Genomic DNA, 144,179 nt, shown 5'->3' on the forward strand with positions numbered 1-144,179 from the left:
GACCCTGAGAAAGTAGCTGCCATAACCTCCGCTAGCCAGCCACAAAATGTCTCAGATGTTCGAAGTTTTCTTGGTCTGGTCACATACTGTGGACGATTTATACCTGATCTGGCTACTGTTTCTGAACCCCTACGACAACTCACTAAAAAAGATACTCCTTGGTCATGGACAGTTGAACATCAATCAGCATTTGATACACTAAAGTCCAGTCTTTCTAGTGACACAGTCATGGCCTATTTTGACCCACTAAAGTCTACTGAGCTTATTGTGGATGCCAGTCCTGTAGACCTTGGTGCAATTTTAACTCAGGTGTCCAAAACTGGCAGTATCTCTACAGTCTCCTATGCGAGCAAGGCTTTAACAGATACGGAACAGCGCTAATCTCAAACTGAGAGGGAAGCTCTCGCAGTTGTATGGGATGCCTTCATTTTCAACTTTACCTCTTTGGTCGTCCATTCACAGTGGTCAGTGATCATAAACCACTCATTCCAATCTTCAATAAACATTCATCAAAGCCACCCCCACGACTTGAACGCTGGCTACTCCGCCTGCAGAACTATCGCTTTCACTTGAGATATGAGGCAGGAGCTGGGAACCCTGCAGACTATTTTTCAAGACACCCTTCACCACAGTCTACCAAAGACGACTTGCCTGCCACTGTCTTAGCTGAGTAGCATGTAAATTTCATTGTTACCCATTCTGTGCCAAGAGCAATAACCCTAGAAGAAATTAAACATGCGGTGGATTCTGATCCCCAACTTCAGTTGGTAATTGACACTGTTCGGTCTAAGAACTGGAACTCTTTTCTAGCTGAGACTCGTCTTCAATCGCAGGGCCAAACAGCATATTTGCAGGCCTTCTTTCATGCAAGACACTCTCTCTCTGTATCTGACTCAAACATACTACTACGTGACAACCGCCTGGTCATTCCTCAGAAACTTCAGAGTAGAGTGATCGATCTGGCCCATGAGGCCCATCAAGGTATAGTTAAAACAAAGCAATTACTTAGGGAGAAAGTATGGTTTCCCGGACTAGATAAACAAGTGGAAGCACTTATTGCCACATGTATACCTTGCCAAGCAACTACGGTGGACCATAGCCGAGCACCAGTACAAATGACACCTCTGCCAGACAATCCATGGACTGCTGTGAGTGTTGATTTCTGCACTTTGCCAGATCATTCCTATTTACTGGTTGTCATAGATGATTTTTCTAGGTTTCCAGTCATTGAACCTGTTTCCACCACCTCTGCAAGAGCTGTCATACCAAAACTGGACAAAATCTTCTCTGCATATGGCATACCTGAAACAGTGAAGACCGACAATGGGCCACCTTTCAATAGTGCAGATTTTCGGTCTTTTGCAACTTATCTTGGTTTTAACCACAGGAAGGTAGAGAAGGCGAGGAATAAGCTCAGATCCAGAGACCTTGTGGTAGACATATGTAAACTCATTCGGACTGGGAGATTTCCTGTTCAGAAGGTCCTTAAGCACCTGTTTTGGCTCCTTTGCAGATATGGGCTTGTTCAGGAGGGAGAGATCTGCGGGGTAAGTGTAGGGTGATGACAGGAACACAGGTATTCCCTCAGGTCAGATGGGAGAGAGTACAACTTTGAATAGATATCGTGTACCTAATGAGCAGGGGAACAGAACATATAGGATCTGTCTGTGGGATGGTTAATACTTCATACAGATTGTCATACATACAGTATTGTCTGATAATAGGCGAAAGGCAACTCTGGGATGGGTGAGGGGGGCCTCTGGGAGGGGTCTGATAAGGTCCGGAAAGGACATTTAAATTGCCCCCAAATATTATAGCTGGGGGTGAAGGGGGAGTCTAGCTACTTTATTCATTACCCTAGTGAGAAAATCTGCTTGTGAGGAATCAGGAACATGCAGGTTACAAAGGGTGACAGTCTTTACTGTGCCATATGACAAATTTGCCATGCGAGTCCAAAATAGAATAGAATAGGACTCCACTTTCAAAGGGCAAAAAGAGGTGAGCAAAATGGCTGTTTCAGCCCTCTTTCTGGACTGAGCAGCAGAGTAAACTTTAGGGTAATAGTGAAGAAAAAAATTGAAGGAACATGAGCCATCAAAGTGAGTCTCCTGCAAAAATGCTATATTTCAAAGATTGAAGCTCAGAGAGGGCAATTTTTCATTTTGCATTGGAATTAAGGCCTTTTACATTCAATGAGATAATCTTAGCCATTTAGACAAGTATACAATGTAATGCAAGAGATACAAGGTTCACCCTCAGGTAGGCATTGGCAAACTGACAAGAGAGATTTGAGAAGAAGGAAAAAAACAAGAGGGAGAGAGAGGAAACACAACAGTTGCAACATATGAAGTAAAAAAAAAGGTCAAATGAGCCAGGAAGCGTTGGTCCCTTGATGGGCTATCAGTAAGGATAGAAGAGAATAGGAAAGTATCTAACAGGCGTAAGTAGAGGCCTATGAAAAGCCCACAGTGGGGTGATAGTGACTCCCAAAACTCAGATAGATTCCAGGACAGATTAGCGTAGGAGATCCAAGGAAGTGTGACTGGGTGGTTTTGGTGGACATGCCCATGGAAGCACAGAAGTCAGGAAATCCTCGATGGATCGCAGCGTGGTAGAATGGCCATCCTCTCTGGCCGTTCTGGCAGATGTCTCTTCTTCTGAAGTGTTAGCCAGGAAAGGTGAAGATGTAGCTGGATAGAGTCACCATCAAAGTCAAAATCTCCTTTATAATGTCCTTGGCCCATGATTGCTTCCTTTAGCTCAAAATTCTGAACACAGCAGATGACGTCTATAGGAGTGGAAGTGGTTCCCTTAAGGTGGAGGGCTCTGTGTGCTCTGTCCAATTTAATACAGTGATCAGGTGGTTTGCCCAATATTCCATTAAAGATAGGCTCCAGGGTAACTTTGAAGTTTTCTTCTCCAGTAGGCCCCTGACTCTTATATTAAGTCTGCGGCCCCTATTCCCCAAGTCCTCCAAGTGGTGAGCAGTATCCTTAAGAGCCATAGCATAGGAAGAAACAGCATCTTTAAAGTGAGCAATATAGTGCTAGGCACTATATTGTCACTATATTGTCATCATGGGTAGTTTCAAGAGTGTCTGCACTCTCAGCTAGTTGGACTGCAGAAATCTCATTTTTGCAAGATTGCTTTACTTCGTTTTATAGATCTGCTTAGTAAGTAGCTGTGGCAAGATACGCTGCCTTTCAATCTATAAGGTAGAGGGCAGTGGCGTAACCACTGCCATAGCAACAGAGGCAGCTGCCACAGGGCCCGGGACATTAGGGGCCCGGTGACAGCTGCTACCGCTGCTATCATTATACTCGGGGGTCTTTTCGGACCCCCGAGTATAATGATCGGTGGCCCGGGAAAGGTAAGAAACATAAAAAACACTGTTACTTACCTCTCCACGATCCGGGCAGGCTTCGGCCTAGTCGTCTGACATCTTATGACCCAGGCCTGCGTCCCGGGTCATACTTCGGGGGCCGACATCGTAAGAGCCGGGAGATAGGTGAGTAACAGAGTTTTTTAAATGTTTTTCTCCCCCTGGGTCTCCGATTATTATACTCTGGTGGTCTGAAAAGACACCAGAGTATAATAATTGTTTATGTGTGTCCACAGTGGGGCATAATACTGTGTGCAGGGGCCACTATGGGGGATAATACTGTGTGGAGGGGCCACTAAGGGACATAATACTGTGTGCAGGGACCACTATGGGGCCATGTCAAAAGTTTGCCACAGAGGGGCCACACGGTGGCTCAGTGGTTAGCACTGCAGCCTTGCAGCGCTGGAGTCCTGGTGTTCAAATCCCACCAAGGGCATAAAACCATCTGCAAAGAGTTTGTATGTTCTCCCCGTGTTTGCATGGATTTCCATCCCATATTCCAAAAAAGACATAATGATAGGGAAAAATGTACATTGTGAGCTCTATGTGGGGCTCACAATCTACATTAAAAAAAAAAAAAAGTTTGCCACAGGGCCCCGCCATTCCTAGTTACGCCACTGGTAGAGGGGATGACACAAGAGGTAACAGGGGTGGTATTGAAGGTAGCATTGCTTATATACACTCACCGGCCACTTTATTAGGTACACCTGTCCAACTGCTCGTTAACACTTAATTTCTAATCAGCCAATCACATGGCGGCAACTCAGTGCATTTAGGCATGTAGACATGGTCAAGACAATCTCCTGCAGTTCAAACCGAGCATCAGTATGGGTAAGAAAGGTGATTTGAGTGCCTTTGAACGTGGCATGGTTGTTGGTGCCAGAAGGGCTGGTCTGAGTATTTCAGAAACTGCTGATCTACTGGGATTTTCACGCACAACCATCTCTAGGGTTTACAGAGAATGGTCCGAAAAGGAAAAACATCCAGTGAGCGGCAGTTCTGTGGGCGGAAATGCGTTGTTGATGCCAGAGGTCAGAGGAGAATGGCCAGACTGGTTCAAGCTGATAGAAAGGCAACAGTGACTCAAATAGCCACCCGTTACAACCAAGGTAGCCAGAAGAGCATCTCTGAACGCACAGTACGTCGAACTTTGAGGCAGATGGGCTACAGCAGCAGAAGACCACACCGGGTGCCACTCCTTTCAGCTAAGAACAGGTAACTGAGGCTACAATTTGCACAAGCTCATCGAAATTGGACAATTGAAGATTGGAAAAACGTTGCCTGGTCTGATGAGTCTCGATTTCTGCTGCGACATTCAGATGGTAGGGTCAGAATTTGGCGTCAACAACATGAAAGCATGGATCCATCCTGCCTTGTATCAACGGTTCAGGCTGGTGGTGGTGGTGTCATGGTGTGGGGAATATTTTCTTGGCACTCTTTGGGCCCCTTGGTACCAATTGAGCATCGTTGCAACGCCAAAGCCTACCTGAGTATTGTTGCTGACCATGTCCATCCCTTTATGACCACAATGTACCCAACATCTGATGGCTACTTTCAGCAGGATAATGCGCCATGTCATAAAGCTGGAATCATCTCAGACTGGTTTCTTGAACATGACAATGAGTTCACTGTACTCCAATGGCCTCCACAGTCACCAGATCTCAATCCAATAGAGCATCTTTGGGATGAGGTGGAACGGGAGATTCGCATCATGGATGTGCAGCCGACAAATCTGCGGCAACTGTGTGATGCCATCATGTCAATATGGACCAAAATCTCTGAGGAATGCTTCCAGCACCTTGTTGAATCTATGCCACGAAGAATTGAGGCAGTTCTGAAGGCAAAAGGGGGTCCAACCCGTTACTAGCATGGTGTACCTAATAAAGTGGCCGGTGAGTGTAGTGGTCCAGACATTTTTGTGATAGAGGTTACTTTCATTACACATTTATAAAGCTGTATAAGCCATCACTAGTCAGTATGTTCTTTAAGGTGCAGATGGTGCCTGGACATATAAAGTTTGTGGTTTAATGCGGGAGTATGAACAGAGGAGGGTTAGATTTAGAGATTCTAACTGCAGAAGGGTTTACAGTTTGAAGGGTCTTTAGTTTGCTATATAGGGGCCTATAAAGTTGTACTGTTTGAGAGGATCAGTAAAGGGGAGTTATACCATAACCATTCTCAGACATTTCTACCAGGGAGACTTTTGTTTCAGCAAGACAATGCTGAACCACATGCTGTATCCATTACAACAGCATGGTTTCACAGAAAAAGAGCATAATTCCATTTGAAGTGAGTCTCTATGGGATTACATAGGTTCATTTCGAGATAAGGTAGGTAGTGATCATGAGTTTAATAGACAAAGTTTAGGGTTATCAATTTTTGGGTGGCAGGGGTGACATTACAATGTAGTATTTCTGATTTTGAGGTGTTAAGTTTAAAGGGGCTCTATCAGCAAAATCATGCTGATAGAGCCCCACATATGCGTGCATAGCCTTAAAAAGGCTATTCAGGCACCGTAAATGTTATATTAACCCCTGGTCCCGTTTTAAAATAATAACCTAAAAAAGAATGTGCTCTACTTACGTGCACGCTGGGCGGGCATTCAGGGTGTGTCTTCATCTTCGTCCACGCCATTTCTTCCTCCGATGTCCTCGGGTCCCGTCCTCCTCCGGCACTCGCAAACGGACACTGATATAAAAAAACAGCCTGGGCACATGCGCAGTAGCATGCGGCTTCTACTACGGCTACTGCGCATGCGCCCAGGCTATTTTTTTTTTTCATCAATGTCCATTCGCGAGCGCCGGAGGAAGACGGGACCGGAGGACATCGGAGGAAGAAGAGGCGTGGAGGAAGATGAAGACACCCCTGAATGCCCGCCCACCGTGCACGTTCGGTAAGTAGATCACATTCTTTTTTAGGTTATTATTTTAAAACGGGGAAGGGGGGGGGGGGGGTAGTTTAATATAACATTTACGGTGCCTGAATAGCCTGAATGCACGCATATGTGGGGCTCTATCAGCATGATTTTGCTGATAGAGCCCCTTTAAGGCCCGAGAGGTATGCAAACTGTAAGAGTGTGTTAGGCAGGTTCGGGAGTGTAAGGAGGAGCTTTGTAATAGTAAGTAACATGTCATCAGCAAACAGGTCGGTTTTATATTCATGATTTCCAATTCTAACTCAGCAATATCAGGATGCGTCCGGATTGCAATAGCTAGGGGTTCAAAGGCCAGGGCAAACAGTGCTAGAGATAGAGGACAACCTTGTTGAGTACCACAGCATATTTGAATGGGCTGTGGGGAGTTGGTTGGGAGTTTCAAATAAGCCACAGAATGGCAGTAAAGAGCTCAGAGAACCCATTAAAAGTGACTAGTTATACCCATAAACTTCCAAACATGGGCAAGATAAGCTATCAAAGGCCTTTTCAATATCCTAGGCCAGAAGGGAGATTGGTGTCTTGTGGGAATTAGCCCAGTGGATAATGTTACACAGCTTCCTGCCATTATCTGCAGTCCAGGATCAGGGTGCAGGGCGTTGTGATGCTCTGCATGTACGTGTGACAGGCCAGCAGTGCCAGGAGGAGGGATGAGGAGGATGTTAGAGAAGCTGGGCCATTGTGAAATGTGGTATGATAATGTGACATTTCCAATTCATTGAATTTCATGCTTTCTTTACATTTTACACAACATGTCAACTTTTTGGGAAATGTATGTATTATGATGATCATGTAATGATTTAATAGTTTGTTGTTATCTTTTAACTTAGATTCCCTTGATTTTTCCCAGTGTCCTTGTATTAATAAATCTATGCTTGCCCTTATTAGGCCTTCTGTACATGCGCACAGTTTTCCGATGATAAGGACTACTGTCCCAGCAAAGTCAAGCAACACTGATAAGATTTTTTCTGCTTTTATAGAAATTAACTCATTGGTGGGATTTACTGGCTCTATGTTTTGGAGGGCCATTGGGCAACAGTCTCAGTGGGCCTCCTGCATGAGTTATTCCTGAAATATACCCCAGTGCTGACACATGGGAGTGCACCTGAATTATTAAGAGGCAGGAGCCAGTTAGCGCTAGTGGAGGAGTGGGTTAAAACTGACATACAGAATGACCATGTTAATAATTTCTCACCATTTTTTGTATATTAAAACGTTATACAATTTTTGTTTTTTACTTCCCACTATTTTAAATATCTTGCTGTTTTTTAATATGGAAACATTCTTGTTTGAACAAATACAGAAATTTTTTGTAATTAAGTGTAAATTTTCACCATGTAAATTAATATACTAGGCTAGAGATTGTACCAATACACAAGAAAGTATATGTGATGATAGAGCTATAGTGCCATCTACTGGATAAATTGATTTTGGTACGTTAGATCTTTTATGACATAAATGTTTATTTGAATCTGTTTTACCTTAGTCCTAACATCAACACAATAGCGGAGTATTTCTGAAAGCTGGTGGGACCAGTGGAACTTTTATTTAAATAATATCACAACCTACAAGATGGCAACATAGATCTTCTCCGAATGTGTCAATTATAAAAAAAAAACAAAAACAAAAAAAAAACCCCAACAATATATATAGGGAAACTCATGCTGCTGTTAGGAGAAAGTGAAAACAGATTAACGTCATAATCAATGATTCCCTTACATCCTAACAGCAGCACAATAATGGGGATCTAACAAGTAGATCCCTAGGGAGGGCCCATTCGCAAAACAGAACTTAACACTGAATGCGCAAAGGCAGTGACCTCTTAGCTATGCGCTTTTAACCTATAGTGATTAATAAAGCACCTCAGCTCTCTCAGCCCGAGTAGAGTGGGCTCTAACAGACTCCAGTGGATTCAGCTGCTGGGAAGTAAAGGACGGGAGCTGAAAAAGAAGGCCTAATCTGTACGGTGCCTTTCAGGAACCTCTTTATCAAAATGTCCTGAGAAAGACTTCTTCCCAAGCAAGCAGAGATAGCAGCTACCTGTACCCTCCATATGGAAAATCTAAGCGTCAATGCACATGGCGTTTTTTGACGCAGAATCTGCCTCAAAATCAGCCTCCAAAAAAGCCTCCTGATAGAGTTCTATTGGGAGGCTTTTTTGGAGGCTGATTTTGAGGCGGATTCAGCGTCAAAATCCTCGCCAAAAAACTCTGTGTGCATTGACCCTAAGGCTTTTATTTAGGCCGTCCTGCAATAAGTTAAGTAAATTGCTAATGGAGAGATCCGAGCTGATAAGATGTGTTTTGGAGCACCAAGCAGTGAATATGGACCGTATCCTGGCAATTTATATTAGCAGACTTTGCCCGAGAGCGAAAGATGAGAGACAGAGAGAAATCGATCAGGACAGCATCTGAGAGTTTTCTAATTTGCCATAGGGACTGATAAACCTCCATACTGTCAGGTTAAGTTTCTTCAGATCCTGGCAAAACTGTAATCCCTGAGATACCTGGTTCTGGATTAGGGAAAGCCTCCAGTAAATTCCTTGACTCATCTAATTGAGTTGGGAAAATCAAGCTCTTTTCTGCCAGTATGGTATGATGGTTATTTCTGTGGTTGGTCCTGCCTGATTTTTTTAATCAATATCTTTGGTATCACAGCAACTGGAGGGAAGATGTAAGCAAGCCTAAACCTCCATGGTATGGACAGAACCTCCTCTACCAAGGGATTTTCCTCCTGTGAAACTGAACAGAATTTCTCTACCTTGGCATTGAGTCTGGTTGCAGTAAGATCTATTTCTGGGAGACCCCACCACAGGGTAATTTGATTAAAAAAAAAAATCTCATGATTTAGAGACCTCCAGAAAAAGTGGTCTCCAAGTCATTTGGTCTACTATTATATTGATCGACCCCCTGACAGATGGGGTAATTGCTCTTCTGTCTAGGCAAGAATCAACCCCACTTCCCTGAGGAGTGGTTGGTATTTGGTAGCTCCCTGTCTGTTTTTGTTAAGGACCATTGTCATATTGTCTGAATGAATCTTGACTGCCTTCCCTCAGAGCTGACCACTGGGTCACTCCCCAACTGGGCACTGTATTGCTGTGGTGGTGGTCGCTGTGCAGCGTCGCACCCAGTAGAGTAGGGACCCACTATGTAGAGGTCGCCGTGAAGTGGCTACTGGACTTATGCACCTTGATCAATATGTATACTAAGAACTCTGTGTTCATTTGCGTAGATTTTTCTGAGCAGCATTAGAGCAATGTATAATATTTGGATGTACAGTCGATCTCTTTTTATCTTGTATTATAATATCTTGTGACCTGTGGAAGTCAGTGACCACCTTGGGAAGAAAAGCTGAGTCTGTCAGAATGATTCTATCCTCCAGGACAGTATCCTCCCTACAGGAGCATACTGTGCATACTTGCATAAGCGGCCACAAAAAAACGACTGCCCACATGTGAAGTCGGCTCTGCTCAAGGCCTGCTGGCAGAGCCGACTTGCGCATGCGTTGAATTTTGACCCGTGAAGAGGCTGTTTAAGCGCTGGTGCCCGCCCCCAGTGCTGTGAGAGAACACATTTGCATACTGACGAAAACCAGGCTTTTCAAGCGAACGCCAGCGCGGAGAAGACATTGAAAGGTAGGATAAGAATAGCCTTTCTTAAGGCTATTCCGACATGTTAGTGAGAAAAAGAGTTTTAATGATAGGATCCCTTTAAGTTGGATATTTTAGGTCTCAATCTGGTTACTGCCTCTTGATCCAATGATGTTCTGTCTTTTTTACCTTGGTGGAAACAGATTTGTCTGAATGCCTTCAGTTTTGGTGAGGAGAGCAAACACTTCCTGATTCCAGGACCATTCTCCCAGATCCAAGTAATTCCAGCTGAGAAAGTCCACTACCATATTTTCTTTGTCTTTCAGATGTACTGCTGTAACAGACCAGACTTTGGATTCCAACCAGCAAAATATATATATATATTTTTTTTTTTGAGACAGACTGTAGCAACCTGTGCTTGGTGCCTTGCTGATAGAATAAAGGCTAGCACACATTCAAGTTCAGTAAATTCTCATATGCTGAGGCAAGGTGATGAGACCTTGGAGTGTCACCCATACTGCCCTCAATTCTTTATAATTGGAAGCTAGTGGTTTTATGGGGGGGGGGGGGGGAGAGGAAACAATGACCCTGCAATAGAGTAGACTGGATTTTCGCTCCCCATCCACTGCATGCATCAGTGGTGACTGTGAATATTGGTTCTGGATCCCGGGAGTCCCCCTTGCTCAGATTTTGATCTTGAACCCACCAAATTAACCCATTAACCGCCATGATCCCCAATTGGGGATTGGGTACCTTAACCTGCCTATGAACGCCATCTGTCATTGAGGAATAGAAACAGGACATTCACGTGCTCCAGCAGGATGTCGCCCATGATAGGAAACCTAAACTGATCACGTGCATGCATTGCCTTGCGCACACAAGGTCGTTTTCACAGTGCAGTTCCCAGTTATTGTAAAAATAAATAAAATAAATAATTGGCAGTTAATGGGTTAAAGCCATAACTTCAGGATCTGAGATTGTAAGGTATGTGAACAAAACTGACTCCAGGGCACAGCTGGAATACATGCAACCCTGAGTCTCAGAAATGACTGCCTCTTTGACTGAGCAAAAGGTTTTCTTTGGAAAGGCTATAATTTTTTTTTTTATATATAATTATCCACACTTTTTTTTTTTAGTGCAGATTGAACATTTTATAATTTTTGGCTTCACTGAAGCAACGTTTTCTCCCTATAGTAAAAGTATTACTAAATGTTAGAGATGAGCGAGTACTATTTGAAACGGCAGTTTCGAATAGCACACACCCATAGGAATGAATGGGCACGCAGGGTGTTAAGTGGCAGGATGCCAGCCCCAGCTGCATCCATTCATTCCTATGGGTGTGTGCTATTCGAAACTGCCGTTTTGAATAGTACTCGCTCATCTCTACTAAATGTTCATTATATTTTTTCTTATTTATATATAAAGTGATCCACCAAAGGAGGCAATGTACTCTCAGAAGCAGGTACTGAAGCTAGCTTCATAGACTCAGGAGGAGGAAGCTGGACACTCAGCAGAAGACATAGTTAGAAGAATGTCTCAACTTAAATACCTTATGAGTTTGATTTGGGCACCAAAGAGAGGAGCCCACCCTCTCCACCACTCAGCCTGGAGCAAAACAATCCAGCCGACCCCTTTCAAAATTACCAGCCTGTGACCTCCGCGTCTCACACGTACCAACGCCAAGACCTGCGCACAACAGGAGCAGAAGGGAAAGAGCAGCAGAGGCTCAAGGAAGAACCCACTTCAGGGAACTTGGTCTAGGCATGATGATGCCAGGAACTTAAAATCCCCTTTAGTGCAGTTCACCAGCAAGAAAGAGCCCCGGCCTGGAAGACTGGACTCCAACAGCAGACTTCATTCAGGAAGGCTACATGAAAAGTAGCGATCCCCTGCTGCCTTTTCACCAGGATAACACTTTCATCAGAGAACAACTCTCTGCGACCTCATCCTAATAGGAACAGGAAAACACTGAAGAGGTGAGGGTGCTTTTAATCTCTGTGTTCCTATTGCTATTAGGGTCACTCTCTCCAGTGCTAAGTTCTGTCATGGTGGGGAGGTTAAAAAAAATTGCTACCAGCTTGGAACAGGTCTTCTTTCAAGGAACACTGAGGCCAGAAAGATTTATGCCGTTGCTTGTCTTTGGAGGTAAATCCCCTTCTCTCCATGGGTGCTATCATAGGATAGTGATATTCAGTACAGGTCAGTCAAGTAGCTCTTCCAGCAAATAAAATTCTTCAGGTATGGTCCATGTACAGTGAAGTTACATGATCAGTTTCCAAAACATGCCTAAGCACATGGACATTTAAATAAAGAACATGTCACTGCCACAAGGTAAATTATGTTACCTAAGCGGAACACTGAAATAAAGATAATATAATGGACTTCACACTTCTGCCGTGCAAATAGGTGACATTTTTATTGATTGGCAGATCCAGTGATACAAGCAGCAATTCAATAAACTGTAGAGAGTATACAGTCACTCTACAGTTTATTGCATTGCTCGTATCACGAAATCTACCGATCAATAAAAATTTCACCTATTTGCACCTCAGAAGTGTGAAGTCCATTATATTATAGTAAGACGGGTTGGGACCCTACTTCACGGTTGAGGAGAGACGACCACACTTTGTGAACTGAAATAAAGAGAGACCACATTAAAAATCATACATTTATTTACCATTTCCTAAATTAAAAAAAAAAAAAAAGTCTTCCATACAGATAGCAGAAAACCATTCACCTTTATACAGTGGGCTGCAAGGAACCACTAGGTGTGGGAGAATTGTGCATACAAAGGCATCTCTGCATACCCGTGAATGTACACTTTTCTCCCGTGCTCATCTTTGACACATTCTTCTAAGTGCAGAGTAAAGGCACATGATGCATGCGTGTATCTCCTTCACACTAGCGGCCACAAATCATAGCACTATTATTGCACAATCATTTGTCTTCAACTGTAGAGGTGCTTGTTCCCTAAAAGTGACTGCACACTAACTGGCATTTTCATGATAGTAATGTTCAAGTGGTCCATATATGTGACCCAGATTGATGTCTGGAATATGGTCCATCTACTTAGCTTATAATACACATCTATTGACAATGACAAAATGCCAAGCACAAGTATCCGATATGCCCAAAAGGTAAATAAAATGCGCCACTCTAGTAATGTGACATGTACCCCACGAAAAGGGTAGGGAAGGGAAGCATTTTAAACACTGCCTTTGAAGCTGAAGTACCTTGACGGTTTACATAGTTACTGCTGGTGTGTGGGATTCTAAGGGTTACATTAGTGTGTGCATTGATAATTCTATCATACATTCACATGAACAGAATTGTCAGCTGGAAAGCAAGCTGTAGTATCTTTTGTGAAGATATACTGAATGCCATCTGTGCATAAGACAGTAGCGTTTGTAGACACGACTGATATCCACACAGGGAGCCTAATAATTTTCCCTAAACCCTGGTGCTCAAAGTAAAACAGACTTTGATCTGTTTTTAACACATGGTTATTAGTATAACAAAGCATAAGACCTATCACCATGTATATAAAAGAGCCATAAAATAAACTAGAAGGACACCAAATATACAGCAATTCAAATTTCTTTGGTTAGAAATCTAAAATAAAAACTAATATATAAAAATATGGCAATGAAGGCATACAAGAATGCAGGCAAATGAAGAAAATCATAATAATAAATAGTTGATAAAGTCTGGAATTAATGAAAGAAAAAAAAAAAAAAGAAAAAAAAAAAAGTGAATACAAAATAGAATGGGAAGAAGGACATGAGGAGTGTAAAAGGACTATTGCATGTGTCTCATTTGTTTCAGTCCCGTTACATACAGATCACTCTGTTTTAGGAAGGAAAGGTTGGTTTTCCTCAGGCTGGGGTCCAGGATCACTCAAACATCTTTGCAAGCGTTGGGTGTTGGGGCTTTCATTGGGATCAAACACATCATCTGCCCCAGGTGAAGGGGGCTCTCGGGCTACCATGGTGATCCCACCTTCATCATCTCCCTCCTCTTGAGTCTCATCAACCAGATCCACAGACTCCGGGGAAGCCGGGTCAATAGTGATTACTGGAAGGTTCTCAGCACCGGACTTTGGCTCATAGGCGATAGGATCTGAGTAGAAGAATAAAGTAGGAAAACATTTCAGCTTGAAACAAACTGGAGCCTGCTGCACATTTCAGTGAGAACACAGTAACAGTAAGTAGAACCACCACTAAAGGTGCAGCTTATTACACCATGGACCTATATAGATGTGTGTATAAACAATAACGCTATCAAAACTGAGAAAAAAATGCATTTTCCCTCTTTGCTGGTAGAAAAACTACAAAACCATTATAATGTACAGTACTGCATAGACTATATATGGATACTATTATTATATACAGTACATATGATCAGTTTTAGTGTCACAAGGGGCACTATGTTCACAAGAGGTTGACAACAAACACAGATTGAGTTCAATGCATTGATTTGTGGTCCCAAACTGTCAGGTTGGCTGCACACAGGCTTTACCATCTGGAAAATACAGTCCGTATATCAGCCATATCACCCAGACTGAATGCAGTCCAGGAACACAATGTCACTGTACACAATCCTGTCCGAATCATTGATATACGATTCGCAACTCAGCGATTCTGACCAGATAGCACATAGTTACTGATTTGTCCTATACGTCATAGTGTGAAACAAGCAACAGTGGACTAGCTACCTTTCTGTAGCTCTAGGTATAGGAACATATTACTGGGGTCATTACTTGGTAGACTGAATGCCTATTGTCCTTAGCCACAATAGCTCCCAATCAAAGGTGGTGAACAGTATAAAAACAACAAATCCCACAATACCTGAGCATGCTCCAGAAAAGAAAGCTTGGTAGCAATGGAGCATGCTGGGAAGTGTAGTACCTAAGAGTCCTCTCTGTGTGAGGAAGTGACAGCGCAGTGTCCTGTTCAATAGACAAACGCAGGCTGCTCAGAGCACTAAAACTAAAGCAGATATTGCCACCGGTATGTAGTGCGAGACATATGGTAATGTCTGAACAAACAACAGACATGCACATGATCACGTAGGCTAATTGGGTTAGCATTTGGTTTCGGTTACTATACAATTAATTATCTAGTTTTAACTATGGTATGGCGAGTCTGGGTCATCAGACGTTATTCAGTCTGGGATAAACAGCTGATATACTGACAAAGTTTTCCGGACAGAAAAAAACAAACAAACGTGCAGATTGCCTCAGAATATGGCCCCAAGGAAAGCATTAACAACAACTTGTGAGCTACTTCACTGTTTCTATATGAACAGAGTTGAAAAGAACCTTGTGACCATTCCAAAAACATCTTGCCGTGTTCCTTTTTGCTATTTTGTATTAAAGGGGTTTTCCGGGAAAAAAAAAAAAAAAAAGGTCTGTTAGTGATATTAATGGATTAAATAAGAGCACCCAAATACCTTTAGCAGTGTTTTGAGTGATTTCTGTGGGAGATCCTGGCATCCTCTTCATTTGTTTACATGATGGCACTTTCTGCTGTATTAGCTAATGCAATGCATCATGATAGTTGTAGGCTGACACACTACCTCCTTCACAACCCGTATCCCGAGCTATCCCACTCACTACTAGCCCTTCCCAACTAACTCACTCAGCCCACCTTAATTCATCATACTTTCCTTCTGCAGGGATGGCTGCTTCTCTTCTTTGACTCTGCTGTTGTGTGCACAGGCCAGAGGTGTCTCAAGACACCTGTGCAGTAGAGATGGAGTGCCTGGCTACAGCGCAAGGCCGAGACTATAGCACACATGCCGGCAGAGTCAAAGAAGAGGAGGAGCTGTCCCTGCAGAAGGCAAGTATGATGAGGAAGTATTGGCGATGTTCAGTTTCCAGAAACGGGGACAGAACAACACCAGATAATCAGAAAATGTGCCTAGGGCGGTGACATAACCGCTCCGCAGATATGGGTAAATATACAATTTACCCAAGTGTCATTTAGAAAGTCGGTGGGGGAAGAGTATTTTGATTAGTGTAGAAAATGCATTTTATCCTGGACAATCCCTTTAAGGCTACTTGAAACTTTCCTTTCCGTAGGTATAAAATTAAGTTGGCCAAGAATCACAGTAATGCTGAAATTTAACTGCAAATCACTGGCTATTGCATCTCTCGGGTGACAGATTAGGACTAATCAACAGACGCCTGGTCAGGGGTAGATAGCAGACTTACTTGCACATTATATACCAGACTCCAAAATTAATTTTTATATACGTGTGGAGTGTGTAGCACGCATGTATAAGGTTATGTTCATACTAGTTCTGTCTGATTTATAAAAGGAAGCCACACCACTGTGGTCCATCTGGTGCACATGACATGTTTTACAACAGATTTGAAAAAAAGTTTTGGCATCTATTCCCTCAGTTCTACATCAGGTGAAGGAGGGACCCTCAAGGGAAAATTATTAGAGATGAGTGAGTACTGTTCGGATCAGCCGATCCGAACAGCATGCTCGCATAGAAATGAATGGACGTAGCCGGCACGTGGGGGGTTAAGCGGCCAGCCGCCGTCAAAGCGGAAGTACCAGGTGCATCCATTCATTTCTATGGAGCGTGCTGTTCGGATCGGCTGATCCAAACAGTACTCGCTCATCTCTAAAAATTATACAAACTGCAAGGCTGCCTGTAAGTTTTGTCTAGAGTTACCATGTAACAATGGATTAAAATAATTCTCAACGAATGTTAAATTTGACTGTCTGAGTAGATTATATTTACATATACCAACTCATCATTGAGAAGGTAATAAAAAAAAACAAACAAAAAAACAAACAAACACCAAACATGTTTATCAGTTACCTGAACCAACACGTGCTCGGGAAAGAGTAGGCGAATCCAACTTGTGTGCAGGAACAGTTAAATAATTTGCAGCCTAGAATAAATGCAGATAAATAATTCAGATCCTTCAGCATTCCTAAATCGTTCATAATACTGTAATGAGCGTACCCAAATACAAAATAGGAGACTCGCTGCCTAAAGTCTGGATGTTACAAATATAAATCTTTATCTTTTAAATATTAATAAATGCTAACACACAAAAGAACAAACCGACAACTCATATACTACAGGAGATTGTTATAGGGGGATCAAAAAGTATTGGTCTTGAAGGAGGATACTATTGACTGATACTTTTTGCACTCCAGCCAAAAAAAACCCAAACCTCCTTTAGTATATGTATTGACTGTGTTTCTTTAGTGTAGTGTTTACATATTGCTCTTTTAAATATTGTGGGTGTATCTGGGAGCTCCTGGTATCTTCTGCATTTGTTTACATGGTTCAGCATTCTGCTATGTAACTTCCACAGTAGCTACCTCTCACCTCACTCCTCCCTCCCATACACCCCCTACCTGTCTCTCTAGCTAGCCTGCCCTCTACTAGCCCTTCCCTACTTACTCAGCACAACTCCCGACCCCATTATATACTTACCTCTCTCCTTCCAGTTTTCCTCCAGCGGGACGGCCCATCCTTCTTTTCTGACTGCTGGTGCGCAATATAGTCTCAGCGCTGCTCTGTGCTCTGCAGCACACTATCCAAATCTACTGCACAGGGGTGGGAGCTGCGCAGTAGTGGTGGATTATTGGCTGCTGAGCACAAAGCAGTGCTGGGACTATAGCATGCGACAGAAGTCAGAAAAGAGGGAGGAGTCGTCCCACAGAAAGAAGGAAGATAGGCAAGTATGATGGAATGGATGATTGGGTGAAAGGGAGAGTAGTAGTGATGTTCCATTTTCAGAAATTGAGAAATGAGTAGTCACTGGATAACCAGCAAATGTCCCTGGGGCAGTCACATGACCGTGCCAGGAATATGGATATATACATTTTTGATAAATTATGTTATTTATAAAGTAGGAGGGGGTTTAGATTAGATTAGTGTAGGAATTAAGTTTTTACCCCAGATAACCCCTTTAAGATTTGTATGTTTAACGTCCTGACTTTTGCCAGCTAATCTTTACATACTTCAGCATTAAAGAGGTACATAATTGAAATATACTTTCTTCATCAACTATTGAAGAGAGCAGTCTTCAAGTTCGGCACAATGGAACCATCATCAGTATGCAGCTGGAGTTTAGCATTCTAACCATGTCAAAGCTGGAGATTTTTGTCATTAGCGAGTAAAAGTTATATTGCATCAAAGTCCAGGGGATGAGTGCAACAACATCAGGCACATTTGTGATGTGGGATAAGAGCAGAGGACAGAACTTCCTTCACTGTGCAATGACTTAAGGTGTAATGTGCTCTGCTTCACGTACATGCACCACATGTCACTGGACTCATCTACATGCTTACTTCATGTAATTTATAACCTCTTACTTCCTAAAGTCAAAATGGCTGGCTTTGGTATGGGCATGTTTGGAACATTAAACCCATCTGCATAATGAGCAATATTCTAAGCAAGTGAAGCAATGTTGCATAAAACTATAGCAATGTGAAGAAGGGGTCATCAATATTATACTTCTAGAAAACCCCTTTAACTTTATAATTCATTGAGCTCTTACCCGCTGATCTATCTGATTCATTTTTTGTCTTCTGAGTAACATCTGGTTCCAGGCTTCTTCATATGGATCTGCAACCAATGTGTGCCGGTTGTAAGAGCGGAGCTAGATGTGAAGTAATAAAATACTTATTAGTGCAGGAAAAGGAGCGGCATTAGAAAGGTAGAAAGGTTGTTACATTAAGAATAAACAATCCTCTGAAAGCATCTCACCCTTTGTCGTGTCTTTTGTAAGTTGTTGCGGAGGATCTTACGGATCTCCTCCTCTTTGACTTTAGATAATGTGGGAATTACCCTCTCTGATGGCTTAGGTTTTGGTTGAATATTCCTGCAGAGAAAAGTCTGTAAATATCATCCTATAGACATTCTAAATAGTTTCGGACCAGCAACAACCTGCATAAACATCCCAAAAAAATAAACTGATTTGCTAGCTTTATAAACGCAAATATAAATTTACCTGGAACTGATACATTGGCTTCTAACAATCTAGAGATAAATCATTCTAAAGAGTCTGGGCTTACTGCATGGATACGGTAGAAACAGCAGATGGGATCTTTCCAATGCCACCACTCTCCACCAATTCTATTGCCTGCTTCATCTCCATTTTATGATAAAAGGCAATGAGTTGTGGCTCTGTAGACCTCTCTCCTGCAATAAGGCACTTCTTCACATAAGTTTTGTTGAAGCGGTTCAATCTGCAATGAGAGACAGATTTTGTTACAGTTTTTAGGCACATTAGACCAAAATTGATAAAATGGATTTCAACCATAATGAATGTTTGTTCCACGTTAAACCCAGTTTAGTTTAACTATAGTTGCCTAATGAAATATCAGTGGTTGTCACTATGTATGAAAATTTTGTCCAATTCATTTCTGTCAAAATCTATCAACTTATCTTTTCTTCTTAAGGCTAAGGCCCCACATTGCGGAAACGCAGCTTCTTTGGTTGCAGATTTTGTTGCGCTTTTTTGAGCCAAAGTCAAGAAAGGCTTCAAAAGAAATGAGAAATATATAGGAAGCTCTTATACTTCTACCTTGTGCTCAATCCACTCCTGACTTTGGCTCAAAAAACCGCAACTAAATCTTGCAAATAAGGTCATGTTGTATTTGTGACCTTTTCCTTCTATTCACATGTCTAAAAAGTGGTGAGAAAAGTGCGTTGATTAAAAAGAGGACCTTTCATGTCCTCTGTCACATGTGGGTTTTATACACCACTAGAAAACCTGGGTGAAGAGCTCTCTGTGCATTTACAAATAGCTCTTCACTGTCAGAAAGACATTCCTGACATGACAGTCTTACTGGGAATGCCACTCCTGTGAAGAACAACCCCTGGTACTAGGCTATGGGCGAGTACTGTCAGGAGAAGGCGGGGGTGGGGGCCCTTCCTCACTGCTCTGCGTCATCGCTGGGCGGTAAGAAATGTCCCCTCACAGTATAGCGCTACACACAGTACTGTCCGGAGGGGCGTTCCCAGTTAGACTGTCAGGAATACCCTTCTGACAGTGAAGAGCTATCAGTAACGGCACCAATAGCTCTTCCTCAGGGGCACATAACAGGAAAGCCAACAGTGCGCTGAATTCAGCGCACTGTCATCTTTCTAGTGGGATATAAAACCACATGTGCCTGAGGACACGAAAGGTAAGGTTAAGCGTAAGGTAGGGACAGATTTCCAGATGTACTACAGTTTACAAAAACTGCTCATGCTCAAAAGAGGCATAGCCATCTATCTCACTGGCAGGCTACAGAAGTACAAATTTATTAAGAGCCGTTGTAACGTAAGAAACTTTGAGCATTTTGCTCCAATATTGTTTGAATCAAACAGATTTCCCAGCCTATAAATATTTATGTGCTACTCTAAGGATAGGACATCAATATCAGATTGTGGGAGTCCGACACCTGGCACTCACACCGATCATCTGTCCTGAGAAGCTGATATACAGAAAATGGAGCAGGAAGTAGACTGTTGTGTTTCTCTTTATAGTGGTTGAACTAGATCACTGCAGCTAAGCTCACATTCAAGTGAATGAAAGCGGATATGTAGTAAGGCTAAGTTCACAAACCAGAATTTATGTGAGAATCCAATGCAAAATTCTCCCTGCCATTCAGTTTGACTGGTTTTCTCATCTAGTGAATAAGGTGATGATTTGGCATAGAGGGTACTGTTGCAAAATACACTGTGTGAACTTACATAACCTGGTCTATTTCCTGCTCAATTGTTTTTGGATCAGCTGCTTGGAAAAGAAGTTTAGGAGTGCCAAGTGTCTAAGTTGCAAAGGTCCATGGGAGGAGAGCGAACAAAGAAAAAAAACAAAAAGAAAACAAAAACACTCACATCCGCGGGCTCTGGCGATTGTCTTAGTTCTCTTCAGGACTCCTGAATGGCATCATGTGGCGTTGAGATGCAAAGATGCAAACATCACAACACTGTGTGACTGCTAGTCCAAATCAAGGGCTCAATGGTCCTGCACAGTGGAGGTGAGTAATACTGTTATTTGTCTTTACTCACCTCCCATGGGCCCACATCAATTACACTCTGGGGTTTGAAGAAACCCCAGAGTTAAAGTGAGATCAATGAATTTGAACTTGCTTACATGGATTTACTTCAATTATGTTGTATCCAGGTCATCCTACCTCACACTGCCATTGGCTAAAGTACATGTCACTCACTGTTCTCCATCTTATCAGGACTGATGATGTGAATAACTAAAACCAAAATTCTGTAGCATGGCAGGGTATATAGAAATGAAGGGATGGGGGTGCTGGAAAGTAAAGAGGGGAAAGCGCCCTACAATTCATTATCATAATGATGGTAAATGCCCAACAACTTACCACTATGAAGTATGAAGAAATGTATGAATAATGTATCATAAAAAGACAAACCTGTGGGTCTTTTAAAGCTAGGACAAGCTTATCCAGAATAATTGGTGGAAGCTACAGTCCAATATATTTTTGGGCAGAAAATTTTCTTACAACTTCTCATCCTTGAACATATGCTTATCCACTAAATCTTGCACATACCCAGTAAGCAGAACAAAGAGAAAATAGTGTGGACATGAAGTACCACACTAATACAAAACAATGTTGCCACATCACTGTGGTTATTAGGCCATATTACTCACTTGTCCTTCCAGTGATGATGACCATAGTGACCACATATGTCTTCTATTCCAGTCAGAAGATGATCAAGGAACTAAAAAAAAAAAAAATCTCTTTACAGTTTTATCTTGAAACAATACTTGTTCACAAAAATATAGCATTAATACAAAATGTACCATTATCAATGTCACTGTTCACATGAGTATTAAGTAATTGACAAAAGAGCAGTCTAAACAAAGCAGCAGTGATGAGACCTTTGTAATAATGCAGCCATATAACTTACATGAATGATTGCAAAAATGTTGGGTTAAAGCCAGGTCTTTGTGAAGGCAAAAAAACCAAAACAAAAAAAACACAACACACATCCTTATTTCTTTACATAAAGCTTCAGTCACTACTACTGACAAAGTACAAGTTCACAATCTGTGTGCCTTTACAAAAGTCCCAGCAATCTGGTGTGATTCCATATCATTAGTGCACTTCATAGGCTATTACTCAATGTCCTCGCCTGCATTACTATCGTGTATGGTCAATATCAATTGTGGCTACACTTATATTACATTCAAGAGATCTGTTCTCCTGTATGTCTGTTTAAAGGGATTCTACCATTAAACTACCTTTTTTTTTCTAATGAACACGTCGGAATAGCCTTAAGAAAGGCTATTCGTCTCCTACCTTTAGATGTGGTCTCCGCTGCGCCGTTCTGTAGTAATACCGGTTTGAACCGATATGCAAATGAGCTCTCCGCAGCAATGAGGGCGGGCCCCAGCGCTGAAACACCGATGAGCGCGTCCCCATTGCTGCCCAGAGCTCTTTCCTGCACCGCCTCCTTGTTCTGCAGCAACTACGCCTCTTCTGGCTTCTCTTGCTCTTGTACAGGAGCATAGAGAGGCCACACCAAAATGGCCGCCAGCCAGCTCCTGTATTGAACTGCAAGAGCGGCTGCCCCAAAACGGCCACCGGCCTGCTCCTGTATTGAACTGCAAGAGCAAAAGAAGCCAGAAGAGGCGAAGTTGCTGCAGAAGAAGGAGGCGGCGCAGGAAAGAGCTCTCGGGCAGCAATGAGGATGCGCTCATCTGCCTTTCAGCGCTGGGGCCCGCCCTCATTGCTGCGAAGAGCTCATTTGCATACTGGTTAAAACCGGTATTTCTACGGAACGGCGCGGTGGAGACCACGTCTAAAGGTAGGAGACGAATAGTCTTTCTTAAGGCTATTCCGACGTGGTAATTAGAAAAAAAAAAGTAGTTTAATGGTAGAATCCCTTTAAAAGAAGAGAAGAAAAATTCCCCACAGAGAAGTTTGTATTTGGCTTCACAGATCATCTTCCTTCCTAAACCCTGAGGTCCATGAGTGAGAAGATCCTGGGGTTGAATGATGCTACAGCTCGGGCAGTGTAAAGCAACTTGCAAAGGTTCAGCATTTGATTACGATTTTGCATCGGTATTTAAAAGCCAAAACCAGAAAGGCAAACTATACAACCTCTTTAGTATGTAAGTCAGTACAACATACTAGAATTATGTCTAAGGGGGCGTTCACACTACCGTCGGTGTCCGACATGTAGTGTCCGCTCCTAGTGTCCGCTCAAAATCTGTCACGGACACTAGGAGCGGACACTAGCTGTGTCCATGACACCTGTCATTCACTTGAATGGGCATCGGGTGCGTTCTTTTGCACTCCGTGCTCGTCCTTCTCTGTCCGCAAGAGAAGATGTCCGACTTCTCAAGCGGACAGAAAAACCCTGCATGCAGGGTTCCTCTGTCCGCTTGAGAAGTCGGACATCTTCTCTTGCGGACAGGGAAGGACGGGCACGGAGTGCAAAAGAACGCACCTGATGCCCATTCAAGTGAATGACAGGTGTCACGGACACATCTAGTGTCCGCGACAGATTTTGAGCGGACACTACATGTCGGACACCGACGGTAGTGTGAACGCTCCCTAAATGGGATCTTGAAAAGAGATGCAGAAAAGCAAAGCAATGTGTCACACATTTTACAACATGCCCCTCCTGAATGAAAGGGGAAGAATATATTATGACAAGGAGGAAGACAAATAGCTGGCCGGATGTGCAGCAATTCATCTCATGACTCAGAGTGCTTTAGTTAATACATGTGTCCATGTGATGGGATGATGATAGTTGCTTGAATGAAAGGTAAATGCATCCATTTAAAGCTGACTGTTTTACAAACCAAGGGCTTGATGTGGATTCACACACACTCCTTTCTAAATACTCCTTTTTTTTGCAAGTTTAAGGCTAAGGCCTCACGGGCCGTAAACGCAGTGATAAAGTGCTGCGGAAAGAACCGCGGCGCGAACACATTGCGGTTCTTTCCGCAGCACTTTTAAGGGAAAGTTCACAGAGTTTTCCTCTGCGGACTCTCTGCCCATCATATCTATGGGAAAGCCGCTGGTGTTTCCTTAGATATAATTGACATGCTGCGATTTGAAAAGCCACAACGGCGCTGCAATTTCTTCCGTAAAGTGGGAATGGGATTCACATGAATCCCATTCCCTTTGCTTGCACTGTAAAACGCCGTGATTTCTCCCGCAGCGTCTCCGCTGCGGGCAAATCGCGACGTTTACGTCCCGTGGGGCCTCAGCCTTAAGCACATATTCAGAAAGCTTAAAAAGAACCTGTCACCAGGTACAAAACGCTAAATGACAGATTATGTTGCTTCTTTGGGTGTGATGAATTTGGCATCAGTTTGAATAATGCAGCCGCCTGCTCAGAGGATATGGATGCAGGCAGTTTATATGTGAGCAGGCCCTCACTCCCCAACTAGGTGATATGTATTAGTTTACTCACAGCACAAAGAGAAAGTAAAAAAGATTACCGCCCACTTGGAAAACTAGATCTAGATCTTCTGAGTTAAAAGATGTAGAAAAAAAACACACACACAAAAACCTCACACGAGAATGATCACGGGCACTGCAGCGATCAAACAAGGTATGCCATTTACTGTTTTGTACTTGGTGACAGGTCCTCTTTATCAGGGCTTGTTCACATCTGCACCCGGTCTCCGTTCTGCAGGTTTCAGTTTCCTGCCTGAAACTGGGCAGGAGACGGAAACTTGCCGGCATTTTTCAAACCCATTCACATGAATGAGTTCGAAAAGTGTCCGGCAGTGATTGCCGGTAAGCGTTTTGAGCTCTCTGCCGTGAAACCGTTTTTTTTTTTTTTTAACCAGACACAGAGTCTGACATGCAGGACTTTGTGTCCGGTTTAAAAAACCCGGTTTTGCCGGAGAGCTCAAAACGCTCACTGGCGCCCACTGCCGGACCCCGTCTGACAGGTTTCCGTCTTCTGCCTGCAGAAGACGGAAACCTCAGAACGAAGACCCGAACGCTGGTATGAACCCAGTGTCAGAGAAGACCCTAAATTATAAAACCTTTTCATATGCCCTATTCAAGCACAGAGCCAATAGAGGTCTCCAATTCAAGACCCCCTGCCATATTTCAGCAACAGCCCTTTGTAGTGAGTGAAGAAATTCCAACCTGCTGATCCTTATAAACACATGAAGGGTATAAGCGTTCCACCAGGAAAAAAGACTGAACTACAATCTAAGGGCCCCTACACATGGTATAAGTGCGCCGCTCATTTAGACACACATACACGTGTCCGAGCACGGCGCTTCAAAAAGCCCATTGATTTCAATGCAAAGTGCGCAAATATCGGCATATACCCGCGCTTCCCATTGAAATCAATGGGCTCTGTTTTGAAGTGCCGCGCTCGGACACGTGTATACGTGTTTAAATGAGCGGCGCACTTACGCTGTGTGAAGGGGCCCTAAGTTGTAGCATAGATACTTAAGGGTGCATTCACACTACGGATACGTTGCCTCATTCTGAACGTTAAAACACGTTCAGAATCAGCGCGCATAAAGCAGATCCCATTCATTTCAATGGGAGCCGGCATACGAGCGCTCCCCATTGAAATGAATGGGCTGCTTTTATCACTACGAGCGCTCCCCATTGAAGTGAATTCGAAGTGCTCGCGTGTACGGCTCGGAATGAGAAGAGCTAGCCGTACACGCGCGCACTTCCCATTCACTTCAATGGAAGCGCTCGTAGTGAAAAAAGCAGCCCATTCATTTCAATGGGGAGCGCTCGTATGCCGGCTCCCATTGAAATGAATGGGATCTGCTTTATGCGCGCTGATTCTGAACGTGTTTTAACGTTCAGAATCAGGAGCGTATCAGTAGTGTGAATGCACCCTAATGGTGCACTTTGTACCTTTAGAATAACTGAAGCATTGCCATTGTTTATTTACCTGCGTATGGATCTCTTCATTTATTGAACGCTTGGTCTCTTGCTTCTTTTTCACAGCTAAAAGTTCCACCAGAGGTCGAATTGTCATTCCCTTTAATAAAAATAAATAACAGGACTCTTTAATTCCACAAAAATAAGTGGTCAACAACTTATTATAATGTGAGCGCTAAGCAAACAAAAACCCAACCACCCCCCCCCCACCCCCCCAAACTGACCCCATTTTACAGTTCACACCTAAGGCTAGGTTCACACTAGCGCTGGGCTCTCAGTCATTTGAATTCACCGGGGAAACTGAACAGTTGGGCCCCATAGACTAATCTCTCCACCGGTTTTTATACTCTGGTTTGCAGTACTTCTCTCCATTGATTTTCAGCGGAATCTGCTGCAGAGACCCTGACGCAGATGTGAACCTAGCCTGAATTTGCTTTATTTGGAAGTTTTTTTTCCCCCCTACAGCCTAGTAGAGTTGAATGGTTCTTGACTTACCTGTACGAACACTGTGAAGAATATCACTGTTATTATTGCAGTAAGGAACATCTCTCTGTAGTTACTATGCAATAAATATCCCAGGGAGAAGGCAATGGCACCACGTAAGCCACCATATGCAATAATGAACTGGTCTTTGGTTGTCAATTTGACAATGCGGAACTTGTTAATAAACCAAGTCAAGCTCATGACACCTGCAGCAAGACAGCAAAAGTTAGATTCACTCATACTTAAAGGTGTTCTCTGTGCCAATGATATTGATAACTTCTCAGGATAGGAAATCAAGATCAGCAGGAGTCTCACAACCAGAACTCCCAATAACCAGCTATTTTCAGCAGCTGCCATACAGAGAACCGAACCAAATGTAGATAGCGTCGTTGTGTAGTGGATGTGCAGTTACTGCAGCTCAGTTCCTATAAAGAAGTCATTTTTTTTGTTTTTGGGCCACATTTCCAATCTAAATCCTCCAGAAGCCACAGATCGCTCCTTCACATCTGCACCCTGCTGTATACTGAAACAGAAGTTTATGCCCACATGTATGACGCTGGTGTACCCATGATAACATGCTTAAAGGGGATGTCTGGGATAAAAATATTTCTATACCAAACTAAACACCCTCCCTCCGCCTGCTTTCTAACTTACTTCCTTCTGGGAGTCTGGCTCATTGTCTTCTTGACATCTGCCTGGCTGCCCACACCTGCACAATAGACCCCGAGTGCGGACTACAGCGCATGCCAACACTCTGGCTCTACTGCGCAGGTAGATGTCAAGAAGAGGAGCAGCCGACCCCTCAGAAGGAAGTGATTTATCAAGCAACATAGCGAGCAATTTTAATTCATGTCCTCAATGTGCGGTATTATATACCACTAAAAAGCCGAAGGTGCCCTGAAATCAGTGCTCTGTCTGCTTTCCCGTATGTGCCCCGGTGCTAGAGATATCAGTGCCGTTAATTCCGGAGCTCAGCATCACCGCTGGGCGGTAAGGAATGCCCCGTCTGACAATACAAGGCTCTGACAAACACTCTTCTGACAGTGGGGAGATATCTGGGTGTAGCTTGTAGGTGTGGGGTTTTTTCTACAGAGCTTCCGCTGGTTCCACTATTCCCTTTGAAATCCTATTGCAGTTGATATATCATGTGCATAAGTGTTTGCAACACCAATTACATTTTGTACAGTTACCCTTCATGTCTTGTGACCCTTTCTGAGCTTCAAGTCAGAAGGTTTTTAAACAAATATTTTTGGTTTGGTATCCTTGAATATTTTTCAGTAAAGAAATAGTAAAGAATTTCAGTCAGGGGTGGGTGTCTCCTACAGTGTGTTGCTGGCAGATTGGTGCAAGTAGCTGTTCAGTGTTAGCAGGGAGTGTTCTCATGTAGGAGGAAGGGCATAATACAGTATATACAAGCAGAAAGTGGATTTTGATAAAGTAAATGATGCGCTGACTTTGCAGACACACCAGGTTTTAACAGCAGTAGAAGCAGCAGGCTAAGGTTTCCACCTTACACAGATGTTGTACTGTGTACTGTTCAGAGCTCTCTACTGAAGTGCAGATTTTCCCTATCAACAGAAAGCAGGATAGGATAAGTACTATAGAAGCTGTTTTAACACAAAAGGTGGTTGAATTGGTTAATAAAGTACATAGCACAATTTAATTAAATCGCTAGTAGTGGCTGCTTTCATTTCAGTGGAATAAACTACAGATGTAAACCAAGAAAAATTAGCCCATATTCCGCAATGTGGAATTCTCGTTGCTTAGAGTCTTTTCCCTTTACTTGGCCAATAAAATATTTTGGGAGTTAATATCCCTAAAGATCGTACATACACACATATACTACATGGCTTATGGACCAACCTGTTGACTTCTACAAGCGAGGTGTTTGCATTGGCCTAAAGAGATGGGAGAAGTGTGTTTCCCTAGGTGGCACCTATGTAGAGAAGGACTAATAATTGTGGCAAGTTTCATTACTCTCAGCCTACAGGAAGTGGGTCAGGGGAAATCTTTAATGAACGCCCCTCCTAAAAGGTAGTAGATTTGTTTTTTGTTTTTACAAAATAATCATTTCCATGTAGTAGATACATGTTTTTTTTTTATTTTTAAAAATGCCTTATTTAAGCAAACTCAATTACCTAAGCTCATTTTGAAAATGTATCAGATACCATATTTTTCACTTTTAAGACGCACCTCAGTTTTAGAGGGAAAAAAATATAATATCCCATAGTGGCATCTCCACACCACATACATCATGACACAAAATGATGGTGACGTAACCCATGTGACATTATGCAGATATCATTTTTCATGAAGACGTTACCCCTGAGGCCCAATTACAGTCCTCAGCAGTCTCTGATGTCATTCAGAGACTTCTCTTCGAACAGAAGAAGCTCTGAGACCCACGTCAGAGCCCACAAAAGGTGAATAAGGCCTTTGACCATTATACTCTGAACAGTTAGCAAAAATACACCACAGGTCATGCATCATGTCACACACATAATAAGGTATCGTACTGACCAATTTAAGGAGAGTCTCTCCTAGGCAGCCTGCAGAGCCCATTTTATTGTCTTCCTCAGAAAAGAGTGATCACTCCCGAGGGAGGGGGGGATGTTATAGATCTTAGCAACAGAATAATCTCAAATTAGGTTATATATCTTTGAGTTTATTCTGTTGTAGTACTTAACACACATTTAGAGTATACATTGGTGACTGTCATTACATTTTCTGTCCCTCTGGACATATTTCTTTATTGATTTTAATATGTGTTATGTTGTGGCTTTAAGTGTTGTGGTTTCTTTGTTCATGTTTTTGATTATGCAATATATAAAATTTTATGATAACACAATTATTGAATTTATTTCATTTGAATGGGACTGCGCTGTAGAATTTCCATGCGTCCCACACACATAACATCACTTCCTGAGAAGAAAGCAGCCATATGGAAAACCCCTGTAAAAACTGATATAATGTGACTACAACAGTTAAAAACAAATCCTTAGCTCATTGTCTATGCAGACAATAGAACATGTGACAACAGAATGTGTGCCTTCACAACAGTCCCCAGAGCTGTATACTCCGACAACAAACACCAAAGTAACATAAAATCCACTTACCTAGTACACGTGCTATCAGACAAAATATAAGGGTACTGATAACATAGGTCCAATTCCAGGAATGGGGTCCTGCCACAGTAGAGACTCCCAGGAAAATGAAGATTAAGGTCTCACTAACACTGCTCCACATCTTCAGGAAATATTTGATTGTGGTATGAGACTTGTGGGAAATATTAGCCTCAACATATGGGCGCATTACTACACCTGCGGCAATAAGACTGGAATAAAAAAAATGCAATTAAATACGACAAAACTGTGATAAAGACTAGAGTAAAATTAGTCTATTAGAAATAGTCAAAGAAAAAAAAAACAAACAACTTACGCCATAATTCCAGAAAGATGGAACAATTCTGCTGACATGTATGCCATATAACTATAGAGGAAAACAAACAGTGGCTCAATAACTCTCATGTGGGATGTGAAGCGGGAAGTGAAAGCTGCAATTATGCCGTATACAAGTCCTACAAATACCCCTCCAAGGGATACAATGAAGAAACTCAGGAACCCCAGGGAAATATCACGGAATGTCACCTGATCCAGGCAAGAAAACTCTTCAAACAAGTGGTACAAAACCTAAAAGACACATACAGTATTCATGAACTGAAGTAAAAGAAAATCTGGAGTATACAGTATAAGCAAAAGAAGTCAGGAACATAATAAAGGGTAAGTACAATATTGCTCAGCACTGCAGGGATCAGGGTCACCGGTATTCTGCAAAGGAAGAGTCACTGCTCCTTAACATTGTAATGGGGATTCTGAGGCAAACAATCATTTTGCAGCAGAATAGCAGGAGAGACCTGTCAGTTATCCAGAAAGAAGCTAACCCAGCAGACTAACTGTGTACCAGTGCTAGATCTGTATACGCTCTAGAACTTGGGACTGAGTTAGGGCCTGTTCATACGGTCACAGAGGGGGCGGATTATGGCACAGAATCCACATCACAATCCAGCCCCTCATAATGGTGGTCTATGGAGACCGCTAGCGACATGACCTTTCTTGAGGCGAATTCTGCCTCAGGAAGTTAATAGAAGTGAATGGGAGGTAGAAACCGCATCGTTTTTTGGCACGGTTTTTTTTACGGTCCATTCACTGTCTGGGAGGGGAAAACCGCCTGGCATTTTCTGAAGCGCTTCTTTTTCCTGAACCAAATTACGCCACACGTAATTCACATGTGAACTTAGCCTTACTTGGCTAGGATGCTGACAAGTTTCCATAAGAAAAGAAGAAAAAAAAAAACACCCAACACAAGACTCTTACTAAAATGGATCTCTATGCTTTGTACAAAAATTGTGGCCCTTGTAAGGATTAGTTCACTTAATGAGCTTTATTTACATAAACCTTTACTAAGCCAGTGCAAATTGTGACTATGGAAGCTACATTATCGCTACTCATCCCATATCACTGTATCACATCCGTCAGTAAACATGCAAGATGCAAAGGGAACAGAGATAAAGATGCGAAAACCCGCTTAAATGTTCCCAGAACTGAACGGAGGAAAACAAACAGACCATCTTATAGTAGTAGACGGACTTCACCACTATGTTGAGGGCCTGACAAAGGTTCATCACACTGATTTTCTAGACAAGATATTAAAAAGGTTATCCCTGAAAGAAAATTATTTAGAATAAATTCAGCCTTTTTCCGTGAATAGCCTAAGAATAGCAAATGGTAGCTACATGCTTAGTCTTGCTTCTCTCTCTGCGCCACCGAGTTCACAACAGTCCATTACTCCGATTGGTAATAGGCTCAGAACAATTGATTGAAAAAGTAATACAATGAAGGATGCAGATGGAGCAGATTCAATCTGCAGTCATCACTCACCATAATGTAAAAATACAAGACAGAAGCTAGCCTCCATCTTGATTGGAATGGTTTAAAACTGAAGATAAAATAGAGTGGAGGAAGTTATCTTCCACTTAAAAAGTAAACGCAATGAAAGAAAGCTTCCTTTTTTTTAACATTACAATGAATGACTGATGCAGACAGAATGTGTTTCTTCTGTATCAATCATATTATCTTTTCTTTCAATTGACCTGATCCTATGATGGATCAGAACAACAGACTGATGTAAACCATTAGTGTAACTAGCAATGATTGGACCCCATAGCAAACTTGAGCCTCCCACATGGCATAATGTCCCCTTTCCTGGCTCCCACATGGTGCAATTCCCCAATTATACATACCACATGTCCCACAAAGCTCCCTTCACACAGTGATCTCCACATAGTATAACGTCCTATAGTGGTGCTTCCACACATAGTATAATGCCCCTATGGTGTAGATTTCAGCTGTTGCAAAAACTTCAGGTTCATTAGAACCTAAAATTTTTGGGAAACACCACCCACAAACTATTATTATACTCTGGGGTCAGAGACCCAGGGGAAGTGATCAAACCTAAAAACCAGTGTTACCTCACCTGTGCTCCAGCAAATGTCTTTGGGTCTCTTCAATAAAGTCACAGAAAAGGGTGATGCCAGTGTTGTCTTGCAATGTGACATCAGCCTGACCCACATGACATCTGTGATGTTATTAAAGAGGCCAAAAGAACACACCAGAGCCCAGGAGAGGTGAGTAACACTTTATGTTTGATCATCTACTTTGGGCATCTGATCATTATACTCTAGGATCTGAAGAGATAATAGTTTTGGTTCGGACATGTTCGGTTCGAATGCAACCGCCAAGTGAACCTTGCAAGATTCGTCCAACAAATACCAAGAACTGTGCGCCCTACTTACTAATCCCCACTCCTGCTTGCAGCTGTCTCCGCAGTGGAGGCAGCCACAGGCAGGAGAAGGGAATTGATAAGTAAATAGGGGACAACAAAAAAACAAAACACACAGCAGGCCACTGATGTGAACTTTAAGCAGAGGTATCCCTGCGGCTACAGAAGCTACTTGCCAAATTACAGTAATACTGTCTCATGTTCTCAAGTGCTCAGCATCTCATCAAAGAAGAAGCTACAATTTCCAATGGAGACAGCTCACTACACTAGGGACCACATACCTGCTGGAGCAGAAACAGAAACCAGACTATGGGCTCGTTCACATCTGCGTCCGGGAGTCCGTTCTGCAGGTTTCCGTTCCCTGCACAAAACAGGACAGGAGACGGAAACCTGCAGGCATCTTTCAAACCCATTCATCTGAATGGGTTTGAAAAGTGTCCGCCGTGAACACCGGTGAGCGTTTTATGCTCTCCACGGCTAAACCGTTTTTTTTTGTTTTTTTTTTAAACCAGACAGTGTCCGGTTTAAAAAAAAAACAAAACTGTTTTGACGTGGAGAGCATAAAACGCTCACCGGCGCTCACAGCCGGACTCGGCATGACAGGTTTCCATCTTCTGCATGCAGAAGACGGAAACCTGTGAACAGAATGCCGAACACTGGTGTGAACCCATGCCTGCCCCACTCACTAGATTCACTCAAGGTGGACATAGTGAAGGCTATTCATACAACCAGTAGGTGGAGCTTATTTTAAACTATTCCTGAAATAACTGTGGATATAAGAGTAAATGAAAAAAAAAAAAAAAGGTTCTTGATAGGCTGGATTAAAGTATAAATAACATTCTTTATGGGATAACCTCTTTAAAACGAAAAGAAAATTTCACTTGGTTTTCATATAAAATTAGTTTACTAGTAGAGAGTGTATTCCATATGCCTAAATACTTACCACAGTGACAGCATCATTGAGCAAGGACTCTCCAAACACCAAGATGTGAAGCAACTCATTGATATGGATTTCTTCAAACACCGCCAAGACAGCAACAGGGTCGACAGCTGATATAATACTACCAAAGAGCAAGTTGTCCAAGAGTCCTACATTCTTTAGCTCTGTGCCACTGATCTGACACACACCATACAACAGAGAACCTATAAAGAAAGCATTCCAGAGTGTTCCCAACACTGCAAACATTAGAATAGTTCCCAAATTTTCAGAGAATGGACGTAGTGGGAGGAAATATCCAGCATCCAGGATGATAGGTGGCAAAAGGTAAAGAAAGAAGACATTCGACTTCAAGACTGGTGGATTTTCACCTACGGCCTTCATAAGGCCGCCAACTAGAAGGCCAACGACAATCAGCAAACAGCTCTCTGGGACAACATTGGATAGAGTAGGGATCACATGGAAACCTGCAGAAAAACAGACAGGAACATGGTTATTGCAAAAAGTAAAATAAACAGTGACCGCTAAAGCAGAACTCCAGTTGACAGTGTTTCACCATTACCTGAAGCTTTTTTCATCTTTTAATAGGTGCTGCTCCAGATTCCAGCACAGTTGGAATATTTTCACTAGCCCCCACTGCTCCTGAGCAATTATTTTCAGTGCCTGACATGCCAAGTGGTCTCTCTACTATCCGGTGCATGGTGTCAGGCTGGAGCAAGTAAGGAGTTGTGATTCTGACACCAACTATTCACATAACTAGTGAAACAGTGCCTATTAAAGGAAGAAATAGCTCGAGTCGGCGAAGGGTCCTCTTTAAGACTAGGCTTACACCAGCATTATGACTCACATGGGTGAGAACATGCTTCTATTAGGACTATAATAGGAAATATAAAAGCCAAAGCTTTCCTGAACAGTCATTTTAAAGGGGCTCTATCACTGGGAAATGTCATTTTTAGATAAACACATCCTTGCATATCCTTCAGAAAGGCTAGTTTACATGTACCTTTAATATGTAAATTGCCTCAGTGGATTTCGAATAAATCTGTTCTTATTCATATGCTAATGAGTTTAGACCGTGCACCGAAAGTGTCTGTGTGCACTGTCTGCTCTGTGTGTGTATAGCAGAGACTGCTGTGCTGATGACTCCTCTCTGCTGTGCATACATATAGAGCATATGAATAAAAACTGACTTATTCAAAATCTACTGAGGCTATTTACATACTAAAGGTAGGTGTGGAATAGCCTTTCTAAAGGCTATGCAAGGATGTACTCATCTAAAAATGACTTTTCCCAATGATAGATTCCCTTTAAATAACTTATTACATTTCCTGATGCTGTAGTGGTACAGCGAGATGCTGCTCTTCTACTGTCTAATTTTAATACTAGAGCCCAAAAATGGTTTTAAGTACTAAAACCTGTTTCAAAACTTTATCCAAAAGGCTGCGCTCCAAACTACGCTCCCCCCCGCCAACCAAAATAAAAAAAATCTTGCAGCATGTAGCCTTGTCATACATCATTTTAACCACATCTAATGGACTTCAGCTGATCTGTGGTTTGCACATGACTATCATGCTTATGTTAAATCATCACCAAATCACTGTATACAGAAAAACAATTCTTACACTGCCATAACGACAAACATATCACTGCACAAAAGGAAAAGCACTGGCATTAAATACAATAAAACATAAAATTTCTACTGATTATAGCCTTTACCCAAACACACAAAACACTAGAAATAGTAACCTCAATCTTATACAGGTACTCACTATTCAGAAGTTGGTGTGAGTAGAATTCCAGAAGAATTTAATGGGTACCTGAGTTTTCACAAAAATTTTCAACATGTGCAGGGTCTTGCTGGGCAATCTGTTCTATTACTGCATAATCTTTCATACATTGTATCCCATCAGTTTTTCTGCTGTTAATATCCCATTTATGGCTGCAGACCCTTTTTACATATCTCTCTGAGGCTGTGGGCATGTACAATAAGGAGAAGTCCCCACTTCCCTAACCATTATAAATACTACTAGTTTATTTACATGTAATTCTGCCAGGACTAACTCTACAACAGTGATTTTCAACCAGTGTGCCGCGGCACACTAGTGTGCCGTGACACATGGTCGGGTGTGCCGCGGGGAAAGTTCCCCAAACGCAACGTGTGCCAAGATGTGCACGGGAGACCTATTTTGCTGGCACAGCAGCCAGTCCCCGACGTTCGTGTACTTGTAAATGTAGACGGAGCCTCCCTTCACTGCTCTGCTCGAGCTGAGGTGTAGGACACGCCCCCTTCTCTCCCTGCCCACCAATCAGAGATGAGTCTCTCACTGCACAGGATAAGGGCTCCCTGGACCTGCTGCTACAGTGAGGAGCTCCTGCCGTCTGCAGTCCTGAATAGGAGAGGAAGCTGAACAAAGTGAAAGTAAAAAAACAACACCAGGTTAGTAACTATTCTTATGAATGTCAGGCATTTGGGGTTATTACTTTAGTTTTAGTAACTCCATGTGCCTCACATTAATAGCAATTAACCCCATCATGTCCCTCATATTAACCCCTGTGTGGTTCACATAACAGTTAATAACATGTGTGACATATGGGGGTATATATAATGAAGATATTTACTTAATTATTACCTCCATATGTCTCACATATCAGTATCCCTTATGTAAAGCACACAGGGGGTTAATGTGAGGGACATGATGGGGTTAACTGCTATTAATATGAGGCACATTGAGTTGTAACCTGTAATATACATGACCAGACTTTTTATATACAACTGTGGATAAAAGTACAGACCTATACATTTCTAAGGACCCATATATACAGCCATTCTTTTTGTGGCTGTGTATCTGGGCCAAATTGAAGAGCTGAAAATTATAGAGCAGGTCCTATATCTGTCCCATACGTACCCTATATCTGTCCTATATATACCCTATATCTGTCTGCATTTGTGGCCCTGTCAATTTTTAATGTTTATATCAGTGAAAACCACATGCGTGCCACTTGTATGCAGGAGGCGTAAGGCTGAGGCCCCACGTTGCATAAACGCAGCGTTTTTGTTGCAGATTTTGCTGCAGTTTATTTCAACCAAAGAATCAACCATTTAGAATCTATATTATTAACTATATGTATAATGTACTGTTTTAGTGTCATTTTGTGCCATTTTGGTTAGTGGTGTGCCCCGGGATTTTTTAAGTGTAAAAAGTGTGCCGCGGCTCAAAAAAGGTTGAACATCACTGCTCTACAATAGCAAGTAGCTCAGAAAAGCAAAAAAGTGACAGACTATAGAAGCTCTAATGAACTGCAAATCTAGGGCAAATACATGCAGGCATGATGTAGCTACTAGAGATGAGCGAACACTAAAATGTTCGAGGTTCGAAATTCGATTCGAACAGCCGCTCACTGTTCGAGTGTTCGAATGGGTTTCGAACCCCATTATAGTCTATGGGGAACATAAACTCGTTAAGGGGGAAACCCAAATTCGTGTCTGGAGGGTCACCAAGTCCACTATGACACCCCAGGAAATGATACCAACACCCTGGAATGACACTGGGACAGCAGGGGAAGCATGTCTGGGGGCATAAAAGTCACTTTATTTCATGGAAATCCCTGTCAGTTTGCGATTTTCGCAAGCTAACTTTTCCCCATAGAAATGCATTGGCCAGTGCTGATTGGCCAGAGTACGGAACTCGACCAATCAGCGCTGGCTCTGCTGGAGGAGGCGGAGTCTAAGATCGCTCCACACCAGTCTCCATTCAGGTCCGACCTTAGACTCCGCCTCCTCCGGCAGAGCCAGCGCTGATTGGCCGAAGGCTGGCCAATGCATTCCTATGCGAATGCAGAGACTTAGCAGTGCTGAGTCAGTTTTGCTCAACTACACATCTGATGCACACTCGGCACTGCTACATCAGATGTAGCAATCTGATGTAGCAGAGCCGAGGGTGCACTAGAACCCCTGTGCAAACTCAGTTCACGCTAATAGAATGCATTTGCCAGCGCTGATTGGCCAATGCATTCTATTAGCCCGATGAAGTAGAGCTGAATGTGTGTGCTAAGCACACACATTCAGCACTGCTTCATCACGCCAATACAATGCATTAGCCAGTGCTGATTGGCCAGAGTACGGAATTTGGCCAATCAGCGCTGGCTAATGCATTGTATTGGCGTGATGAAGCAGTGCTGAATGTGTGTGCTTAGCACACACATTCAGCTCTACTTCATCGGGCTAATAGAATGCATTGGCCAGCGCTGATTGGCCAGAGTACGGAACTCGACCAATCAGCGCTGGCTCTGCTGGAGGAGGCGGAGTCTAAGATCGCTCCACACCAGTCTCCATTCAGGTCCGACCTTAGACTCCGCCTCCTCCAGCAGAGCCAGCGCTGATTGGCCGAATTCCGTACTCTGGCCAATCAGCACTGGCCAATGCATTCTATTAGCTTGATGAAGCAGAGTGTGCACAAGGGTTCAAGCGCACCCTCGGCTCTGATGTAGCAGAGCCGAGGCTGCACAAGGGTTCAAGCGCACCCTCGGCTCTGATGTAGCAGAGCCGAGGGTGCACAAGGGTTCAAGTGCACCCTCGGCTCTGCTACATCAGAGCCGAGGGTGCGCTTGAACCCTTGTGCAGCCTCAGCTCTGCTACATCAGAGCCGAGGGTGCGCTTGAACCCTTGTGCACACGCTGCTTCATCAAGCTAATAGAATGCATTGGCCAGCGCTGATTGGCCAATGCATTCTATTAGCCCGATGAAGTAGAGCTGAATGTGTGTGCTAAGCACACACATTCAGCACTGCTTCATCACGCCAATACAATGCATTAGCCAGTGCTGATTGGCCAGAGTACGGAATTTGGCCAATCAGCGCTGGCTCTGCTGGAGGAGGCGGAGTCTAAGGTCGGACCTGAATGGAGACTGGTGTGGAGCGATCTTAGACTCCGCCTCCTCCATCAGAGCCAGCGCTGATTGGTCGAGTTCCGTACTCTGGCCAATCAGCGCTGGCCAATGCATCCCTATGGGAAAAAGTTTATCTCACAAAAATCACAATTACACACCCGATAGAGCCCCAAAAAGTTATTTTTAATAACATTCCCCCCTAAATAAAGGTTATCCCTAGCTATCCCTGCCTGTACAGCTATCCCTGTCTCATAGTCACAAAGTTCACATTCTCATATGACCCGGATTTGAAATCCACTATTCGTCTAAAATGGAGGTCACCTGATTTCGGCAGCCAATGACTTTTTCCAATTTTTTTCAATGCCCCCGGTGTCGTAGTTCCTGTCCCACCTCCCCTGCGCTGTTATTGGTGCAAAAAAGGCGCCAGGGAAGGTGGGAGGGGAATCGAATTTTGGCGCACTTTACCACGCGGTGTTCGATTCGATTCGAACATGGCGAACACCCTGATATCCGATCGAACATGTGTTCGATAGAACACTGTTCGCTCATCTCTAGTAGCTACACGATCCGATCCATGACACAGGAAAAGAGCCATCTATTAGCAGTTAGTAAAGTAGCTGTAATCACACAACATAAGTTGATTTTCTTACATTATAAGACGTGCAGAATGTTCAATCAGAACAGAATTGAAGGGGCTGTGAAAAGACTCAGCCCCTCTCCTCTCCATTCAGTGTGAAGACTGAACAGAACTTCCCCCTCCACTTCACGATGAAGCAGTTTTGCATCTTCGGACTGGAATTCCTTAGTGACAGGGAGTAAGCTTCAAATTAGCTAAAAGGGAAACATCTAGTGGCAGGAATTTCAGACAGGTTTTTCAGGCAGAAATCAGCAACATTTTTAAACAAAATTAAACTATACCAGACCAAGTTGTATGATAAGTTAGTGACCACTTAACCCATTAACTCATCCCTTTCAATGCTCTGGCTCAAACGGGTGCATAAATGGCGCATAGCCTTTTTCTGTGCTACATGGTTGTTCCTATGCTTCTCATGCCTCGTTTTAAGAATGCAGGCAGAGAACAAGCCAAATCTACTATAACGGGCATGAGGTATACCAGAAATCTGGGACTGGCATAGACGTTAATTCTGGTGCACAATAATGAACCAAGATTATTAAGAAGTCAGAGCCTCTTAATTCAGGTAAGATGTTGGCCCCAATGAGGGAACAGAGTAGGACTTCCAAATATTAACAAAATCTACCATTAATTGTATCTGTCCCTAGTAAACCATGTACTAAGAAGATCTGCCCGATAGCCTGAAGTCCAACATAAAATTGACATTAAAATTCACTATTATAGAAACAATTTAATACTAGGCTAATAACTGATATATTTTGCATAGCCTAATGTGGATGGTCACCTTTATCGTTCCATCAGTTATTTCAAATGAATCAACTAAAAGGTCATAATTACAATTTGCAGTTACTTTGCATTCTGGCTGTTGCTGTATGTAAAAGTTGAACAATTCTCTTCACCACTGTGGTCTCGTATTTGTATCAGGGGAAAAAAAAGCTAGATTTATTAAAGTTATACAACCCCAATTAAGGTGGTGTTCTGGGCCAAATACTTTTTGTCTTTCCCATTTCCACCTCATTCAGAATCTTTCTAGCTTTCCAATACATTGTACAAGATATTGAATAATGCCATTACAAAAGTACAAATTGTCCTGCAAACAATAGGCAATCATGTGCTTGATAAACCAAAAAAATATGGCTCTTGGAAGGTGGGGAGGAAAATACAGATATGCAAAATGAATTGCCTCGTCTTTAAAGAGGACCTTTCACCTCCTCCACCAGTTCAAGCTCTTAGCACGTGTTAATAGGTCCTGCTCCACTGATTGCTGCTCAGTTGGAATTCTCTCTCTCTCTCTCTAGCCCCCACCATTTCCAAGCAACAAGTGCAAGTAGTTTTAGTGTCTGATGTTGCTTAATGTCAGAAGGACACTATCAAGCAGGGGAGCATTATTCAGAGCTCCAATCAGAGGCAGCCATTGACAGAACTCAAAATCACACCCCTTCTCTGCTCCTGCCTGACATCGCCCTCCTGACAGACCTAAATAGTCTAAGTAGCGTATCAGGTACCAAACCTCTACTATAGTTAGACAGAACACCAGCACTGATTACTTGGGAATGGAGGGGGCTAGAGAAAAAAAAATTCCAATTGTGCCACAATCAGTGGAGCAGCAGATATTAACTGATGTAAAGAGATGGACTTGTGAGAGGTGGTGAAAGGTCCGCTTTAAGGGGTTAAACTATTCCTGCCATACATTGAACTTTGACTTTAAAAAAAAAAAAAAAAAAAAAAAAAAAAAAAGTGGCCAATAGGGTCATTCCATATCAAGTGATCCAAATAGAAATATTTTTTTTACCTGACGTCTTTGGATTTTTTTTATTTTTATTTTTTATGAAGTACAACTTAAGTTAATTACAAATAAAAAGTTTCGAATTTTTTTCTTCATCAGTTAATTTTTTATAGACTTCTAAAGTTTTGAAAAAGTGTGAATTTTGGCCTGGTATGGCTTTACATTTTTTAACATATCTTGGGCTAGAATTAAGATAAATAGGTGGGAGAGGCATCATTTTTCTCAGAGCGGTACCGTCTTTCATTTGATATGTCACAAGATGATGTTTCTTTATATTTTGTTTTGGAGAAATCAAATTCAAAATTTTGATGCGCAATTGTGAAAAAACCGTATGTTTTAAAATTGTGAAAAAATGCATTTGAGTTACTTGTGTTCTTGGTTATATTTGTACAGGTTTTCAACTTGGGACCAAATTGGGATCAATTTTTTTTTTTTTTAAGCCTTGAATCATCTGATTTTATGTTTGTGTGAGCTTCTTCCTTTTTTCTTTTCAAATTACAACTTGCTGAATTCAACATTTATATGCAACAATAAAAAAACATAAAAAACAAATATTGTAAGTGCCAGAACAAATACATCTTATCATCAGAACACAACTTGTCCAGCATTTTCAACCTGAATGCATTGAACAAACCGAAAGAAAAAAGCTGCTCATATCCTCAAGTGCGATTTTCTAACAGTCTCATCCTAATTATACACTCACCGGCCACTTTATTAGGTACACCATGCTAGTAACGGGTTGGACCCCCTTTTCCCTTCAGAACTGCCTCAATTCTTCGTGGCATAGATACAACAAGGTGCTGGAAGCATTCCTCAGAGATTTTGGTCCATATTGACATGATGGCATCACACAGTTGCAGTCGCAGATTTGTCGGCTGCACATCCATGATGCGAATCTCCCGTTCCACCACATCCCAAAGATGCTCTATTGGATTGAGATCTGGTGACTGTGGAGGCCATTAGAGTACAGTGAACTCATTGTCATGTTCAAGAAACCAGTCTGAGATGATTCCAGCTTTATGACATGGCATTGCATTATCCTGCTGAAAGTAGCCATCAGATGTTGGGTACATTGTGGTCATAAAGGGATGGACATGGTCAGCAACAATACTCAGGTAGGCTTTGGCGTTGCTACGATGCTCAATTGGTACCAAGGGGCCCAAAGAGTGCCAAGAAAATATTCCCCACACCATGACACCACCACCACCAGCCTGAACCGTTACCGATACAAGGCAGGATGGATCAATGCTTTCATGTTGTTGATGCCAAATTCTGACCCTACCATCCGAATGTCGCAGCAGAAATCGAGACTCATCAGACCAGGCAACGTTTTTCCAATCTTCAATTGTCCAATTTCGATGAGCTTGTGCAAATTGTAGCCTCAGTTTCCTGTTCTTAGCTGAAAGGAGTGGCACCCGGTGTGGTCTTCTGCTGCTGTAGCCCATCTGCCTCAAAGTTCGACGTACTGTGCGTTCAGAGATGCTCTTCTGGCTACCTTGGTTGTAACGGGTGGCTATTTGAGTCACTGTTGCCTTTCTATCAGCTCGAACCAGTCTGGCCATTCTCCTCTGACCTCTGGCATCAACAACGCATTTCCGCCCACAGAACTGCCGCTCACTGGATGTTTTTTCTTTTTCGGACCATTCTCTGTAAACCCTAGAGATGGTTATGTGTGAAAATCCCAGTAGATCAGCAGTTTCTGAAATACTCAGACCAGCCCTTCTGGCACCAACAACCATGCCACGTTCAAAGGCACTCAAATCACCTTTCTTACCCATACTGATGCTCGGTTTGAACTGCAGGAGATTGTCTTGACCATGTCTACATGCCTAAATGCACTGAGTTGCCGCCATGTGATTGGCTGATTAGAAATTAAGTGTTAACGAGCAGTTGGACAGGTGTACCTAATAAAGTGGCCGGTGCGTGTATACTGCTAGTCTGACACTAGTTAACATTAAAATTTTGTGAGGTGGATCATTCTCTGTACATATCTCACATATAGAGGTGGCTCATTCTCTGTACATATCTCACATACAGACCCCACACTTTTAGACCACAGGCTGAACAGATCTGAATTCAAGATTTTCAGAATGACACTGTAATAGTTATATTTTAAAATATTATCCCATCGCGATCCCAACTTGAATTTTGGTACAGATGTGGCTCGGAGCATAGCAGGCCCATGTGCATTTTTTAAAATTTTAAAAACTTTTTAAAAAATTTTAAAACGTTTTTTTTCGGAAATGCGTTTTAAAATTTTGCGTTTGCGTTCACATGGGTAAAATATTAACAAAGATACTCTTGTGACATATTTGGTGAAAGCCTGTATAGTTCTGAGTAGAATGGTGTTTATTTTGTTTCTCTATCTTTTTTCTAGCCTGAGTTATGAGGAGAAATGTAAAGGCAGGCAACACAGAAATTCGCACTTTTTCTGAACTTTGAAAATCAATTAAAAATCAAAAAAAATTTCTAGAATTTCTTTTCTTCACATTTTGCATTCTCTGACACACTATTACCAAATAACAAAATCTCAAAAGAATTAAAAATATAGAGGGAAAAATCATTGGTTCACTTGACACGGAATGACCCAATAGCCTTTAGTCTCTAGGGCAAGGCCACTTACTTCATGGCTTCCGAGACACTGTTAGCTTTGGCAGGCCTTCATTCCATTTACCTTATATTGAGCAGAACGTCTATGAAAAACCTCAAGTATCAGAATCCAAAACATGTGGTCACATGATACATTTTACAAATGACCCTTTAACTGTAATATGTCACATGCTGTCTCATACTATGTCCTTTGTTATGAAGGAATCTTCCTTAAAATAGAATGTATTAGTCACAGTGTAGAGAACGTTTTCTTAAGTAGTCAGTTGTACAATGCCAAGCATCCAGCTGCAGCCACAAGGTCACCTCTACTATAGTCAGACAGAAAATAAGCAGTTAAATGCCAATGTCTAGAGCGGGTTATTCTGCAATACGCTGCATCAGCTCACAGACAACCAATTATGTGCCCGCTATATACTTACACTAATAACGAATGCTACAACCACATCAGGGCATATCATACAAGTTATAACCAATTTACATGGGACAATTACTAGGTCAATGTGTCTCGTGGTGAAAGCATGGCAAGTGCTAGGAATTACAGTTTTAGAAGCTGTCCAATGTCAGAACTTTTCGATATTCTGGCAGTATTAATACATTTTGTAATATACTTTGACAGATTGTGGCTCCTTTCTGTGAAACCCTGCAGTTTATTCCTTTGTCTATTCAGAGATGAAACCTGTGCATTGATTTCGCTAGCTATACAGTGTCAGGGTCTTGCATAATGCAGGGAAGACAATGAGGTGAGGGGCTCTCTTCAAAAAGTTATATCTCTGCCATTATAAAGCCTTCAGTGCTTTTGGTGTCATAGTAAAGGCAAGATTCTTAGTTTTCATATGACATCAAGATCACAGTTCCACCTGTCTGTGCTGACATATTACCAGTTGAAAACAGTCTGGATACAATAGCCAAAATTAGGGCCGGGCGATTAATTGAAAAATAACTGAAAACGAAGCTCAACCAGAATAAGCGATACAATTTTGTCCACGTTAGTTATTTTGGTTCAGTCATTACAATATGTGCAGATCCCTGTTATGTTTGGTGCTTCTGCCTGTCATCAGGGACAACCGAGGCCTGTGATTGGACCTTAGCGACACATGATGATAACAGAAAGACAAGTGTGATGCCATGTGACTTCTGAGGCCCAATCAAAGGCTATGAAGATAACCGCTTACCGGTGACTTTTTCTACCCCATACGCCCCACAGTTCCATCAGATTAAAAAAATCATAAAACAAAATCTACCTATTTTACAGACTGACCCCAATACAAGATGTATTCTGGAACAGGGAATGAGATTTGTAGCGAAAAGGGGTAAGTCCCTTTGGGATCGCCTAAGTCCAAGCCTTTTCCAGTCTGAATCAACAGATAAAAGTCCAGGCCCTTGGCTAGACACTAATGGCTTTTACAGATGCCGTTTTCCTCACTGCCCAAGTTGCAAATTTGTCCAAAAAACCACAAGGTTTTTCAATAAAAATACCCAGGGTTATCATAATATAAAGGGTTTCTTTAATTGCAACAGCAATTATGTAGTGTATGTAATAATCTGCACAGCTTGTGACTTGCACCATACGTAATGTCAAAGTTCACATATCGGAGCATATCTCTGACTGACTGTTCCAAAACATTTAGGGACAGTATGTCTAATGCTTCAAAACACTTTATCATGCAGCACTGCTACCTTTAGGTTTTTTGTTATTGAACAAGTGCCAAATAACCCAAGAGGAGGTGATCGCAGAAAAAAAACTCTTTACGACAAGAAGCTTTCTGGATATGGAAATTAAACACCAGATATCCTTCTGGACTAAACATCAGGCAAGATCTCTCCCTAACATATTAAAATATTCTGATTGATATACCCTTTTTTTCTCCTTTACCTATATTATTTTACAGCAAGCATTTAATGATTTGAAGCAAATAAGGAGTTAATTTAGGGGTCAACATGGTGTGTTTAGGTAAGGAGGTGTTCACACTACCGTCGGTGTCCGACATGCAGTGTCCGCTCAAAATCTGTCACAGACACTAGGAGCGGACACTAGCTGTGTCCGTGACACCTGTCATTCACTTGAATGGGCATCGGGTGCGTTCTTTTGCACTCCGTGCCCATCCTTTCCTGTCCACAAGTGAAGATATCCGACTTCTCAAGCGGACAGAAAAACCCTGCATGCAGGGTTCTTCTGTCCGCTTGAGAAGTCGGACATCTTCTCTTGCGGACAGGAAAGGACGGGCACGGAGTGCAAAAGAACGCACCCGATGCCCATTCAAGTGAATGACAGGTGTCACGGACACAGCTAGTGTCCGCTCCTAGTGTCCGTGACAGATTTTGAGCGGACACTAGGAGCGGACACTGCATGTCGGACACCGACGGTAGTGTGAACGCTCCCTTAGTAATAAACGCACTCTAGTATAAATCTCTTCTCAATATATTATAATATCTTGATTGATATATTCCCCTTTCTTCCCTATCTATATTACTTTACAGCTAGCACCTAATAATTTTAGGTTAATAAGGAGTTAAGCTAGGGGTTAAAACGGTGCGTATCGGTTAACAATAAACTTACATTGGTATGAATCTCTTTCTAATATATTAATAATATTCTGATAGACACATCCCCCTTTTCCTCCTCTACCCATATTACCTTACAGCTAGCATCTAAGGATTTTAGGTTAATAAGGAGTCAGCTAGGGGTTAACAACAAACGCACATTGGTATGAACAGCTACATAGGCTGTGTTTCACCTAGACGGGAGGTCTGTGACTCTCCACTAGCTCCAGACAGTGGTAACAAAGTTATGTTAAAGGGATTCTACCATTAAAAATCTTTTTTCTGTGGCGTTGGAATAGCCTTTAGAAAGGCTATTCGTCTCCTACCTTTAGATGGGATCTCCGCCGCGCCGTTCCTTAGTAATACCGGTTTGAACCGGTATGTAAATTAGTTCTCTGGCAGCGATGGGGGCGGCCCCCAGCTCTGAAAATGCGATGAGGGCGTCCCCACGGCTGCTCGAGAACAGGATCCTGCGCCGCCTCTGTCTTCTGCTGGATCCTCCCCTTCTTTATTCAGCAGCGTCACCTCTGTCAGCTCTTACACTAGTAGAGCCGAATGCGCATGCGCGGCCTAGTTCTGAGGCCACAATTGCGAGCATGCGCAGTCGGCTCTACTAGTGTAAGAGCCGACAGAGGTGACGCTGCTGAAGAAAGAAGGGGAGGATCCAGCAGAAGATTTTTAATGGTAGAATCCCTTTAAGTCAATTGCATACATTCTAATAATAGCTGGGGGGTGTATTAGAGGTCTAATGTTAATGTGTTTCCATATGAATTGTGCTAGTCGGATATATTGAATTTATGTTGAAAGGAGTGTCTTGATGGTTGGAGATATGTTTAAACACTTACTAGCCCTATACCATTCTGTGATCTCTATATTTAGGTACAAAATAATGAATGTGGCTTTTTGTTTTGTATTTAGTGAAGTCAATATGCCTGGTAGGTTTTTACACTTACTAAACCTTATAACATTCTGTGATCTTTGTAATTTGATGAATGTGGTTTTTGGTTTTATATCTAGTTAAGCCAGTACATCTTGCAGGTTCCGTGTCACAGCTTCCTGCTAAGCAATTAGATCATTATCTGCAGAGGCTGTGTAGCGGGACTGCAAGGAGTATAAAATAGTGTTCCCTCAATGAAGTATTTCAAGCTATGAATAAGGGACCACATCCTTGTTCCCGAAACGCGTAAGCTTTTGTTTTTTGTACGTGCCTGGATCCAGGTCTCTACTATGGTTTTAAATTTTTGAAGTAAAAGTTAAATTTTATACATATAATTGGGCATGCTGGAGTAATTTTTTGTTTTTTTGACTATGAAGGTAGCCAGAAGTCACAGACTTCTCAAGCGGAGCTCAGAAGTATTGAGCAAGTTAGGCGTCAAGCGGCTTTTAGAGCAGCCAAATCATCGACACCAACAATACACTCATTATATGGCGTCCCAGCGAGCTGCTGAGATACCGGAACAATCACAGGCACGGTGCGAGGAACAAGTACAGCCCCAGGACAGCTTGAGAACTGCTGAAACACCGGAGCAGGCGATCCAGACGGCAGCAGTTTGCTGAATATAGACGAATCATCGATACCCACAACACGCAGACGAAGACGCGGGTAGAGGCTAGTTTAAGTATATATCAAAGCTTATTAATGAAGCAACTGCTGCAGAAATTTAAAAGTTGTCAAAATCTGGAATCACGCAGTAACTGTTTTTCTGAAACCCACTAAATCAAGTGACTCTTCTTGCTGGCGAACAGTAGCGATTACTCGGTCAGAGAGGCCTGTTCTATGCAAAAAAAAATCGCCTCTCAAATTCCGAGCGGACAGTTTTAGTCTGTAAATCTAGGAGTGGAATATGGGACCCTGATAGAGGGGACCCATTCTGGTTGGAAAATGCCACTGGGGGGCATGGACATAGACAGGAGGTAGAAGTACAAGGTCCACCTGGGCCATGCTGGGGACTTCTACCTTTTTCTGAAGGGAAGATATCCAGCTCTAATACCTGAATCTTTTCTATTTCCCCTCCGGGCAACTGGTAATAAGAGTAAACTACCCCCACAGGGATTACACACAACATATTCTGACCCCTAGTTTCCTTCTTTCCCCAAGTTACTTTATAAAAATGGGTACTGCATGTTCCATATACTGTAGCAGACGGGTGCCTCATACTAATCATCTCTGGTAGGCCCAGTCAAAGTTCTTTTCCGTACACGGAGTGAGATCACAAAATGACATGCGGCAAGATCTTTGTAGCAGCAAATAATTAATGTATATTCACATGTGCCAAATTTGATGCAGTAGATTTCTGCAACTACCCATTTATCTGAATGAAATTGCAGAAACATATTACAGTTTCTGGTAAGGCCAGTACATCCATCCTGCACCAGTGATTGCCTGTAATACATATTGCGAATCAGGTTGAGAGATCACTGAGAGAAGCTAGTAAGGATCCAGAGGTCATAGTGCAAATATGTGCAAAGTTAGGGGTAGGTAAAAGGCTCTTAAAAATTATTTCAGGGATCTAGGACACAAGCTGAAAGTAAGGACCTCCAAGGTGGTATTTTCTGGAATACTACCTGTACCACGGGCCATACTGGAGAAACAGCAGTAGGTTAGGGTAGTAAACAAGTGGTCAATACCTGGTGTAGGCAAAAGGGGGTTGGGTTCTTGGAGAACGTGGCTGACTTTACTGCGGGCTACAAGTTCTATGGTAAAGATGGGCTTCACTTCAATGAGAAGGGAGCAGCTGTGCTGGTTGAAAAAAGATGGCTAGAGAGTTGGAGAAATGTTTAAACTAGAAACTGAGGGGGAGGGGAGTGAGGTCGGTAAGCAGGAGAGTAAGAATAAACATACAATTCATGTATACTAATGTCACAAGTCTTGTTAACAAGAAAAAGAAATTAGAAGAGATGTTAGAAGAGAATTGTGACAGTGTGGATAAGGGAGCCCTGGATGGACTCTAGCTATGACTGAGCTGAAAATATATAGTGCCTTACAAAAATATTCATACCTCTAGAGGTTTTTCATATTTTGTTACCTTACAACCACAAACTTAAGTGTATTTTATTGAGATGTTAAGTGATAACCAACACAAAGTAGCAGATAATTGTGAAGTGGAAGGAAAATGATACATACCGGTAGTTTTCAAAATTTTAAATCAAATAAATTGAAAAGTGTGATGTGCTAAAGTATTCAGCCCCCCATATCAAAACTTTGTAAAGCCACCTTTCACTGCAATTACAGCTACAAGTCCTATGGGGTATGCCTGTACCAGAGTGGCACATCTAGAGACTGAGATTTGTGCCCATTCTTCTTTGCACAATAGCTCAAGCTCAGCCAGATTGGATGGAGAGCGTCTGTGTACAGAAATGTTCATGTCTTGCCGCAGATGCTCAATGGGATTTAGATCTGGACTTTGACTGGGTCATTCTAACACATGAATATTACCGTATTTTCCGGACTATAAGGCGCACATAAAAACCTACGATTTCCTCAGAAATCGTAATTGCGGCTTATAGTCCGGTGCGCCTTATATATGGATGGAAGCGGCGGCAAAGTCTGCGTGCCGCTTCCATACATACATAAAAGGCACCGTAAGGGTGCATTCACACTACGGAACGCCGGCGTGTATCACAGCCGTACACACCAGAGTTACAGCAGGGCTGCTGGACACTTCCTATTCATTTCTATGGGAGCCGGCATACGAGCGCTCCCTATAGAAATGAATGGAAAAAAGCAGTCCATTCATTTCTATGGGGAGCGCTCGCATGCCGGCTCCCATAGAAATGAATGGGAAGTGTCCGGCAGCCCTGCTGTCACGCCGGCCTGAAACAGAACGTGAAACTTACCCAGCGGTGCAGGGCGGGCGGGCGGGCATTCAAGCCTCCTCTTCCTCCGATGTTCCGTCCTTCTCCTCCGGCGCTCGCTGATAATGGCCTGGGCGCATGCGCAATATCATAATGCTTCTACTACGGCTACTGTGCATGCGCCCAGGCCATTATCAGTTAGCGAGCGGCGGAGGAGGAGGACGGAACATCGGAGGAAGAGGAGGCCTGAATGCCCGCCCACCCTGCACCGCTCGGTACGTTTCACATTCTGTTTCAGACTTTTATTTTAAAACGGGGGGGGTAGTTTAATCTAACTTTTACGGTTGGGCTCTATCAGCATGATTTTGCTGATAGAGCCCCTCCTCGCCTGCCGAGCGCTTCCAATAGAAGCGGCTGGCACGCGGGGGGTTAAGCGGCCGCTGGCAAAGTCTGCCTGCCGCCGCTTTCAATAACATATAATGCGCACCGGACTGCGGCTTATAGTCCGGTGCGCCTTATATATGAACCGAGACGGACTATAAGGCGCTCATGGGCAATGCGGCTTATAGTCCAGTGCGCCTTATAGTCCGTAAAATACGGTATTTCATCTAAACTATTCCACTGTAGCTCTGGCTGTATGTTTAGGGTCATTGTCTTGCTGGAAGGTGAATCTCCTTCCCAGTTTCAAGTCTTTTGCAGCCCCAACAGGTTTTCTTCCAGGATTGCCCTGTATTTAGCTCCATCCATCTTCCCATCAAATCTGATCAGCTTCCCTGTCCGTGCTGAAGAAAATTATCCCCACAGAATGATGCTGCCACCATCATGATGGTGATGGTGTGTTCACAGTGATGAGCAGTATTACTTTTCCACCACACATAGCACTTTGTGTTTAGGCCAAAGTTTAAATTTGGTCTCATCTGACCAGAGCACCTTCTTCCCTGTTTACTGTCCCCCCTATATGGCTTGCGGCAAACTGCAAATGGCTCTTCTTAAGTCTTTCTTCAGTAATGTTTTTTTTTTTTCTTGACACTCCTCCAAAAAGGCCAGGATTCTCCTCTTTGCTCAATATGTCAGTTTAGGTGGACGGCCATATCTTGGTAGGTTTGCAGTTGTAGAATACTTTTTTCATTTTGGATCATGGATTGAACAGTTCTTCTTGGAATGCTCAAAGCTTGGGATATGTTTTTATAACCGAACCCTGCTTTACACTTCTTCACAACTTTATCTCTGACCTGTTTGGTGTGTTCCTTGGTCTTCATGTTGCTGTTTGTTCACTAGTGTTCTCTAACTAACCACTAAGACCTTCACAGAATAGGTGTATTTGTACTGAGTAAATTACACACAGCTGGACTCTTAACTAATTAAGTGACTTCTGAAAGCAATTGATTGCATTGGATTTTATTCAGGGCTATCAGAGTACAGGGGACTGAATAGTTTTTCATGCCACACAGATTTTTATTTGATTAATATTTTGAATATCATGTAGCATTTTCATTCCATTTAATAAACTGCTACTTTATGCTGAGTTATCAGTTAAAATCTCAAAATACATTTTCATGTTTTGTCACCTTACAACCACAAACTTAAAAGTTCAAGGGATATGAATACTTTAGGAGTATATAAGAGTTCCACCAATCCACCGGGATGTCCCACCATTTCAGGGGCTTGGTGGACTATGAAAATATATGTAGATTCATCAATTTCTACCTTCATAAAAGTATGGAAACTTTATTAAGATTTGCTAAAGATACTTCAGATATGCTGAAGCAGCTGGATAGAATACACCTTGATGGCAGTGATTTTGGTTACTTGCGATGTCAAGTCCTTGTACGCTTCTGTTTGCAGGCATCAAAATATTTCTTAAAAATTAATAACTTAGATCATGGCCTTACTGAGTTTATTGTTGAACTACTTGAATTTTTTTTAAAAAAAACTTAAGGACCCCCCCCCCCTTCCTACAGCTCCAGTCTACAACTATGGGGGTACTCATTTCTGTGGATGAGGGGAATGGAAAGTCATTCCAGATGTACAGGCTTATGATGACGTGCTCCAGTGGTCACAATACATAGATTTTTGTTCATCAGGAAGGGCTCGATAAAACTGGGCAAACCTTTTGGAATCAATTAATCAAAATGCCAAGAACATTTATCTTATGTGGAATTATATCTATACAAATGTTGAGCGCCTGAAGATGGATTAAAAGAGAATCTCATGGGGCTATTTCCACTGATATTTTTAGAGAGAAAAAAAAAACCCATCAGATAATACTCCTCTGCTTTAAACTTCTTCACACTACTACAAAGTTAAAAAAAGCCTTTCAACTGGCCAACTATGCAGGCCAGGCATGTCCGCTCCTATGATGCAAGTTTTCAAATATACGCTCAAAAGCTTACACAAAGCTGCCATGAATGGGGTCCAATGGAAAGTCTATCAGGGCTAAATATATTGAACCAAACATGCTACTGGAGAAACTCTTTTAGCAAGTAGAGCTAAAAATTAAATGGATATATCTAAAGTTAGGTTTATTACGCCCTTCAATTCCAGGTGGCAAGACATCCAGAAAGTAGAGTAAGCATTGGTAGGTATTATTGCACCCTCGTTGACTGAGGTTCCCTGTATCTCTTTGAAGCAATCCAGGAAGCTTCAGGATATTCTGACGATGTGTAATTATGTCCCACAGATTCATTGTAATGTCTAATGTGTGAGGCTTGCACCCCTGCGGTAAAAGTATTATGCGCCGTTATATGGTAAGGTCAACCAATTTTTGTAGCTCCTCAGGGAATACGGATTTTAAGACCTTACATAACATTTCCTGCAATACACATTCTGTTATTTATTATGCAACCTGTCCCTGTGGTTTGATGTATGAGGGGATGACTACCAATGCCCTCAATGTCTGTCTCATAGCAAGTCAGTAAAAATACAGTCAGCTGCTAATGTTCAGGATCTGGAAAAATGGCAACGTGTTCTGCTACACTTTCAAAAGTATCATGCGTGTAGTGTAATCCTAAGAGCTTTAAAGAGGACCTTTCACCTCCTGGGGCACATGCGGTGTAATACACCTCTAGAAAGCCCAAAGTGCACTGAATTCAGCTTTCACATTCTATGCCCCCAGTGAAGAGCTATTGGTGCTGGTACTGTAGCTCTTCACTGTCAGAAGGGCGTTTTTGACAGTCAGGAACACCCTTCCTAACAGTAGCGTCTATAGCGCTGTAATGTGAGAGCGGGCTTTCTATCAGCTTTCTAGCGGTGAAAGATCAAGATTTTTTTATTTTTGATTGGCAGGGGGAGCATAATTTGGAGTGCAGCCTTTTGGATTAAGTTTTGAAACAGGTTTTAGTACTTAAAGCCATTTTTGGGCTCTAGTATTAAAATTGGACATTAGAAGAGCAGCATCTCGCTGTACCACTACAGCATCAGGAAACATAATAAGTTATTAAAAGGGGCTCTATCATTGGGAAAAGTCATTTTTAACTAATCACATCCTTGCATAGGCTTTAGAAAGGCTACTTCACACCTACCTTTAGTATGTAAATTGCCTCAGTGGTTTTTGAATAAGTCCGTTTTTAATAATATGCTAAATAGACTGGTGCACAATGCATCGTGCACCCTCTTTGCCATTGTTTCCTATGGGTGTATACAGTACAGGCTGCTGCTGCTGACTCAGCTTCCTGTTTGCACATACACATAGGAGATAATAGAATAGATGAGTGCTGCTGGGAACTTCCTGTGCTGGCTGGAAGCTCATTAGCATATGAATAAAAACGGACTTATTCAGAAACCACTGAGGCAATTTACATACTAATGGTAGGTGTGGAATAGCCTAACACCTATGGAAGAATGTGATTAGTTAAAAATGACTTTTCCCAGTGATAGAGTCTCTAAAGTTTTTTGGGATTGATAGTATCCACTTGTGTCAGGAGTGGTGATGTGAAAGAAAAAAAAAAAAACACTAAAGAAGGAAACCAATGAGGCGTTGAGCTTCAGGTCTCTTATGTTTGTATTGTTTTTCTAATATGTAGCAAAGCGGGTTTTGGATATTTTTAGATTTATCATTTTGTACTATAGTTTTATAGGCTTTTTTATTCACTACCAGAGGTCAGCATTGTTTTCCTGGTCTGTAGTGTTTAGTTTGTTCAGAGCAGTGAAGATCCTTCATGTTATACAAAAGAAAAATTCTGAAAGGTCCAATTATATTTATCAATTTGTAATATTTATATGTATATTCAAATGAAGTGCTTTTGCATTATTGATTTTGCACAATTTTGCCTTTAATGCCGTATAATCTGCCTTGTCACTCTTTTAGTATATTTATGCCTTATGCCTATTTATTTATGCCTTAATTCACTATTTCTCACATTATTTAGGTCTTTAATTTCTCACAATTTATTTTCACCTTTTCAAATTACACAATTTAGTTGCCATTTTTAATATTTATTTGTGGATTACTCTGGTATCCCCAACTGAGTTGGATATACATATATTTAGTGTTTATACCATATTCTTTTTATATAAATTTGTAATTTTGCTCCGGCTTATTTGTTGCGTTTTCGGTGGTATTTTGTCATTTATGGTCAGCATACAAATTGAGGTATTTATTTTAGTGGAAGTTCTAGAAGAGACAGGGAGAAAATTACCCACACTTTTGTACTGAAGAAATACGGATTCTACACTTGAATGAACCTCGATAAAGACGGCAGCTACTTAGAAAGATTGCCAAACAATTTTCCTAAGGTAAACTGTGAACAGAGAAATAAACTCTTTGCTAAAATAAAAAAAAAAAACTGGGAAATTAATCCCATTACAGTATCCTCTTCTGCATGTTGAGATTATCCACAGATAGCGCTGGGCGATTATGACCTAAATCAAAATACATAGTCTAAATTGAGCTGATCATCGGCCTGGGTTACTTTCCAACCATTTGCCCAGTCATATCCACAGCTGTTGACTTGGACAGAATCTTAAATTTCTGTCCATCCACACACATCACAAAGAACCGTCCGAGGGGAAAATCCCAGCAACATCAGACAGAGTCACTGTGACTCATTGCAGAAAATCAACCTGGTCCTAAACATCTGCAGAACAAAACCTGGTAGGTAAATGGAGGATTATGGTTAGTTCCACTGCAGCTTTCAACGGTTATTAGGCCCAGATGGATGGGCCTAATCGGCAGGGAGTTTTGAGCCACGGAATACAAAGCAAGATTGAGCAGAACACTTAGGTTTTCAGCATCCTGCTGCAATCTCTGTTCCCCATTCTTCCGTGTGAATTTACCCTTAAGCTAAATAAACACCTATTCACTAACAAACCTTCATCTGGAGGTTAAGGAGCAACTAGGATACACTTCCACCTGCAAGCCCTAACTCATACAGAACTAAGGCCTGGTTCACATCTGTGTTGGTAATCCGTTCGGGGGAGTCCGCATGGGGACCCTCCCGAACGGACTACCGAACACATTGGCAAGTGGTGTGCAGTGAAAGCACACGGACCCCATAGTCTATAATGGGTTCCGTGTGCTTTCCGCACGAGTCATGCAGACAGGAAAATAGATCGTGAACTACTTTTCTGTCCACATGTTTCATGCGGAAAGCAAATGGACCCCATTATAGTCTATGGGGTCTGTGCGCTTTCACTGCACACTGCTTGCCAATGCGTTCAATATTTAGTTTGGGAGAGTCCCCACGTGGACTCCCCTGAATGGATTACCAACGCAGATGTGAACCAGGCTTAACAGGTTACAATCACATATTGTGCAAATCCATAAAGGCTAGAAACATTTACCAACAAAATCCCAAGGGTTTAAGGATCTACAGGTATAGAAGCCATAGGGAGCGCTACCACCAACCTCCTTAAGGGCTAAATATAAGGTCTTGAAAACACTCCTACACTACCACCTAAAGAAAAGAGGAGCCCCTAGAAGAGAGAAACACTCTAGGCTGATCCCACAGTCCCCAAGAGAACTCTTAGAGCTAGTTAACACAGGGCACAGGACCATGTATTTTGGTCCTGATTGACGCAGGAATCTACGACAGAATAGGACCAAAATGCGCCTACAGCGTCTTCCCGCTCCGGAGTAGGCCAAAATGAATGGGCCGAATCCAGAGGGTGCTGTTGCGAGGCTGACGCCAGGGCTCAATCAGCCACGGAATCCGCCTGAAAAAAGGGCAGCTCGCTTCCTTTTTCTGTGAGCGGGATCATACCGCTCACGGAAAAAAGGAATCTAGCAGTCTACATAGACCTCTATTGTGAGGAGGCGGATTCGGCGTCAAAATCCACCCCCTCTTGCCCCGTATGAACGAGCCCTAAGCATCCTACATCCACAGGACAGGAAACAGAAATGGAGAAGAGGGGTGGCCATCCTGTTATTAAAGAATTACCAGTTGATGTTTCCTGTCCTAGGAAAGAGGCAGTCTTTCCAGGGGTGCTGCCATTGACAAAGTATAAACGTCAGAGAAAAAAAAAAAGCAAATGAGACTATTATGTACACTATAAGTTACAGCACAGAAAGTCAATTTACTGTAAAGTTGTGTTCAAACAATTGTTCATAAAGTGACATTCTGGAACCTGATGTTATGGAATTTTTACAAGCTATACATCCTTGGAAAAAAAAAAAAAGAAAAAAAAAAAAAAAAGTGTATTTTGTATACTTAAGATACCCTTTCTACTTACAACAGTGTTTGGTTGGCTACCCTGACAGTCATGAGACTCAATAGAGGCAGTTATAAGATATACTAAGGGCAAATTCACAAGTCTGAGTTTTAGCCATGAATCTTGGTCTGTGTGTTTGCCAAATTTACCCACCTGCACCATATGCTATTATGTTTGGACTGTCACAGATCGATTATTTTATGGGACAGTATGTCGTTGGGAGGCAGAGACTACTAGAGAAAACATAACTATACTGCTAGGAGTCTATCTCCCATCATAAGGTGGAGGCCAGTACATCCAGCCAACAGTTTCACAGCTGAGTCTTGTGAATTTATCCTAACATGAGTCTTCAGAGCTTGCCAATATATGAGGTGCACCCTCCTAGGGGCGTAACTACCGGGGTAGCAGCTGCCACAGGGCCGGGGACATTAGGGGTCCGGCGACAGCAGCTACCACTGCGTTGTTTTTTTCTTAATAGGCCATTACCAGCTGGAGTTACTCCAGACGGTATCGGGCCCTATTTACTTACCGATCCTGGCAGGGGCCGGGATCGATAATTGACGGCCTGGGCCCCATAAACATTATTATACTCGTGAGTCTTTTCAGACACGCAACTATAACGATTGGAGGCCCAGGAAAGGTAAGAGAACATAAAAAAACACTGTTACTTACCTCTCTGAGATCCGGACAGGCTTCGGGCCTACTCCTGTGACGTCCCATGACCGGGGCCTGCGTCCCAGGTTATGTGACATCCCGGTCATCATTGAAGATGGTCAACACCACCAAGGAGTGCAGCAGAGCCAGGGATAGGCAAATAACAGTGTTTTCCTTATGTTGGTATTCCCCCTCGATCTCTGATTATTATACTCTGGTGGTCTGAAAAGTCCCCAGAATATAATAATTGTTCATGGGTGTCCACAGTGGGGCATAATACTGTGTGCAGGGGCCGCTATGGGGCATATTACTGTGTGCAGGGGCCGCTATGGGGCATAATAGAGCACGCAGGAATGCAGGGGGTGTGTGGCTCATGTCAAAAGTTTGTTATGGGGCCCCGCTATTCCTAGTTACACCACTGCACCCATTTACACCCAGCTCACATTTATTCCAGATTATTAACTTTTTATGTCTTGAACACAAAACAACCAGCATCACTCTTCTAGTAACCATGTGGTTTGACAGTCCCACTTCATGAGAGCCAGTGCTGCATGCAATGTGCAGTACTAACATAAAGCTCCTGAGTGCTAGTGATGTTTCAGGTGGACAGATCAATACTAGCCCTCCCATAGGCATATGATGGGACCATGCACTGACATAGTGAGGTTTCAGGTGGACAGATGAATACTAGCCCTCCTACCCCTCATAAGCATGCAGTATGATGGGACTAGGCACTAACATGGTGATGTTTCAGGTAGACACATGAATACTAGCCCTCCCTCCCCTCATAGGCATGTAGTACGATGGGACTAGGCACTTACATAGTGATGTTTCAGGTAGACACATGAATACTAGCCCTCCTACCCCTCATAAGCATGCAGTATGATGGGACTAGGCACTAACATAGTGATGTTTCAGGTAGACACATGAATACTAGCCCTCCTACCCCTCATAGGCATGCAGCATGGTGGGACTAGGCACCAACATGGTGATGTTTCAGGTGGACAGATCAATACTAGCCCTCCCATAGGCATATGATGGGACCAGGCACTGACATAGTGATGGTTCAGGTAGACAGCTCAATACTAGCCCTCCCTCCCCTCATAGTCATGCAGTATGATGGGACCAGGCACTGACATAGTGATGTTTCAGGTGGACAGATGAATACTAGCCCTCCTACCCCTCATAGGCATGCAGCATGATGGGACTAGGCACTAACATAGTGATGTTTCAGGTAGACACATGAATACTAGCCCTCCTACCCCTCATAAGCATGCAGTATGATGGGACTAGGCACTAACATAGTGATGTTTCAGGTAGACACATGAATACTAGCCCTCCTACCCCTCATAGGCATGCAGCATGATGGGACTAGGCACTGACATGGTGATGTTTCAGGTAGACAGCTCAATACTAGCCCTCCCTCCCCTCATAGGCATGCAGCATGATGGGACTAGTCACTGACATAGTGATGTTTCAGGTGGACAGATGAATACTAGCCCTCCCTCCCCTCATAGGCATGCAGCATGATGGGACTAGGCACTGACATAGTGATGTTTCAGGTGGACAGATGAATACTAGCCCTCCCTCCCTTCATAGGAATATGATGGGACTAGGCACTGACATGGTGATGTTTCAGGTAGACACATGAATACTAGCCCTCCTACCCCTCATAGGCATGCAGCATGGTGGGACCAGGCACTGACATAGTGATGTTTCAGGTGGACAGATGAATACTAGCCCTCCCTCCCCTCATAGGCATGCAGCATGATGGGACTAGGCACTGACATAGTGATGTTTCAGGTGGACAGATGAATACTAGCCCTCCCTCCCTTCATAGGAATATGATGGGACCAGGCACTGACATAGAGATGTTTCAGGTAGGCAGATGAATACTAGCCCTCCTACCTCTCATAGGCATGCAGCATGGTGGGACCAGGCACTGACTGACACTTACCCAGCTTCATAAGACAGGCCAGCAGGATCCACAAGGCGATTTCAAAGGGTTCTCTAATGTAGCCGTAGTCCATCCCCAGCACCGGGAAGAGTTTGCGGTGGCCCCGGCCAGTCTTATTCCCAGCAGCTCCATGAGGACTCACGGTGATTCCAGGTGAAGATGTGTACTCTGTGAATCCCTTCGGCTCGACCTCCGGAGAGCTGGCATGAGTGAGGAGATCGGGCACGAGAACCAGGACGAGGAGCACATACAGTGCCCACCTGTACCCGGGGTGCGCCGGCATGATCGGTGTGTATGTGGTACGATCTGCACAGAACCCAGCAGCCTCATACACCGGACGGACACATAGACGCAGCTGGGGTGCCGGGAGACGTGCGCATACTTGGCTGGAAGATCAGATCGCCGCTAGTGCAGGGTATACACGGGGCTGTACCATCAGCATACTTTATACCAGTGTAGTGTCACTTTCCCACACACACCCGTACCGGGGCAAGCGGCTATCTGTATGGACGTGCTAAACGTACATATGTGCACCGCAGATAAGAGTGTGACCAGCGAATGACAAGGCGGGTCTATAAGATGCCGCTCCCAGGATGCATGTCCCCGGCCCGGCACTCCTTGGGGCGCCCTTGTACCCACTCCTAACTCCCGGCCGCCGTCTCCTACACCTGACAGCTCCTACTCTATTTCCACTGGGGGAAGCCCGGGAAGGGAGGGCGCCGCCACTGAAAGATGATGGCGGAGACGAGCTATTGAGCGACCTCTACTGGAGTGGAGGTCAATTGCAGATAGTATAGTAAAGCTGAATTTCCTTTGTAAATGGACACCCTGACACAAACCAATGTAATCACGTTGGTATGTGTCTGGATGTAAACACTGAGTACAACACCCAACGTAAAAGTGATCTACAGTACATCCCATATCAGTGGCCTCCATCTCCTCATTTTAAAGAGAAAACAGAAGCTTCACTCATTGAATGATAGCCTTGGATGTATGCCATCAGTGTCACCAGGGTGTGCTTAATACTAGTGGGTCTTATTCAAAGGTTTCCTAAGTGCCCCCCCATATTTTAATGTCCCTTCAAGTGGCTACCAAATAATAGCTGTGGCAGCAGCAAATTTAGCTCCACCCACTTCTAAGTTAACCCTGCCCATTCTCATACATTTTTCTTTGTGCCCCCAAACAGTATAATGCTCCTACAGTCACCCAAATATTATATGGCCCCACGTTATAATGTTCTCCTCTAATTGCTGCACAGTATGAAGTCCCTCTTCTGGTGCCCCAGGTTAAACTGGCGGAAACTAGAGGAGGACATGAAACTGGACAGCTGGAGGGGGACATTAAACGGTGGGGGTAGTTGGAGGGGGACATTGAACTGGGGGCAACTAGAGGGGGACATTAAACCGTAGGGGTAGCTGGAGGGTCACATAAAACTGGGGGCAACTAGAGGCAGACATGTTCCCCGCCAGCTACTCTTAAGGATTAACCCTAGAACGCATGACGTTAAAAATAGATAAATTTTAACGTATTGGGGGCCTTTTAGCCCCCATGCAAATAATATAGAAAAACACACTTAAATTACTTTCACAAGTTTATTTCAAAATTGTAAATTAAAATCTGAATAGTGGGCAAAATTTTTATTATAATGGAGCAAAAAGTTAAGCATGCAGGCCTAAAAGGCCCCAGGTATGTGTTCTAGGGTTAATGTCTTCCTCCAGTTGCCCCCAGTTTAATGTCCTTTTCCAGTTTCACCCGGCTTAATATCTCTGTCCAGTGACGACCATTGATTAATGCCCCCCTCAAACTGTCCTCAATTTAATGTCCCCCCTTCATCTACTCCCAATTTCTTTCCCCCTGCATCTGCCCCCAGTTTAATGCCCCCCTTCATCTGCTACCAGTTTTATGTCCCCCTACATCTACCACCAGTTTAATGTCCGACTCCATCTGTCCCCTTCATCTGCCACCAATTTCATGTTCCCCCTCAATTTGCTCCAAAGTTTAACAAAAAAAAACCCAAAAAACTGATACTCACCTCTCCTTGCTCCCCTGCTGCTCTGTCTGCAGTGTCAGTCACGAATTGTTCTGGGAGCTGTAGGCGTGTTGTGAGTGATGTCATCACATCATGCCTACAGCTCCCCAGGCTGGAGCACAAGGGGAGCACAGTAATGAAGCGAGAGCTGTTTGTGGATGGCTCCTGCTTCATTCACCATTGTATTCAACTCATCTGCATCCTCTGGACACAGATGAGTAGAAACCGGGACATACCTCCTGCTAACTAGGACGGCGGGACAGGACCTGGAATCAGGGAGTGTCCCGCAGGATACGGGATGGATTGGAGGTTTGTGGTTTTTAGAGCATCCATGGAAATCTGGGATTGTTTGAATTGTTTTTGTAAAGCATCTCCTCCCCATCTTATAGAAGTTATAATAAAAACAGACAATCCTCCCTGTCAGTAGTGCAGACCGCCAACAATCAGTCACATGACTTCTACAGCCAATCATTGGCCTTAGTGATCATGTGCCATATGTGCTGAGAGCAGTGATATGCTGAATGAATGAAATGTGACCACTTCGAGAAGTGATCAGAGAGAGGAATATAGCGGGGTACTTAACCCCATTCCTACTCTATTACAATCGCTAGTCATGAGTTGCCATCTTAATGCATAGATTTTTACAGACCGGGGCGTAACTATTGCAGTTACAGGTGGTGTGGCTACAACCGGCCCCAGAGGGTTACACTATCTGTTTTATGTAATTACAGCTTCATGCAATAGAAGTGAATAGAATAAAGCATTAACTATATTACACGGTAACTATAAAACAGACGGCATGAGGTGTAAATACTGAGGGGGTCACAGGGCTAGCACAAGTGCTACGGTCCTTTCAAAAAACAGATCAGTAGGAGTCTTGGGTGTTGGTTTCCCACTGATCTATTATTGATGATTTATCACCATGTTTGTCAACCTATTGCACACGTGCCAGAGGGGGCCCTCAGAGCTGCCTCTGTTGGCATGAGTCCCGTTGCCCAATCCTGACTCCACAATCACACACTAACAGGGAATCCGGTACAGGATTCCCCATTAGTGAGTGACCGCTTTTTTCAGCTGTAAGTACAAATGTACATGCAGGTGAAAACTGTCAATGTAGGCCGACTGCGGCTTACACTGACAGCAAAGCGTGTCCTCTGCCCTGACACAGGCGCGATGACGTAATTCATCAGCACATGCATTGATAGAAGAAGGAAGGTGCTACTTACCTGCTCTTCGTGGGAGCGCTAGTAAATAGTATATTATACTGTGTGAGGGCCCACTGTGGAGCATATAATACTATGTGGGGTCCCACTGTTCAACATATTACATTGTGTGGGGGCCACTGTGCAGCATATAATACTGTGTAGAAGCCCACTGTGGAGCATATCATACTTCATGGGGCCCACTGTGGAGCATATTATATCGTGTAGTTGCCACTGTAGAGCACACTGTACCGTGTGGGGGCCACTGTGGAGCACATCGTACTGCTAGCGGGCCACTGTGCAGCACATTGTACCATGTGGGGACCACTGTTGAAAACATTATACCACATGAGGGCCACAGTGGAGCCCACTGTACCATCTCAGGGCCACTGTGTTGCATATTGTACTGTCTGGGGGCCACTGTGGAGCATATTGTTCCGCATGGGGGTCCTTCACTATTTTCATCACACAGTATCTGTTTTATAGTAGACTAGAGGGAGGACCCGGCTTCGCACGGGTATATTACATTTTATGTTTGTGTAGTGGCCCCATAAGAATTGTCCAATTTTGCACTGGTGTATTTTGTATGTTGTTTGTGTATATGTCCATAAGCGTCATGTGATTATGTGTATCTCATTTTGGATGTCAGTGAAAAACCTGTGATCAGTTGTTATGGATACCTGGAGTAAAGCTGTATCTAATGCTTCCCCGTGTAGTACTGTGTTTAGATGCAAGTATCCAATCCTTGTTGGTGTGGTACTGTGTGCAGATGCACATATCTAATCCTCCCCGTGTGGTATTGTGTGAAGAGGCGCGTATCTAATCCTCCAGTAAGTGAAACTGTGTGCAGACGCGCATATCTAATGACTCTGGCGTGCGGTACTGTGTGCAGATGCGCGTATCTAATACTCTGGCATGTGGTACTGTGTGCAGATGCACGTATCTAATCCTCCCCTGTGTGGTATTGTGTGAAGAGGCGCGTATCTAATCCTACGGCATGTGGAACTGTGTGTAGACGTGGGTATCTAATCCTACGGCATGTGGTACTGTGTGCAGACGTGCGTATCTAATCCTACGGAATTTGGTACTGTGTGCAGACGCGCTTATCTTATCCTCTGGCGTGTGGTACTGTGTGCAGACGCACGTATTTAATCCTCCCCTGTGTAGTATTGTGTGAAGAGGCGCGTATCTAATCCTACGGCGTGTGGAACTATGTGTAGACACGTGTATCTAATCCTACGGCATGTGGTACTGTGTGTAGACGCGCGTATCTAATCCTACGGCATGTGGTACTGTGTGCAGACGCGTGTATCTAATCCTATGGCGTGTACAACTGTGTGAAGACACGTGTATCTAATCCTCCCCTGTGTGGTATTGTGTGAAGAGGCGCGTATCTAATCCTACGGCATGTGGAACTGTGTGTAGAGGCGTGTATCCAATCCCCCGGCATGTGGTACTGTGTGCAGATGCGCATATCTAATCCTATGGCATGTGGTACTGTGTGTAGACGCGCGTATCTAATCCTCCCCCGTGCGGTACTGTGTGTAAACACGCGTATCTAATCCTCCCCTGTGTGATACTGTGTGCTGAGACGCGTATCTAATTCTCTGGCTTGTGGTACTGTGTGCAGAGACACGTATCTAATCCTCCAAAGTGTGGTATTGTGTGAAGAGGCACGTATCTAATCCTTTGGCATGTGGAACTATGTGTAGACGCGCGTATCTAATCCTACTGCATGTGGTACTGTCTGCAGACGCGTGTATCTAATCCTATGGCGTGTACAACTGTGTGCAGACGCGCGTATCTAATCCTCTGAAATGTGGAACTGTGTGTAGACGCGTGTATCTAATCCTACGGCATGTGGTACTCTGTGCAGACGCGTGTATCTAATCCTATGGCGTGTACAAATGTGTGCAGATGCACGTATCTAATGCTCTGGAGTGTGGAACTGTGTGTAGACGCCTGTATCTAATCCTTCGGCATGTGGAACCGTGTGCAGACGCGTGTATCAAATCCTTCAGTGTGTGGAACTGTGTGCAGAAATGCGTATTTAATCCTCGGGTGTGTGGGACTGTGTGGAGACCCGTGTATCTAATCCTCTGGCGTGTGATACTGTGTGCTGATCTGTGTATCTAATCCTCTGGAGTGTGGAACTGTGTGTAGACGCCTGTATCTAATGCTTCGGCATGTGGAACCGTGTGCAGGTGCACGTATCTAATCCTATGGCATGTGGTACTGTGTGCAGAAGTGCGTATTTAATCCTCTGGTGTGTGGGACTGTGTGCAGACCCGTGTATCTAATCCTATGGCGTGTACAACTGTGTGAAGACACGTGTATCTAATCCTCCCCTGTATGGTATTGTATGAAGAGGCGCGTATCTAATCCTACGGCATGTGGAACTGTGTGTAGACGCGCGTATCCAATCCCCCGGCATGTGGTACTGTGTGCAGATGCGCGTATCTAATCCTATGGCATGTGGTACTGTGTGTAGATGCGCGTATCTAATCCTCCCCCGTGTGGTACTGTGTGCAGACGTGCATATCTAATCCTTTGGCGTGTGGAACTATGTGTAGATGCGCGTATCTAATCCTACTGCATGTGGTACTGTGTGCAGACGCGTGTATCTAATCCTATGGCATGTACAACTGTGTGCAGATGCGTGTATCTAATCCTCTGGAATGTGGAACTGTGTGCAGACGCGCATATCTAATCCTCTGGAATGTGGAACTGTGTGCAGACGCGTGTATCTAATCCTATGGCGTGTACCAATGTGTGCAGACGCACGTATCTAATCCTCTGGAGTGTGGAACTGTGTGTAGACGCCTGTATCTAATCCTTTGGCATGTGAAACCGTGTGCAAATGCACGTATCAAATACTTCAGTGTGTGGAACTGTATGCAGAAATGCGTATTTAATCCTCTGGTGTGTGGGACTGTGTGCAGACCCGTGTATCTAATCCTCTGGCATGTGATACTGTGTGCTGATCTGTGTATCTAATCCTCTGATGCGTGTATCTCAGTTTGGATATCAGTGTTGTGTTGTGCATATGGAGTGACCGTGTGTATTGCAGTTGGAATATGAGTGAAAGTCTTGCAGGTTTGTATTGGCTAAGGGGGGGCACTGTGTTTGGAATGCTGTATCTCAGCAACGGTACGTCCGAGCGAGTTGGAGTCTCGTCTTAAACCTTCCCGGATACCTGAAGTATCTCTGTACCAAATTTGGTGAAGATCAGTCCAGTCGTTTGGTTCGCATTAGAGTACAGACAGACAGACAGACAGACGGACAGACAGACAGACAGACAGACAAGAATTCATTTTTATAAGATAGGGAGATATGCGATATTATTACAGGCCTTAATAACATTGCACGATCACTATAAAACAGATCAAATTTGTCTTATATCATTGAAAGCTCTCATTCACACAACCGTATTGTGCAGGTCCATAACTGTCCGCAATTGTGGATCTGCACAATATTAAAGGGGTTTTCCGGGATAACTTAAAATCCCTGCACTACTCTAAACACCCTCCCCCTCCTACTTTCTAAATAACATCAATTATGAAAAATGTATATTTACCCATATCATATTTTCTGATTATCCGGTGTCGATCCGTTTCCCCATTTCCGGAAACCTATTGTCACTACTACTCCACTCTGCTCATGCTTACCATGCATGATTTCTTATGGCAAGATGGCTCCTCCTCCTGCTCTCAGTACGGTACGCACTCTTCTACACTGTGCGCGCCACCGCCGCCTGTAATTCACCTTTACTGCACATGCACAGTAGAGGTGTCTGATCTCTGCTGAGGAGGAGTACGGAATCAGTACAGGAGGAGGGGCCGTCTCGCCAGAAGAAGCATGGAGGGGTAAGTATATACTATGAGTCGGTGGTTGGGCTGAGTAGGTAGGGAAAAGTGGGATAGTTAGAGAGACATGGAAAGGATAGAGGAAGGAGGGGGGAGAGAAGAAGGAGGTGGGAGAAAGGTGAGAGGGTTAGTGAGGAAGTTAGATAGCAGGAAGTGGAGTATGTAAACAAAAGCAGAAATACCAGCAGCCCCCAGAGACACCCAGAAATCGATCAAAACAAGCTAAAGGTATATGGGTGTAATTATTAACTCATTAGTAACACTAACAGACATTTAAAAAAAAAACAAAAAAAAAACAAACTTTTTTTTGCCAGGAAAACCCCTTTAAGGTTATATTGCCATGTTGGCACTTTGCAATAAATTAGTGGGTTTTGGGTTTCAGTTTGGGCACTCAGTCTCTAAATGTTTTCCATCACTGATCTATCCTGTTATCCCAGCCTTGTTTACGTGCCAGGTACTGTGCTGCTTGCTCATCATATTCTATATAACAGCAGTTGTGTGTATTACAGCCATATCCATTTTAAGTCTATGAAACACAGCTGCAGCACCCATAACCATTGCTATCAAGAATATGCTGTAAAGATGGGATAGGGGGCCCTAATCAAGTTTGCATCAGGGCCTACAAGATTTTACTTATGCAGAGTTGTCTATATAGTAACATCATGGCCCAATGATGTGCAGGGGCCACTGTGGTGTATAATAGTGTGTGCAGGGGCCACAATGGGGCATAATAGTGTGTACAGAGGCCACAATGGGACATAATACCATGCGCAGGGGCCACGGTGGGACATTGTACTGTGTGGACGGGCCGCTATGGAACATTATACTGTTTGGAGAGGCCGCAATGAGACATTACACCATGTGTAGTGGCTGCTATATGACATTATACAGTCTGGAGGCCACTTTGGGACATTATAGTGTGTGTAAATGGGGCGTTATACTGTTTAGGGGCCAGGAAAATGGGCTCTGGGGGGCCCAATCTTTACTAGTTACGCCACTGGGTTGGGGCACATGAATATGGGGGGGGGGGGCCGAAGGGGGACATAAAAACATTGGGGCAACCTGCAGTGGTGAACCTAGCCTCTCTGCTGCCTGACGATCAAAAGACGCCCCCCCTTCCCGACTAAATACTGATGTTCATCTTTTGATCGTCCGCCTCAGGCAGCGGGGGGAAGGAGGGGGGGTGCTAGTGGTAAAAGTGAATACAATGCAGTAATATTTTGTGCAGTAATACTTACAGGAGGACGTCTTCCCACATTTCCCGTCTCTTCCCTTTGGACCGCCATGATCACTTCTTCCAGCTGTGACTTGATTTTGTAAAGTTTACAACACAGACATCTTTGACTCACCACTTCTTCATAGCAGCCCCTGCAGCCTATATTATGCCCCACAGTGGCACAATAGACTGTGGGGCATAATAGAGGTTGCAGTGGGGGAGGGGGGTCGCTGTGGGGCATAATAGAGGTTACAGGGGCCACAGTGGACCCTGCAACCTCTATTATGCCCCACAGTTGCCCACCCATGAACTATTATTATACTCAGACCCCCAAGTATAATAATCGAAGCCCCAGGGGAGATGAGGGAACATAATAAACAGTTTTACTCACCTCTCCAAGATCCAATGTTAATCCTAGCAGGCTTCGGGCCTGCGCTAGCAGTACCATATAGGCCCAAAGCCTGTGCTAGTTGTAACAGGCTGTTACTGCTAGCACAGGCTTCGGGCTTGTATGGTACTGCTAGCACAGGCTTTGAGCCTGTATGATAATGTCCCAGACGTCTGGGTCATTATCATACAGGGCCGAAGCCTTTGCTAGCAGTAGCAGCCTGTTACCATACAGGCCCAAAGCCTGTGCTAGCAGTAACAGGCTGTTACTACTAGCACAGGCTTCTGGCCTGTATGGTATTGCTAGCACAGGCTTTGGGCCTATATGGTACTGCTAGTGCAGGCTTCGGGCCTATATGGTAATATCCCAGACCACGTGACATTTGGGACATTATCATACAAGCCCAAAGCCTGCTAGGATTAACATCGGATCCTGAAGAGGTGAGTAACACTGTTTATTGTGTTCTCTCACCTCCCCTGGGGCTCAAATTCTTAATGGCAGAATAGACTAAAAGGCAGAATATAGTGCTAAAAGGCACAATAAAATACATGAATAAAAGTAGGGACATTTATTTTTCTAAGTAGGGTACAGGGAAGTTTCCAGCAAAAGTCTTGTCCAAAATCAGGTCCCACCTTCAAAAAGTTTGGGAAGCTCTGCCCTAGGGGGTCTGATCACCAGTACTATATACTGCAATACTGCTCGTTTAGCTCTTGAGAAGTTGCCATATTTAAAGTCCTGACATCTGCCCTACTATATAGCTGATGTCTGAAAGGTTTGGGAGTAGTTTTAGATCTTAAAGGCAACGTATCATCAGAAGTCAGGTTTTGGTTTATAAAAATGTTCCATGTTATTTATATATTTTTTTAAATTCTAAAAATCCTGCAGTTCTGACACTGTCCACTAGGGCGTATAATATGCTATAACTTCCTGTTTTCTGTAGCAGATTTGTTTATAGCAGCCACTTCACGTATCAACACACTGTTGATCTCAGCTATCATGCATGTATATGTAGATAGGAGACAGAATCCACTATTCACAATAGATTATTTCACAGCTTATCTACTCCCCTCTCTACACAATGACCTCTTCCAAGGTCACAGAGCACGCTTAGAAAAATAGTCTTCTCCAGACCATTGTTCCTATGGTCCTTCTATAGAAAACAGGAAGTCACAGAGTAAAGGCCCGGTTCACATCTGCGTTTGGGATTCCGTTTGGGAATTCCACTTTGGGACCCCCGCAAACAGAAACTTATACACATTAAAGAGCAGTTAGGTATGAAACCACACGATCCCCATAGACTATATTTGGGTCCGTGTGGCTTCTGCTTAGTGTCCGCACGAATCATGTGGAGAGAAAAGTGGCGCTTGCAGTACTTTTCTCTCCACATGATTTGTGCGGACACTGAGCGGAAACCACACGGACCCCATTATAGTCTTTGGGGTCCTTATGGTTTCTTAGCTAACCACTTTTTAATGCGTATAGGTTTCCGTTCGGGGGGTCCGCAAGCTGACTCCCCTAACGGAATCCCAAACGCAGATGTGAACCGGGCCTAAGCTTAACGGCAAAAGTTGAAATTCCGATTTCAAGATTTTAGGGATTTTTTTTTTAACATAGTGTCAGGGTCTGGGATTACCAGGTGGGGTGGCATAGACACACAAGTCCAGTTTCTTTAGTCCAAAACAATGGTAGAGTTTTATTTTCACTCAAAAAGGTAGTGCAGCAACAAAAGGAAATAATACAAAAATAAATACCTGCCCGGCTAGCCTCTAACTAAACATAGAATAGGTTACCTCACCTAGGATAACAGAAATCCAAAAGCCAATAGAATCATTCAGGACACAGCTCCAAAAATATGACCTCTTTTTTTCGCTCTCCAGCCAAGCTCTTCCCCAAAGTCTGCTGCTGGAGATGACTTCTTAAGCTCCCTTAATGAGCAGACTCTTTGCAGCTGAGTCCTTCCGGAACATCCCAAAGTGTGGACTGGAGTGGGGTGGAATGACAGGTCCCACTACCAACCTACCTGCCATTCCTAAAAATCCAGCCCAATACTGAGCATTTACCAAACTGGAGTTTTCTCATCTCACTCACCTTAGTAGTCTGGGTGAGATGTACACCCCCTCCATTGGCTTACAATAAGTATTAGATTAGAAAATTATAAACTACAATCACCAAATATTTTTAAATATGTTTAACATAAAAAAACATCAGTCAAACAATAGGTTATTTCCTGGCAATACATTCCTTTACAGCTAGTTGATATATGATCCTTACAACAAGCTCATTGTTCAAACAAAAAATTTAAAACAGGTTTATCTGCCTTACCTGCACTTATCTGAATAGTTAAACTCAACTTGAGTTCAAACATGACAACATTTGGCAACGCCTAAGTGGATCAACAGAGTCTAGAGATACTTCCCAAGTTTATCTCATAAACAAGGGTGTACTGTAGCTAAACTGAGGCCAAAAGGTTCTATGACCAGGGAAGAAGCCAGGGTCAAAAGGCAAAATAAGGGTCTATATTTTAATTAATCATTTATTTTAATATGTAAAATTTTTATTGTTTTTTTCACCTTTAACGATTTACGGACCACCCATAGACTATATACACCCAGAAGGTGGTTGTCTAATTCTGCAAGGATGTACTGGTATGTCCTTGCAGTTTTCTGCAGCTGCACAAAATTGTACAGCTGCTGAAATGGGGAGCCGGCTGTAACTACAGCTGGAGCTCCCCTAAAGGAGGCAGAAAAGGTCTATTACCTGCCGTCCCTGCCTTCCCGAGCGCTGTATACACACCTATGGATGCCACCATGATGTGGCTGCCCTCTGACCTGGCAGTCACGTGATCCAATGGAATCAGAGGCTGTTAGAGCTGCTGGGTCCTACAGGACGCAGATTAGCTCTGTAGTAATGTGCAGGAGGCTGTAGTTGTCCAGCAAATGGGGATAAATGTACCAGCCCCAGTTACAGGATAAATCACCCTGCACTCCCCCCTCCCCAAAAAAGTGATCAGATGGCCCCAAAGGTCTATTATGACCTTATGCAGACACAATGTAAATAAGTAAATAGATAAATAAAATTAATAGAAAATAAAAAAAATAAAATAATTCCTTGTGTTAGGGAATTGCTAGGACAGCAATTCCCCAGTAGCTGCTGGAAACCCTGGGAAGGGGCACAATAGACAGTAAGCCCTAAGCTGAAACCCCCCACTGTCCCTTCCTGCTTGCCTGGCCCTATCCTACGCAATAGGTTGCAACTTGGAGACGATCCCTTCCTATATATGTGACACACAAAACGCAGATAAGACAAACAACAACAAAGGGAGGTCAGCTAGCCAGGGTTTGGTAATAGTTGAGTAATGCAGTGCCAAATCGAAGTCCAAAAGAATAGTCAATAGGAAAAGCCAAGGTCAGGATTAAGAATACAAGTAACTAAACAGCAAGAGAAACGCCAGCAAGCACCAGTGTGAATATGAGCCAAGCATAAATAGGAAGGATGAACCCGCCCTGGACCTGATAGGAAGGCCAGCTGTCAATCACATGGCAAGACTAAATTTAGCCATTAGTGGAGCAGAGGGAAATGAAGGTTAAAGCAGATGGGTGTGGTGGAAAATCAATTACCAAACTAGAGCCGTGTTCACACAGTGCAACCAAAAACTCTAAGCAAAGAATCAAACTGCACACGCCTCCTGCACCGCAGCATGCGAGCAGAGGGCGGCGCAGTGACCTGAGCAGGCAGAGATGTTACATCCTGAACTACAAATTTTTGGCTACTCCTAAGGGGTTATCAAAATAGTCCCATTGCAGGGAACCATTAGGTTGCAGCTGACCCAAGGGCCTGAGAGAAGACAATGAAAAGCACTAGAAAGTCAGACAAGAGAGTGGTTGAGTCTGGTTCGAAGGACAGAGGCAGGTAGCAGAGGTACAAAATCATGGGAAGCCAAAAGTAACAGCAAATTAGGAACAGTTTCAGAAGAGTCAGAAATCATGTCAAGGTCACTAAGCAGAAGATCGAACAGGGGCACAAAACCCTTGCAGGAATTGGATTTCCAAAACCCTATGCTGCTAAGGCCTAGGGAGGACTAAGCAGATGTAAGACCAGAAGATTTTGGGACTAGAACGAGGGCCACAGGGGTGCATGCTAAATTCTCTTGTTGCTGATTGTAGGGTAGTGCCTGTCCTCTAGACAGGCCAGGGTACATCAGCAGAAGGAGAACGGCTACATGGTGAAGTATGGGCTGTGGGATGAGAAATGAAGGTAACTAGGGGATGGGGCCTATTGGAAGTAGTATGATGGCAATTGCAGACTGCCATCCTAAGGGGGTATTCACACTACCGTTGTTAATATCAATTGCTTGCATCTGTTAGGAAATGTTAGCAACGGAAACTAACAGATCCGTCAAAAATCGGTTACAAATCCCATCCATTTGATTGTCCGTAAATGTCTGCTTTCACAATATCAGTCACTTTTTTGTTTCACCAAATTCGTCTATTATTTTGGTGGACATAACGCGAGGTACAGGACTTTTGGGTTCTGTGAAAATAACGAACTTATGACAAATGTGAACAGTCCATTATTTTTTAACATTAATGTCTATGGCTAGTGGATGTTTGATGGATGGTAACGGACAGACGTCAGTTATTCTGTACATTATTTCTGTCTCAAAAGGCAGAGCAAAAAAAACAAAACAAAACAGTATGTTACTGTCCCACTTCATATTATACAATTTATTTGACATTTAGCACAGGCGCATGAATATCTATCTAAGATTATAGATTTAGTGGATTCTTCCCCATGCTTCAGTTTATCCATGATGATCCATACTCTTCCCCCTATGTTTATTAGTTAATGATTACAGAGTTTTGTTATAATTTTGATATATGGGGGGAATCAAGCAAAAAAATAAAAATAAAAAAAAATACTAAAGTCATACCTCTTGCAGTAATGATATCTGATCAACCAATTATCTTCGTATTTATATGTCATGTACATATACGGTCCATAGGATGTTAGTAGCCAGCAGAATAAGTATTTTTGAAAGATCAAAGGTCGGTCTAGTAAGGATACTATTCTTGAGGCAAGACTGAAAGAAGCCAACAGGGCTATCTGTTGGTCCATAGACATTTAATAATCTGATCTCCTCACCCGGTAGTGAGAAACGCAGTAGCAATATCCTCACCTGATCACCTTTATCTTCCTCAATTACTCTAGCCTTAAGGGACTTATGTACAAGAGTGAGAACCCAGGCTTTTTGACAAATACCTCACCCACCCAACATTTCCACATTCCAAAATATTATGTCTCAATATCTAGTTACATTTTTGTAGAGAACGTAGTCCCTTCCTCAGGCACATAATAATTTCCCCCAGTTGCCCCCCGGCAAGTAATAATGTCCCCAGTGGTCCTCTGACAACTAATAATGCCCCCCTCGTGGCCCTCAGAAAACTAATAATGTCCCCCAGTAATCCCCTGACAAGTAGTAATATCCCCCAGTGGCCCCCAAACAAGAAAATGTCCTCCAGTGGCCCCCAGGCAAGAAATAATGTCCTCCACTGGCTTCCTGACAACTAATAATGTCCCCCACTGGCCCCACACTATAGTGCAATAGAAATTAAAAAAAAAAACATCACTTACCCATCCTCTGCCCCCAGAGCTCTGTGATCCTCCTCCTTCTCTGCAGATCAATGCAGCAGGTCTTCTAGCTGGTGCCTGAGTAATAAGAAGGAAGCTAAAGACTTCCTGCTTCACCACTATATTCAACTACATTGGCATCCTAAGGATAAAGTTAAAAAAGTATGTGTAGCCATCTCACCAACCTGATTGTCGCAGGACACCTGAGGGGTCTCAACGGCATCCCGGTTGGGAATCGCTGCTCTATACCATTAATAGGGTAGTACATATCTTAGTAAACCTGTTTAAATACAAGAAGCTACATTTCAGTGGACTTCTGCACCAATCTTACATAACGATGAGTTATTCTTAATGAGGTTGTTTATCAGGATACTTTTTTATAGCAATGGGACAAAATGGGTTTAAAAAAAAATAAAGTAAGCTTTACTCACCAGACTGATTCCCTGCTGCTGCCATTCCAGCCCTTACTGGGAACCTGCTGGTCTTTACCTTGTGGTCCCAACACAACATCTGGAAATGACTGAAAATGCTGGCTTAGCCAACCAGTGATCGCAGAATCAGCCAATGATCAACTGTGGAGGCATCTGCAGGCATTTGCTGCATGTTGAATGGGAACAGGAATTGTAAGGCAATGTGGCACCCGGGAATCACCAGCAGGGCCGGCTCCAGGTTTTTATGGGCCCTTGGGCGACAGAGCCTTGGTGGGCCCCCTTGTAAAGGAGGCGGGGGGGTCGAGACACTGTGCGTTGCAGATGAATTGAGTGACATCACGCAGGAGTGTGGCGTCACCAACGCCATACCTCCCAACTTCTGAAGAGTAGAAAGAGGGGCAAAATGTGCGGTGCGCTCTGCGTGCCGCGGCAAATTTGGCTCCACCCACTTTTTTGTTGCCTCCACCCATTCTCATTCATTTTTCATGTGCTCCCACACAGTATAATCCTCCTACAGTCACCCGTAAATTATATGCCCCCCCTCCATCTCTCCCCCAGTTTCATATACACCTTTCCTCTGCCCCCAGTTTCATGTCCCCCCCTCCATCTCTGTCCCCAGTTTCATGCCGTTCTCCACCTTCATCTGCCCACAGTTTCATGTCCCCCGTCTCTGCCCCAGTGTCATGCTGTTCCACCCCCCCATCTGCCCCAGTGTCATGCCGTACTCCCCCTTCATCTTCCCCAGTGTCATGCCGTTCTCCCCCCCTTCATCTTCCCGCCCTCCCCTTCATTTGTCCCCCAATTTCATTGGGCCCCCTCCATCTCTGTCCCCAGTTTCATGCTGTTCTCCCCCCCTTTATCTGCCCACAGTTTCATGTCTCCCCCTCATCTGCCCCTGTGTCATGCCATTCTCTCCCCACCCCCTTCATCTTCCCCAGTGCCATTCCCCCCCCCTCCCCTTCATTTGCCCCCCAGTTTTATGGGCCCCTTTCATTATGTTCCACCTGAACGTTTAATACAAAACAAACACTTACACTCACCTTCCATCGCTCCCCCGCCGCTCCTCTCTCTGCTCTCTCACTCCATTCACATAGTTGTAGGCGCGATGTGATGACGTCACACGCCGAAGCCGGCCTGCAGCGTTAAAGCAGGAGCTGAGCTCACAGCTCCTGCTTTAATCGCCTATGTATTCAGCTCATTGGCGTCCGTCGGACGCCGATGAGCTGAAATCAGAACAGGCAAGTGCTGGGGCGGGCAAGTCCCGGGGGGCCCCCAGAGGCTCTGTGAGCCCCGGCACTTGCTCGACTATGCCGTGCGCTGACGCCAGCCCTGATCACCAGCAAAATGTATATTCTGTCTGTCTAACCCATTCTGACCTTTTGTTTAAAAAAATTTAAAAGTGAATCTTATTTACTATTAATTGACTACATAACTGCATGTTTCACATAATTAACATAATATGCAATATTATCTTATGGAATTGTCTACGTTGACTGTTTCCCTTCTTGAACTTCTGTCTTTAAATGCAATTAGATCCTGATCACTAAACCTTATGATGCTCATTCTTATTTCAGTCTTAGTAAAAGTAGCCAGTAAATCAAGGATGCATTTATCCACTCCACCCATGTATTAAATAAGCATTTGTCCTGCTTGGTTGCAGTGTTTGTTTCCATACTCAGATGTTTCAGTGAAGTGCAAAGGCTCCATTATAAATAATAATCTTTCTGGCTTCAGAGTTGTTGGAAACCACAGAGCACACAATTGGCATGAGCACATAACACCATCTGCCTGTAGCCCTCCGTGACATCCTTCCTTGTAATAGGAGTACTGGTACTAAGATGACCAAAGGCCCATAAAACCCAGAGCTAATCCTAGCACAGCATTATATTGATTTTTTGCTATTTTCACACTCATCATTCCATTAATCTAAATCACCATTTCCCAAACTGTGAGTTGTGACGCCTTTCATGATGTCACAGTCACGTGCGGAAACAGAGCTTGTTGCAGAATATTTCTGCGTATGGTAGAAGCTGTGAAGGCCTTCCAATAGGGGGAAGTACACCAAAGAAGCATTGCTAAGTGTATATGTGTGTGTGTGTGTGTGTGTGGGGGGGGGGGACATAGGGTAGTAGTGTTTTGTGTATGGAAGGGAAAAACATGGTGGTAGCTGTGCTATGTATGGAGATAATGTAGGGATAGCAGAGATGTGTCTGAAGGAGAAAATGGATATAGCAGGGTTGTCTGTGTAGCAAACATGTGTGAAGGAAGTAGAAGCAAAATAGTATACAGGTGAAAACCAGAAAAGAGGCTGAATGTAGCCGACTGTTTTCAGACGAGACTAAGCGCAGTAGTGGAGGTGATCAGAATAAAAGTCTTGCCCAAAATAAGGTCCCACTTTAAGAAAGTTTGGGACCCGCTGATCTAAATATTAGTCATTTGTTGGAAGATTTCTGTTCATTGTGTTATGGAAAAATATTAGAAAATGGTTTGAGAATCAAGAATCAAGAAAATTGTGTCTCCGTTTCAGTATGTATCTATATATCACTTTAAGAAATTACATGCTTTAATGTTTTATATGGCTGATTTATAAAATGTTCTTCATCCTCAAGGTCTCTGATAGAGATAGGGTCTGGTTGTCCATCTACTCCCTCCAGCAGAGAATAGGATGTCCTGTATGGTGATAAAAATTAGATAAATGTTAAATGTTTTATGGGACTTTTCAAGGTTCCCTGACCAAGACGAACTCATCTGGTCAGAAGCTTAATTAAACATCTAAGATGGCGGATACTGAAAGTCCACGAGCTGGCCATGAATTGACATCCATTTATTCTTGACCAATTGTATTTCAAGTTTTGTATGATGTATTTTGTTATGTGTAAACTGGCATAAAGCCATTATTTTCCTATATTATCCTGTGTACAGCCTCAATAAAGAGAGATCATTATCATACAGAACACTTTGTGTACTTTTAGTTACTCCCTGAGCTCAATATGATTAAATTAAATTGGACATCTCCTGACAATCAACACTGGGACTGCTTGGGTTCCGATGACAAGTGTGTGTTCCAGAATTACTGTATGATCTCAGGTTTAGGGTTTGCACACAAGTGGCAAATAAACTTAAAATCCTGTCTGAAGATGCAGGTAAAAATCTAAAGGGTATTACAGTGTCTGCAAAGTGGATTATATTTTAAGAAATTTTATCCACACAGTGCAGATTTAAATTTGCAGCATGTCAATTTATGTGAAAACTATACTGTGGAAAATCTGCTGCAAAAACTTTGTGTGTGTGAACCTATCCTTAAAGGGGTTGTCCAGGATAAAATCATCTTTTTAAGCTCCCCCCCCACCCTCCCCCGCGCACCTTCTAAATTAATTAGGTTACCAAAAATCTATATTTGCTTACAGTGTTGGCCAAAAGTATTGGCACCCCTGCAATTCTGTCAGATAATACTCATTTTCTTCCAGAAAATGATTGCAATCACAAATTCCTTGGTACTATTATCTTCATTTAATTTGTCCTCAATGGAAAACCACAAAAAGAATTGTCAAAAAGCCAAATTGGATATAATTCAACACCAAACATAAAAAGGGGGTGGACAAAAGTATTGGCACTGTTTGAAAAATCATGTGATGCTTCTCTAATTTGTGTAATGAACAGCACCTGTTACTTACCTGAGGCACCTAACAGGTGGTGGCAATAACTAAATCAGACTTGCAGCCACGTGAAATGGATTAAAGTTGACTCAACCTATGTCCTGAGTCCTTGTGTGTACCACACAAGGACTTTTGAGCATGGTGAAGAGAAAGAAGACCAAAGAACTGTCTGAGAACTTTAGAAGCAAAATTTTGAGGAAGCATGAGCAATCTGAAGGCTACAAGTCCATCTCCAAAGACCTGAATGTTCCTGTGTCTACCGTGCGCAGTGTCATCAAGAAGTTTAATGCCCATGGCACTGTGGCTAACCTCCCTAGATGTGGACAGAAAAGAACAATTGACGAGAGATTTCAACGCAAGATTGTGCGGATGGTGGATAAAGAACCTCGACTAACATCCAAACAAGTTCAAGCTGCCCTGCAGTCCGAGGGTACAACAGTGTCAACCCGTACTATCCGTCGGCGTCTGAATGAAAAGGGACTGTATAGTAGGATACCCAGGAAGACCCTACTTCTTACCCAGAGACATAAAAAAGCCAGGCTGGAGTTTGCCAAAACTTACCTGAGAAAGCCAAAAACGTTTTGAAAGAATGTTCTCTGGTCAGATGAGACAAAAGTAGAGCTTTTTGGGAAAAGGCATCAACATAGAGTTTACAGGGAAAAAAAAAGAGGCCTTCAAAGAAAAGAACACGGTCCCTACAGTCAAACATGGCTGACGTTCCCTGATGTTTTGGGGTTGCTTTGCTGCCTCTGGCACTGGACTGCTTGACCGTGTGCATGGCATTATGAAGACTACCAACAAATTTTGCAGCATAATGTAGGGCCCAGTCAGTGGTGAACCTAGCCTCTCTGCTGCCTGAGGCGGACGATCGAAAGACGCCCCCCCCCCCATCTTTTGATCGTCAGCCAAAGACAGCAGGGGGGGGGTACATTACAATAAATACAATGCAGTAATACTCACAGGAGACGTCTCCCCACATTTCCAGTCTCTTCCCTTTGGACTGCCATGACCACTTCTTTCAGCTGTGACTTGACTCTGTGAAGTTTGAAACATAGACATCTTTGACTCCTCAATTCTCCACGCACCCAAGGGGCTGCTGTGGGGCATAATAGAGGTTACAGGGGCCACAGTGGAACCTTCAAGCTCTATTATGCCCCACAGTTGCACACCCATGAACTATTATTATACTCAGGGGTCTTTTCAGACCCCCGAGTATAATAATCGGAGCCCGAGGGGAGTTGAGGGAACATAATAAACACTTACTCACCTCTCCGGGACCCGATGTTAAAGAGGACCTTTCATGGGTTTGGGCAAAGGCAGTTCTATATACTGCTGGAAAGCTGACAGTGTGCTGAATTCAGCGCACTGTTGGCTTTCCCGATCTGTGCCCCGGGTGAAGAGCTATTGGTGCCGGTACCGTAACTCTTCACAGTCGGATGGGCGTTCCAGACAGTCTGTCAGGAACGTCCTTCTTCCCAGCAGCGCCTATAGTGCTGTGCGAGCCCCCTCCCTCTGCTCACAGTACTCGTCCATAGAAGAGCACTATCAGGAGGGGAGGGAGCGTTCCTCCACGCTCACACAGTACAGCGATATAGGCGCTGCTGGGAAGAAGGACATTCCTGACTGACTGTCAGGAACGCCCTTCTGACTGTGAAGAGCTACGGTACCGGCACCAATAGCTCTTCACTCGGGGAACAGATCGGGAAAGCCGACAGTGCGCTGAATTCAGTGCACTGTCAGCTTTCCAGCGGTATATAAAACCGCCTGTGCCCAAACCCATGAAAGGTCCTCTTTAATGCTAGCAGGCTTTGGGCCTATATGGTAATGCCCAGACATCACGTGGTCAGGGATATTACCATATAGGCTCAAAGCCTGCCCTAGCAGTACCATACAGGCCAAAGCCTGTGGTAGCAGTAACAGGCTATTACTACTAGCACAGGCTTCGGGCCTATATGGTACTGCTAGGGCAGGCTTTGGGCCTATATGGTAATATCCCAGACCACGTGATGTCTGGGCATTACCATATAGGCCCGAAGCCTGCTAGGAGTAACATCGGATCCCGGAGAGGTAAGTAACATTGTTTATTATGTTCCCTCACCTCCCCTGGGGCTCCGATTATTATACTCGGAGGTCTGAAAAGACCCCCGGGTATAATAATGGCGGTAGTGGGATCGCGGCCTGCCCGGGCCTACTCACTGCCGGCCTCTGCGGCCTATAGTAAAAGGGGAAGCGGGGGCGGCAGTGAGCAGGTCTGGGGAGGTAGGTAAATAGGCCGCTACCTGCTGGAGATACTCCAGCAGGTAGCGGCCTATTATAAAACAAAAAAAGAAGTTTTATACTTACCGAGCTTGTTGTTGCTCCCGCCGCCTCCGCGATTCTCTTCTCCTGCAGGCTGACGTCTAGGTATCAGCGAGCATCATCACGTGATGACGCCGCACACGCTGATACCTGAGTACGTATCAGCGTGCGTAGGCGGCCTAGTGACGCCACCTACGCAGACGTCTGAACCAGCGCAGAGAGAAGTAGCTCTCCCTCAGAGGTCATGGGTCTTCCAGCAGGACAATGACCCAAAACACACTTCAAAAAGCACTAGAAAATGGTTTGAGAGAAAGCACTGGAGACTTCTAAAGTGGCCAGCAATGAGTCCAGACCTGAATCCCATAGAACACCTGTGGAGAGATCTCTTGATGGCAGTTTGGAGAAGGCACTCTTCAAATCTCAGGGACCTGGAGCAGTTTGCCAAAGAAGAATGGTCTAAAATTCCAGCAGAGCATTGTAAGAAACTCATTGATGGTTACCGGAAGCGGTTGTGCGCAGTTATTTTGTCCAAAGGTTGTGCTACCAAGTATTAGGCTGAGGGTGCCAATACTTTTGTCCGGCCCATTTTTGGAGTTTTATGTAAAATGATCAGTGATTTGACTTTTTTTTCATTCTCTTTTGTGTTTTTTCATTGCAAGCAAAATAAATGAAGATATTAATACCAAAGAGTTTGTGCTTGCAATCATTTTCTGGAAGAAAATGAGTATTATCTGACAGAATTGTAGGAGTGCCAATACTTTTGGCCAACACTGTGTGTGTGTATATATATATATATATATATATATATATATATATATATATATATATACAGTCCTATGAAAAAGTTTGGGCACCCCTATTAATCTTAATCATTTTTAGTTCTAAATATTTTGGTGTTTGCAACAGCCATTTCAGTTTGATATATCTAATAACTGATGGACACAGTAATATTTCAGGATTGAAATGAGGTTTATTGTACTAACAGAAAATGCGCAATATGCATTAAACCAAAATTTGACCGGTGCAAAAATATGGGCACCTCAACAGAAAAGTGACATTAATATTTAGTACATCCTCCTTTTGCAAAGATAACAGCCTCTAGTCACTTCCTGTAGCTTTTAATCAGTTCCTGGATCCTGGATGAAGGTATTTTGGACCATTTCTTTCTACAAAACAATTCAAGTTCAGTTAAGTTTGATGGTCGCCGAACATGGACAGCCCGCTCTCAAATGATCTGAAAACAAAGATTGTTCAACATAGTTGTTCAGGGGAAGGATACAAAACGTTGTCTCAGAGATTTAACCTGTCAGTTTCCACTGTGAGGAACATAGTAAGGAAATGGAAGACCACAGGGACAGTTCTTGTTAAGCCCAGAAGTGGCAGGCCAAGAAAAATATCAGAAAGGCAGAGAAGAAGAATGGTGAGAACAGTCAAGGACAATCCACAGACCACCTCCAAAGAGCTGCAGCATCATCTTGCTGCATATGGTGTCACTGTGCATCGGTCAACTATACAGCGCACTTTGCACAAATAGAAGCTGTATGGGAGAGTGATGAGAAAGAAGCCGTTTCTGCACGTACGCCACAAATAGAGTTGCCTGAGGTATGAAAAAGCACATTTGGACAAGGCAGCTTCATTTTGGAAACAAAAATTGAGTTGTTTGGTTATAAAAAAAGGCGTTATGCATGGCGTCCAAAAAGAAACAGCATTCCAAGAAAAACACATGCTACCCACTGTAAAATTTGGTGGAGGTTCCATCATGCTTTGGGGCTGTGTGGCCAATGCCGGCATCGGGAATCTTGTTAAAGTTGAGAGTCGCATGGATTCCACTCAGTATCAGCAGATTCTTGAGAATAATGTTCAAGAATCAGTGACGAAGTTGAAGTTACGCCGGGGATGGATATTTCAGCAAGATAATGATCCAAAACACCGCTCCAAATCCTCAGGCATTCATGCAGAGGAACAATTACAATGTTCTGGAATGGCCATCCCAGTCCCCAGACCTGAATATCATTGAACATCTGTGGGATGATTTGAAGCGGCCTGTCCATGCTCGGCGACCATCTAACTTAACTGAACTTGAATTGTTTGTCCAAAATACCTTTATCCAGGATCCAGGAACTGATTAAAAGCTACAGGAAGCGACTAGAGGCTGTTATCTTTGCAAAAGGAGGATGTACTAAATATTAATGTCACTTTTCTGTTGAGGTGCCCATACTTTTGCACCGGTCAAATTTTGGTTTAATGCATATTGCGCATTTTCTGTTAGTACAATAAACCTCATTTCAATCCTGAAATATTACTGTGTCCATCAGTTATTAGATATATCAAACTGAAATGGCTGTTGCAAATACCAAAATATTTAGAACTAAAAATGATTAAGATTAATAGGGGTGCCCAAACTTTTTCATAGGACTGTATATATATATATATATATATATATATATATATATATATATATATACTAGAGGGAGGACCCGGCTTCGCACGGGTATATTACATTTTATGTTTGTGTAGTGGCCCCATAAGAATTGTCCAATTTTGCACTGGTGTATTTTGTATGCTGTTTGTGTGTATGTCCACAAGCGTCATGTGATTATGTGTATCTCATTTTGGATGTCAGTGAAAAACCTGTGATCAGTTGTTATGGATACCTGGAGTAAAGCTGTATCTAAACCTTCCCCGTGTAGTACTGTGTTTAGATGAAAGTATCCAATCCTTGTTGGTGTGGTACTGTGTGCAGATGCACATATCTAATCCTCCCCGTGTGGTATTGTGTGAAGAGGCGCGTATCTAATCCTCCAGTAAGTGAAACTGTGTGCAGACGCGCATATCTAATGACTCTGGCATGCGGTACCGTGTGCAGATGCGCGTATCTAATACTCTGGCATGTGGTACTGTGTGCAGATGCACGTATCTAATCCTCCCCTGTGTGGTATTGTGTGAAAAGGCGCGTATCTAATCCTACGGCATGTGGTACTGTGTGTAGATGCGCGTATCTAATCCTACGGCATGTGGTACTGTGTGTAGATGTGTGTATCTAATCCTAAGGCATGTGGTACTGTGTGTAGACGCACGTATCTAATCCTACGGCATGTGGTACTGTGTGCAGACGCGTGTATCTAATCCTATGGCATGTACAACTGTGTGAAGACACGTGTATCTAATCCTCCCCTGTGTGGTATTGTGTGAAGAGGCGCGTATCTAATCCTAAGGCATGTGGTACTGTGTGTAGACGCACGTATCTAATCCTACGGCATGTGGTACTGTGTGCAGACGCGTGTATCTAATCCTCCCCTGTGTGGTATTGTGTGAAGAGGCGCGTATCTAATCCTACGGCGTGTGGAACTGTGTGTAGAGGCGTGTATCCAATCCCCCGGCATGTGGTACTGTGTGCAGATGCGCATATCTAATCCTATGGCATGTGAACTGTGTGTAGACGCACGTATCTAATCCTCCCCTGTGTGATACTGTGTGCTGAGACGCGTATCTAATTCTCTGGCTTGTGGTACTGTGTGCAGAGACACGTATCTAATCCTCCAAAGTGTGGTATTGTGTGAAGAGGCACGTATCTAATCCTTTAGCGTGTGGAACTATGTGTAGACGCGCGTATCTAATCCTACTGCATATGGTACTGTCTGAAGACGCGTGTATCTAATCCTATGGCGTGTACAACTGTGTGCAGACGCGCGTATCTAATCCTCTGGAATGTGGAACTGTGTGTAGACGCGTGTATCTAATCCTACGGCATGTGGTACTCTGTGCAGACGCGTGTATCTAATCCTATGGCATGTACAAATGTGTGCAGACGTACGTATCTAATGCTCTGGAGTGTGGAACTGTGTGTAGACGCCTGTATCTAATCCTTCGGCATGTGGAACCGTGTGCAGACGCGTGTATCAAATCCTTCAGTGTGTGGAACTGTGTGCAGAAATGCGTATTTAATCCTCTGGTGTGTGGGACTGTGTGGAGACCCGTGTATCTAATCCTCTGGCATGTGATACTGTGTGCTGATCTGTGTATCTAATCCTCTGGAGAGTGGAACTGTGTGTAGACGCCTGTATCTAATGCTTCGGCATGTGGAACCGTGTGCAGGCGCACGTATCTAATCCTATGGCATGTGGAACTGTGTGCAGAAGTGCGTATTTAATCCTCTGGTGTGTGGGACTGTGTGCAGACCCGTGTATCTAATCCTATGGCGTGTACAACTATGTGAAGACACGTGTATCTAATCCTCCCCTGTATGGTATTGTGTGAAGAGGCGCGTATCTAATCCTACGGCGTGTGGAACTGTGTGTAGACGCGCGTATCCAATCCCCCGGCATGTGGTACTGTGTGCAGATGCGCGTATCTAATCCTATGGCATGTGGTACTGTGTGTAGACGCGCGTATCTAATCCTCCCCCGTGTGGTACTGTGTGCAGACGTGCATATCTAATCCTTTGGCGTGTGGAGCTATGTGTAGACGCGCGTATCTAATCCTACTGCATGTGGTACTGTGTGCAGACGCGTGTATCTAATCCTATGGCATGTACAACTGTGTGCAGATGCGCGTATCTAATCCTCTGGAATGTGGAACTGTGTGCAGACGCGCATATCTAATCCTCTGGAATGTGGAACTGTGTGCAGACGCGTGTATCTAATCCTATGGCGTGTACAAATGTGTGCAGATGCACGTATCTAATCCTCTGGAGTGTGGAACTGTGTGTAGACGCCTGTATCTAATCCTTTGGCATGTGAAACCGTGTGCAAATGCACGTATCAAACCCTTCAGTGTGTGGAACTGTGTGCAGAAATGCGTATTTAATCCTCTGGTGTGTGGGACTGTGTGCAGACCCGTGTATCTAATCCTCTGGCATGTGATACTGTGTGCTGATCTGTGTATCTAATCCTCTGATGCGTGTATCTCAGTTTGGATATCAGTGTTGTATTGTGCATGTGGAGTGACCGTGTGTATTGCAGTTGGAATATGAGTGAAAGACTTGCAGGTTTGTATTGGCTAAGGGGGGGGGGCACTGTATTTGGAATGCTGTATCTCAGCAACGGTACGTCCGAGCGAGTTGGAGTCTCGTCTTAAACCTTCCCGGATACCTGAAGTATCTCTGTACCAAATTTGTAGAAGATCGGTGCAGTCGTTTGGTTCGCATTAGAGTACAGACAGACAGACAGACGGACAGACGGACAGACAGACAGACAGACAAGAATTCATTTTTATAAGATAGGGAGATATATATAAAGCAGAGCTATTATATCTTTTCGTGGCTACCACACTATATAACGTCCTTCTCCTGGCCCCTACATAGTATAAAACCAACTTTTCTAGTGCCCACATGGTATAATACCCCATTTATGAGCCCACACATGGTAAACTGCCCCCATCTACTGCTCCCACATGGTATAATGCCCCCTTTCATGTCCCCAACATGGTATATGCCCCTTTTACTGGACTCTACATGGTATAATGCCCCCTTTACTTGCTGCCATATTGTATAATGCCCCCTTACTGACCCCCAAATGATATATTGACTCCTTATTGGCCCCCATTCAGTTTGCTGCCTCCTTTACTGGCCTCTATACAATAAATACCCCCTTTACTGGTCCTCTACACGCAGTATAATTCCCCTTTATTGGCCTCATGCAGAAATTGCCAGCTTTAAAGGTCCCCATACTGACTTTAGGCCACTACGTATGGGCCCTGCAACCTTAGGGGGATTTTTATTTATTTATTTATTTATTTAATTATTTTTAAGTAGGCCGTTATTTACTTACCGATTCCTGCTCCTGCACACGGCTGCTTCTGGCTAACAAACCTATAGTGAAACTAGAGTGGCATTAAAGGGTCAATTAAGAGTCCTATAATGTAGTAACTTGGCTGTCTGGTGACTTCATGCAAAACAAAAGATGCTAGGTTGTAAACTGAGCAGTGGTTTGCCGACTAATGCAAACTGAATGGGGATGAAGAATCGTGCTCAATCTTAATAAAGGCATCTATTACCATTAAAACTCATGCCAGAAAGCTGATGTGAGTTATAATGATTCGGTTGGGCTGAGGCATTCCAGCCCAACTCTCTCTTCCTATATTCACACAATCTGGTAAGCAAGGCGCAAAATGGGACTTGCTTGGTTTAAGAAAAGTCCTTGCACCAAATACGCACCATAATTTCTGATGGAGATAGATGAATTCTCTCAATTATGTTTAGAAGGTTTAAAACTTTGTGAAATACAGTATGTTATGTGGGGCTTTCCTTACCTTACTGCAACCTGTAATACTTCTTTACAAATTTTCATTCAAAATAGAAAATTTTGCTTAGATTAAATATAGAAACTACTAACATGGAGCAGCTTAAAGGGGCTCTATCATTAGATTTTCTGGTTTTGAGATAAACATATGCCTGAATAGCCTTTAAAAAGGCTATTCAGGTGCTGCTAATTGGTTGGTTTTTTTTAAAACCCTGTTTTTGTTAATTACCGTTGAAATGTATATGCAAATCAGTCCCTCCGTGCATGGTGGGTGTTCTGTGCACCCCTCAGCATCATACCTTATGGACACCCAACACTCTTGCTTGCGCATGCGCAGTATGCGAGGCACTGCTGACATCCCAGCCAGATAAATTGCACTCCAAGGAGCAGATTGGTGTAAATTCAGACTGCGTTAAATGTCTGCTGTTCTGTCATGCATGCACAAGGCCCCATCTTGCAGGACGGTGATGACATTGCTGCGGCTGTGGCCCGGTGGTTTGTAATCTCATGCGTGTGCAGTAGCTCTCCCCCTGGAGCGATTAGCAACACCTCAATAGCCTTATCTTTATCTCAAAACCCGAAAATCTAATGATAGAGCCCCTTTAAAGCTGCGGTAGGATCATACCCTGTGTTAGAATAGGATGACTAAGTCCCATTGCATAGCTACATGCAAATGTAACCTGATGCAGTAAATCCCCCTATCCACGGTTTCATCAACCACAGTTTTACTTAACCACGGTTATCAGCAGGGGGTCATGCAAGGCTTTAGATTAATGACCTACCTTGGATAGGTCATTAATATAAGATTGTTGAGGGCTGAAGTACACTACAATGACACTGTAACATGGCCTGATCAGTGCACAGTGCACCTACTTCTGGCCCTGTACATTGTGCAGAATAGCATTTGATGCTATCTGCAGTTTCTGGTATCTGCGGGTAGGCTTGGATTCTATTTCACACAAATGCTGTTATCTTACTGTACCCGTTTGCAAATTTCTTGGTTTCCATTTCTCTGTTTTTTCATGGACACAAAATGGACAATAGGGTGGTGTACTATAGCAAAAAATACTGGAAACCAGACAAAAAGGACACCAAAAATGAAACCTTTTTTCTATGTTTTTCTAAAGAATAAAGATCTATCATGGTAAATGTTTATACAAGTTTTTCAGATTTTCAAACATATTTCACAGTAAAAGAAACTAAAGCTTCTGAATCATGTTTTGAACAGCATCGTAGACATTAATGTTAAATTGAAACTTAACAGTATCCTTAGTGTAACTGTGACTGCCCAGTTGGACCTGGGTTCATACTATACATTGCAGCATAAAGACTACACAAAGTGCATGTTGTCTGTCTGTGGCAATGGGAGGTCAAGGATCCATAAAAATCAATTCTATAATGGCCACAATGTCCCCCTGGGGTGGAGCGTGGTTCCTTTCAAGGGAGTATGTGTCCCAGCTGTGGCAGAGGATGGCCTCTCAAAGACCCACAGAGGCACATTAGGGAAGTCTGCAGATATATTACTTTAGCGCAACCCAAACAGGTTGGAACTTTTTTCAAGTTTGATACCACATCCCCAGCAAAGAACCAGAAAACTGTTGCATTTTAACCTCTGCATCTAAAGCCAGTCAAACAAGATAATGATCACCCACAATCAATCGTCCACGGTATCATTGGTGTGACTCAAGCCATTAGCAACTTGACAAAAATAACCAGTATAAATAAAGAGGAAGTTTAAAAAAATAATAAAAAAAAAAAAAAGGAAAGTGGCAAATGATTGACTCAATTCAATCAATATTGCCATACACAAGAAGTAGCCAGCCATGGACAACATTTTCCAACCTAGCAGATCACATATTCAGCAGATTCCAGCTGTTGGTGCTGTCAAGCAATCGCTTGCATAAATTTTTCAAATAATGGTTGCCCAAAATGAAAATCAGCCTTTCCATATCATTTTTATTTTAGGTGTATGGGCAGCTTACACTGGAGCCCTGTCATGGCTGTCTTCACATAATAATACGTGTCTATATTCTTGCTCAGCGATCTGCTGACCATAGCAAGACTGTCTGTGTAATGCGCAGTCATGTTAGTTGCTTCAGACAGTTGGTTAGTTCTGACCTGTTTCCCTGGAATCTCCTTGCAGAGACTTGTAGACCAATGCTTTATATTAAATGTTGGATTTTTGAGCCTATAGGTTTTGATTGTGAATTGTGTCATGCGTTTCCTCAGTATAAAGTGTTTTCTAATTATTTTATGATTGTTCAATGCCATTCATATTATACATTGCTAAAATAATTCATAATACATAATTAATCTCAAAATACTTTTTTAAATATGATAGTAATATGTTGAATCTCCTTTAGAAGTCTTATGTGTATCAGGCTGTGACCTATGTAAAGTTAGTGTATTGTTGTTACCAATGCTATCGAACAGAATCATAGTACAACATGGTGCCAGGTAGTGAATATGAGTCATGTGTAAATAGTATGTGATAGGGACTATCCAAAAGAAGTAGTAGTTGAATAAATATAGCTCCAGTATCACACACAATCCATATTAAACAAGATAATCTGTTGTAGTACTTAGTTGCTTAGTAGATATATTAACAAAGATTATTGATAAATCTATTGATAAGTCTATGCTAAGAAATTCTTTTATGTGACCACACAATACCATTTACTCGTAACACTAAAAACAACAAGGAGATAATATGCAGTAGCCAGCAGTTGCAGGAATGCTTACCAGGCTTATAGGTCATCAGTATCAGATTAGTAGGGGGTCAGACACCCAACACCCTCATAGGTCAATTGTTCCACAGCATAGTGTAGACTCAAGAAGCATGACTTTGAAACTATCATGAATCCTTGGAATTTCAGTTTCTGAGAAGGGACTAGTTAAGATTTTTTTTTTTATTAAGTTGATGCTAGGTTCAAACTAACATTATGTTCTCAGTCGTTCGGATATGCCAGGTGTGAGAAGGTGAAAGGCAAAGTGCCGGAATCATGCTATATCAGACCCAAGTTTCTGACCTATGTGTGGTCCAGGGCAAGTCTGGAGTAGGCTTCAGCCCTAGGTGTGGGTCATAGGCTCAATAATGGCCCATAAAGGGTTGTTAGAGTCTGCACTTTAGGGCAGATCAAGGGAGGAGAGGAAGTGTATGGGTCTGTCCTGTAACCCTGCGTTTGGTGAAACCAATTTGTGCTTGTGTTTTTCGTGTTGCTGGTAGTAAGCCACACGTATAATTAGGTTATTACTTCAGTTTAGTTAGTCGCTCTGACGAGCAGGAATTTATTTTTGCCTGAAGTTAAGGCTGTATTTTTGGTTTTATTTATTTGTGCTTGAAGTCAAGGTTTATTTATTTTCCTGTTTTTTTGTAAATAAACCTGTCTCAAGTCTGTGTCCCTGTCTTGACTGTTTGGGTCCGCACCAATGATTCTAATGACCTAATTTCCCACACAGGGTACCTGCACAATGGAGAGCTGGACTAAGAGGAAGATGAGACCACACGAACTGTTATACTCCAAATCACCCCCTCCATGCAGTGGTCACCAACTAAGAGGAAGATGAGACTCCATGGACTGTTATACCCCCAACTCCCCCCCAACCCCAACTCTCGCCTCCCCCCCACTTTACTAGCTTTGGCAATGCCAAATATCTATTCGGACGTGCTAATAAAGTTTGTTTGATTTGATTTGACGTCGTCACACAGTCACCAACAGACCCCATTAAACTGAAAGCAGCAGAGAGAAAAGTCCTACGTGCATGACTTTTTTTCAGCCGATTTTGTTCAGTTACTGTGATGGAGTCTTAATTGAAGAGTACAGTGCAGATGTAAACAAGGAATCCATGATATTCGATGCGTAGGTGATCGTGAAGATATTGTTTTGAGGAGGCTCTCACCAGCTCATCATCCAGATACAGATTTACATTCACTACTTTTATTCTCAAGGCTGCTGTCAACACCAATGCGATTTTGGTGAAAACGTGAGGAGCCAAGCCGAAGGGGAGGCAGATGAATTGAAAATGATGAATCTCCCGAGTCAGTTGAAAAGCTTCTCAAAAGGAGTTTACTGTGACTGTGATAGAATCGACACATGCAAATAGGCATTTGTGAGGCCAATTGTCTCCATATAATTGTTTTCTTCTAGCAGAAAGAGAACCCAAAAACAAAATAATGCGGTAAAAACCACAGTTCTCGGCGCCCTGGTGGTGGACGCCGATACTTGATGTAAGCCCACATCCCTTTGGGCTTACATCAAGTATCGGCGTCCACCACCAGGGCGCCGAGAACTGTGGTTTTTACCGCATTATTTTGTTTTTGGGTTCTCTATTTATCTCCTAAGCATATGATATTCTCCTGATGAACTTGGTAGATAGGAAAATGCCAAGGGAAATGCGTAGAGAAGAAGCTTATTGCTAAACATCGGGGTTGGGCTTCATTGAGGGCTATAATACTAGTAGCACATGCCTAATACCATGCCCCGCAAAACTATTGGGAGTAGTTTTTAGGCAGGATTATATATATTAATCTCTGCCTAACCCAAATGTGTATGAATTGATGTGGTTTATTAATACATCCACATGTACTCTTGGAAATAGGAGCGAAAGATATACTAACTTGCCATTAACCTTATATACACTCACCGGCCACTTTATTAGGTACACCTGTCCAACTGCTCGTTAACACTTAATTTCTAATCAGCCAATCACATGGCGGCAACTCAGTGCATTTAGGCATGTAGACATGGTCAAGACAATCTCCTGCAGTTCAAACCGAGCATCAGTATGGGGAAGAAAGGTGATTTGAGTGCCTTTGAACGTGGCATGGTTGTTGGTGCCAGAAGGGCTGGTCTGAGTATTTCAGAAACTGCTGATCTACTGGGATTTTCACGCACAACCATCTCTAGGGTTTACAGAGAATGGTCCGAAAAGGAAAAACATCCAGTGAGCGGCAGTTCTGTGGGCGGAAATGCGTTGTTGATGCCAGAGGTCAGAGGAGAATGGCCAGACTGGTTCAAGCTGATAGAAAGGCAACAGTGACTCAAATAGCCACCCGTTACAACCAAGGTAGCCAGAAGAGCATCTCTGAACGCACAGTACGTCGAACTTTGAGGCAGATGGGCTACAGCAGCAGAAGACCACACCGGGTGCCACTCCTTTCAGCTAAGAACAGGAAACTGAGGCTACAATTTGCACAAGCTCATCGAAATTGGACAATTGAAGATTGGAAAAACATTGCCTGGTCTGATGAGTCTCGATTTCTGCTGCGACATTCGGATGGTAGGGTCAGAATTTGGCGTCAACAACATGAAAGCATGGATCCATCCTGCCTTGTATCAACGGTTCAGGCTGGTGGTGGTGGTGTCATGGTGTGGGGAATATTTTCTTGGCACTCTTTGGGCCCCTTGGTACCAATTGAGCATCGTTGCAACGCCAAAGCCTACCTGAGTATTGTTGCTGACCATGTCCATCCCTTTATGACCACAATGTACCCAACATCTGATGGCTACTTTCAGCAGGATAATGCGCCATGTCATAAAGCTGGAATCATCTCAGACTGGTTTCTTGAACATGACAATGAGTTCACTGTACTCCAATGGCCTCCACAGTCACCAGATCTCAATCCAATAGAGCATCTTTGGGATGAGGTGGAACGGGAGATTCGCATCATGGATGTGCAGCCGACAAATCTGCGGCAACTGTGTGATGCCATCATGTCAATATGGACCAAAATCTCTGAGGAATGCTTCCAGCACCTTGTTGAATCTATGCCACGAAGAATTGAGGCAGTTCTGAAGGCAAAAGGGGGTCCAACCCGTTACTAGCATGGTGTACCTAATAAAGTGGCCGGTGAGTGTAGGTGCAACTTGCTGCTATAGACTAGAAACAAGCTATGTGTATATGGTAGCTAAATTGCTCAGTGACAATAGGGGAATAATATACCATGAATAGATTGCTCTGAAGTGAATGGAAGTCAACAGTTGCAATTTCCCTTGTTTATATCCCACAGAATCGCACGTTCCTCTTATATCCCACAAAATTGTATGTCCCTTACTGTTCCTTGATGGAAATGCAAATTAGGGCTGGGGCTAATGCGAAGGTGTGGTTGGGATGTTACTCCTAAAAGTCCCGTTCATCATATGTGGGTGTTAGGCACACATGCATTCTTTTATCAGAAGCGTCTATATCCTTCATCCTACACTGAACGAGTTTTAGTGTAGGAGATCTTAGTGTCTAGTCCATAGGTTTCTTGTTTATATAAACACAAGGATTACATCAGATTAAGGACTACTTGCTAGTAACATTATAACATCACTATATATGTGTAGGTTTAAATAATTCTAATAAAGTTTTGAAGTTTTAAATCACGTTATTTTGCCATACAATTTTGGTGATTACTAGAGATGAGCGAACACTAAAATGTTCGAGGTTCGAAATTCGATTCGAACAGCCGCTCACTGTTCGAGTGTTCGAACGGGTTTCGAACCCCATCATAGTCTATGGGGAACATATACTCGTTAAGGGGGAAACCCAAATCCGTGTCTGGAGGGTCACCAAGTCCACTATGACACCCCAGGAAATGATACCAACACCCTGGAATGACACTGGGACAGCAGGGGAAGCATGTCTGGGGGCATAAAAGTCACTTTATTTCATGGAAATCCCTGTCAGCTTGCGATTTTCGCAAGCTAACTTTTCCCCATAGGAATGCATTGGCCAGCGCTGATTGGCCAGAGTACGGAATTTGACGCTGGCTCTGCTGGAGGAGGCGGAGTCTAAGATCGCTCCACATCAGTCTCCATTCAGGTCCGACCTTAGACTCCGCCTCCTCCGGCAGAGCCAGCGCTGATTGGCCGAAGGCTGGCCAATGCATTCCTATGGGAATGCAGAGACTTAGCAGTGCTGAGCCAGTTCTGCTCAACTACACCGTGTGCCGGTCAGCCCATCTGATATAGTAGAGCCGAGTGTGCACACTTGGCTCTGCTATATCAGATGGGCTGACCGGCACACTCGGCTCTGCAGAGTCGGCTTAGCAGAGCCGAGTGTGCCGGTCAGCCCATCTGATATAGCAGAGCTGAGTGTGCACACTTGGCTCTGCTACATCAGATGCAGCAGAGCCGAGTGTGCACACTTGGCTCTGCTACATCAGATGTAGCAGAGCCGAGTGTGCACACTCGGCTCTGCTGCATCTGATGTAGCAGAGCCGAGTGTGCACACTCGGCTCTGCTATATCAGATGGGCTGACCGGCACATCAGATGTAGCAGAGCCGAGTGTGCACACTCGGCTCTGCTACATCAGATGTAGCAGAGCCGAGTGTGCACACTTGGCTCTGCTACATCTGATGTAGCAGAGCCGAGTGTGGATATAGGAATCCATAGGAATGCATTGGCCAGCGCTGATTGGCCAGAGTACGGAATTCGACCAATCAGCGCTGGCTCTGCTGGAGGAGGCGGAGTCTAAGATCGCTCCACACCAGTCTCCATTCAGGTCCGACCTTAGACTCCGCCTCCACCGGCAGAGCCAGCGCTGATTGGCCGAAGGCTGGCCAAGGCAGAGCCATCTGATGTAGCAGAGCCGAGTGTGCATAAGGGTTCTAGTGCACCCTCGGCTCTGCTACATCTGATGTAGCAGAGCCGAGTGTGCACACTCGGCTCTGCTATATCAGATGGGCTGACCGGCACATGGTGTAGTTGAGCAGAACTGGCTCAGCACTGCTAAGTCTCTGCATTCCCATAGGAATGCATTGTCCAGCCTTCGGCCAATCAGCGCTGGCTTTGCCGGAGGAGGCGGAGTCTAAGGTCAGACCTGAATGGAGACTGGTGTGGAGCGATCTTAGACTCTGCCTCCTCCAGCAGAGCCAGCGCTGATTGGTCGAATTCCGTACTCTGGCCAATCAGCGCTGTCCAATGCATTCCTATGGGAAAAAGTTTATGTCACAAAAATCACAATTACACACCCGATAGAGCCCCAAAAAGTTATTTTTAATAACATTCCTACCTAAATAAAGGTTATCCCTAGCTATCCCTGCCTGTACAGCTATCCCTGTCTCTTAGTCACAAAGTTCACAGTCTCATATGACCCGGATTTGAAATCCACTATTCGTCTAAAATGGAAGTCACCTGATTTTGGCAGCCAATGACTTTTTACGATTTTTTTCAATGCCTCCGGTGTCATAGTTCCTGTCCCACCTCCCCTGCGCTGTTATTGGTGCAAAAAAAGCACCAGGGAAGGTGGGAGGGGAATCGAATTTTTTTGGAGTTTGCCACGTGATGTTCGATTTGAATCGAACACATCAAACAGCCTGATATCCGATCGAACATGTGTTCGATAGAACACTGTTCGCTCATCTCTAGTGATTACAGACAAAACCCATACTAGTTAGGTTCACACCTGTACCTTGTCTCCATCCAGGGTTTCTGTCCCCAAATCTACTTAAAAAATCCTCGATGACTACTGTGCAGAACTCTGACATCAGCTGAGAGAAATTTTCTGTGAATTTAACACAAAATGATTGGGCGGAGTCTTTCAGAACTTCAAGGAGTATTAATTTTTGACAGTTGATATTACCCATGCTTTTGTGATTACTGAAAAAAAAAAAAACCTTTTAACCTGACACCCACAGGGCCTGGAGTTGTAAATAATACATTTTGGGATTAGAGGACTTCTTTTTTGAACGAAGGATTGTTTTTTCTTCTGGTTAAGTGTCTATAAGAAAAATCTGGTGAATGGTCTTCTGAACTTGCCAACCTTCCTGGGAATTAAAAGGCAGATGGAACTTTTTCTTGTCCCTGGAAATTAATCTCCTTTGCCATCACTCAGATTACATGATATTGGAAAACTGTGAACCAAATAATGGATTGGTGAATTTCAGAAGTAATTTTTTTGACAGATTACATGTAGCCATAATTTAAGGGAGCCTTCACACAGAGTTTACGCTCCGCTTATTCTGAATGTAAACTCGATCAGAGTGAGCGGCGTAAAAAACAGATCCCATTGACTTCAATGGGTGCTGGCATACGCGCGCTACCCATTGAAATCAATGGAGGCTTTTTTACTTATTGCTTTCAATGTGATACGCTTCAATGTGAAGGCTCCCTAAGACACAATATGTCTGCATCCAAATTTTCATCACAGAATCACTGTAAATAGTCTTAATTCTTGACTCTGGTTCAGCTTTCTTTCCTGGCTTGTCTCAGTCTAGCTTCATCCATTCTTTTACTACTGGGTGACTCAGGAATGTTTGCTTTTGGTGCCTGGAAAATAAAACAACCTTTAACTTTTAGGTTTAAACTGTTCTTCTTTATCTGACTTGACTGTCTCTTAAACATTTCTGAGTAAATTATTTAGGATGTCATTAGACAATAAAAATTCTTTCAGATACTCTGAATCTAAGGCTAATTAAGAGGAATCCATCTCAGAGGTACACAGCCATCACATGTATCAGAGATCATCGGGAAGCGGTTGTTTACATCCAGTATAGACTTTATATTTTGATTTGTGAGATCTTTTCCTGGACCCTCCTTGAGAGGATGACAACTATGACACAGAACAAAGGACACATGCTTAGAAGTGAGCAAAGAGCACAAAGCAAATAAGGCAGACAGCAATTAGCATGAACAGTGCAAAGGATTTAAAGGGGCTCTATCATTGGGAAAAGTCATTTTTAGCTAAGCACATACTTGCATAGCCTTTAGAAAGGCTACTCCACACATACCTTTTGTACATAAATCACTTCAGTAGTTTTTGAATGAGCCTGTTTTTATTCATATGCTAATTAGCCTCCACTATGCACTCCGGAAGTGTCTGTGAGCACCCTCTGCTATTCTCTATGTATCTCTAGATTTAGATTGTTGGTTTTTGGACGCCATGTCATATTTGCAGAGACCCTAAAATTGCTCCTACAAAACAGGGTAACTTCTTGAGAAATTCCAATTTACTAGCACCTCCTGTCAAAAGCAATATGGTGTCCAGAAGGTCCCTCTAAATCTGTACTCCAAAAGCTTAAATAGGGCTCTATCATTGGCAAAAGTCATTTTTAGCTAAGCACATACTTACATAGCCTTTAGAAAGGCTATTCCACACATACCTTTTGTATGTAAATTGCCTCAGTAGTGTTTGAATAAGTCTGTTTTTATTCATATTCTAATTAGCCTTCTCCATGCACTCCGGAAGTGTCTGTGTCTGCTATGAGAGCAGGGGGATGACTCATCAGCACAGCAGCTTCTCTGCTCTCATACACATAGAGAATAGCAGAGGGTGCACACAGACACTTCTGGAGTGCATGGAGAAGGCTAATTCGCATATGAACAGGAACTGTTTTATTCAAAAACTGAGACAATTTACATACAAAAGGTATGTGTGAAATAGCCTTTCTGCAATGCTCCTTCCCTTCTGAGCCCTGCTGTGTGCCCAAGCAGCAGTTTATACCCGTATATACAACTTTTTCATACGTGGTATAGTTTTAAGAGTGCGTGCCTCTGATGACTCAAAGTGGGCACAATATTTTGGGCACTGAAATGGCATATTTCCATTAAAATTTAAACGTAGACTTACTACATTAATTTTTAGATAACACACTTGGTCTGATAATACCCCTGAGAAATTCCTTGAGGAATGTAGTTTCCAAAATGGGGTCACTTTTGAGGGTTTTTTTTAAATTGTATTAGTACTTTAGGGTCTCTGCAAATCAGACATGACACCTGAAAACAATTCCAGCAAAATCTGCCTTTCAAAAGCCAAATGGCGCTCTTTCCATATTTTGGTACCTTGGTAGCGCACTTAATAGTTTTAGGATTGCATGTCTCTGATGACACGAAGTGGTCACAAAATAATACTAAAAATAATAATAGAAAATTTTTTTCAATGTTCACTTACATATCCATTGTACTGATAGTTTAGGGGTTCTGCAAAGTTGACATGGCACCTGAAAACTATTCCTGCAATATCTGCCCTTCAAAAGCCAAATAGCAGTCTTTCCATTATGAGCCCCACCATGTACCCACAGAACACTTTACAACCACATTATAGGAGGGGGAGGTTTTCCTGTGTTCTTTGTCCTCTTGTGAAAATGAAAAATTTGGGGCTAAATTGAAAACTATTCCAGCAAAATCTGTGTAACATGTTTGCCCATCTGGGCTTTGGCGTCATCATCCGGCCGCATGCTGCGGCGCAGGATATGTGTTCAGTTGTGATTTATTCCGTTGGTTTCTTCCTGCACTGTCTGAACACTGCCCTATTCTTTAACCTTGGTAATTGATTTTCCACCACACCCGTCTCCTTCACCTTCAGTTTTCTCTGCTCCTCTAATGGTTAATCTGGCTTTGCCCTGTGATTGACAGCCTGCCTTCCTGTCAGCTCCATGGGCGGGTTCTTCCTCCCTATTTAGCCTTGGCTCTCATTCACACCAGTGCTTGCTATTACCGTGTGCATACTCGCTCCGTACTGTCACTATTTTGCTCGCATTCTTATCCTTGACCTTTGGCTTTCCCTACTGACTATTCTTTGGACTCCGATTTGGCACTGCATCGTTTGACTGTTACTGACCCTTGGCTAGCTGACCTCTCTTTGTTGTTGTCCTTCTTGTCTCCGTTTTGTGTTTCACATATACAGGAAGAAGGGACCTTCTTCGTGGTTGCCCTCTATTACGTAGGATAGGGCCTGGCAATAGGAAGGGACAGTTGGGGGCTTCAGCTTAGGGCTCACTGTCTCTTGTGTCCCATCCCAGGGTTCAACAGCTCCTGGGGAATTGCTGTCCTAGCAATTCCCTAACAATCTGCTTTTCAAACACCCAGTATCTCTATTTCCTTTCAAAGCACTGCTGTTTGCCAAAACATCAGTTTACACATGTATACACAGGGTATTTCTGTGCTCAGGAGAAATTGCATAATAATCATTGAAATGCATTTTCTCCTTTAATCCTTTGTGAATGTGTTAATTTTAGGGATAAATGAATGTTTTATTGAAAAAAATGAAATGCCTAAATTTCGCCTCCATATTATTTTAATTCCTGTTAAATGCTTAAAGGGTTAGCAAACTTCCCAAATGCTGTTTTGAATTATTTGAAGGTAGCAGTTTTGAAAATGGATTAATTTATGGTGGTTTCTATTATATAGGCCTTTACCATGCCCTTCAGATCTAAAGTGGTTCCTAAAAAATTAGTTTGGGAATTCTTCTTGTAAATTTGGAAAATCGCTGTTACACTTGTAAGACTACTAATATATAAAATAAATTAAAGGACGATTAAAAGATGATGCCAATATAAAGCAGAGATAAGGTAGACAATATTTATTAATTTATTTGGGCGGTATTCACATTTTGAAAATTGTGATTATTTGTTTATGTATAAAAAGAGAAAAAAACAATCAGTATGTGATACTGCTGTATTTGTAACAACCTGTATAATAAAAATAAAATATTTAACCTGCATAACTAATGTCATAGGAAAAAAAAACACCATCTTATTTCACAAAATATGCAATGAAAAGTCATATGAACCCAATAATAAAAATAAACCAATACCAATAAAAAAAGCAAATAATTGATCTTTTTTCCTGAATGGAATTTTATTCTGCAAATCTAACAGTGCATAAAAAAACAACATAAACTAGGTATCGCTGTCACAGGAACAGTTAGTTAACACTCTAGGCAGGAGTTACAATACTCTTGGATATGCTTATCAATTCCTGGCCAATAGAAACACTTTAGAATGCGCTTTTTGGTTTTTTCGTACCCCAGGTGTCCTCTTAACATATGCTTATGTGCCAAATCTAAAACTACCCTTTGACAGGGCCAGGGCACCACCAATTGCTCAACAATTTCTCCCTGTATTTGATTAATCCTCTACAGTAGGTCCTAGTTCATGGACATATAAGGCCGGGTTCACACGGAGTATTGTGGCCCGTCATTTGGTACGCAAAATAGCGCCGCGTGTACGGTACCGGCTCCCGTTGAAAACAATGGGAGCGTATACGGCCCGCAAAAGATCCCGCGGCGTGTACGTACCAAATGACGAGCCACAATACTCCGTGTGAACCCGGCCTAAGGGAACTCCTTATTAACTCCTGGATACTGCAGCTCACCGTTTATCACCTTTACGTTTCCTCTGGCATGAGCCAGATTAGGATCTCTCATTTGAGCAGTCCCAAAATTGTCACGGGACACCTCGAGCTCCGGCATCTCGCAAACTCTCTCCTGATCTTCAGCATTACCAGATAATATAGACAGGGGAAAATTATTACCTTCTTGGGATACAAATGATACAAATTACTTTGTACAGAAGATAATAGTCTCTGCATTTGGTACTTATGAACAATTAATATTCACTATTTACATCACACAGATCTGTGTTATAGTGACCATGCAATGTTATTACAGTACACCATACAATCTGTTTCACAATGGCCCCCACACAGTACAATCTGCTCCACAGTGGCCCCTACACAGTACAGTTTGCTTCACAGTGGCCCCCACACAGTATAATCTGTTTCACAGATAGGTGGCTACAGAGAGGGCTCTGCGTGCCAACTCTGGCACGCATGTCATAGGTTCGCCACCACGGATATACATGGAGCAATGACTTATATGTTTTCAACTGGTGGCCTACAGAATATCTGCAAACTTAGAAAAGCAGCAGCTCAGCTCAAGTTTACATTGTATAGTAAGATACTGCTTGTAGAAATTGTGAAATATTATACTGCTCTACTGTCCACCTGTCAGGACATTATAGGTTACTATATAGGGTTGTTTGGTATCGAGAATGTGCAGGATTCTGTCTCTTCAGGTGCAATGTGCTGCTCTTGTCTCAGGTTTCTGTCATCAGCTCAATTTTCTCTTCTTGTCTGATCAGTTACCAGGTCAGAGACAAATCGCTCCCACCCTCCCCTAGTCCTGCAGAGCATCTTCTTGCCTTTAGTTTCTGTGCATAGTAGTTGTTATTAAGTTATTTTAGTGGTTTGTTCAGCATAGAACATTTTCTTCCCTAAGGGTAATTATTAGCTCTCCATCTAGATATGATGTATCAACTCTGCGTTGCTGTGCTTCTAGCTACGGCCTTATCTCTCAGTGATGCAGGTAGGTACCTATTCAGCAACTCCTGTATTTATAATAGGTGTGTATTCTTATAAGTTACTATTGTTACCTAACAATAAGTCACTGCTTAATCATTAATTCTATAATTATTACAGGCAGACAAACCTGTACTACGAGAAATAGGAGATCCCTAGTCGCAAGTGCTATTGGATTTCAGAATTTGAGTGACTGAAAAATGTTGCCTAGATTCAGTATTATTGAAGACTTCGATTGATTTGGTTTGATGTTTGCTAGCAAAAGAGATTGATAATATGATGAATTTATAATATGTAAATGTTTGGTACAGGCTGTTTTTAACATGTATCACTGTATGCTTGTGAATATTTATGTAGTAAAATACACTCACCGGCCACTTTATTAGGTACACCATGCTAGTAACGGGTTGGACCCCCTTTTGCCTTCAGAACTGCCTCAATTCTTCGTGGCATAGATTCAACAAGGTGCTGGAAGCATTCCTCAGAGATTTTGGTCCATATTGACATGATGGCATCACACAGTTGCCGCAGATTTGTCGGCTGCACATCCATGATGCGAATCTCCCGTTCCACCACATCCCAAAGATGCTCTATTGGATTGAGATCTGGTGACTGTGGAGGCCATTGGAGTACAGTGAACTCATTGTCATGTTCAAGAAACCAGTCTGAGATGATTCCAGCTTTATGACATGGCGCATTATCCTGCTGAAAGTAGCCATCAGATGTTGGGTACATTGTGGTCATAAAGGGATGGACATGGTCAGCAACAATACTCAGGTAGGCTTTGGCGTTGCAACGATGCTCAATTGGTACCAAAGGGCCCAAAGAGTGCCAAGAAAATATTCCCCACACCATGACACCACCACCACCAGCCTGAACCGTTGATACAAGGCAGGATGGATCCATGCTTTCATGTTGTTGACGCCAAATTCTGACCCTACCATCCGAATGTCGCAGCAGAAATCGAGACTCATCAGACCAGGCAACGTTTTTCCAATCTTCAATTGTCCAATTTCGATGAGCTTGTGCAAATTGTAGCCTCAGTTTCCTGTTCTTAGCTGAAAGGAGTGGCACCCGGTGTGGTCTTCTGCTGATGTAGCCCATCTGCCTCAAAGTTCGACGTACTGTGCGTTCAGAGATGCTCTTCTGGCTACCTTGGTTGTAACGGGTGGCTATTTGAGTCACTGTTGCCTTTCTATCAGCTCGAACCAGTCTGGCCATTCTCCTCTGACCTCTGGCATCAGCAACGCATTTCCGCCCACAGAACTGCCGCTCACTGGATGTTTTTTCTTTTTCGGACCATTCTCTGTAAACCCTAGAGATGGTTGTGTGTGAAAATCCCAGTTGATCAGCAGTTTCTGAAATACTCAGATCAGCCCTTCTGGCACCAACAACCATGACACGTTCAAAGGCACTCAAATCACCTTTCTTACCCATACTGATGCTCGGTTTGAACTGCAGGAGATTGTCTTGACCATGTCTACATGCCTAAATGCACTGAGTTGCCGCCATATGATTGGCTGATTAGAAATTAAGTGTTAACGAGCAGTTGGACAGGTGTACCTAATAAAGTGGCCGGTGAGTGTAGACTTTACTGGTAACACCAAACCAACCATAGGGGACAGATCATCTAATGATAACAAAATATCCCTATGGAAAACAAAAACATCCCAATGGACCTCTTTTCAAGCAGCACTTTTCTCTCCACATTTTTTGTGCAGAAACCAAGTGGAAACCACACGGACCCCATTATAGTCTATGGAGTCCACAGGTTTCCTAAGGTAACTGCTTTTTTTTTTTTTTTTTTTTAATGAGGATTAGGTTTTTGTTCAGGGGGTCCCCAAGCAGACCCCTGAACGGAAACCTATGTGCAGATGTGAACCGGGCCTCAGTTCGCATCTCCAAACAGAATCACTTAAATTTGCTACGATTATTTTGCTGGTAAGAATACAGTACATTACTCTCTCAGGAATCCTACTACCAATATATATTGGCATAACATGGCTCATACTGTAAAAAACAAGTAATGGAAAAAACTACCATTGAGATGCTACATAATTGTAGATGGTAAAAAGATCATTGGATCATGTGACTAAAGCTCTGGATATGATGCAGATAAAAGCAAGCTAGCTAGTTGGTCGATAAAATGTGGATTACAAAGGAGATTAAAATAGCTTGTCTCTATGGAAGGATCTGCAGGGTAACTCAATGAAACTCTCTGCAGCCTCATTGTTATTATTAGAAACCCAAGTCAAAAGTCAGACACATTAGGCACTTCCTAAATCTATGTTTCTGTTTTAAGAAGAAGCCACAACACCTTGCTGAATCATTTGCATGTTGCTTTTCACTCATCAGAAATTTTGGACTCCACCACAGAGTCCTTAACTCAGATGTGAAGAGAGCCTTAGAGTAAGTTCACACTGTCAAAACCGGACCGGAAAACGTGTGAGAAGTTTTCTGAGGCATTTTTTGCCATTTGAAGCGTTTCCTTTTTGAGGCATTTATCGAGGAGTTTCCTGATCTGTTTCATCTTGGGATGTGGTCATGAATGATATTTTAAAAAACCACCTGCCGTTTACTGAGCAGGAAAAACTGGCTCACATTGACTTGCATTGAAGCCGTGAGCCGGAAAACGCTCAGGCTTCAAAAAAGAATGAACATCGCGCTTCTTTTTTGCCACTAGTGGAAAAAAAAGCTAGCAGAAAAGACTCAAAAGCGTTTTGTATACTTTGAATGGTGAGGCGTTTTTTGGTTCAGGGTTTGGAGGCGAATTTCTGCCAAAACCCTGACCAAAAAACTCTGTGTGAACAAAAAAAAAAGATATGTGGGAAAAACCGCGGCACTTTTCACAGAAAGTCCACACAGGTTTCCTCTGTGGAATGCCTATTCTCATTATGCCAATCGGCAAACGGCCAGCATTTCCGTAGGTATAATTGGCATGCTGCGATTATCAAAAACACAAAGTTTTTGGAAATCGCAACATTTCCGTTGCGCATATTTTTTTCAATTTGTGGATGGGATTTACTAGAAACATATCTGGGGTAAGTGATAGTAAGATATGTATCTCAACCATTCTATTCACATCTATACTGCTTAATACTTCTAAAGCCTGCATTAAAACTGCTAGAAATCTGCTCTTAGGCCTTAAAGGGGCTCTATCACTGGGAAAAGTCATTTTTAACTAATCGCATGCTTGCATAGCCTTTAGAAAGGCTATTCCACACCTACCTTTAGTATGTAAATTGCCTCAGTGGTTAAGTCCGAAGTCTGAATAAGTCCGTTTTTATTCATATGCTAATGAGCCTCCTGCCAGCTCAGGAAGTTCCCAGCAGCCTCCTCTCTCCTATTATCTCCTATGTGTGTGAGGCAAACAGGAAGCTGAGTCATCATCAGCAGCAGCAGCCTCCCATGGGAAACAATAGCAAAGGGGTGCACGATGTATCATGCAACAGTCTAATTAGCATATGAATAAAAACGGACTTATTCAGAAACCACTGAGGCAATCTACATACTAAAGGTAGGTGTGGAATAGACTTTCTAAAGGCTATGCAAAGGTGTGATTAGTTAAAAATGACTTTTCCCAGTGATAGAGCCCCTTTAAGTGCACGACTGTCTGCACAGTCAATGTGTTAGTCATGTTTTTAACAGGTAGCACACTGACCCATTCATTTCTATGGCCCCATACACACGACTGTGTATTTTCATGGTCTGGTCTATGGAACTGTAAGCAAAACTCAGGATAGGTCCTATTTACTGGGGGCGTGCTCACTGACCCCAATAAATGGGGTCACAGAAGCATGGGTGGCACATGGATGACATCCATGTGTCGTTGTGTCGTCTGTGCCATTCAGTCACAGCCCGGCAACATCTACACGGCCCTGTGCCTGCCACCTTAAACTGTAGACAGCATGTTTCTGCCCTTGTTTTTCTCTCACAGAGCGCCTCCTCCTCCCATCTCTATACGCTTCTATGTAATGTGATCTGTCTCTGAGTCCTCAGAGAAGACAGATCTGGGAGTGAGTTGAGCAGAGTACTAGCCACGAGAGCACTGATAATAGGAGACAGAACCATTTTTCTCACATAAGATTTATTACAGTTAATTACAAGGTTCTTCTATTCACCTTCATTATTCATTTACAAGAACTTAGGGGCTGTCTCAGGGTACTGGACCCAGTAGTGACCACTGCGGCTGCACCACCTATAGCTACACCCCTGGTGCCCTTGGTGTTCAGGGCCGCCATCAGGAATTTTGGGGCCCCATACAGCCTAAGTGTCTGGGCCCCCCCCTCCCATTTTTGCTTTACGCGCCGTGGGAAATATAGCCCCACCCACTGTTATGTTGACTCCGCCCACTCATTAATTTTCCATTTGCACGCACACTGTATAATCCTCCTACAGTCACCCGTAAATTCTATGTCCCCCTCCGTCTCTCCCCTAGCTTCATATACACCCTTCATCTGCCCCCAGATTCATGTCCCCTCCATCTCTGCCCCCAGATTCATGTCCCCACATTTCTGCCCACAGATTCATGTCCCTCCATCTCTGCCCCCAGATTCATGTCCCCCCATCTCCATACCTCCCAACTTTTGAAGAACTAAAAGAGGGACAAAATGTGTGGTGCGCTTAGCGCGCTGCAGCAAATTTCGCCCCGCCCACTTTTGTGTTGACTCCGCCCACTCGTTAATTTTTCATGTGCCCGCACACAGTATAATCCTCCTACAGTCACCCGTAAATTATATGTCCCCCCTCTATCTCTCCCCCAGTTTCATATACACCCTTCATCTGCCCCCAGTTTCATGTCCCCCTTCCATCTCTGCACCTAGATTCATGTCCCCTCCATCTCTGCCCCCAGTTTCATGTCCCCTCCATCTCTGCCCCCAGATTCAGGTCCCCCCAGATTCATGTCCCCCCTCCATCTCTGCCCCCAGATTCATGTCCCCTCCATCTCTGCCCCCAGATTCATGTCCCTCTCCATCTCTGCCCCCAGATTCATGTCCCTCCATCTCTGCCCCCAGATTCATGTCCTCTCCATCTCTGCCCCCAGATTCATGTCCCCACAGTGTCATGCCGTCCCCTCCTTCATCTGCCCCAGTGTCATTCCGTCCTCTCTTTCATCTGCCCCCAGATTCATGTCCCCACAGTGTCATGCCGTCCTCTCTTTCATCTGCCCCCAGATTCACGTTCCACCTCCACATTAAACTTACCTTCTCCTCCGCTCCCTCGCCGCTCTCTGCGCGTCTCTCTCGCTGACACATGCGGCTGAAGGAAGGAGCTGACACGGGTCAGCTCCACGCTACGCCGCTGGGTGTCTCTCTCGCTGACACATATGCGGCTGAAGCGAGGAGCTGACCTGTGTCAGCTCCTCGCTTCGCCGCTGCCGCCTCTCTCGCTGACGCTGACATGTATGCGGCTGAAGCGAGGAGCTGACCTGTGTCAGCTCCTCACGTCGCCGCTGCCGCCTCTCTCGCTGACACATATGCGGCTGAGCCGGGTTCCGGCTCAGCCTCATATGTGTCACCCAGAGAGGCGGCAGCGGCGAAGTGAGGAGCTGACACAGGTCAGCTCCTCGCTTCAGCCGCATATGTGTCAGCGAGACAGGCGGCAGCGGCGAAGTGAGGAGCTGACCTGTGTCAGCTCCTCGCTTCAGCCGCGTTATGTGCTCAACTCAGATCTGCGTCCTCTGGACGCAGATCTGAGTTGAAACAGGACATATAATGACTGCTGCCGGCGCCAGGGGGCCCGGGCCCCCCCCATTTTAAAATTTGGCCGGGCCCCTGACGCCAGTAGCAGTAGTACTGGCCTATCGGCGGCCCTGTTGGTGTTAGTTGTAAATGAAGACACAGGAGAAAGGCAGGCAGTTGAAAAAGGCATAACTCGCTGCTCAGTTTACTTGGTGCAGTTTTCAACAAAGCAACATGGAAGAACATTCACTTAAAGAAGCACTCCAGAATTCATTCATTCAGTCAGTCAGTATATATTCCTCCAATATATCTCTCAGCTATTAGGTATTCCTTTCTACAAGAAAATTCAGGGTGGTCTTCTCCCCATTTGCATCCTGTGATCTCAGGGTGACTCCCCTGATGATAATATTTTCGTGTCCTCTCAAATAGGGGAGGGGGGAGTCACTATCTCAGGCAACAGACCTTTCTGTTTGATTCAAACAGCATGGACTGTACCACTTAGGCTGTCCATGGAGGGGAGGACAATATCTGTTATTACTAGCTTCTGCTGAAAAGACAGCTTGTGTTACACACCTATAATGGAGGAGCTCACAGTGCAGTCTCCCGGACTGTATATTTTTGGTCTCTATGATTGCACTGTCCCCCAGCAGCAATGATGGTACAATCCTCTAACTGCCCATGTGTTGCTGTACTGATGCATCATGGGATTGATAGCAAACCAAAGAGAAATGCAAATGTCAAGATGGCTGTATACATGACTGGAAAGTGACAGTTAGCTGCATGTTCTGCATTGATTGGTGCTGCAGGGCAAGGAGGGCGTGTAACATGGGCGGGGCCGGTCCGTCTTGCTCCATATATACTCGGGCGGACACAACGCTCAGTGTCGGTCTTTAAGTAGCGGGGCCAACCACCGTGGTCCCGCGAACTGCGGTTTTTACCGCACATCGGGTGCTTGTTCCTAATATCTACTCCCCCTGATGAACTGAATAGGGAAACGCGTAGGGGATTGTTGTAGTTGGGAAGGGACACAGACAGGGAGGGGGATGGATTAGTGGTGAGAGATAGATATGGGGCGGAATGACTGACCGTTCAACACCCGCCTGCCTGAACAAGGTCTCTTACCTACTCACCCCTGTACTGGTATAATCAGAGACATTAGTGCCTTCCTAATATGGTATTCGTTATGTTTCTATTAGGCACCAGTGATTGTGTACATATAGTGATGACACCTCCATAATACGTGGATGTGGAAGTAATGTGATGTAGATTGGGGTGTTGTGGACAGAGGGGTTGATTGGTCATTTGATCAGTCAGCCACTGACACTCACCTAACAATACTTACCTCCTGATCAGGGCGTCCACATAGAATTTCCATTGTACCCAATTTAATATCAAAAAGAGGGTGGTGATTTTATATTAAGCAAAACTGAGGAGGGACGAGTTTTATTGGTGTATTCAGTAAAAGTTACGTTTTATTATTTATTTGACAAGTGGGGACCCTTCAAGTATTTGCAGTATATATTCCTCCAATATATCTCTCAGCTATTAGGTATTCCTTTCTACAAGAAAATTCAGGGTGGTCTTCTCCCCATTTGCATCCTGTGATCTCAGGGTGACTCCCCTGATGATAATATTTTCGTGTCCTCTCAAATAGGGGAGGGGGGAGTCACTATCTCAGGCAACAGACCTTTCTGTTTGATTCAAACAGCATGGACTGTACCACTTAGGCTGTCCATGGAGGGGAGGACAATATCTGTTATTACTAGCTTCTGCTGAAAAGACAGCTTGTCTTACACACCTATAATGGAGGAGCTCACAGTGCAGTCTCCAGGACTGTATATTTTTGGTCTGTATGATTGCACTGTCCCCCAGCAGCAATGATGGTACAATCCTCTAACTGCCCATGTGTTGCTTTACTGATGCATCATGGGATTGATAGCAAACCAAAGAGAAATGCAAATGTCAAGATGGCTGTATACATGACTGGAAAGTGACAGTTAGCTGCATGTTTTAATTGAAAACCACGTAGTATCCCGTACATATTACAAATGTGCTGCTGAGTGGAAATGCATAGTAATGGGCTGCTAATTACTGCAAATAAAAAGCAAGGGTACTATTCCGTTATCGGGCCAGCAGCAGCGCAGTTCAGCAGCAGCTTTCGGGACAGCAGTTCAGCAGCGGGAATTACAATGACATCCGAGGACTGCTGGCCCGATGCTTGTGCCCAGTAACCAGTACATCGATGACCCCCCTCCCCCATCCTTCTCCTCCTGCCAGTGCTGCCCCCCAGCTCTCCTTACATCTTCCCCGTACCCTCTCCCCGCCACACGACTAGGCCTCACCTCAGCGCTAGTACCGAGACCGAAAGGAAAGACACCGGGGCTCAATCCAGGCCCTGACAAGAAACACGCCGACTATAGGAACGGTGAGCTACAGCGAGCCGGAGGGACAAACTTTCTGCAGCGTCCGGCGGCTATCTAGTAGCATTCATTGCTCAAGATTTACGGTGAGGCCTATTACAGGGAGAGGGTACGGGGCAGATGTAAGAAGAGCTGGGGGGCAGCACTGGAAGGAAGAGGAGGATGAGGGCATCGATCGATGTACTGCCTACTACACACAAGCACGGCCTCTATCATCGGGCCAGCATCGGCTTAGTCATGTGGCGGGGAGAGGGTACGGGGTAGATGTAAGGAGAGCTGGGGGGCAGCACTGGAAGGAGGAGGAGATGGAGGGGGGGTCATTGATGTACTGGCTACTGGGCACAAGCATCGGGCCAGCAGTCCTCGGATGTCATTGTAATTCCCGCTGCTGAACTGAACTGCTGTCCCGAAAGCTGGTGCTGAAATGCGCTGCTGCTGGCCCGATAACGGAATAGTACCAAAGCAAGCATGGAATCAATAAGTCAGTGTGAACCTGGCCTTAAACAGAGACTGCTGTGTCAGTTTATAAGCTTCTCAAGCTTCACATGATGGCTGCTGGAAGTGACTCCATACAGCTGATGGGGCAGGTGTCAGCCACTACCTATTAGGTACATATGGTTTATCCTGAGGATAAGCCATAAAAAAGCCCCAACAACCACTTTAATATCTGCCCTAAATGTCCCACACACCTTAGGATATGAACTCCCTTCTCCCACACACTACAATGGCTCCATCACTGGTCCCCATACAGTGGGTGGAGGGACCAGTAAAGTGCCCTTAAAAAATTAGGCCCAGATAACCACTTTAAAGAAGTTTCCATAAATTGGTGTGACCCCTGTGGTGATCAGGGAGAAGTAAAATTAAAAAAAAAAAAAAAAGAATACTCACCTGTCCCCAGAACCCTGTTGTCCCCTATCAGTGTCTGTTCAGTCTCAAGGCAGTGTCTCATTTCTGGAAATCCTGTACCTCAGCAGTCTCATGAGTCACAGGATGGCACCGGCACAAGACTAAATGGACCCTGGTGGTGGAGCGCTATGAACAGTTGAGAATGGTATTTTAAATAATTTTATACCTCTCCACCCACCAAAAGTATTTTCTACTTCCTGGACAACCTCTGGGTTGGGTTTATGCATCCATAAATATTTTACATTGGCATGGTCCAACAGATCAATTTTTTTCAGGACAGTGTTGCTATAGGCAATGCTAACAATTCCAGGAGCCATGCTGCTCTCTTGCCATACAGTGTAGTGGTGGGTTTAGTGCAGTGGTACACATTGTATGGCAGGTGAGTAGCATGGCTCCAGACATGTTATTACCTGTAGCCATGCTGTGTCAGTACAGCTGATTTACAGGGGTCCTGGCCCTTGACATCCCAATCTGACACTGATCATAGATGACTATGAAGCATAGCTCCTAACCATCCCTTATTCAGTGGGACTTTCCTTTTCCTTTCCTTTTTTTAAGCTCCTGTCCCACAGTTCCACGAAGCTTACTGCATGTCCCGCTTTTCCCCTGATGTGTTTTACTTGTTAACATACTTTCCCCCAATCTCCATCATGTCTTATAACAGTTACAAGGTTATAGCTGCAATAAGAGTGGGTGGTGATCGGGGGAAAGCTTCACTACTGTAATCTGTAGGACCGGTGTGACGTCAGACGTCACGTGACTAGGTAGGTGTGCCTTATGCCGGCAGTAAGGAAGATGGAGAGATGCGTAGTCTAAGGTACTAAGAGGGTAGGGAAGTATGTGGGATGCAGGGTGGTTAGGGGCTGTGTGTGTAATGTGGGATGCAGGGGCTGTGTGTGTATTGTGGGATGCAGGGTGTTTGTGTGTTGCAGGGAGAAGGTGTACTGTGTGTGAGGGGGAGATGTGGGGTTCAGGGTGTACTGTGGGGTACAGGGTGTACTCTGGGGGATGTGGGGTGCAGGGGTTGACAAAGTGGTGCAAATGGGACCATTATGGTCTCAAGATGAGAAAAACATCATCAGTACTGGCGCCTCTTACTGTGCTGTGTTCTCAAAAGAACTCTCAGTGTGTAGGAATATAAGTCTCTGCTCTGCTATTCCAGTGAGCGAGTGTTACAGACACTTAAAGGGATTCTACCATTAAAAACTTTTTTTTCTCCCTAACACGTCGGAATAGCCTTAAGAAAGGCTATTTGTCTCCTACCTTTAGATGTCTTCACCGCCCTGCCGTTCGGTTAAAATCCTGTTTTCCGCCGGTATGCGAATGAGTTTTCTTGCAGCACTAGGGGTGGGACCAATGCTCAAACAGCACTGGAGGCGTCCCCAATGCTGCAAGAGAACTGTCCAGCGCCGCCTCCATCTTCTTCAGGAATGGGTCTTCTTCTGGGGGTTGGCTTCAAACTTCTAGGCCTCGGGCAAAGCTGCCTGTGCATGCCCGCAGCCACAAGAAAAAAGGGTGCTTACACAGTATTGTAAACGGCCATTTTCTTGTGGCTGGCAGGCATGCGCAGTCGGCTTTGCCTAGGCCTAGAAGTTTGAAGCCAACCCCCGGAAGAAGATGTGTCAAGACCACGTTCCTGAAGAAGATGGAGGCGGCGCTGAAGAGTTACCTTGCAGCATTGGGGATGCCCCATTGCTGTTTGAGTGCTGAGGCCCGCCCCCAGTGCTACGAGAGAACTCATTTGCATACCGGCGGAAAACAGGATTTTAGCCGAACAGCGGGGCAGAGAAGACATCTAAAGGTAGGAGACGAATAGCCTTTCTTAAGACTATTCCGACGTGTTAGGGAGAAAAAAAAGTTTTTAATGGTAGAATCCCTTTAAGCTGCATAAAGATTAGTGGTAATGCAATGGAAAACAAAAATAGGTTAAAAAGCTTGGATTCTCTTATTAAGCGCTGCTTGTTAAAATGGTAGGCATACAGATGGTTAATATGTTCTTTTATTGTTCCACTTGGAAACACACATGTAGGGGTATAGATAACGCGTTTCGATGCTGAAACAGCATCTTCATCAGGCCAACTACATATTAAACATATGTACATACAAATTAAAAAGAGTAAAGGCAAGATATAAAACCAACCAGTAAAAAAGAGTTAAGGGGATATCGTCACTCCTTAGGGAGAGACCACCATGTAAGTGTGTGGAGTCTTATTAAGCCATAGGCACTCCACTGAGGGATCATGGGAAGAATATGCAAATCTGTCTTCCATGATGGGCATGATGTTTAAGGGAGCGCCCTCTATTGGGCTGCATGCCTGAGGCACTGTCTTCCTATTTACATCATGGAAGACAGATTTGCATATTCTTCCAGTAAAAAAGAGAGAAACAAATAGGTCTGAATATGTGTGTTTGGACAATTGATATAATAAGATATATAAATAAACTGTTGTCCGCTTAACTTATAGGATCCCATAAAAATATATAAATATCATTAAATATATTGAATTTATAGGAAATATATAAAAAGGATGATATCAATGCAGAATCACTCCTGTCAGGGAAGGGAGGAGGGGACTGGGCTTACCTTAGGCTGAGCTCCGCTGGCTTCTTCTTCCTCCGAGACCCTGAGGTATCAGCCTGCAGATAAGAGGCAAGGTTATGGTAATGAGGGAGGGCGCCCTCTTCAGTGGATGAAGTGAGTGGGGGCATCAATGTACTGGCTACTAGAGACAGGGCACAAGCATTTGGCCAGCAGTCAGTCCTCGGATGTAATTCCCAATGTAAGGAGCACTGGGGGGGCAGCACTGGGAGGATGGATGGGGGCATCGATTGTCTAGAGACAGGGCACAAGCATCGGGCCAGCAGTCAGTCCTCGGATGTAATTCCCAATGTAAGGAGAACTGGGGGGGGGCAGCACTGGGAGGATGGATGGGGTCATCGAGTGTCTAGAGGCAGGGCACAAGCATCGGGCCGGCAGTCAGTCCTCGGATGTAATTCTGATGTTGCTGAATTGCTGACTGCTGTCCCAATGCTAGTACTGAATTGTTCTGCTGGCCCGATAAGGGAATAGTACCGGAAATATTAATAATTATCATATAGACTGGCACTAAAGATAAAGCCTTGTTGTTGTTTTTTTCTACAGGGGGCTGTAGCCATTTCAACTCTTGTGTGCCTTGTGTTGAAGGTGGGCCAAGTCTGAATATCTCCTGTGAGTGGGTGACATGTGGAGCTTCAGGTAACAATTGATTTAAAAAAAAAAAAATGTAAATGGCTATTTATATGCACTCTTTTCATTTATGTGTAGATTTTGATTGTTAGCACATTTAGCACCTCAAAAACTGTTTAGACAGGCAAAAAAATAATACACTGTGTATTCTTTAAAGGGAGTATCCGGTTTCTAAGATTAATGGTCTATTCTTAGTATATGCCATCAATATTAGATCTGCAGGGGTATGCAGGGACATGTAGGAGAGGTATGCTGCTCACTCACCGGACTTCAAGGGGGCAGTACTCTGTACCCATGACCTAAGGATAGGTCAATAGTCTTAGAAAACTGTTAATCCCTTTAAGCTTTGCATGCTAGAATAAAACTTTTTATACACCAAATTCCAAAAGTTCCAAAAGAATGAATAATACATATATGAATTCACATGTGTATTAAGAATGTAAAAAAATGTCTATTAAGGTAGGCTCTCTTCAGAACTGTCAGAGTCCGTTCTCCTGCCTCAAATGACAAACCCACTTTTCACACAGATGACATTGGAATGTTCCCTAGGTTTTCTTCATCTCTATCCTCATGTCTACATTAAGAAGTGTTACGCCTCATTCATGCATCTGCATCATGCTTTTTCACGGACAGCACCCCACCCTGCTCTTTTATGAAAATCATCTGTGAAAAGCAGAAAAAGCAGGGTTTTTTTTTACTATTTTGTAACAAGTGCATGGTCAAGTTCAGTCTTTTTTTTTTTTACCTCTTCCACCAGTGTGAACCAGCTAACTGACCAATCCCACCTACCCGTTCATCCATGTCTCCCGCCCAAGAGTGAAACAAGGAGACAAACAGCAGGGCTGGATTCAGTTGGCCACAATAGCCATTTATTAATAACACACAATTAATAACAATCTTCAAGCAAAAAATTTAACCACTCAAACAATTCCTTAACAACTTTACCCTGAGAATTTGGGCACAAGGTAGTCCTTGGAGCTACATAAATCTGGCCGCCATTCTGCCCACCAATTTACACAATTTACCCCCAGCCGCAAACAACAGGTTCAAGAGCACCTTATCACTGAAGATGGCTGTTTAACCAATGATAACCACTCTCACGGGACATCACCTAGCAGGAGCCCAAACAAGCTAAACTAATCACAGAAGTACCATTAAGTTTCTGGGGGGAGAAAAAAGAACAAACCACCATGCTTCCCTCCAAATCAATTTTCCACCAACTTCAAGGACCACCAAAGCAGCCACAGCCAGCATAGCTACAACAAGTATGTGAACTCCCCCACAATACTAGTGCACGTTCAATACCCCCCTGCATGCTAAGGACCATAAAAATCTATTCCAATTACATTAAGATGCAGCAACCAAAAATATTTGTCCATCCTCCAGTTCATAGTGACACACATGCAGCCATTCATGGCTGACTAATGCACTGATGCACGTCAGCTCTCACAGCTCTTCCAATGGACATAAGGCTGTATTCACACAGAGTTTTTTAGTCTGGATTTTGATGCAATTTACGCTCGCGGAAAAAAGGAGCGACGTGCCCTTTATTGAGGTTGGTTCAGCTGAAATAGCCACGGACGTCCTCCTTGCGACACTCCCTTCTGACTAGGCCCATTCATTTGGGCCTAATCTGGAGCACTGCTCTGCCATCCAGTCGAGGCTAGCCGTTTTTTTGGACTGGACTCTGAGGCGGCCTCTGTGTCAAAATCCGGTCCAAAAAACTCCCGTGTGAACCCGACCTAAGACTGTCCAAAAATCCATGCCAAGAGCGGACAGTCACCTGCAAAAAACAGCCAGGTAAAACTAACACCAGAAAACAACATGATAGTGACCTACGAACAAATGATTGCCTTGTCCCTGTGTGAACAGGAAAGAAAAAAAAGACCCATTAATGGAAACATGGGCAAATGTAAGTGTGATGCGATGTGATTCCCACCTCCCAATCTGTCTCACTATATCCAACCGAAGATCCCACCCAGCCTCGTCCATAGCATCACCAATCCGAAATGAGTGTAGGGCAAAGCAGGCAGCATCCAGCCTCAAGGCTGACAAACCTTATCGAAAAACATTAATTGGTGCCAAGAAAGACCCATCTGAGTAAACAAACAAGGAAATCCTCGTTGTATTAAAAGCCCTAAAAAACATGGAAACACTACATAGAACATATATTGGTCCCCTGCCCGCTTGGCCTGTGTTCCATAGTTCGACCTCTGAATCCGACAAAAAACATCATGCAGAGACAGGCCCCCACTCTGTGTTTCCCAGGGGACACAAACTCCCCTACCCTCAAGGTGCTGAAAAAAAACCAGGAAAAAGGTAGCTGAAACAAAGCGATTTTAGGCTCCGAGAAGCAAAAGACATCTGGCACCACGCCCATTTGTTCCAACAAGAAGTGTCACAATCCAAATAGGAGGGAACTGGAGTATGAGAGTACTACAGGTAGTGTCTATGGTGAGGTCACAGGGTAGGTCAAGTACACTCAACCAAACTTCTCAATCCCAGCTCTCAGGCCAGACACTGCTTGCATGGTATCTGATGATGGTGGTAGTTGCATACCGGGGTCGCTTCCAGTTTGAGAGCAGTCCTCTCTCAGCCTCAGCCATGTGGTGGTGTTCAGAAAGGCCCTGATGGTAAATAAAGGAATGACTCAGGAGGCAGCGGTGAAGTTGAACCCAGTGAATTTTACGTATGAAACTCAGAACAGTAAGGGTCCATTCACACGGAGTTAATGCGCGCTCATTTTGGCAAAATACACTTGTAAAGAATACACGTGTAAAAATAAGCATCCTATTGACTTCAATTACATTTTTTACACGTGTAAAAAAATGCGCTAAAAAACGTGACGCATTTTTCAACACTTTTTTGGCGCGCTTTTTACACATGTGTATGGACCCTAAACTTGTGCAGCTTCACAGTGTGGGTAGTAGTCTTCCACTGTTAGACTACACCAAGGCTTGGGATGAGGGATGCCCAGACTTGGTGGTAATGATGTGCCTTTACTCCAACAGAAGTAAATAATTCAGTTTGCGTAACCCAGTGTATGGATCTGGGGGCTGAATCTACGGAAGTCCCTTATGCCCAAATACATATATGCTAAATGGGTCCCAAAATATAACTTCTTCAGAAGAACAACTATCCTCCTCCTAGGCACAGTGTCTGGTGAATAGAAAAAGGATTCTTCCTGGTCACAGGGCTGTCTTTTAGAAGTCTTGTACACCTCTGTCTCAGGGGTTGATGAGAGCATGCCAGAGTTCCTGTCACAATGAAAACACGCACTCAACTCTAATGGTTCTCTGGTAACCTAAGATCTCCAAACCACATCCAATGGCCTGCGATTAGCCAGGGCTGTTTAAGTATAAAAAAGGTAAAGGGGTAGCTAACAGTAGGGACAAACCATAGGGGAAAACACATCTACGTAGATATAATTGACATGCTGCGATGTCCAAAAACGTGGTTTTGGAAATTGTGGCGTGTCCATACCGTGGTTCTTACCACAAAGTGGGCATGGGATTCGCTATATTTTTCACGCGGTGTTTCCGACCCATGGGGACCCATCCTTAAAGGTTCACCCATCTTGCACTGTAAGTTTGTGGTAGCACAACCCAATTACCACGTACACACTTAGAAAACAAGCTTGACAATAAATTTTTACTAATGATGTGTATCTAGCACGAAAGTTGGTTCAGTGCCAGTGAAGGACCTGTTGCAGGCATATACGGTACAGGGGCGTGTTAAACATTTAGGTGGAAAATAATGTAGGGGGCCCATGAAACTGGGGGCAGATGAAGGGGGGGGGAGAACGTCATGACACTGGGGCAGATGAAGGGGGAGAGAACAGTATGACGCTGGGGCAGATGAATGGAGGGAGAACGGCATGACACTGGAGCAGATGGAGGGGGGAGAACAGCATGACACTGGGGAAGATGGAGGGGGGAGGGAGAACGGCATGACGCTGGGGCAGATGAAGGGGGAGAGAACAGCATGACACTGGGGCAATTGAAGGGGGGGAGAATGGCATGACACTGAGGCAGATGAAGGGGGGAGAATGGCATGACACTGGGGCAGATGAAGGGGGGGAGAACGGCATGACACTGGGGCAAATGAAGGGGGAGAGAACAGCATGACACTGGGGCAAATGAAGGGGGGAGAACGGCATGACACAGGCAGATGAAGGGGGAGAATGGCATGACACTGGGGCAGATGAAGGGGAGAACGGCATGATACTGGGGCAGATGAAGGGGGGGAGAATGGCATGACACTGGGGCAGATGAAGGGGGGAGAACGGCATGACATTGGGGCAGATGAAGGGGGGAGAACGGCATGACACTGGGGCAGATGAAGGGGGGAGAACGGCATGACACTGGGGCAGAGACGGGGGGGACATGAAACTGTGGGCAGATAAAGGGGGAGAATGGCATGAAACTGGGGACAGAGATAGAGGGGGAGGACATGAAACTAGGGGTAGATGAAGGGTGTATATGAAAATGGGGGAGAGATGGAGGGGGACATATAATTTACAGGTGACTGTAGGAGGATTATACTTTGTGGAATCACATGAAAAATGAATGAGAATGGGTGGAGTCAACATAAAAGTGGGCGGTGCCTAAATCTATGCGCGCGCTGCACGCACCGCACGTTTTCTTCCCTCTTTCTAGTCTTCAACAGTTGGGAGGTACAGGTTAGAAGTGCGAGACCCCCCGGTAAGTAGGGCCCCACCAAAGTCAATTGCCCAGGGCCCCGCAAACCCTGGATCCACCACTGATACGGTATATAAAATTGGAAGAATTTCAAGGCACTCACATTTTTTTTTCAGATGCAATGTGGTTTGGTGAGTGCTCTAAGGTACTGGGGTTGGTTTAATGATGATGACTCCCTTTAAGATTGAAGCCCCAATTTGCAAAAACACAGCATGTATTTACAGTACCTGCAAACTGAATGGGATTCTGGCTAATCCCATCTACACATTTTGGAAATTGCAGCATGTTAATTACACCTTCAGAAACTGTAGTGTTTTCCGTATAGGTATAATAAGGGCAGAAAGTCTGTAGAGGAAAATTCTGCGAAATAAAATGAAAAATGCTGCAGCATTTTTTGCTGTTTCGCAACATGGGGCCTTAGCCTAAAACACAGTGGAATTTATGCACCATCATTACCTGAGGGACATTTTATTTGATGAACTGCTTTTAGAAAGAATTGCTTATCTTGAATTGTAGCACATCTCAGAAGACTGTGAGGGAGTGCTAGTCTTAATAGATGATTTATTAATAAAGTTTCTTAAGTATTCCCAGCGCTGCACCTCCAATGAGGCGACCTGAAGTGACCGCTTCAGGCGGCGCTATGCCAGGGCCTCGGGAGGGCGGCATTTTTGCTGACCTAAGCCAGTCCAGGACAAGCTGTCCTGGACTGGCTTAGCGTCACCGTGTCTGCAGCCCGACACAGGAAGCAAGCGGTGTATTGGGGCGGCCCTGCTGGACACAGCACTGCTCCAGCGGCCGCTTCTCACACTCAGGCAGAGAGCAGGTCCTCTCCGTGCCTGCTCTCTGCCTGCGAACGCTGCTCACTCAGCTGCGCCCCCTTTCCGGCCGACCCCACCCCTCGGCCCCGCCGCTTTCTCGAGACCCCTGTCCCCTCATCTCCGCCTCTCCTCCGGGGGGGGGGGGGGGGGCAGCTTTCAGACGGCAGAAAGCCCTGGTTCACCCCTGAGTATACCAGTATATAAATATATAGCATATGTTTTGGCACTCCTGTTTCTATGTGGATCTTTTTAGCCTTTTCTTTAGCATTTTTTTTCTGTAATGTGGGGAATGAGATTAAATAAAATCTAATTCACTTTGCAGGGACTATAAAATGCAGCATTTTTTTTTTTCTGTGATGACCAGAAATCTGTACATGGCCAGTATATGTGCCCAGTCTGTGATGAGTGGGTCATTGTGCAAGGTATGAAAAGTACAGGTTGCACACTGACAAATTGTGTGCATAGGATCTTAGAGGGAAAGCGTGAACTGCAGATGCAGTTCTATAATTGCAGAATTTATCCCTTGTGTTTTGAAAAAAGTTCCACAAACTGCAAAAAGGCCTCATGCACATGGCTGTGTGCATTGCCAGTGTGCTAGCCATGTTGATTCATTCATTTATGTGCCCCCATACACGCAACTGTCTATTTTCAGTCCTGTGGCTGCAACCCCGAAGCAAAACTCAAAACAATTCCAATTCTGGTGTGTTTTGTGGGCCGTGCTCACTGACATCAGTGAATGTGACCATGGTTTGCACATGGATGTCATCCATTTGCTGTTGGTGCAGTTTATTCACAATCCGCCTACATGGACAGTGATTTCTGCAGCATTTATTCTAGGCACTGTGGGCACTGGGACTGTAGAATATTTTTCCCTTACTTTTACAAGTGTATTTTTGTTATGTGGCGATCTGTAAGAAAAAAAAAACGTAGTAATCTTAATGCACTCTGAAGTCAAGATTATTGGAATAAATAATTTAAGAGCACTTATTAATCATTTGCTCCTCAAGATGGTTTTCGTTTTTCTGATTATATTTATTTTTAGATAACAAAAGTTGTGTCGCCAAAAAAGAACATGAACGGGAATTCTGCACAGTAGCAAACCATAGTAGCATGTGTGCTGCTCGTGAAAAACCTGAGGACGAACATGGCAACGATGGGGAAAACAGATCAGGTAAACAGGACAAATCAATTACCTTAAATTATTATTATTTATAGAATTATCTGTATTTCTTTAGTAGTATGACATCCCACACTGTACACCTTGCACCTCCACATCTCTCCCCCACACAGTACACCCTGCACCCTACATCTTTCCCCCAAACTGTACATCCTGCACCCATCTCTCTCCCCACACTGTACACCCTGCAGCCCACATCTCTCCCTCCCACACACAGTACACAATGCACCCCACATCTCTCTCTCCCACACAATACACCCTGCACCCCACATCTCTCCCCCACACAGTACACCCTGCACCCCGCATCTCTCCCCCACACAGTACACCCTGCACCCCGCATCTCTCCACGTTCCTCTACTGCACGGGATACAACTTTTCTTCATGTGGAAGCATTTTCTTAGAAGAGAAGAGATGCCTATCCAGTCACATGAATAGAGAATACCATGTGACCGTTTGATGTCAGAAGGTCCTTACTGAGTATAGTATAAAGCCTTTTCCCTGGGATAATAGCCAGGGGATCGGGGCACAGTTTGTTTACGAGGAAACCACTTTAGGGGCTTGGCGGGACAAGCCGTAAGCTGTCCAGGACGACGGGACAGCAGTGTAAAATCAAGACTGTCCCACTGAATCCAGGACAGTTGGAAGCTATGCTTATAACTCTGTGATACTGCTGAAACCAATCGGATAGAAGACTTAAGCCTGGTTCACATCTGCGACGGAAATCAGTTTGGGAGAGTCCACATGGGGAGCCCTCCAAACGGACTACCAAACACATTGGCAAGTGGTGTGCAGTGAAAGCACACGGACCCCATAGACTATAATGGGGTTCGTGTGCTTCCCGCACATTCTCCGCACGAGTCATGCGGACAGGAAAGAAGTTCTGAACTACTTTTCTGTCCACATGTTCCGTTTGGAGACCATGTGGTAAGCATATGGACCCCATTATAGTCTGTGGGGACAGATTAAAGGCTATGCAAGTATGTGATTAGTTAAAAATTACTTTTGCCAATGATAGAGCCCCTTTAAAGAGGTTTTCCAGGACTAAAATATTGATGGCCTATTTTTAGGATAGGTCTTCAATATCAGATCTCTAGGCAACACACAGTCACACAGGCAACCCACTGATCAGCTGTTTGATTCAGACAAGTGCTTGGAGCCTCTTTAATACAGGGAGAACACTCAGGATTCAGCAGCTAAAATTAACATACAACTTAAACTTTTTTTTTTTTTTTTTAACTCTGCGGATGAATCTTATTCACTTTGATGGTACTTTTAAAGTTCTACAGCAGCCAAAAATGCTGTATTTCTGCTATGTAGGGCCTTAGCCTTTAGGCTGGGGTCCCACAGTCTGGAAATACAATGATCTTCCCGCAGCGGAAATGCCACAGGAAAAATTGCGGTGTTTGAATCCCATGCCCACTTTGCGGTAAAAACCGTGGTGCGGACACGGTGGGATTTTGGAAACAACAGCATGTCAATTATATCTAAGGAAACACCGGTGGTTTCTCCATAGATGTAATTGCAATAGAAAGTCTACGGAGAAAAACTAGTGAACTTTCTCTTTAAAGCGCTGCGGAAAGAACTGCGTTGCCGCCGCGTTTATTTCCCGCAGTGCTTTATTGCTGCGGGTCATCTAGTGGGGCCTTAGGTTTAAAGGGTTTTTTACTCATTCACTAGCTTAGTAGCCCTCCTCTCTTCTCACTTCCTCTTTTCTCTGGCAAGCTGGTGGGTAGGCTGGCGGGGGACCTAGGCGATAAGCTGTAAACTATGGGGAGGAATAATCTATATGGCAGGTAAACAAAGCGGCATGTGTAAAGTAATGTAACTAGGAAAAACTCTTTTGACATAAGCTAGCAGTTTGGATAGATGCTTGTGATGGGAATATCTCTTTAAGTGGTGGTAAATGAGTTCTTGTTTTTTTTCTAGTGTCAGTTCCTGAAAACAGATCAGCAGAGACAGTGGAGGTGTTCCCTGAAGGTAAGCTGCTCTGTTTGTTCTTACCTCAGCAGAGAGGTAATATGAGAGACCATTGTAGTCACTTCCACAGTATTGTATTCTGTCATGGCAAAATGGGAGGTGAGTATGCTTTCCAGCAGCTCTCTGATCTGGATAATAATATGAAAAACTAATTATGAGCAAGGAAACCTCCCTCTTATACTTAGCAAAGTTAACTCACCCTTTTTTCCTGGGTGTCTCCATATTTTGAAGCCACCTCAACCAACCACCCTGTCAATTACACTTATATGGTTATAACTGTTATATGGTTTACAACACACTTTATGTGTCTATAGCATAACGTTTTGTTTTCTTTAAAGTAATACTCATCTCACAGAATTCCCCCAGAGACCACTCCAGTCTCTGCTCTCTCTCAGTGAGCATACTATAAAAATACCCCTACATCATGCCCGCCTGTGCCCAAGCCACAGACTGCAGCTCTGTAGGGTCAATATCACTCAACTGTATCTGCGCCTGCAGGATGCAAATAGAGTTGAAGATGGTGCATACTGCCCAGGAATCGGGGACAGCTGGCAGGTATGGTGTATGTATCAGTAATATTGGTTACACAGCACATCTTTTCCATTAGTGTTGCAGGGGGTTATTTGGAGGCAATCACTTAAGTAGTAACTTAATTGTCTGTGATCCCCCCCCCCCAATAACAGACTGCAGCCACAAGAAAAGTTAGTGAACCTTTGCCTGCTGTTCAGCGATTTAATACAATATATATGAAGAATGCAATGAAGATACAGCTATATTAGACATTCATAGATTAACATATAGGGAGTGTATAGAAGGCATACATGGAAGTGGCCTCCATTTCAGAGGAACCAGTTGTTTCCTTGAGCAAGTTCAGATATACATTTGAAACCAGAAGTTTACATACACTATATAAAAAGATACACATGCATGTTTTCCTCACTATCTGCCATGAAATCAGAATAAACCTTTCCCATTTTAGGTCAACTAAGATTACCAAAATTATTGATATTTGCCAAATGCTAGAATAATGAGAATTTTGTAAGGCTTTTAAATTACTTTCTGCAAAGTCAAATGTTTACATACACTAAGGGCCCGTTCCCACGGAGTAACGCTGCGCTCATTCTGACACGTAAACACGTGTCAGAGTGAGCGCTTCAAAACAGAATCTCATTGACTTCAATGGGTTCCGTCTTACGTGCGCTACACATTGAAATCAATGGGAGGCTTTTTAACCCATTGATTTCAATGTGTTACGCGCGTTAAACGGAACCCATTGAAGTCAATGATACTCTGTTTTGAAGTGCTCACTCTGACACATGTTTAAGTGTCAGAATGAGCGCAGCGTTACTCCGTGGGAATGGGCCCAAAGATTACTATGCATGTGTCTTTGGAAGCTTCTGATTTATTGGTAAAATCTGAGTTAGAGACACCTGTGGTTGTATTTTATAGCACACTTGAAACACACTGCTTCTTTGTGTAACATCATGGGAAAGTCTAAAGAAATCAGCCAAGAAATCAGAAAGATAATTGTGGACTTGCACAAGTTCGGTTCATGCTTGGGTGCAATTTTCAGATACCTGAAGGTGCCTCGTTCTTCTGTTTATTTAAAGGATTTTTTGCAAAAAAGAAATACAACAACAAACTGTATCCGAACCAAAAGTTGTACGAAGGGGATGACAGTAAAATACACAGATAAAGTGATATCGAGTAATAAAAAAACAAAAAAAGAATAGTTCACTTGAACACAACAATCGACAAACAAGGGTAAGACAGGACAGGAGAACAAAAGGGTGGAGGAGACAAGGAAAACATCAACAGGAGAGGGTGAGGTCCAGATATTAGCAGGTCAGAGAGGCTGGGTAGTCCAGATCGTATCCCACAAGTCCCAAACAGCATGAAACTTCTCCTCTTCATTATTAAGCAAAACTGTGAAATACTCCAGTGACTGCGCCTCCCTAAATCTAGAGTTCAACTCCTCTAGTGCCGGAGGGGCTGGCTGCCACCATTGCTTGGGAATCGAGCGTGCCTCGTTCATCTGTACAAACAATTATATGCAAGTACAAACAAGATGGGAATGTCCAGCCATCATACTGCTCGGGAAGGAAACAGGTTCTGTGTGCCAGAGATGAACATACTTTGGTACGAAATGTGCATATCAACCCTAGAACAAAATTAAACGACCTTGTGAAGATGCTGGCTGAAGCTGGTATGAGTGTCATTATCCACAATGAAACAAGTATATCGACATGGGCTGAAAGGCCACTATGACAGGAAGAAGCCATTACTCCAAAAGAAACATTAAAAAACCAGATTAATGGAACAGAGACCTTAATTTTTGGCGACATGTCCTGTGGTCTGACAAAACTAAATTTAAACTGTTTGGTCTTAATGACAATTGTTACGTTTGGAAGGAGAAAAAATAATAGAGAAGCTTGCAAGCCTGAATCCCGGTTCACATCTGCGTTCGGTAATCCGTTCGAGGAGTCCACATGGGAACTCCCCAAATGGACTACCGAACACATTGGCAAGCGGTGAGCAGTGAAAGCAAACTGACCCCATAGACTATAATTGAGGTCCATGTGCTTTCTGCGCGGTCTCCGAACGAGTCATGTGGACAGGAAAGTAGTTCATGAAGTACTTTTCTGTCCGCATGTTCCATGCGGACACTGCATGGAAAGCACACGGAAGCCATTATAGTCTATGGAGTCCGTGTGCTTTCATAAGCTCACCACTTGCCAATGCGTTTGGTAGTCCATTCGGATTACCAAACGCAGATGTGAACCAGGCCTGAGAACACTATCGCAGCTGTGAAACAAAGGGGTGGCAGCATCATGTTTTGAAAACAAAAGATAGACACCAAGCAAACTTATAGTGTAGATAATCATAAAAATTCAATGGAAAGTATACCACAATAGTAATTTTAGACCTGGGGGCCTCTCACCTGGTGTGGTTGTGATACCGCTCACAACCACGTATGCAAATGTTATATCCAGGTGGTGCATCCTTTTGATCAATAAACTCCGTGTGACCTGTGAGCGCAGTCCATTGCCTTCTTCACAACAGCATCATGTTTTGGGGTTGTTTAGTTGCCGGAGAGACTAGTGCACTTCACAAAGTAGATGGCATCATGAGGAAAGAACATTATGTGGCAATTCTGAAGCAACATCTCAAGACATTAGCCAGGAAGTTAAATCTTGGGCGCAAATGGGTCTTCCAAATGGACAATGACCTGAAGTATACCGCCAATCTGGTTACAAAGTGGCTTAAGGATAACAAAGGCAATGTTTTGGAGTGGCCATCACAAAGCCCTGATCTCAATCCTATTGAAAACTTATTGGTAAAGCTGAAGAAGCATGTGTGAGCAAGGTGGTCTACAAACATGCCTCAGTCACAGCAGTTCTGTCAGGAGGAATGGACCCAATTTCCTACCAACTACTGTGAGAAACTTTTGAAAGGATATTCAAAATGTTTGACCCAATGTGTGACTTAGAATTCCATCAAATGTCTTAACCAAATAAAATCAGTCCCATGGGTTTACAAAGAACCTTTGAGGCGAATTCACTGAAGATAATCAGTAGAGAGATGCCAGTAGTGATTCAACCTGACATTTCTTGGGTAACAAAATGGCTGCACTTTGGGCTACGACAGGAAGGTGTCAATATGTAACACCACCAGACCCAAACCAAAAAAAAGTGCCTTCAGGCACTCTTACATAGAGACTGGCCACACCACTGTGTAGACCCAGGTAAGGACATAGCAGGGTTGTACTGCAGAGCATGTCACTGAACTCTGTCCATATTACAATGTTCAGCTTGTATAAAGGTTTTGTTTCCTTGAAGGAGGGCTGGAACCTCGTCACTAATACAAAACAATATAATACTACCCATTTGTATACACATCAATTTCACACAATACACTATAGGATACTAATGTATGCAAATCATACTACATAAGAATGCACCAATCTAAGTAACCAAGATCAGCCTCTGGCTACTACTTAACAGGGGAATCACATTCTAAGGTAGTTTCCGCCACCTTAAATTTCCCATTGCTATAACCATTGTAATCTATGGTAATGACATGGCTTCAGTAATATCCAGGAGAAGCAAAAGGTCACCTAGGGTTAGGGCTAGTTCACACGTGAGTATAAGGGGAGGTTTTTGACAGCGGATTTCGCGTCCAAAACCTCCCCTTATAATGGTGGTCTATGGAGACCGCCGGGCTTCTGTTCTCCGCTAGCGGGGAGCTGCTGCTAGCGGCGAAAAGAAAGGACATGTCCTTTCTTCAGGCGGAAGCCGCGCAGGCTCAGCCGCGCGGCTTCCGCCCCCGGCAGCTCCCTCCTATGTCGGCTCATTCATTTGAGCCGACAGCAGAGGGTTAAGCCGCGACAGCGATGGTCGCGGCGGGCGGGTTTTGACAAGAGAGAGACGTGGCTCGCCGCGTCTCTCTCTCTGTCAAAACCCGCGCGGGCAGTTCACGTGTGAACTAGCCCTTACTTCACCTCAGTCAGGTATTTTCTTTATCCAAGCATGGTGCACTGTCTAGAGAGAGACATCCCAAAGATACCTCTTATATCCTTTGCTACCTCATAGATTGTAAGATCTTGCAAGCAGGGTCCTCAGTCCCATTGTGTGAAATGACTTTTTACTTTGTAATGTCTCTTTTGTCTTTACTTGAACCCTAAAAATAGTAAAGTGCTGTGGAAAATGTATTATTATTATTATACTTGTATCTGTCTACCACTAAATGGCAAAGGGTGTCTACAATACCAATTGCTTCACGAGACGAGATGCTTTGTGCACCAAACCTGTGCTCTGCACTGCCCGCCTATTGAGCACCAACATTTCCTTCTTGCCTGACCACTCCTCTAGGTGACAACCAGGAGCTCTGTTCCACTGGCAGCTCCACTCACTGGACTAAGTTCAGCATCATGTAATGTACCCATCAAGTACCAGGAATCTCTTAACATTAACTAACATCACCTCATCTATCACCTTCTTCTTTCGGAAGCTCCACTTGGCTTCAACACGAAGAACAAGGGCTATATACAGTGCAACTTAAAATGCAATTGTGCAGGTACATCAATACTCTGAATGTTCAATTGTGATATCACCCTCTTCTCGTGGGTACCACTATTGCCTGAGAATACTAGTTGCACATAAGACATACTGAAATGACTTGGCTATATGGTAATAAATCCTTGTTCCTCATCCACCACCAACCAGGCCTGTACTGCTTAATTTATCCCATAAAAAGCACAGGTTCTTTACAGCAGTTTTCAGAAGACTTCTTTATTCAGAAGCTTGCACACGTGATCTCCCCCTCCCGGAGAACAGGTAAATCTATCAATCCTTTAAACAGTCATGGAGGAAATATAACCCTTGTGTAAAACTGCCCTTTTTATAGTTTCCTATTACATATTATACCATCATAGCTACCAAGAGTTATAATGCTCTTTACAAATAGTAAGGTTGCATAGATTTCCCCTTTTTAGTTTAATAAAATGTATTTCTGTTTCTCAGATTCTCCCGAGTCAAACACAGAGTCCCCTCCAGTTTTCCACACAGGCAGTTTCATCGGAGGGGGTGTCTTGGTGATCCTCTTAGAGGCTGTTGGGTACATTGCTCTGAAACATTTGCGTGGACCAGAAAGAGACTATCAGTCCATGTGAGCCATTTTTCATTTCTTTGTAAAACAATAAGCTTGCAGATGACTGATGTGTAAGGGGGCGTTCACACTACTGTCGGTGTCCGACAGGTAGTGTCCGCTCAAAATCTGGCACGGACATTAGGAGCGGACACTAGCTGTATCCGTGACACCTGTCATTTATTTAAATGGGCATCGGGTTCGTTCTTTTGCACTCCGTGCCCGTCCTTCCCTGTCCGCAAGTGAAGATGTCCGACTTCTCAAGTGGACAGAAAAACCACATGCAGGGTTCCTCTGTCCGCTTGAGAAGTCGGACATCTTCACTTGCGGACAGGGAAGGACAGGCACAGAGTGCAAAAGAACGCACCCGATGCCCATTTAAATAAATGACAGGTGTCACGGATACAGCTAGTGTCCGCTCCTAATGTCCGTGCCAGATTTTGAGCGGACACTACCTGTCGGACACTGACGGTAGTGTGAACGCTCCCTAAGAGTTTATTGTCAGGACAATATTATGTGTGTTATTAAAGGGTTTTTTTCCATGCAGAAAATCTTTATATATATATATATATATATATATATATATATATACCCATTTACCTTTAGCAGTTATTGGAGTGATTTCAGGGTGTCTCTGGCTGCTGCTTCATCCTCTGTTTGTTTGCATGCTGTTACCTTTCTGCTGTGCAGCTTCCTGTGTAGCTGCTGCACTAACTCCCTCTCACTCTCCCTCCTCTCTCACACTATTATCCACCATCTCACTAAGGGCTCGTTCACATCTGCGCCCGTACTCTGCTCTGCAGGTTTCCGTTTCCTGCACAAAACAGGGGCAGGAGACAGAAACCTGCCGGCATGTTTCAATCCCATTAATTTGAATGGGCTTGAAAAGTGTCCGGCCGTGTGCGCCGATGAGCGTTTTATGCTCTCTGTGGTGAAACCATTTTTTTTAACCGGACGCAGAGTCGGACATGCAGTACTCTGTGTCCGGTTTAAAAAAACGGTTTCGCCGCAGAGAGCATAAAACACTCACCGGCGCTCACGGTTGGACTCAGCATGACAGTTTTCCGTCTTCTGCATGCAGAAGACGGAAACCTGAAAATGGAGTTCAGACGCTGGTGTGAACCCAGCGTAAGCCTAGCCCATCCAATCCTCATTCTCTCACTCACTGACAAGTAATCTCATCCATTACTAGCCTTTTCCACCCTCACTATCTCACTAAGTCTATCAATCCCGCCCATGACTCAGTGGAAAAGATCTCGGCGGAAACTCATCACATTTTTTCCACAGTGTTTTTTGCAGAAAGTCCACAGAATTTTCTTCTGTGGACTTTCTGCCAATATTATGTCTATATGGAAAACGCTAGTGTATCCGTAGGTGTTATTGACATGCTGAGATTTTCAAAAATGCAAGTGGTTTTTGTAGTGTGGGACCCCCCCCCATCTAAAGGAGTGTTTCAGGGGTGTAAATGCCTGTGTATTATGGTAAATTTTTAATGCTGATGATCCTCAGGAAAGGCCATTAATATCTGGCGGGAGTCCGATAACTGGACCTCGCACAAATCAGGTTGCTTTAACTGACTGCCTCCAGAAACTACACAGTGCATGGTACCAGAAGTAGAAGGCAGTACTGCAGCATAGCTGCTATACATTGGATGGAACCTTCTGCATCCAGAACCATTGCCAAGTGAGAGGACAGCTGATCGCTATGAGGTCCAGACAGTAAATCCCCACCAATTGGATACTAATGACCTATTCCAAAGATAGGTCATAGGCAAGAAAATTTAGTTTTGTCCAGAAAACCCTTTTAAAACCAATAATTTCGATTGGAAACTTCATTTGCATTATTATAATATTTTGTCATGAGTTATATCTTATAATACCATGTTCACTTGTTTATAATTGGAGATGAGCGAACACTGTTCGGATCAGCCGATCCGAACAGCACGCTACCATAGAAATGAATGGAAGCACCTGTGACACAGACTTTGCCGACGGCCAGCCGCTTAACCCCCCGCGTGCCGGCCGCTTCCATTCATTTCTATGGGAGCGTGTTGTGAGCGTGCTGTTCGGAACGGCTGTTCTGAACAGTGTTCGCTCATCTCTATTTATAATATTTTGTCATGAGTTATATCTTATACTTACCATGTTCTCTTGTTTTAACAGGGAAGAAACATCTCAGTAACACATCCTTACTGATCATCTGATCTGGTCATTTGTTACCTTCCAGAGAGGACTATGTGCTTACTATAAAAATGTTTTTTTTTTAGTACTTATCTGTACATCATTAGTTTACAGTGTGACTGCAATTTAGTATTAGGCTCAATTAGAACCTTAAGGTTAAGGCCTCATGTTGGGCGGTTTTTTGAGACAAAGCTAAGAGTGGCTAATGCCCCATGTATAGAGCCATAGTGAAAAAGTGCTGCAGAAAAGACTGCGGTGGAAATGATGCATTGTGGTATATTCTGCATCACTTTCACAGAAAATCCAGTGTTTTCCTATGTGGACTTTCTGCTTCTATTATACCTATGAGGAATACACCAGGGTTTCCGTAGATATAATTAACATGCTGCGATTCACAAAAAGGCAGCGGTTTTCGAAATTGCAGCATTTCTGCACCAGATATTTGTCTGCATTGTGTAGATGGAATTAGCCAGAATCCCATACACTTTGTAGGCACTGTAAATTGTTATGGGCAAATTGCTGCATTTACACTACATGGGGCTGCGGTCTCTGGGTGTTTTCCAGAACTATTATATTGATGTTTTATGCTTAGGGTAGATCAAAATACTAGGTGAGTAAAGTCCAACATTCAGGACCCCACCAATCAGCTGTTTGGAGATTGTGTGGCCACATGGTACAGCCGCAGCTTAGTCTTATTCATGTAAACGGGGCTGAGCAGCAATACAAACCAAAGTCATTATAAAATGTGTTGTTTTTGGCAAGTAATGAAGAGGTCATATCAAATACCCAATCCTTTCATTCAGCTGACTGGTGACCCCCACCAATCTGATACCAATGTACTGTCCGTTTTCTTCGATTTAGCACTATGACTCTCACATAAAGCTGACTACATGTATGCCTGAGTTTTCTGGTTTATTGTCTGTAACATGTCTAATCACAAATTTCATAGCCAGAATACTTCACAAGCTATGCAATAATGTTTTATTTTGTGCTTCTGTGTGTGTCTACATTTCTACAAATAAAAGGATTGAGCTTGTTTGTTTAATTTAATCAGATTTATGGTTTTATATATGAATACAATATATATACACACACATAATAGATAGTAAGAAATTAAGATTTTAAATACATATACTATGTCTTTTTCGCTGATAATACAACAGTTATAACTCCAAGACTTCAAAGAATAAAGTAGTGGGCAAGAAACAACACAAACAAAGAAAAGACTCCCTTGAAGAAGAGGAGCACAGGACAGGGGTGGGAAAATCAGGTTTGTTGGTGTCAAAAGAGACAGAGGAAAAATAAAAAGGGGAGGAGGGGAGAGGTGTAGGCTGACCATCTCCATGGGGCTGCACCCACACCCAGGACCAGAATAGGTATTACAGGAGCCAGTAGTATCAGACACGAGCAAACATACATCTGTAAGCTTCAGCTGAGAAGTGGCATCTTCTGAGGCTCCGATATTCTCCTCCCTGACCTGTCATGACTTCACAGAAGCCCAGACTCCTCCATAATGCAGGAATGCAGGCACAGGATCAACCACTTGTATACTTTAATGGGAATCTTGCTCTGATGTAGCAGGAAGAACCCAGGAGAGAATGTCAGAGGGTAGTCTGTGAATGTAGAGGCAAGACATCAGATCTCACGCCAAAATGGCTAAACCAATGGGCAATCCAAGAATATGTACAAATCATTTCTGTGCACAATTGCCAACGTAGAGGAGACACATAGGGGAAAATGCCATGAAGTCTGGAAGGCACTCTGTACCACCTGGCTAATGTCTTGTACCCGCTTCCTGGAATCTGCTGGAAAAGGCTATACCATGGATGTAATCGTATACTCTTGGGTTCTGTGAGACGTATGTTAAGGTTATGTTCCTATTTTTCAATGAGGGATGGTCTTTCAAGGTCAGGTGGAGAAATCATCATAGCGTGAGTGACGCTGGGTTCACACCAGCATTTGGGTCTCCGTTATTGAGGGCCTAGCCCGAGGCAAAGATCTAAGGATATGTCGGCGTTAATAGGGTGATGTCAGGCCCAAGGACATGAGAAAGTAATGGAGCAGAAGGGATCTCCAAAACCCCAGGGAAGCATAAAGGGCCTGGAGAGATCCTAGGAACTGCCAGGAATCTTGTGCCAAACATTGTAAGATCCAAAAGTGACCAGCCAGAAACCATTGCTGGAACATTGACTGTTCCCTACCTGGAAGAAAATCCAGATTCTATAGGCCCGGAAGGATTGAAGTAGTGTTTAGTGTAGCCAGAACTATGGGGCTCCAAGGGGGCAGGGAGGGCGAAAGGGAGAGGCAGGCAAAGATCGTGAGGAGGGTGGGGGAGGAAGATTTCTCCTAGGGGACCCAGAGTTTTGTGTTACAGTGATGGTGCCATTCTACCAGCCTGGTGAGATGTGTGAAAAGATAATAGGAGTACAAATCAGGTAAGCCAACCCCACCCTGGTGTATGGGTTGCGATAACAGGTGACGGGCAATCCAAAGAGCTTTAAACTGCATTCCAAATAATTATGCAAAATACATTTTTCTCTAAATTTTCTAAATGATCAATGCAAAGACAAAATAATGTTCAAATCTTCAGCTGTTAGAGGGAAAATCTAATTTTATTAGACAAACCTCCCAAACTTTTTGTCAAATTGAAAAATTTAAATCCACTGTTCCAAATTATGTGTCACGGGGTGACTAATGCTATCACAGTCTCAGAACACTTCCCACTGACAAGTGTGTGATGTGATAATAACAGTGGTAAAAGGAGATAATTCTGTAATGAAAAATTCTATTGTAGTAATTCTTTTTGACCACAAGATGCCGCTGTGTTAGGTAAAGGAAGAACCAGGAAGTGACGAGTTCAGGAAGTGAACTGGAGTAGTGTGTGAGGCAGGGGCGGATCCAGAGCCGGGCATGCCGGGCAACCGCCCGGGGCCCCGCGCTTAGCGGGGCCCCGCGGCACGGCCGGGACCTAACAAAATGGTCCCGGTCGGCATGTCCCGACTCCAACTGAGCTCAGCGTTAAAGCAGGAGCTGACAGCTCCTGCTTTAAACGCCTATGTATTCGGCTCATCGGCGGTAGGACGCCGATGAGCTGAATGCATAGGTGTTTAAAGCCGGAGCTGTCACAACTCAGCTCCTGCTTTAACGCTAAGCTCCGGGCCTCCGGCATTTGTAGCCGCGATGTGATGACGTCATCACATCGCGGCTACAATATGTGTATGAGAGAGGAGAGAGCTGCGAGGGAACGAGGAATGGTGAGTGTGTGTGAGAACGGCATGACACTGGGGCAGATGGAGGGGGGAGAACGGCATGGCACTGGGGCAGATGGAGGGGGGAGAACGGCATGGCACTGGGGCAGATGGAGGGGGGAGAACAGCATGGCACTGGGGCAGATGGAGGGGGGAGAACGGCATGGCACTGGGGCAGATGGAGGGGGGGAGAACAGCATGACACTGGGGCAGATGAAGAGGGGGAGAACAGCATGACACTGGGGCAAATGAAGGGGGAGAGAACAGCATTACACTGGGGTAGATGAAGGGAGGAGAATGGCATGACACTGGGGCAGATGAAGGGGGGAGAACGGCATGACACTGGGGCAGATGAAGGGGGGATGGCATGACACTGGGGCAGAGATGGGGGGGAAATGAAACTGTGGGCAGATAAAGGGGGAGAATGGCATGAAACTGGGGACAGAGATAGAGGGGGGGACATGAAACTAGAGGTAGATGAAGGGTGTATATGAAAATGGGGGGGAGATATAATTTACGGGTGACTGTAGGAGGATTATACTGTGTGGAATCACATGAAAATTGAATGAGAATGGGTGGAGTCAACATAAAAGTGGGCGGGGCCTAATTTGTTGCGGCGCGCTGCGCACGCCGCACATTTTGTTCCCTCTTTCTAGTCTTCAACAGTTGGGAAGTACAGGTTAGAAGTGCAAGACCCCCAGTAAGTAGGGCTCCGCCAAAGTCAATTGCCCAGGGTCCCGCAAAACCTGGATCCGCCACTGGTGTGAGGAGAAGCTGGCTGTTGAGTAGTGAGAGGTCTGAGTGACAATCGTTCGCCATCCGCTGCCGTATTACGCTTGTTTCAGGCCAGGGCCAGCTCTGGAGAAGCCCGGACCTGTTGCTGGTTCCCATGTCAGGAGAGTTGGAGACGGTTGCGGTATAGATGCCGCGGAGCGGATGAAAAGAAGGACCAGCCCTTGTGACACCGTGTTCCAGTTGTCTGGAGGCAAGGAAATTCCTGTTTCCTTCGGAAAATCCATCTGACTGTTCGCCCCCTTGCTAACCCGGGTAAGCGGAGCTCCGATTCACCTTTCATCAGGGTGAATAGTGTATACACTCAGTAAATAGTTTTTTTTTTTGGCATCAAAAACCTAGCATAGACTGGTTCCGGCCATTTTGCTTTAAAGTGAGTTCCATCTAAATGGAGATACAGCACGTGCTGTCCTGCTATTCAAAAGAGACACTATATCCTGGATTATAGTACCAGAAGTACGTCATAAGAGGAGTTATTTGGTTCACTGGGACTTGTGCAGCTAAGCACCAACTTCTGATTAAACAAAACCGGTTGCTGAAGTCCTCCCTGCAGGGTTGGGGTAGTGTGTTTAAATGTGGACATTGGGGAGTGGGTAAGTTAAATAGTAAACTGTGATATTGTTAACCCCGGTGTGATACCGCAGGTGAACTTTCTCTACATACTTACATTGTTTTGTTAGCTCGGTATTAACAGGTAAATTGCAGCTGCTTTACATAGGTAGCCGCTAGTTAAGGGCATAGTTTACTAGTTCTGACATATTAGGTCACGGTGCGGCGTCACTCCGGGGTCTCGGCCCTCGGCTGAGTGTCTTGTAATTATTGATTTCATCAGGCCCGTTAGCCTGGAGTTCACCCAAAAAGGGTATAGAGTAAAATTTAGGTTTCTTACTTCGTGTCTGGTGTGTTTGTGTCTGTCCGTGGAACCGCTGTATCCTAAAAGTTCCTGCAAGAGCCCCGGTAGCCAGTCAACTGCCGTGCCCTTTCCCTTCCTCCCCCCCCTTACATATGTACAACAGAGTTTACGAACATTGTATAGATTGTAAAGAACTGAAAATGGTCATTTGTAGCATTAAGAAGTCACACTTACTGAAATCTGATGGATGTCAGAATGACTGGATGTTAGGATGACCGGCGAGAGCTACTGAGTACTGTGTACTGCCTCCCGCCCCCATAGATCTTTTGCTTGAGGATATTCCAAAGGTTCAATGTGTTCCTCTCCTTTTATGCCCATAGCAGCCAATCAGCTATTATTTGCATGAAATGGTACATTGTAATGCATGAAGATAATTTTGGTATGAAAGGCAGTTCTTTTTATACCATGGAATCAGAGTTAGAAACTCTATACACTTTGCAGAGGTCATTTTCACACCTTCGGGGACCCTAAAGAGGCCTACTAGCTCACCCCCTAGGATTCCAGCCCCCAAATAAATCCACCTCCTTGCTGACCTACCAGCGTTGTTGTGACATGGTGGACATGTCATTTTGGCTGCACAGTGAACGCCGTAAAACCAAAGCCCTTAAGAAAGTCACAGAAATGCATTTTTTCTTCAAATCCACTCCATTCTGAATATTTTTCCTGCTTCCCAGTACATTATATAGAATAATTAATGGTGGCATCATGAAGAAAAATTTGTCCCGCAAAAATTAAGACCTCATATAGCTCTGGGAGCGGAGAAATAAAAAAGTTATGGGGTTTAGAAGGAGGAGTCAAAAACGAAAATCAAAAAATGCCATCGGCGGGAAAGGGTTAAATAATCACTCCTTGGCAGAATATAAAAATGTCTATTCTTCCTAAATACATTTCCAGAAAGTCCATTTTCTGAATTTTGTATGGACACAAAACACATGATGTATATTTTCTTTATAGATGCAATAGGTATTGTAGTATAATGCTTGCACTGTCATCTATTAGTAGTGTACTGTAGTGATGTTGTAGTGTCATACTTATTTCTTCATTATTATGTTTTTGTCTAAAATGTACAAATAAATAAAACATAGCTGAAAAAAGAAAACAAGCGTTCAGTTACAATGACATCACAGGGCTTATGACATCATAGGTTCCAGGTGACATCACAATTGGTATGGAATGTTTAAAGTTCTTAACCTGAGCCATCTTGGCTCACTTGAGCTTGATAGCTTGAAGAGGACGGTATGCTCAGGTATGTGACTCTCCACTCAATACTGAGGCCTCATTCACATATTATGTAGCCGGGGGCATGTGGTTCAGAATTACACCATTAACCCTTCCAAAAATGTTACCAAGAATGACTGTGTGTCATGTTACTTGTTCTGATTATCAGGGTGATTCAGTAAAATGGCTACACCATGGAGAATATTTATTCTCTATCCATCGGATAATCCTGAGAACAGGGGTGTCTGACCCCCCCCCCCCCCCCTGATCCCCAGCATGGTGCATTCAGCAGGGCTGCAGCATTGTTTGGCATTCCACTCCCTAATAAGAGCTAACATACATACTTTATCCTGACTATATACTTTATCCTGACAATCCTCATATAGCAATGAAGATACTGAATAGAAGGCCTTTATTTATGTATTTACTTATACAGCACCATCATATTCCACAGCACTTTTCCTATATAGTCAATACTGTCCCATATAGAGCTCACAATCTAAATTCCCTATCAGAATGTCTTAGGAGTGTGGGAGGAAACCTGCCAAAGAAGTATTGGCATATCATGAGTTAAATCCTCAGCTACATATTTCACCATGGTAACTGCAGCCAATAGGATTGCTGGATCTGAATAACCAGTTGTCTGCAGTCAGTTACTGGTCAGTGATGATGGGAGATGGACGTCTATGTGATCGGCTCTGCTGCGGTGATCACTTTATGGTGACGTCTTTGGGAAGAGATCCAATCATAATACTGAGGATCATTACTATATGTGATAAAGTACTTGGTGAGGCTGGGGTCTCTGGACCACCAGAGGAAGTGATTGTGGATGCTCCCCCTCCGTCAGGACATATGTATGGCCACCATTATGTCTGTCATAGACTGATTTGGTAACTTATATCATTTTATCTTTGTTTCTTCATAGAACAAAGTATAATGGAGGCAACAGGGGTAGTATGAAGGTAGCATGTGTGACATGTTTGCTGTGAGTGCTGAACATAGATATACAGTCCTATGAAAAAGTTTGGGCACCCCTATTAATCTTAATCAATTTTAGTTCTAAATATTTTGGTATTTGCAACAGCCATTTCAGTTTGATATATCTAATAACTGATGGACACAGTAATATTTCAGGATTGAAATGAGGTTTATTGTACTAACAGAAAATGTGCAATATGCATTAAACCAAAATTTGACCGGTGCAAAAGTATGGGCACCTCAACAGAAAAGTGACATTAATATTTAGTAGATCCTCCTTTTGCAAAGATAACAGCCTCTAGTCGCTTCCTGTAGCTTTTAATCAGTTCCTGGATCCTGGATAAAGGTATTTTGGACAAACAATTCAAGTTCAGTTAAGTTTGATGGTCGCTGAGCATGGACAGCCCGCTTCAAATCATCCCACAGATGTTCAATGATATTCAGGTCTGGGGACTGGGATGGCCATTCCAGAACATTGTAATTGTTCCTCTGCATGAATGCCTGAGGATTTGGAGCGGTGTTTTGGATCATTGTCTTGCTGAAATATCCATCCCCGGCGTAACTTCAACTTCGTCACTGATTCTTGAACATTATTCTCAAGAATCTGCTGATACTGAGTGGAATCCATGCGACTCTCAACTTTAACAAGATTCCCGATGCCGGCATTGGCCACACAGCCCCAAAGCATGATGGAACCTCCACCAAATTTTACAGTGGGTAGCATGTGTTTTTCTTGGAATGCTGTTTCTTTTTGGACGCCATGCATAACGCCTTTTTTTATAACCAAACAACTCAATTTTTGTTTCCAAAATGAAGCTGCCTTGTCCAAATGTGCTTTTTCATACCTCAGGCAACTCTATTTGTGGCGTACGTGCAGAAACGGCTTCTTTCTCATCACTCTCCCATACAGCTTCTATTTGTGCAAAGTGCGCTGTATAGTTGACCGATGCACAGTGACACCATCTGCAGCAAGATGATGCTGCAGCTCTTTGGAGGTGGTCTGTGGATTGTCCTTGACTGTTCTCACCATTCTTCTTCTCTGCCTTTCTGATATTTTTCTTGGCCTGCCACTTCTGGGCTTAACAAGAACTGTCCCTGTGGTCTTCCATTTCCTTACTATGTTCTTCACAGTGGAAACTGACAGGTTAAATCTCTGAGACAACGTTTTGTATCCTTCCCCTGAACAACTATATTGAACAATCTTTGTTTTCAGATCATTTGAGAGCGGGCTGTCCATGTTCGGCGACCATCAAACTTAACTGAACTTGAATTGTTTTGTAGAAAGAAATGGTCCAAAATACCTTCATCCAGGATCCAGGAACTGATTAAAAGCTACAGGAACCGACTAGAGGCTGTTATCTTTGCAAAAGGAGGATGTACTAAATATTAATGTCACTTTTCTGTTGAGGTGCCCATATTTTTGCACCGGTCAAATTTTGGTTTAATGCATATTGCGCATTTTCTGTTAGTACAATAAACCTCATTTCAATCCTGAAATATTACTGTGTCCATCAGTTATTAGATATATCAAACTGAAATGGCTGTTGCAAACACCAAAATATTTAGAACTAAAAATGATTAAGATTAATAGGGGTGCCCAAACTTTTTCATAGGACTGTAGATAGATATTAGAGTGTGTGTGTATATATATATATGTGTGTGTGTGTGTGGTTAAATATGTCTATATGTATTTCAGATTAAATACAAGATGTGTACTGTAAATACATATTTATTTCTATATATTCATTTATTTATTTAATATTTTTGTATTTACAGTAGACGTTTCTGTATTTAGTTGAACTATGTAGGAACTTCATTTCATGTTATTTGTTTCCCTATATGTAATATAGGTAAGGAGTGTGTGCTATGAATATATTTATTTGTATTTTATATATATTTAGTAGTATATATTTATATACTCATATAGTGTCAAGTATTGTTGACATATCTCCATATACAGGATACACTAAAACCTCTTATTAAAGAGAACCTTTCATGTCCTCATACATATGCGGTTTTATATATCGCCAGACTGCTGCTAAATTCAGCGCACTGTCGACTTTCCCAGTATGTGCCCCAGGGCTGGAGATTTTGGTGCCATTAATTTTGGCACTGATCTCTCCCCACTGTCAGAAGGGCGTTCATGACAGGCTAGTGTCATTGCTTTCTAGCAGCATATAAAACCACATATCCATGAGGATATGAAAGGTCCTCTTTATGGCTAAAACGCAGCAAAAAACATGGAAAAAACCAGCAGAAGAACATCACATTTATTTCCAGTGTTTTTCACAGAAACTCCACAGAGTATTCCTATGCAGACTTTCTGCCCCTATTATACCTATATGGGCAATGCCAGCGTTTCCGCAGGTATAATTTTTGAAAACACGGCTTTTCAGCTGTGGATTTTTTTCTACATTGTGTGGATGGGATTAGCCTGAATCCCATCCACTTAGTAGGTATTGTAAAATACAGTGTTTGTTTGCCACAGAGTTTCCTGCTGAGGCCAAAACGCTTCGTTTTCATAACGTGGGACTCCGGCCTAAGAGCGGTTCTCCTGCTAAAGTTATCCCCTCAGTCCTCCACTGATCAGAAGATTGTGGGAGCCCCCACACAGATCAGGAGAACCATTCAATAACAGCAGTGATTGTTCTGTAATTGGTCCATTTCAATTTACCGCTAAATTCAAATGACCAAAGCGTCTATTCACAGTGAGGCCACTGCGAGTAATAGTGGCAGCAGATCCACTATGATATATATATATATATATTAAACATTGCCTCACCAATGTCATTATCCCTCTATTGTGACATCACTGTGTCATAGTACAATGATAAATCATAGTGGGGCCACTGCTGCTGTTACTGGGCACGGCCCTGCTGTCATCATATACTTGCTGTGAATTTCAATAATCTCTTCAGTGATTGGCCAAAATGAATTTAGTACCATCACAGCTGAACGGGGGTAAATCATAGAGAAGCCACTGCCGCTAAATAGTAGCTGTGGCCCTGCTATAATATTAGTCCACCAATGATTTCTTTCATTGTAGGCAACAGTGGAGGGGATGGAGGAGGTTGGTGCTGCAGGACTGGCTGGCAATTCAAGTGAATTGCCACATCCCAAATTGATTGTGTTATATTATTATGTATATATATATATATATATATATATATATATATATATATATATATATATACATTTCTCGAAATAGTGTAGACTTATGTATTGAGAACATTTAAATATAGTTTGTATAAAGTGTGTACTGTATATATATTTATATGTAGCCGTATATATGACTTTTAACATGTTATGTAATTGGTATTTATGTGTGTGTGTTTGTATATAAATATGTATACATAGACAGATATGACTGTAAGTAGTGACCACTTATGTATTAAAGGGGTTTCCCAGGATAACCACATTTGTAATATTTAAGGTGAAAAAAAAAACAAAATCCCATATTCACCTGTCCCTGGTGCTCCAGTGTCTCCCAGCACCTAATATTAAAAGAGTGGTTATCCTGGACAACCCCCTTTAAGTATATTTAAATACAGTTTTTGTAAAGTTTGTACTGTATACAGATGTATGTCAAGTTTAATATCACTTCTAAACTGGGTTACGTAATTGGTATTATATATATATATATATATATATATATATATATATATATATATATATATATATATACTAGCAGTTACCAGCGACTTCGTCTGTGAGTTGACGGTGGCGTTGAACCGCTTATATATGCTGTTCCCATCATCTCTTCCGCCATTTCCTTGTGCCTCTATCTCTGCCCCCAGTTTGTTGTCCCTCCATCTCTTCGCCCCCAGTTTCTTGTCCCCCCATTTCTGCCACCAGTTTCTTGTTCCCCCATCTGTGCCCTCAGGTTCTTGTCCCCCCATCTCTGCCCCCAGTTTCTTGTTCCCCCTATCTGTGGCCCCAGTTTTTTGTCCCCGCAGTTTCTTGTCCCCCCATCTCTGGCCCTCGTTTCTTGTCCCCCCATCTCTGGCCCCAGTTTCTTGTCCCGCCATCGCCGCCCCCATTTTCTTGTCCCCCCATTGCTGCCCCTAGTTTCTTGTCCCTCCCATCTGTGTCCCCCCATCTCTGCCCCTAGTTTCTTGTTCCCCCATCTCTGGCCCTAGTCTCTTGTCCCTCCATCTCTGCCTCCAGTTTCTGCCCCCCCTCCATCTCTGCCTCCAGTTTCTGGCCGCCCCCATCTCTGCCTCCAGCTTCTTGTTCCCCCATCTCTGCCCCCAGTTTCTTGTCCCCCCATCTCTGCCCCCAGCTTCATGTCCCCCCATCTCTGCCACCAGCTTTATGTTCCACCATCTCTGCCCCAGCTTCATGTACCCCTATCTCTGCCCCAGCTTCATGTCCCCCCATCTCTGCCCCCAGCCTTATGTCCTATCCATCTCTGCCCCCAGCTTCATGTCCCCTCCATCTCTGCCCCCAGCTTCATGTCCCCCCATCTCTGCCCCCAGCATCATGTCCCCCTCCTACAGCGGCCCCAGTGTATTAGCACTTATCTAGGCCACGTTCCGTCTCTGCTGCTTTCTCCGTTCGCTGCTGCCTGTGTATGTCCTAGTGAGGCCCCGGCGTCAGGTTGCTATGATGCCGGACCGCGCGCTGCTGCATAGAGAACACACACAAGCAGCAGCGCGCGTACTATGTGGAGTGAGCGAACGAGAGAGCGGCGGCGAGGGAGCGTGGCCAAGGCAAGCACTACTACACTGGGGCTGATGTAGGAGGGGGACATGAAGCTGGGGAACGTGGTTGATCCCTGGGGACACCCCCTCCCCCCGGGACACCCCCTCCTCAGGACACTCCCTCTCCCCAGGACACCCCCTCCCCCCCCGCTGCACTGACCTATATGTTTAGTGTCGGGTGCAGGAGCCTCCTCCATCCGGCATGTGTGCAGGTGGGCTTGGATAGCTGCGGCTCCAGGACGATGTGGGCTGCCGCCATCTTCCTCACTGTGTCCCTGCTCAATCGGCACGTCCACATCCAGCCCCCAACCTATGGTGCCGCAGTCCTGGCTCTATAGACCGCCCACAGCCGGCCATGCACCAATAGGAGGTGCGTGGACAGACCAGCGCTGGCAGAATGCCAGGTTCTACAGCCGAGCCCGGAGGTATCTTTGGAGGGTCACGGTGGCGATTTGGGTGACCCACATTTTAAGTAGCCTACTACCTTTTCCTGGCAAATATGTAGGTGTGTGTGAAATTTCCCCAAAATCCATTCAGCTGTTTGGCTGTGATTGAGGAACAAACATCCAAACACACAAACATCCAAACCCACAAACTCACAAACTTTCACCTTTATAATATTAATAGGATATATATATATATATATATATATATATATATATATATATATATGTGTGTGTGTGTGTGTATAGATTGATATGACTGTAAGTAGTGTCCACTTCTGTATTAAATACCATATTTTTCGCTTTATAAAATGCACTTTTTTCCCCATCCATAGTGAGGGTAAAAAGTCAGTGTTTCTTATAAAGCAAACATGCCAAAAATCGCAATACACAAACCATTATTATACTCCAGGGTCTCTTCAGACCCCAGAGTATAATGAGCAGTGGCCCCGAGGAGTTGCAGAAACATAATAAACAGTGTTAGTCACCTCTCCTGGGCTCCGGTGCATTGTATGGGTGACGCCAACATTATATTTTGTTTACTATGGGACATTATTCTTACAGTGGTTGTCAAAGAATTGATTAAAAATATTGAATGAAAACTTCTTGGATCAAAAAATCTTTTTCCTATCTTCCTCCTCCTGCGTCATATAAAACAGAAAATCCGGTATCAATACAGTTTGTTTGTAAAGTGCGTACTGTATATATATTTATATATAGATGTATGCCGAGTTTAATATGACTGTTACATATTACTTAACTGGTAGTTATATGTATGTGTGTATTATATATATAAGACTAGGCAGACTCCCCCTATGGCTCACCATACAGAAGAGGGCGCTAGCTTTCCAGGCACACATCCAGGGGAGCAAACCCGACTCCTACCACCACCAAGCCTGGCTAAGCCACCCGAGCAAACCAGACATTCACCAACCAAACAACAGCCAACCATGGACTGTTATATTTATCCCAATACACCCGCCCCACCCCACCCCCACCTTCAACCCCACCCCCCCATATAGCGGTCACCAACGAAGAGGAAGATGAGACTCCATGGACTGTTACAACCCAAACCTCCCCCCATACCCACCACCCACCCAATCCCCCCCCCCCCCCCGCCCACTTTACTAGCTTTGGCAATGCCAAATACCTATTCGGACGTGCCAATAAAGCATTTTTGATTTGATTTGATTTGATTATAAGGAAAATGTTCGTTGTACCGTGTTAGCCAGTGGGTTGGAAATATAAAAAACATTCAGAAGTGTCTTTAGGTCCATGATGGTCCGGTAGATTCTGGTAATCATTTGTCATCATTATGAGTTAGCCATTAAAAAGGTATCAACTACTGAAGATTACCAAGTTTTCGTGTTTTTTTATATTATATATATATAGAGAGAGAGAGAGAGAGATCTTTATGTAACTGCATTTTAATGGATGGTATTGAAATGCAAAATGTGAGCCCTCTGTGGGTCAATATGTGGTGTAATGCTTTCCGAATAAAGAAGGACTTTTCCATCAATCTACAAGTTGCTGATGGATTGGATTTTTTTTCTGGATTGTAATTAAGCCTGGTTTGGGGTTCTGCCGTGCTACTTGTGCTTTTACAAAATGACTTTCTTTAACCGATATGTGTGTATAGTTATGACTGATAGATATAGCAAGTGTTAACTTAGCAACTTAGCACCTAAAGCGTTACATGCCATTCAATTCAATTGTATGTAATGTGTTGAATATATATACAAAAACAGGACTGTAATAGTAATGTAATAAGATTCTCTATATAATAGAGCCCATCGACCACTTAGTGGCCTTATTACGATGGGTCCCTACACTAACACTTTATACTGTATATGGGAGGGGAGATCACCTTCTAATATACTCACTGTTATAGAGTCTCTATGAACTTGATCTCTGGGTCTTATCTATAGCAGGAGTACAGCATTTCTTATACAAGTAAAGTCTTAGGGTAGGGACCCATCTGAATGAGGTCGCCGTGACGTGGCAGATGGGCTCGCACAATTTACCAAACTGTGCGCTAAGAACCTCACATTTCTAATCGAAGTCAGTGATACATGAAAGTGTAGGCAAAGAATTGTATCATTTAAATATCCACGCTAAAAGTATAAATTCACTTGGCAGAATTGATTGTACCCCCGAAGAGGCTTCTCTAAAATCTATTCTGGGTGCATCAGTCCTCATCTAATCTACCTGGTCTTTTAATTTCCCTCCATGAATTAACCTCTTAGTTTGACTTAAAGAGTTATTCTAGCAAGTAGCATTTATTAGCTATACACTGGTGTGATGATCTGTGGAGCCATTGTGTATGACAGTCGCACACCCCTAATAGCGATATGAGGGACACTAACAGGTCAGTGATATGTGCAGGACATCCTATGTTGCCTGTCATGGCAGGGCTTCCAACTGGCATTTTTTCAACAGTATAAAGCTTGCCCGTACACAACAATGGTTTTCCAAAATTGCAACCCTTAATCTAATATTGTAATCATTTACTAGTTGTGAAACTACCGTCATTGCAGCCATGTTATGGGGCTCACATCACTAGGGTGCCTGAATCCTGGTCTCTCTCACAGTCTCCTCCGTCTCTCCTTCAGCCGTCGCTGCATGAAATGTCTAGATGTTGTTCAGCTTCAGTATGTAATATGCAGCAAGAGGTTGGAGCCAAGGAGGAAGAGTCACTAGGCAGGAACAGGGATGAATAAGTGAATATTGACTCTTACCTGCTGGAGTAATCCAGTAGGTAGTGACCTGAAGTCACTTTGTGGGAGCCATTAAATGGACTTACGTTATAGGGGCCAGTAGAGGAAGCACTAACTACTGTATGGGGATAAGTGAAGGGACAGTATACTGAATGGGGACCAAAAGAGGAAGCAACATACTGTCGACTTTGTGGAAAGAATAAAGGAGGCCATATACTTGTGTGGAGGTCAATAAAGGGGTAATATACTGTGTTGGGGTCTGTAAGGCCTGATCCGAACAGTGTTCGCTCATCTCTATTTAAGACTTCACCTTTAAATGTAAATTCCAATAGGATACCCCATTTTAAGCCATCAGCAGCAACTATATGTAGCTGCAAGCCCAAATGTGTTTGTGTGTGTGTCTGCGCAAAGATAGAAGCCTGTCCATACACGCGTACAATTCTTCAGCTGGCTATGCGCAAACATGTAATGTCAAAAATGACAGACAGAGCCCCCTCCATGCTGTCACTTTCAATAAAGACTGGGGCGCCACATCATATTGTGCGCAATTCTAATTCAGTATCCCTGCTGGGTGAGGCAGCAGAGTGATAGGAGACGGCACCGTGCTGCAAAAGGTTACAAGCCACAGTGTTTTATTTCACGGACACAATAATGCGGGATGCAGGACTTTTGTGTTCCTTCAAAATAATGGCCTTATGATGGATGGCAAGTGTCTGTTATTTTTTACATTAATGTCTTTTTCTTTTTTTATAAACTGTAATTTTTATAAAATTTTCAAAATATATTATACATACAAACAAAAAGTATAAATAACATTAATGTCAAAGGCTAACGGACAGTAACGTAAGGGTGTCCGTTATACTGTCT

General features: G+C 43.6%; 2 protein-coding genes across 2 annotated transcripts; one reads left to right on the plus strand and one right to left on the minus strand.

Annotated features, from left to right (window-relative positions):
- Positions 1 to 12,593: 12,593 nt before the first annotated feature.
- Positions 12,594 to 59,232, minus strand: SLC9A1 (solute carrier family 9 member A1). Its single transcript, XM_075264416.1, has 12 exons — positions 58,553 to 59,232; positions 33,049 to 33,509; positions 29,706 to 29,956; positions 29,384 to 29,601; positions 26,280 to 26,473; positions 25,795 to 25,884; positions 21,551 to 21,621; positions 18,954 to 19,127; positions 18,646 to 18,760; positions 18,437 to 18,538; positions 16,741 to 16,813; positions 12,594 to 14,022 (listed from the first exon to the last, which is right to left on the minus strand). Exons 1-12 carry the CDS (start codon positions 58,833 to 58,835, stop codon positions 13,745 to 13,747), a joined length of 2,310 nt encoding a protein of 769 aa, XP_075120517.1. The 5' UTR covers positions 58,836 to 59,232; the 3' UTR covers positions 12,594 to 13,744.
- Positions 59,233 to 108,138: 48,906 nt separating this feature from the next.
- CD164L2 (CD164 molecule like 2) lies at positions 108,139 to 128,332 on the plus strand. The gene is made up of 7 exons (XM_075263107.1): positions 108,139 to 108,187; positions 109,135 to 109,272; positions 111,719 to 111,811; positions 118,363 to 118,491; positions 120,424 to 120,474; positions 125,997 to 126,141; positions 128,283 to 128,332. The coding sequence occupies exons 1-7, from the start codon at positions 108,139 to 108,141 to the stop codon at positions 128,299 to 128,301; spliced, it is 624 nt and encodes a 207-aa protein (XP_075119208.1). The 3' UTR covers positions 128,302 to 128,332.
- Positions 128,333 to 144,179: the final 15,847 nt, after the last annotated feature.

Source organism: Leptodactylus fuscus, chromosome 2 (genome assembly GCF_031893055.1).
Source record: "Leptodactylus fuscus isolate aLepFus1 chromosome 2, aLepFus1.hap2, whole genome shotgun sequence".
Taxonomy (NCBI): Eukaryota; Metazoa; Chordata; class Amphibia; order Anura; family Leptodactylidae; genus Leptodactylus; species Leptodactylus fuscus.

Bases quoted from the DNA above. Each gene is read 5' to 3' on its own strand.
- SLC9A1 (XM_075264416.1), bottom strand. From the start codon at position 58,835: ATGCCGGCGCACCCCGGGTACAGGTGGGCACTGTATGTGCTCCTCGTC. The intron at 33,510-58,552 runs GTAAGTGTCAGT...GTTTTTCTGCAG, and splicing joins GGCCTGTCTTATGAAGCTGG to GTTTCCATGTGATCCCTACT. The intron at 19,128-21,550 runs GTGAGTAATATG...CTCTCATTGCAG, and splicing joins CATCATCACTGGAAGGACAA to ATTGAACCGCTTCAACAAAA.
- CD164L2 (XM_075263107.1), top strand. From the start codon at position 108,139: ATGGAATCAATAAGTCAGTGTGAACCTGGCCTTAAACAGAGACTGCTG. The intron at 109,273-111,718 runs GTGATCGGGGGA...TTTTTTCTACAG, and splicing joins AGCTGCAATAAGAGTGGGTG to GGGGCTGTAGCCATTTCAAC. The intron at 111,812-118,362 runs GTAACAATTGAT...ATTTATTTTTAG, and splicing joins GGTGACATGTGGAGCTTCAG to ATAACAAAAGTTGTGTCGCC.